Source organism: Theobroma cacao, chromosome 3 (assembly GCF_053813885.1).
Source record: "Theobroma cacao isolate CCN51 chromosome 3, ASM5381388v1, whole genome shotgun sequence".
Classification (NCBI taxonomy): Eukaryota; Viridiplantae; Streptophyta; class Magnoliopsida; order Malvales; family Malvaceae; genus Theobroma; species Theobroma cacao.
This window is the reverse complement of record NC_142641.1, coordinates 6182780-6316124: the sequence shown is the minus strand read 5'-3', so window position 1 is coordinate 6316124 and position 133345 is coordinate 6182780. Positions and strand designations below refer to the sequence as shown.

The following is a 133345-nucleotide window of genomic DNA, read 5'->3' as shown; positions in this document are numbered from 1 at the left end:
CTTTTATTACTATTATTTATAATATTTTTAACTTTTTTTATTGTATATTTCATTATTATTTATAACTAAAATGATGCCTATAACTATGCTACGGAAAATATTACAATAAATATAGATTATGTTGGAGTGGACTTTAATTTGGTACATTCAAAAATGTTTGTGGGGACTTTAATTTGGTATATTCAAAAATATAGATTATATTAGTAATGTATGGTTTTTAGTGGTAGACGAAAAGATAAACTGGTATTAATTAAAGATAATTATTTTTTTTGGTTTCAATCACTAAAAGTTGCTCTTAAATGTACGGTTTTAAAACAGTACTTAATCAAAGAAGATAATAATCATATTAAACATTCAGTAACTTTTTTCCATTAAAAATACATTGTTCAAACAAAATGAATAACATTTGTAATTTTGAGGTTTCTATTTTAGTTAGATGATGTATATCAACTTTCTAAATGTAGATTGGTACTTAGCTAAATGTCAAGAGAATATAAACCATTACACAACTGTCAGATATGTCTAACTATCATGACAGTTTGCTCTTCCTTTTACCATATACATTTATTTTTATTTCTTTAGTTTTTGTTGTTGTGCTATATTGTATTATTAAAGTACATAAATGTATAGTTCTTATTGATAAAGGAAAAGATAAATGGTATTAATTGAAATTAGTTATTTGCTCTGGTTTCAATTACCAAAAACCTGCACTTACATATATGGTTACAAAACAATACTTATCCAAACACAATAATTCTATCAAAGATTGTTAAATATATAATAAAATATTAAGAAATGAGGAAGTACATAACCTGTATTAGTGGCAAATTAAGATAAACAGTTATAAAATATAGGGCAACAGTATAATGTAAAAATCTTATCAATATTGTCATAACTTGTGAGTTTGGAAACTTAACCGTTTGACTTAAGAGGAGTCACCATCAATCTTTTTTATTTAGATGTGATTGACTACTCAAGTGAATCTATTTTTCTAATGAGGTCCTAAGCTTGACTTAAGTTCATAAAAATAATAGATCCTAATTTACGAAACAGATTTGGGGTTTGGAACTTCATTTACATGTGACGAAGGTATTAGCACCCTCACAACACTCATTTAATTGGTACTCTATTAATTATGTGTCCTTTAAACCTTACTAAATGAAATCTAGTTCAATATTATATTTCCTTACATATTTCTAATTTTTTAATTTTTTGAAATAAATAAAAATTCTTGATATTGAAAATTTTTTAGAATCTCCCAAACACTCATGGTAAAATTTTAAAAAATTCTCTCATCTGGAAACTCTCAAGAAGCCACATTTGGTTTTCTCGATATTTCATCATTGGAGAATTTATTTATTTAATTCTATAATTTTATCTTTTAATTTATTTTTGTCTATTTTTATTTTATTAGTTTTTTGAAATAAATAAAAATTCTTAATATTGAAAATTTTCTAAAATCTCCCATACACTTATCGTAAAATTTTGAAAAATTCTCTCATCTAGAAATTCCCAAGAAGTCACTTTTGGTTTTCTTAAGATTTTATCATTAGAGAGTTTATTTATTTAATTCTATTCTAGTTCAATATTCAATTTTTATTTTCCTTATATATTATAAATAGAAATCCTCGATATTGAAAATTTTCCAAAATTTCTCAAACACTTATGGTAAATTTTTGAAAAATTCTCTCACCTAGTAATTCTCCAAGAAATCACTTTTAATTTTCATGAGATTTCATCATTGGAAAACTCACGCAAATTATGTATTAGCTCCTAATTTTGAAAGACCCAAAAAAAATAAATAAATAGAAATAAAAAATCATAAAAGAAAATAATTCAAAATATTTAAAAACAAATCAATAAAAAAAATACAAGAACTCATCTAATTGAGTTGAGAAACCCAAAAACAAAACCAAGCTATCGGGTCAAAGTTACCCAAATAAATTAAAGTGGGCCAAAATAACAAGAATGGGCCAGATCCATGAGATTCAATCCACAAAATTTCCTGCTTTTAGTTGAAATAAAACTATGTCGTTTTGCTTATAGTATAAAACTCTATTTTCCTTTATTGCCTTCTTCTTCTTCTCTCTTTAACTTAGAGTTTTTCCCTCTAAAGAAAAGAAATCTTTGCCCTACCAAATTTCGATCACCGGCCACCGTGTCCACCATCGTCCATCATCGTTAGTTGCTATTCATTGACAACGAAAATTTACCAAATTTGTAAAACCCGACCCTATAAATACATGTCATGACATACATGTACTGAGTAGCATGTTATTATGCTAGGAAAGCACATAAGAAAAGACGAAACCCGATATCGTACCTAACGGTACACTTAAGTTGATTTAACTTCGAACTAGTTCAAATAGGAATTGTAGGATGAAATTTAATATTTTATAGTCCAGGAATGACAAAAATGATTGTTCGAAGTTCGAGGGTTCATTTGGGGTAAAATTGAAAATTTTGATGTTCAAGGGCAAAATCGTCATTTTGCCACCTAAGATAATAATTTGATCATGGAGTGAAATTTTTTGACCAAGATTAACTATTTGGAGTATAATTTAATGATAGGAAGTGAAAAAGTTTAATTCTGGTGATTTTTAGAGTGTAAGGGTAAAATCGTAATTTTGCCACCCGAGAACAAAATTTGGGATTTTGAGAGAATTTAGATCAAATTTGACAAATTGGAGAATGGTATGAGAATAAGGGATGAAAAATATGTCTATGGGTAATTTTTCAGTTTTTGGGGCAAAAATGTAATTTTTGACTTTTACGGGGACAAAAGTGTAAATTTTAAAAAATTACTCCACCGAGACTTTGGATAAGTCTGAGAATTTTATCTAAGCTATGGATATGTGGGACAAGTGTATGGTGAAAATTTGGAAACAAATGGATGAAATTTTAAAAATGAGCCAATGGGAAAGTGACACGTGGCATTTTAAAAATGAAATAATATTATTTTAATGAAAAGTCAGCCATTTAAACCCAAATTTTGAGTGCTGGCCGGCCATAAGGAAGAAAAAGAGAGGAAATAGAGAGGAAAGGAAGAAAAAAAGAAAAACCAAAGAGAAACAAGAAAATTCAAAGAGAAATTCACGGTTTTCGACCATTTACGCGTCTAACGGTAAGATTTTTCGATTTTAGCTTGATTTCTACCTTTCCTATGCCTTTATTTCCATTTAGCATGCTTGAGGAGAGAGATCAAAAAGTGATATCAAGGGCTGGACGAAATTCTAGGGGAGAGAAATTGAAATTTTTAGGTTTTGATTTTTAGTTAAATTGATAGTTTTAGTTAGTTAAATGTGTTTAGAAATTAAATTAGGCAAGAAATTATTAAATTTTCACAATACCCACTCTTGGCTGGATGCTCAATGCTGTACAATGATGATAAATTGATTTTATTCTAAGGGAAATGAAGAGAAAATGATGAAAAACGATTAAACGTGATAGAAAAACAAAGTAGAAAATTTACCGGGTTAATGTCCCATTTTTGGCCGAATTTTCCAAGGAAGGGAGTGAGCTGATTTTGTTGTTTTTAGAAGGTTATTGGCTGATATTTAATGGTTAGAAATGTTGGAGAGAGAATGGGATGATTTAGAGCTAAAATAGAGCGCGTTAGCAATTTATCGGGCAAAGTGTCAAAAATAGGTTAATACCGCATTTAAGCCGTTTTAGGCTATTGCATTTCATACCATGCATTAGTATAGGATTTAAGTTAATTATATAGTGATTTAGCATCAATGTGATGAATTGTGTAAATTTTTGTAATGTGTCTAAGATGAGAGCCTTCCGGAAAAGGCAAAGAAGTCGTACCCGACGAGTAGTGATCAGGGCGCTTAGAAAGCTTTTAGTTTGTACAAACGGTGAGTAAACTTATTATTATTGTAAATTATCTAGAGTTTATTTTTAAATGCCCTTTATGTATTTTATGAAATGAAAACGAGATTTTTGATGTTTTAGGAATAAATGTGATAAATAAAAATATATTGTATTGATTATGAAATTGAGTAATTGGAGGCTGCAAATTGACTTGAAAAATATATATTTTCCTAGGAATGGTTTATGAGAAATGAGTATATGTGGCTATATTTTGTGAGTGCATTGGGAAATTTATGTAAGTTGTTTTTACTATGCAGGCTGGATAAATAAATAAAAGCCACGTTATACTATCGAAATTTTATTAAAATTGGTGGGTTAGTCACTGCAGTGACGGATTTTCATGGACTGCCTATTAGAGGGGCACGGTAAACCCAGTTATATAGTTACTCCGGTTGTAGAGGCGAGGAGGGTAACTCCCGGGGTAGTATTAGAGCTCACTTCACGTCGAACCCCCACGTGAATGTGTAACTCGGCCAACGCCAAGGGACGGCTGGTTTTAAAAATAAAAATGTGCTTCACGTGTGAATATTTTAACACCCTTGGCGGACTCGGTTAGATGCCTTGGCCAAGGTATCCCCGATGATTAGTTTTGGCTTGAGCCTTGTTTTAATAAAAGACATAAGCCTTAACAACTATTTTGGTAAATTACAAATATTTTATGATTTAAGAAATAAATTGAAAACATTATGAAATGGGTTGAAATTTGTTGTTTAAACTTGCCTCCATTTTACTCGCCTTTAGATATTTATGATAATGTCTGTTTACTCATTGGGATTGCAAAATCTCACCCAACTCCTTTCCACCCATTTCAGGTTCAGTATAGACTGTAGATAGCTGATCTCATCGAGGACTACAATTGGATTTGCATTTTTCAAACCGTAGGTTCACAGTCCTCTTTACTTTTGTTTATTCGGGGGCCCTCTTGTTATTGTAAATTAAATTAAATATTTTGGCTTACTGTATTTCAGTATGTATAAATTTATTTAGCTTTTACGCTATAAAAATTATTCACGTATAACTCTATAAATATTGTTTTATAAGAAAATAGAATATTTCCCTTAATATTTCTTTTATTTTCTTATTATATTCAAATAACCGTAATTTCGTTTTAAATGAAGATTTTAGACTTTTAAACTCATTTTGAATATGAATTATGTATTTTGTACTTGTATATTACGTTTTAGCCAGTTTTGAAATTTTTGAGAAAAAATGACCAAAATACCCCTGTGTGGCGAAAATTTTATTTTGATTGTTTTTGATCTAAAATAGTATATATTCTCTAAAAACTCGATATTTAACAATGATTGCTCACAGGAAAGGAAAGAAACTGATATGTAAGCCTTGTGGGGTTCCGGTTGGCATTTCGGATAATGAGTGTCAATCGGGCCGTTACGGCGATTGTCATGGGCCTGAGGGAGGTTCCGGGTCGTGACAAAATTTTCTTAGAAAAATCCTCTCAATGCTCTTGTCCCTTTAATCGAAATAGTTTCTTTAGAAATTAAGCCAATTTTCCAAGATCTAAAAAAATCGAAAATTCCAAAACTCCAAAAACTTTTTTTCTTAACCTTTTTTTATATGAGGCTTGGCTATATTTATGGCCAATGTGTTGCACTCTTATTTGAATTTCAATCTGAATCTTTTTTAGACTTAATCTAGAAGTAGGATTAGTGTAAACATATCTTATCTTTCATATTTATCTCTTCTCTTTTTTTATATATATATTTTTTTATTTTCATATTTTTTATTTATTTTTCAATATTTGTTATACTTAGATAAATTAAGGTGTCTACAAATATAAAATAATTACTAATTTCTAGTAGTATCTATCTTTTATATATAAAATGAATGGTTAAAGATTGTCAAATTCAGTTGATTTATTTATTCAATAATGATTGTATGTGTAAACACCTTTTATTTATTTATTTATATAATTAATATTTATATATTAGTTTTTATTTTTTATGTGCTTTATTTTATTTTATTTTTAGTCAATTTCCATTAAGTGTCCAATAAGCTTAAAGAATAGACCCAAATACTGGGCTTGTTAGTAAAAACAGACACATTTGGTTAAAATGAGATTAAAATATATGAAACTAACCAAATGAAATTAAGTTTAACAAGCCAGGATTAAAACTTAATAAACTCTAGAATGTTTTAGAAACTAGGAAGAACAAGAAAACAAAATAAAAAAATTAAAAAAAGAAGAAGAAGAGAGATGCCAGCTGGGTATTGCTCAAAATGCACCCTACCAAGGACAATGCCACCATACCAAACATGAAAAATTCGCGTCTGGCAGGTGCCTCGCAAGGCTAGGGGAGCACAGGTGGCACCCCTAGCACCCAAAAAAGAAGCTATAAAGCTGCCCTTTTCCCTAATGGTGAGTTTGGTATGGGGAATAGCTATGTTATTTCTCCTTTATTCCCATGCAAACCCTATTCCCTTGTTTGGTTGTCAAATAGAATGAGGAATAGGAATTCTGTCAACTTGGGTTTAAGTCTGGAATGGGTAATACCCGTGCCTCCCTTAGTTTTTTCTATTCTGTGACCCATGGAATAGGTTTGAAATGTTTAATGACTAAAATACCCTCAATAGATTTACAAAATCACAACTCTGTCTCATATAAAAAGTTTTAATTTTTTCTCTCTCTTTTTCCTCTCTCAACCCGTCTTCCCCCGTCTACCCTTCCTCTCTCTCAGCTCGCTCTCTCACCTGTCTGTCTTCCCCCCTCTCTCAACAGTCTTCCCCTCTCTTTCAACCGCTCTCTCACCCGTCCGTCTTCCCCTCTCTCTCAGTCGCTCTCACCCGTCTTCCCCTCTCTCTCAGCAGTCCATATTCCAAGTACTTGCTTCAAATCCTTCTTGTAACAAAATTTTAATTTAAGGGTTTTTATTATTATTGTTGATCATGGGATTTAGTAGATTTGATTTACTTGTGAATTTGGGGTGTGAATTTTATAAATTTTGATTCTTAGTTGTTGGAATTTATGGGAAAAAATTGTGGTTTGAATTTTATTTTATTTTTTATTGATTGAGGATTTTAGCGGTAGAAAACAATTGGGAATTTTGGTCGATTTTGGTAAAATTGGTTTAGTATTGGGTTAATTACAGCCTTAAGTTGGTCTTGTGCTTGATTTGAATAAATATAGATTTATATCTAAAACAATAGAGACAAAATCTGGAAATAGTGCTAATACTGAATTTTCGAGTCAATGTTCTAGCTTATTCAAAGATTTTTGTTATGAGAATAATAATATGGAATTATCATCAAGCTACTGATTCTAGCCATGATGTTTGCCACTGTAGAATTAAGCACAACATTGTCAAGCCTTAACACTTTTTTAACTGTGCATCCTTAATTTAATTGTGTTGTGAATACGTTGTGCAATTTCATCCAAACCCAGTTTAAGCAGAAGCTGGTGCCCCTTAGGCGAGTAACAACCCAATTTAAGTTGTGACTTTGCTTTCTTTGTCTATTTTGTTAATGAATCTGTAATGCTGATTGTATCAGTGGTGTTGTGAAGTGTAAAAGCTCTAGAACTTCACTTATTTTTAAACATAGGTTATTTGCTTCAATGTTAAGCATTTTAGTATCCCAAAATGATTAAATTCATTATTTGATGATATCTTATCAAGTTAGTTTGACTTTTTTTTAATAATTGTGTTGGATTTTTCCAAAAGAATGTTGACAACTTAATAATAATATTATGATAACAGTAGGACATAATGATAGCATATAGCATTAGGTAATGGACCAAAAACGCTTCAGTTTTTATATTGGCTGAATTGCCAAAGGAGTCATGAACTGGAAATACTAATATTGGTTTCCACTATGGCAAAAAGATTTTATATTGGCTGATTTTGTAAAGGTAAGTTCCTTATATTGTAACTTTTTGACACTTGTGGTTGATGTTGATACTAATTGTGAGGTTCATTAACAAGTTTAAACCCTTTTGAGTTGACCGTTGTGTAGGTGGTTGTATAAGGGTGATGTTATTGTAGTGACTTTATTGGTTTAATGCATGTTGTAAGTTAGTGTAATAGGATGAATATTCATCCATTACTTTCAAAGTCAGTGTATTTTTGTAAACTAGACCTTATTTTTTAATTATATATAATAATATTTTTATCTAAAAGGCATTTATAGTATTACAAGGCTCTTTTATTATTTATTACTTTCCATGCTAATATGCACTAGTTATACTTGTAAATTGTCATTTTCTTCCCAGAGATGGAATGCTTATCTAAATTGAAAGACACGTTATTTCTCTCTTTGCCATTTATGTTTGCTCAGCACCACATGTTGGGTTCAAAGAAATAATTTTCTTCTTTTTTTAAAAGGTAATATGAATTTGTATTTAATATATCAAAAGACATAATTTACATTTTTTTTAGGAAAAAATTGAAAGCCATCTTTCTATTTTCAAAGATATGATTTTCTATTTAATATATCAAATGACATAACTTACCTTTTTTTTTAGAAAAAAATGGAAGACTATCTTTTTAATTTCAAAGACAAGCATCTATTTAATATATCAAAAAAAGTGATTTTCTATTTCTACTAGTTTTTTCATTTTTTTTCCCAAATATTTCTTCTCCAATATTTTTTCTAAACACAAGTGTAAATGATTCATAATGTGTGAAGAATTGGCTAAAAATAAACATCTATACACAAATTTAATTGATTATGATGGATAAAATATAATATAATTAAATTATATTTTAAAATAATTATCCATTTATAAAAATATGTGAGTAAATTATAATTATTTTTAGTAATTGGGATAAAATATAATTATGATGGATAATTGTCTTTTTAGGATAAATGTGTATTTAAATGATAATAAGGATAATTTTATTTTTTTATGAAAATAAATGTTAATATGGTCAAGGGTATTTCTATCTTTTTATCACCTATTCCTTTTTTATTTCAATTTTATTTCTACCAACCAAACACTGCAATAAGTTATAATAGCAATTCCTGCTCTATTCCATTCATGATATCAAATAAAGTAATAACTATTCTATTCTATTCCCACTTTATTCTATTTTCACAGAATAACAATTCTATTCCATTTCTGTCTATTTCACGAACCAAACGTGCAGTAAATTCGCAAGAAAAGCCGAATGAAAAAAGAAACCTTGGCAAGAAAAATCCCAGCTTTAGCCTTGCCAAAAAAAAAAACCCTAAAAACTTGATAAAAATCTTAGAAATTTGTACTGCAAATCCTAAGTAACCTAGAGCCGAAAATGTTAGCTTTCCTAATCTACCAACCAACATAATACCACAATAGAAAAAAATAAAAAAAGATACCAAATCTATAAAACGAATAAAAGGCAACCGAGGGGAAAAAAAGATTTTCCTTTTTGATTCTCACGGGGTTAGGGGGTCAGATTCAGAGTTCTTGGGGTTCTGAGCGGAAAAGAAAAAGACGGTTTAAAGGTTTTTGAGGTTGTTTTGAAGGGTGAAAAAAGAGGAGATAGGGTTTCAAGTTTTTTGGTTTTTTGTCTTAAAGAGAAGAGGGAGGAATCGACTGTAGAGAGAGAAAAGGAAGGAGGAAAGTGAAGAGAGAAAGGAAAAAAAATAGGTTATATACCTAGGGTTAGGGGTATCTAAAACGACGTCATATCTAGCTGCAAAAGGGAGGCCTTTTCTTTACCATACCAAACGGTGCGTTTTGGAGCTTGGATACTTGGAACTAGACCAAGCCAACGGTGACCCTTGAAGCCCAACTGAGCCTGGGATCCATTTGGAGTTTTGAGTTTGTTTTAGCTTGTTAGCTAATTGGTTTATTCATTGAATATTGGTTTGGGTTTGATCTTGCTGGATTTGTTTTTATTTATTTTCTTTATGCATTAGTTATACAATAGTTTTCACTATTTTTTTGAAATATATGCACAATATATATATATATATATATATATATATATAGTTGTAAAATGAAAAGATAGGCAAATATTTAATTATAAGTTAGTGGATTTAGTTAGATAGAATATATGTATAAGAATAAAGTGAATGGCTAAATATAATAATGATAAATTTAGATAAAATATATATGAGGAAAATTAAAGAAATATTCAGTAGTAAAAAATGAAAGATAAAAAAATATTTAGCTACAAAAGGATAAAAGTTATCAATTTAAATACAATGTTTCTAAAAAAGGTATATACAATAAAAATAAATAAGGTGGTAAATTACCCTAAACTATTAAATAGATTATTATATAAATTATAAATCAACTAAATTCATAAACACTCTCATTTAGTCATCATTCATAATTTTTATTTTGGCACAGCATATAACACATAAATTTGTTAATGGGACGAGAACTCCCATGATGGGATTTCCTCGAAAGACTTGTAGAGACGAGTTCTTCTGGGGTATCCCCAGGTGAGAAAAACTTCGAGACTTCACCAAAACGTTAGGTTAGTCTACGAATGATTTTTCGATACAAGGTTTTTGCTACTCATTATTTAAAATTGGTAAATCATGACATCATTTCATAATTGCATCATGAGCACCCGTAAAATCGAATAAAATGTTTTAATTTGCTAATATAATAAAGAACTAAATAAATAAATAAAGATTAGGGAAACATATGAATAAAATCAAAAGTTAAGGTTGATATAAGATAACATATGATTAAATAGTACCGTTCGTGGAACGGACACCACGGGGGTGCTAATCCTTCCCCGTGTACTTGTACTCCGAACCTAACTTTAAAAAATTCACAAACTAGTTCATTATTCTTTAGATGGACCAAAAATCAATTTAGGGTTCCGTCGAGTAGAACAAATTTAACAGGTGGCCAATCACACCTAGATAAAAAAATTAGTGGCGACTCCTAAGAGTTCTTTCACGTTTAGCAGCTGGATTCTCGGACCCACACGTTACGACAGTGTGCTATGTATATTGAGAAATAAAAAAACTTTCTTGACTTTTTTATTTTATTCAATGAATTCGATAGATATTTATTGGAATTTAAACATTCATGTATAAAAGATGTGTCTAAATACTATAGATTTAGGTTCATGTAGAACAAAAGGATATAGACAAAAGATAATATTAAATTGTAATCGATAAATATTGAATGAATCTATCTTCTAAGTATTAGAAGTTAAAAATTATTGTTTTGAAGTATTTTTTATTGAAATAATCAAAAGTAGAAAAAGACCATTTAAATGTCAAAAATAATGTAGTTTTGACGTAAGGTGTACAAAAAAAATTTAACAAATTAACCCAATCAGTTATCCTACTTAAAACAATACTTATTCAAAGAAGACAATAATCATATCAAAAAATGTTAGATGTGTAATAAAATATTAAGAAATGAGAGAGTACTATTGGCAGATTAAAATAAACAATTATAAAATATAGGAGAACAATATAATGTGAAGATCCTATCAATTTAAAATAGTTACTACTTTCTAGTAGTATTTGTCTGTTATATATAAAATGAATGGCTAAAGATTGATAAATTCAGTTGATTTGTTTATTAAATAATGAATGCTATGTATATTGAGAAATAAGTAGATATTCTTGACTTTTTTATTTTGTTCAATGAATTGAATGGATATTTATTAAAATTTAAATATTCATGTATAAAAGAGATGTTTAAATATTATGGATTTAAGTTCATGCAGAATAAGAGGATATAGATAAAAGTAATATTAAATTACAATTGATAAATATTAAATGAATCTAAGTATTAAAATTAAAAATTATTGTTTTCAAGTATTTTTTACTGAAATAAATAAATGTAAAAAAAACCATCCAAATGTCAAAAATAATGTAATTTTTACATAAAATATGAAAAAAATTTAATTCAATTGAGAATTACAAGTTTCAATCAAATAACCCAACTATATATGCTGCTTTATATATATTATAGATATTTTTTAATCTAAAATTATGTTTATGATAAACATTTCAAAAGAAGTCACTTTGGTATGGTATAATATTGGAGGATTGGACTGAAATCAGAGTTGGCTCTAACCACTTGGAAAAAATTTAAAGCTGGAAGCTTTCAACATGCAAATCTGAGAGTAGTAGTGGGTGAGTTGAAGTGCACGCCATAGAGATAAAGGCAATGCCAACAAGAATAGAGCTTAAGCTCTCCCGACCCAACAGCATCTATCACCCTTCCGTGTGCTCTCTCATTCTCCACCTTCTCCAATAATCAAATAGAAATGGGGATTTACTATAGAGTTTTCTTTTAATGTTTTTATTTCTTTTATAAAAGCCTTTTCAAGGCAAAATCGTGGTGAAGTCTACTTCTTCCATTTCTCATTATGGAATTTGCATGGCCCTCAACGAATCAGTTAACCTCCAGGTTCCATTTTTGTAATCACTTGTTTGTTCATGGAGAGAAACACAACAATGCAGCCACAATCTTAAGTAACTAATATTGGTTTTTTTTTCCTTATATTTTTACCTCTTCTTGGTTTGAAAGTTCGAGGAGGATCGACAGGCATATTCAAGTCTTTTTACAGTGTTGTCAAGCCGATAACCATCTTGTACATTTGGCTTGCTTTCTTCTAATTGAAAATTATGATAAATTCACCATCTTAATGTATGGACATAGTTGAGATGAATCTTGAAATTTTGTTAGATGTATAATAATTCTATCAAAGATTATTAGATGTATAATAAAATATTAAGAAATGAGAGAGTATATATGTCAAACCTTGTTCTATAAAATAATTACAACGTCATTTACATGCTCAATAGAATGTTTGCATATTTAGGAAGTTCGAGGAATCGTTAAAAGACGATATTGCCCAAAATGGTACCATTAAGTAGATTAAGCCTCAAATTAGTTCAAATAGGACTTTTAAGGTGAAATTAAGAGTTTCACAATTCAGGGATGACTCAAAATGGTAATTCGGAGTTCGAGGATTAATTTGGAGTCAAACCGAAATTTTCACTATCCAAAGGCAAAATGGTATTTGCCACCTGGGGACAAAATAGGAATTCTTAGAAAAATTTTTTTTTGACCCCATATTAACTTATTGGAGTATGATTTGAGTATTGGAGTATAATTTTAGGGTTTGGCAGTGAAAAAGTTTAATTTCGGTGATTTCTGGAGTGTAGGGGCAAAAATCATAATTTTGCCACTCGCGGACAAAATTTGAGATTTTGAGAGAATTTAGATCACATTTGACAAATTGGAGAATGGTATGAGTATAAGGGATGAAAAATATGTCTATGGGCAATTTTTCAGTTTTTGGGGCAAAAATGTAATTTTAGATTTTTATTAGAGCAAAAGTGTAAATTTTAAAAATTACTTCACCAAGACTTTGGATAAGTCTGAGAATTTTATCTAAGTTATGGATAATTGAAAGGAATTTAAGTGGTGGAGAGAGAAAGCTTAATAGTTAAGAAATAAAAATGGGACAATGAAATGGTGACACATGGCATGTTAATATCTATTTATTTTTTTTAGCTTTAAAATCAGCAAAAATCAGCTTATTTCTTCATTTTGGCCGGCCACCACATGAAGTGAAGAAGAACAAAGAAAGAACAAAAACCTAAGTGGGAAAATTGAAGAAAAAGTGTGGGATTTCAAGGAATCAAGCAATCAAAGGTAGTGAGCAAATTACACTGGTAAAAGTACAAGGATTGTGCTTGAAGACTAGGGTTGGGAGTATATCGACTCCTAGAACAGTGAGTGAACTTATTATCGTCTTAATTATCTAGAGTAGTTTTATACAATTGTGTGATTTTATGGAAAATGGGTTTAAATGATAAATTGCTATGTTTTAGGAGAAATTATGATTTTATAAATTTTCTGGAAAATTGAATACTGATTTTGAAAATAGAGTAATTGGAGACTGCCTGCTTGTGTTGTAAATTTATGGTTTTATATTAAATGGCTTGTGATAAATTGGCATGATTGGTTGAATTTATACTTGTGTTGAAAAATATGAACTGTCTGTTTTGCTTTGATAAATTGGTTAGTAATGTAATTACCATGCTATGCCCTTGAGATTTGATCAATTGGTGGATTAAAGATTAGCTACTGCAGTGGTGGGGGGTTCCGTGGACCAGCTTATTAGAGGGGCACGGTAAACTCCTTTATATTCTCACCTCGGTCGTAGAGGCGCGTAGGGTATCTCCTGAGGTGGGCTTTTTGAGTGCACTTCTCGTTAACCACCACGTGAGAGTGAGACTCAGCCAACGCCAAGGAACGGCTGTGATGCTCAATGAAAAATGTGTTTTATGTGATATATGAATTTTTAACAGTCTTGGCGGTCTCAGTGGGATATCTTGACAAAGGTACCCGCGAGAATTATTTTGTCAAGAGCCAAGTTTTGTGACATATATAAGCCATGTTGATTAATTGAGTAAACTGAATATTCATGTTATGAAACATATATTGGAAAAAAAATATTTTAATTCGTCTCCATTTACTCGCCTTTAGATAGTTTAGATGGTGTCTTTTTACTCACTGGGATTTTATAATCTCACCACCCTCAAATCCCCACATTTCAAGCTCAGGATAACCGGTAGATAGCCGATTGCATCAAGGACTTCAGTTAGCCTTGTATCGACAAAATTGTAGGTTCACAGACCTGCATCTTATTGGTTAGTTGGGGGCCCACGTGTCATTGTAAAAGTAATTTTATACTTTAGTTATTTAATTTAAAGTATGTATGAACATATTTAGCTTTTACATCATGTTTTTGGCGGGTTTTCGATATTTTTGAAGAAAAATGATGAAAATGCCCCTGTGAGCCAGAAAATAATATTTTATTATTTTGATTTGGAAACGACTTATGATTTCTTGAAATACGAGATTTAATAACAGTTGCTCACCGGGGAGATACAGAAGCTGATACGAGAGCCTTGCGAGGTTTCGATTGGCATTCGGGGTGAAAAATGTCTGTCGAGGCTTCGCGACAGTTGTCACGGGCCCGATGGAGAGTTTCAGAGCGTGACAATATAACATGTATTATTGGCAGATTAAGATAAGCAGTTATAGAATATAGGGCAATAGTATAATGTAAAGATCGTATCAATATTATCATAACGTGTGAGTCTGGAAGCTCAACTATTCGACTTAAAAGGAATCACCATTAATCTTTTTTATTTAGGTGTAATTGACCACCCAAGTGAATCTATTTTTCAATTGAGGTCCTAAGTTTGACTTGGGTTCATCAAAATAATAGGTTCTAGTCTACGGAACATATTTAGGGTTCGAAAGTTCATTTACGTGTGAGGAAAGTATTAGCACCCTCACAAAACCCATTTGATTGGTACTCTATTAATTATGTATCCTTTAAACCTTATTAAATGAAATCTAGTTCAATATTATATTTCCTTACATATTTCTAATTTATTAATTTTTTGAAATAAATAAAAATTCTTGACATTGAAAATTTCTCAAAATCTCCTAAACGTTTATGGTAAAATTTTGGAAAATTCTCACCTAGAAATTCTCAAGAAGTCACTTTTGGTTTTCTTGAGATTTTATCATTGGAGAATTTATTTATTTAATTTCATAATTTTATCTTTTAATTTATTTTTTTCTATTTTTATTTTATTAGTTGTTCAAAATAAATAAAAATTCTTAATATTGAAAATTTTTCAAAATCTCCCAAACGGTCATGGTAAATTTTGAAAAATTCTCTCATCTAGAAATTCCCAATAAGCCACTTTTGGTTTTCTAAAGATTTCATCAGTAGAGAATTTATTTATTTAATTCTATTCTAGTTCAATATTCGATTTTTATTTTCCTTATATATTATAAATAGAAATCCTCGATATTGAAAATTTTCAAAATCTCCCAAACGCTTATAGTAAAAGTTTAAAAAATTCTCTCACCCAGAAATTTCCCAAGAAGCCATTTTGATTTTCTTGAGATTTAGAGCCTGTTTGGCTTAATTTTTTTTTAGCTTAAAAACTATTATGAAGCTCTTATAAAAAATAATAGTTTTTAAAGTTAAGCTAAAGTTGTTTGTTAAATTTCATTTTATAAGTTTTTTTTATAAGTTATAATTTTGGTTAAAATTATTGTAGAGGGTATTGTTTTTAGAGGGTAATATTCTAATTATCTTTAACAGATGAGGATATTTTTTAAACAAAAATAAAAATTCTCTTGTATTTTTAAAAGAAAAGAAGAAAAAGCTCATCACAAGAGCTTTTCCTGAAGTTCTTTTTTTTTAAAATTTTATTATTTAAAAAAAAACTACTTTTTTTTAAAGAGCTTTTCAAAATTTATGTTTGGCTTTACTTTTGCTTTTAAGAGATAGATAAGCTGAAAAAAAGTCAAGCCAAACAAGCACTTAATCATTAGAAAACTTATATAAATTATGAATTAGCTTTTAATTTTAACAGACCCAAATAAATAAATAAAAATAAAAATCATAAAAGAAAATAATTCAATATATTTAAAAACAAATCAATAAAAAAAGTATAAGTACTCACCTAAGTGGGTTGAGAAACCCAAAAAGAAAACTAAGTTATTGGATCAAAGTTACCTAAATAAATTGAAGTGAGCCAAAATAACAAGAGTGAGCTAGATCCATGAGATTCAACCAACAAAACTTCCTCCTTTTAATTGAAATAAAACTATGTCATTTTCCTTATAATATAAAAGCTCCCTTTTCCTTTATTTCCTACTTCTTCTTTCCTTAACTGAGAGCTTCTTCCTCTAAAGAAAAGAAATCTTTCCCCTTTTCAAATTTCGGTCATCGGCCACCATGTCCACCACTATCCATCGTCGTTGATCGTCGACAACGGAATTTTACCAAATTTTATTAGAAAAATCCTCACAATACTTTCATCCCTTTAATCGAAATAGTTTTTTTAGAAACTAAGTTGATTTTTCTAGATCTAAAAATATGGAAAATTTCAAAACTCAAAAAACTCCACAAACTCTTTTTCTTTCCCTTTCTGATCTGAGGCTTGTTTTGCACTTCTATTTGAATTAATTTTTGAGTTTCGATTCGATCTTAGTCCTTTTTAGACTTAATCTAAAAGTAGGATTAGTGTAAACATATCTTAACTTTCATATTTATCTCTTTTCTTTTCTTTTTTTATATTTTCTTGATTTTCATATTTTTTATTTATTTTCCAAAATTTGTTACACTCGAACAAATTGGGGTGTCTACAAATATAAAATAGTTACTAATTTTTAATAGTATTTGTCTTTTATATGTAAAATGAATGGCTAAAAACTGTTAAATTCAGTTGATTTATTTATTCAATGATGATTGTGTCCTATGTATATTGAGAAATAAGAAGACCTTCTTGACTTTTTTATTTTGTTTAATGAATTTGATAGATATTTATTGAAATTTAAACATTTATGTGTAAAAGATATGTTTAAATACTATAGATTTAGGTTTATGTAAAATAAAAAGATATAGACATAAAATAATATTAAATTGTAATTAATAAATATTAGATGAATCAATCCTCTAAGTATTAAAAGTTAAAAATTATTATTTTCAAGTATTTTTTATTGAAATAAATAAAAGTAGAAAGAGATTCTTTAAATTTCAAAAACAAGGTAATTCTGACATAAGGTGTATAAAAAAATTCAACCAATTAACCCAATCAGTTATCCTACTTAAAACAGTAATTATCCAAAGAAGACAATAGTCATATCAAAGGTTGTTAGATGTATAAAAAAATATTAAAAAATGAGAGAGTATATAACCTGTACTATTGGTAGATTAAAATAAACTATTGTAGAATATAAAGTAACAGTATAATGTAAAGATCCTATCAATATAAAATAGTTATTAATTTCTAGTAGTATTTGTCTTTTATATATAAAATGAATGGCTAAAGATTGATAAATTTAATTGATTTGTTTATTAAATGATAAGTGCTATGTATAATGAGAAATGCGTAAATCTTCTTGATTTTTTTATTTTATTTAATGAATAAGATGCATATTTATTAAAATTTAAATATTTATGTATAAAAGATATGTCTAAATAGTATAGATTCAGATTTATGCAAAATAAGATGATATAGATAAAAATAATATTAAATTATAATTGATAAATATTAAATAAATCTAAATATTAAAAATTAGAAATTATTATTTTTATTTTTTTTATTAAATATAAATAAATATAAAAGTATCTATTTAAATGTAAAAAATAATATAATTTTTACATAAAATATAAAAAAAATTAATTCAATTGAGAATAACATGATTCAATCAATTAACCCAACTATATATACTACTTTATATATATTATAGATATTTTTTAATTTAAAATTATATTTATAATAAACATTTCAAAAGAAGTCACTCTAATATGGTATAATATGGAGGATTGGACCGGAATCGGAGCTGGCTCTAACCACCTGGAAAATATTTAATGCTGGAAGCTTTCAAGGTGCAAATCTGAGAGCAGTAGTGGGTGAGCTGAAGTGCAGGCCGTAGAGATAGAGGCGATGCCAACAAGAATAGAGCTCAAGCTCTCCCGACCCAACCGCATCTATCGCCCTTCCGTGCGCTCTCACTTTCTCTACCTTCTCCAATAATCAAATAAAAATGGGGATTTACAATGGATTTTTCTTTTAATGTTTTTATTTCTCTTATAGGAGCCTCTTCAAGGCAAAATCGTGGTGAAGTCTGCTTCTTCCATTTCTCACTATGGAATTCGCATGGCCCTCAACGGATCAGTCAACCTCCAGGTCCCATTTCTGTAATCACTTGTTTGTTCATGGAGAGAAACACAGACATGCAGCCACAATTTTAAGTAACTAATATTGTTTTTTTTTTCCTTTTTTTTTTACCTCTTCTTCGTTTGAAGGTTCGAGGAGGATCGGCAGGCGTAATCGAGTCCTTTTACGGTGTTGTCAAGCCGATTACCATCCTGTACGTTTGGCTTGCTTTCTTCTAATTGAAAATTAGGAAATAAATTCACCATTTAAATGTGTGGAGAGTAGTTGAGATGAATCTTGAAATTTTACGTCAATAATAAGCAGGGTTTCTTATAAATGACTACAAAAATCTGATCACGGATAGTGCTTTTAAACCTTTTTTAACAAATCTGAATTTGTCCACATACTTTACAATTTGCTATACATTCATATTTGCAAGCGTCTGTCTTGTGTCCTACCTAACTATTCATTGGTAACCGCCTTGAAAATTTGCTCAAGTGGTAAAACTTGCAATTTGATTCGTTAGGATAGGTGTGATTGTATGAATTGGATAATTGTGCAAATGACGTAAAAGATTAGTTTGAAGTCTATATTGACAATGGAGAGGAATTAATTTCTATGTCATTATAGTTAAATGGTCGCTATTTGCTTCTTATGATTTAGAAAGTTTTAAATGTCAACATCTGAGGCCTCATAGCTTGAGTAGTTGGACATGAATACATGATCCTTGGCCTAATGTCCTTGTAGAAGGCATTGAGGTGTTTTTTTGAGAGTTAGGTATGGTTCTTGATGCTTAAATATTTTCTAGTTGTTGTGTGGTTTGTTCTAGTAAGCAACAGTTGGCATTTCTCTAGTTGAAAAGGCTTATGATGAATTTATGAAGCAAGAATGCACCCAAATAAACTAAAACCAAAAACTTACCTTGAAAAGCTTTTTGAATAACTTCTCCAGGCTTTAAGTTGAACCATTAGCCTCTTTATGCTCCAGGATTTGGAATGCAATCACTTAATTGAAAAGCACTCTTACCAAAAAAAAACCATAACTTTTCTCTTTGTTTGTTGTTCTTCTTGGTCGATAAATGGCCTTTGTTCTATATTTTGTTTTTCTATGAAATCTGTGCTGAGAGTTGAGTGAGTAAGAGAAAGAAAGGGAGTAGTTCTTATAAGTAGTGGGTGGTACCACTATTGAAAAACTTTGGTAACTATCCAACTTTCCCTTTCTTTTTAATTTTTATTTGAGAGTTGGGTCAGGTTGGCCCATCATGGGTGCCCAGCCCACTCTCAAATCCAATAGCTTAGAATGCTATTCTTGTTATGTTAAGTTCTCTCTGCCAATCTGCAACTCTAGATCAGGTATGCCTAGGAAACTCTGGTACAGGAATAAGTTTTAGGCTTCGAAGAAGGGTGCTTGAAGTCTCTATGAGGAAGAACTGTTTGACAATGCTAGACATGACATTTTTGCTAGCTTTTGCATTATGTTTTTTTAGTGAAGCTTGGAAATTTACTTGCTGTATGCATCATGGCACCCCTTTTACTCGTCTATTACATGTTGGGATTTCCTAAATAACCAAAAGGCATATTTTTTATAAAATTACCATTGTCTTGGTTACACTTTCTGTCCTGTGTATTTGGCCTATATGACAATATGCAGGAATGAATTGATCCTTTAAATGTTCTCAATCTATCTCTTCTTCTGTTGGGCCTATGTGAAAATCTCTACAAGTGATTTTTTTTTTCTTGTTTGCACAGGAGTAAGAGCCTTGACATTAAACCATCTGGAAAGATTGTTTCAGGTACAACAGAGGTATTGCATCAATTGTGAACTATATAATTATAGTATGTGTATGTATTTGTGCACATTGTATTTCATTTTCCCTTTTAATTCCTACTATTTTTTTTCTTGGCATGTTATATTTGTTCCTTTTCACATGATAAATATGTTTTTTTATAAATTTATTTATTTTTAAATTTTGAACAATGAGGAAAGATAACTCACACATACGGGTGCATGCTTAAGTGAGAGATTCACGAGTCCTATGATGAGATGATAAAATTGAAATAGTGGTACTTTAGCATACACCACAAAGCTCATAAAGTCTAACCTTAAGGGAGTTGATCTCTTAGGAATACCAAAAGGGCAGAGTTTTGGTTTCTGTGTGTTGGTGAGCAGAGTCTAAGAACAATATCAAGTTTGATATAACTATCTTTTAATTTAACTTTCTGTCCTTTATTCTCATTTTTTTCAACTGCAAGTACGTCATATCTCCTTTAGTCATACTTGTTTATTGTGGCAGATACCATTCTCTATAATTCTGAGGAATTCTAAAGAAGATAATTTGGAAAGATTTTATGAAACATTCCATGGAACAAATATTAGCATCCAGGTGAATATTTACTTATAGTAGAGCTCTTTCTCTGTTTAATCTTGTTATTTAGATCACTATTGGATTCTTTCTTATTTTCAACTGCAATAGTATTTGGCAACTGTAGATATAATGAGAGGATACCTGCATAAACCATTATCTGCTATAGTGGAATTCATAGTTGAAAGTGATAGAGGTATGGCTCAGTTTAAAATCTTCCTCTCAATTATATCCACATGAATTAGATTAAATAGTCTTTGCCTTTTCTGATATGTTTTCAGCTGATCTTCTTGATCAACCGATTCCTCCTGAGATAGTTATCTTTTACATTACTCAAGACACTCAAAGACATCCTATACTTCCTGAACTGAAATCAGGTTTCTGCAATTTCCCATTTTCTTGGTCTAGTATCCTTTACTTTGAAATGCAGGGAATGTCTGATTTGTTATTCATATTTTTGTAAGGGATTGGATGATCTGGAGCTTCAGCATCATTGCATTTGAATCCTTATCATAGTGTTTTCATGATCCCCTTGCTGACTAGATGTTTGGCTGAATAGGTGGCTTTCGCATCATAGGAAGAATATCCACACAACGTTCGATGCTTGAACCTCTCAGTGGAGAACTAACAGTTGAAGCATCTGCAATTCCAATTTGTTCCATTGACATTCACTTACTTCGTGTGGAGTCGATTCTTCTCGGGGAAAAAATCGTCACTGAAACCTCTTTGATACAGACTACACAGGTGCAATTCTTCACACCCAGTGGAACTGTTTTAATTTATTTGATATATCTTGGCCAAAAACGAAAAAATCAGTTGATGTATCATTTGACATCTTTTATTTATTCTTTTCTAGGTAGCAGATGGAGATGTCTGTCGTAATATGACTCTGCCGATATATGTTGTACTCCCCCGTCTTTTGACTTGTCCAACTGTCTTAGCTGGGTGAGTTGCAGAATTTTTTTTTCTATATCCCAGTAAAGTTTGCAACTAACCAGTGATTAAATTTGTATTATTTATTATGTCTACCAAAATGAATATCTTAAATAAATTATAGGGAACTTTTTGGCAGCATAAATTGCCATAATGTAGAGTCTGCTTTTATGTTATCGGGATATTCTAACCTTGCTACATATAATGCATATACTTAAATTCAAGATGTTTGGGACCCTAGTTATAGTTAAAGAAGCTGAAAACCTAAGAGGTTGAAATTTGGGCATATGCTGATAGCTATTGTAATATCTTGCACCAAAAAGGGCTGCTAAAACTGACAAGTTTAGATGACGAAAAAGAAGTATCTTCTTGGTTTTTTTTCCTTCTTGAAGGTATAGGCCTTTTGCATCAGTTTAGTCTATTGAATATCTGGGTGCAGGCATGTTCCTCGTTGCATGGAATATTATTCCATAATGAGTGAACATCCAATCCATGGTATATTTTACCTAATTTTTGTGGGAGCAGGGCTTTGTTATCCATCAGAATGAAAGATAGTTTACAAAGTTCATGTGAACTTAAGATAGAGAAATCAGGCCCTTACCCTAGCATTATACTTCTTTCTATCTTGGGTCATATCTGGCTGTGGGGTAGAAATCTTGTAATAGAGAGGATTGATTATAAAAGATTTGAGATCGTTCTGATTGGAATTCATCTCCTATTATCCTTTCTTGCAAATTCATCATCCGAATTGCTTTCTAGCATAACTTTTCTTTTTCCTTTTTTCCTGCCCAGGCCCTAGGAATGTTAATAGTTGCTAAGTCATGTTAACCTTTATATGTTTATGTTGACTTTATGGTCTGTTACGGTGGCTACTAACAGCATTATCTTGGTTAATTCAAACATGTTTGTCATAATTTACAGTAGCTTACTAGATCCCGACGGGTTTATATTGAAATACACATTTTCAATTAAAAAAGGAGTATGTGAAAATTCAAGAAAATCACCAGGGAAAGTCTTGATTAATTATCGATATCAATCATGCAGCAAGAATTATCTGTTCACATTTCTTCATGATAATAGATGTGACAATTGACACCGTTATTGTAACTTTATTTATACATACATACATACATATATATATACATACATACATATATATATATATATATATATATATATATGTATTTCAAATGCATTGTGCAGTCCATTCTCCATTGAATTCAAAGTTGCTATAGTCATCAGCTTTCAGTCTGAGTTGTCCAAATTACATCCCAAATCTGATCCGAGAACTCCAAGACTATGGGTAAGCATTATTCCAGGTTTCTGTTGCATATCAAAGCCTTTTGCCGTATCTAAAACTGTCTTTTCAAATTTCAGACGGCGATGGAAACTCTTCCACTTGAACTTGTTCGAACAAGGTGAGGTCCACAAATTTATGAATATCACTCTGAGTAACAAGTATAGCTGGAAATGAAATAGAAAAGTGAAGAAAGAAACTTATGTTTATTTATGCATCTTATTGATAATTTGTGCTTGATTATATGCTAGTGGCTTTCAAATTGTAATTCGCAAATGTTGGAAACTTCAATTGCTTTGATTAAATGTAGGGTAGGAAGATTGTTTTGTCATTGGTTGAAATTGCCCCTCTCTGTAGAATTGTATCCTAAACTCAATTTTATAAATAAAAATGCAACTTTTTAGAAGGTAGCATGAGAAACTTGAAAATAAAGTATCAAACTCATAATACAATCCCATGAGATTGAATAATTACCTATATTTCAATAAGATTCAATAACCTATACTTGGACGATGAGTAATCCAATTTCCAACCCTATCCTCCTTTCCAAGTAGATACCAAACATGGTAGAAGATCATTTTTATCCTATTCTTCCACCATCAAGTGCACCAAACACCCTTTAAACATATAATGAAGTAAAATTGTCATGGGAAATGAATCAGAAGGTGAAGCTTCTAGAAGAGATGCAGATATTAATACATGCTTCTTCCTACCTCTTGTGACTGGGAAAGCTGAATGAAGTCAATAAACCATATTGAGGAAATACTAAAGATGGAAATGCCTTGCTTCTCCATCTTATTATTAACTTCTTGCAATTATTACATGTTCTTTTTTTTTAAAAAAAAAAGTAAACCTATAATGCACTGAAGCTACTATTGATTATTTCTTATTATCAGCCCCTCCCTTTTTGTGTGATCTCCAAGAAGCATACAATGTGAAGCACTGTCAGCATATCTATGGTGTTCATTGGTTCTCTTGGCAAATTTGCAGTGCATTTGACTCCAACGCTAAGGACTGATACAAAGCATTCCCAGATGTTCCCAATGCTCATGTCTCTGCCGCTTTGGCCAGTTTGATTAAAGACTCCTTCATTTTCGAATTTGATTAAAGGAACAACTATCTCCACCAGACAATCACGCAGAGCCATCTTAACATAACCATGTAGGTTCCAATCTCCTGTAAACATGCTGCTTGTGGGACATTTGCTTGTACACAACTCCATTAAAAGGATGCCATAGCTGTACAATTATGCAATTACAAACACTTCAAGTAACTGCCACTCTATCTGGGAAAGATCATATGCAGAATGTATCAACTTTAATAGATGGTAAATTAAACAAAAAATCGTTTAACAGGTCATATAAACTCAACTCTATCGGAACTAGGAACTAATAGAGAAGGGAATTGCCTGGTGGAATGTATCCCATAGTTCCTCTTTGAATTGCTTTGCGCCTAAGTGGTCACTGTTAGAATTTAAATTTTCTCTCTTGATTTGTTCTTTTGTTTGGCATAACGTAATGCAACCCTTGACTTAGAAGATTTATTTACCTAATGCTAAGATGTGTTAGATTTTTGCATTTCAAGCTTTCTATATATAAACTACAGAATGAATGAATCAAACTGCAGAATACTTCTTTGTTCTCTTTTTTTTTTTCATATTTCTGCTATATGATATTACTACCGAAGACACCTTGTTAGCAAGAAATCACTAACATGGGCAGTAAGGTCACTACCAAGAAGAAAGTTGCTTGGCTTTAGATCACGATGGACAACCGGCCTGTCAAATTGGGAATGCGGATTCAGCCCCTGGACTAGATTCAAGTTTCTGGATTCCTGCTGCTCAGATGAAATTGGATGTAGCGAACATTCTAAACTCGTATATGGCATAACCTCGAACACCAAAGTTTTGAAGCCGTTGCCTTAAAAATCAATAGTTGAGGAAGAGGAAATGATCTTGGCAAGATTCCAATGCCCAAGGTTCCTTAGCACTTCACATTCAGCCATGACAGTCTTTAGAATCCCTTTATACACAGAACACTATCTTCCCTTACCAATTAAGTTGGTTGAAGAGAAAACCTGAGTTGCATGAAGGAGCTCTGCGTGTATAGGAAAGTTTTAGATATTTCTTTTTTTTAAAAAAAAAAGCTGACCCAACGGTTGATTGCAAAGTGACATGTCAAGGACAAAACAATGAATGAATTGATATCAGTGGAGAGATTTACAATTGAATCTAGTAACACACCTCTCAGGTGATTTTAGGGAAACTACAAGAGGCTTAGATTGGTGCAATTAGTCAAGGAAGTAGAAAACTTACGTCAAGGGGGTTGCTGCCAAAATTTAAAGGCTTCCCAAATTCTTCATACCATTCATCCCCATATATTATCAAGTAGTACGAGTCCTGAGGAATTGAGTGTTGATGCTAGAATACGCCCTGAAAACTTGTTTTGCCCAAGATTTGGGAGGGTCAAGCCCAAGTGAGGTGAAATCTGGCCTTATCAGCTATGGAAAAATGAATCATGGACGAGAAATTATATAGCTGTTTAGGAACTATACCCGAGAATCTGTTTGAAACCAACTGAAAGAATGGAGAGCTGTCCAAGCTCGACAGGAATGTTTCCTATAAGGTAGTTCTCCATCAGAGAAAGAAAAGGAGAGAAGAGATGTTCCCAAATGAAGGGGGAATTGTTCCTCTGAAATAGTTCATGGCAACGTCGAAGAAGATGGAGCGTCTTTGACAAAGAACCTAGCTCGATAGGAGTTATACTCCCAAGCTCAATTGCATTGAGGTTGACAACTCTGAGGTTCTAATAATGAGTAAAGTTATGCACTCGACTAACTTCTTGAGTGCTGATAGATGCAGAACAGTCACTCTTTGATGCCGACGACTGCACGTTACCTCCTTCGCCAATTGCAGAAATGAAGAGAATTATTCCATGCGCTGATGACCCTGTAAGGATCAACTGGCATTCGAGCCTTGATGGCAGGCAATGCTTGTCTGTCTGTCTGTCTTTCTGTCTCATTTGTGTACCGAGAAGCCGTTGCAGCCTTGATTTTAGTCATGGATTCAACATATTTTACATCACAAAGAATGGAAAAGCGTCAAAGAGAATAATTTAGCTAGCAATAGCATTTACCTAGCAGATTGTATTGCTCCACCTGTTCATCTTCTTCTTCAAGATCGCTTTAAAACAAGTTAACCATAGAAGCTTCATGAAGTTTCACGGAAATGCCTTTTTATGCATTATTATTTATGGTACAAAATATGAGTTAGAAACAAATAAAACTTCCTAGGACCAAAACTTGTGATGATGTTCAAAACTTAGCAAGACATGACTGACAAGCACCCCGCTTGCAATGGCCAAGGCTGATAATTATTACTATTCCTTTTGCGAGACTTGGCATCATCACGTACATACAAGAAATAAGAGACCAGAATGAAGTTCATCAGGATTAGAGTTAATGCAATAGGAACCTCAATGGTTGAAATTTTCCTCGGGTAGGAACGAATCTTGATTCTTTCCGCCCTTTTGAAGGGGGCAAACAAAAAACTCCAGTATATGGTAGCCATTTTTCAACTTTATTAAAGGCCTCTTGGATGATCAGAAAATACTTCCAACTCATCATCATATTATTAAAAGGCATAACTAAAAGGCAGCCATGTTCTGGCGCTCAAATTTAAAGAAAGCAAACCAACAGCACACTTTATTCCAATATGGACAGTCAAAAGAATGAAATATTTATTCAACCGAAAACTCAAACAACATGGTGTGTTGATACTTGTTACCAGGTTGAACAACAACTGATGGGAAGTTTGGTTGGTTTATGGCATTTGGAAATCCCTGTGTCTCCAAGCATAACCCTGAATGTTTATTATAAACAGCACCTCCTTTCCCAACAACTCTATTCACATAGTTAGCAGTGTAAAACTGCACCCCAGGGGCACTGGTCCACAAGTTAAGGACCCTTGCACTCGATGGGTCCTTCACTTTGGCAGCATGTTTCAAACCCAATTTTTCTTCCCCACCACCAAGCACATAGTTATGGTCATAACCCAAGCCTACCTCATGGATTGAAGTACCAACCTTCTTCTCAGCAGTGAAGTCGAAAGGGGTGCCTTTAACTGGCATGATTTCACCAGTCGGAATTGTGTTCTGATCCACAGGAGTTATATGTGATGCCCATATCTGGATTGAATGGTCAAGTATGTTCCCTGAGTTGTGGCCTGCTAAGTTCCAGTAAGTGTGTTGAGCTAAGTTAATTGGAGTGGCCTTGTTCTCAGGCACTGCTTCCATCTCAAGTTTCATTGTTGTGCTTGAAGTTAGAGTGTAAGTTGCAGTCACAGAAACATCGCCTGGGTAACCTTTAAACAGGAAAACAGGAACATTAGAGAGAAAAAAGAAGCATACATGCAGAGAGAGAGAGAGAGAGAGAGATAAATTACCTTCCTCACCATCAGCGCTGTGATACTTAAAAGTAATGGATGGGTTTTCGCCTTTCTTATATTCTACCACCTCCCATATTTTCTTGTCAAAACCCTTGAATCCACCTAAAGGAAAGAGAAAAAAGAAAAGAAAAGATACAATAGGAATGAAATATGATTGCTATATACATTCATACAACAAATGCCTCTGTGTGGAAACAATGAGTACATCTGAAATGGGTGTCAAAGTCAATCAACAGCAAAACTATTCATTACCAGTAAAAGAAAAAATTATTATAGGTTAATATAACGGTCCTTCTGACTGACAACAAACAAATTTAAGAAAGTCAAGTTTGCTGTTGCAAATTTGTTCTCTCTATTTTATGTCTGTCACTTGCTGTATCTAAAAACGATGCATGTCTGCCTAGCAAATGATCGTATAAACAAGAGTTAGAATGGACTCCCAATTCAAGTAAGCCCTCAAAAGTCACAACAGAATAATCAAATCAAAAAAAAGAAGAGCATTTCTGTTCATCATGTTTTCTTTCTTTCTGTTTTTTTTTTTTTGGTCCTTTCTGGAAATTAATCAGTTCTTATATCGCTCTGTGCAATGATAATAGCTATTTGCTAAATTATTAACAGCAGCTTCATCGTCTGAATGAAAACAGAAGGGGTCAAATAAAAAGGAAACATCTCAAATTCAATATCTTGTTCAATTTTATCTTTACAAAATAAAAAATTCTGAGGTGAAGCTTTCGTTTAAGAAAACTTATAAGGGAAAAAAAGGGAATGCAAAATTGATTCACAGACCCAAGCCAAATTAATAGATAGAGCAAAGTTCCAAGAATGTTTTTGACCTTTTCTCTCATATAGTTAACAACATATAGAATCAAAAATATTAATACTTTCCATTGCATCATCCATCAACAACCAATTGAAGCATGCAGAACATCAGTTTCATCTAGTTACTGCAGTCTCATTCTGGTCAGCCAAGACTACGACAAATATCTTTAATTATTTAAGAATTGATGGAAAATATTAAAGACCAAACAAATAGAGTGAAGACGATACTGAAAGTTCTTCATCATTCCTAGACATGACAATTTGAATCAAGCTTCAGAGAACCGCCATTTAACAGACCATAGTTAGATTTTTCTTTTTCAAGCAAATTAAATAATGTATGAACCAATGAACAATAATATAAATTACAAGGAAAAACAGCAGCACAAAAGACAGATCAAGAACAGTTGAGAAAAATGAAAAAAAGAAAAAGACAACTCTATACCATGGAGACTGTTTGGGGGGTTGTTAATTGGCAAAGAGTATTCAACTCCATTAAGAGTAAACTTGCCCTCTTTGATCCTGTTTGCCACCCTTCCCACAATGCAGCCAAAAAAAGGTGAAGCACCTTGCTGATCACATGTAAATTAACCCAAAATATATTAAAAAGATTAAAAAAAAAAAAATCACTTCCCAGTTCCCACATGTCAAAGTTTTCTTTCAATTGTAAGGGATCAGTATTACAAAGCCAGAAACCAATCATTGTGTAAGGAAAATTCCAAACATGATATTCAAAAGAAAAGTCATATGATTTTGCCAGCAATGTAGAATTAAATCTTCGAAATTAAGAGACGAGAGAATTTACCACATATGGTTCGAGAGAGTCGAATCCCAGGACAACATCAGCTAATTGACCTTCAAAGCCAAGAAGACCCATTGATCATTAACAATTGAGCATTCAGAAAAGAACAATAAATAAATAAATAATGGATTAAACAATGATTAGATTTAACCAGGAAAAGAAAAGATTTGACGGAGATTACCGTTCTTGTCAGGAACAGAGAGAGAGGTGATAGTGCAGCCATAGTTGGTGATCTTAACTTGCATGGTACCATTGTTGAGCTCGAAGATCTCTGGTTGGCCTGCCATTGAGACTTGAGTTGGTGTTCTGTCTTGGGAAGTAAAAGAGTTTGAAAGAGAGAGACTTTGAGAGCATTTTGGTACAACTCGGTTTGGTCGTTTATAAAGGAGTCCAGTCTGTCAGTGTTGGAAGGTCTTACGTCACTTGTGCGAGCCTAATCCCTTACTCCGCGCCACGTAGACAACCGTTTCTCCTATGTATCCAATATTATCCAAACAAATCAGATTTTTAAACCTTGCTACTTTCTACTTCTATGATTCCTGATTTGTTCAAATACTATTAATTTAAACTTCAAAAATCAAAAACAACGGAGCGTTTATCCGACATAGTAAATTTTGATTTTGAACCGAATAAGTTTTATAATTAGAAATTAATTAATTACTCTCAATTAAAATTTGATTTGTCATTTTTTTTAGTACCAATATGGTATTTGGTGTAGAAGGTAAAGATTCAACATGATCATGTCATGTAAGCATATTATGTTATACTATTATTATGATATGTCGACATGTTATGTTATATCATAACGTAATATAAAAATGACAAAATACAATTTGACTAATGACATTATTAGATAGTTATAAGGATTTATTTGATATAAAATAAAAATATAAAAAATTAATTAAATGCAATAAAAGAATATAAACTTGTTTGAATTTTGAAAAATAATTCAAAGATTTTTTTTTAAAGTGTTAGGTATAAAAACAAAATAAAATTATTTTCAAAACAAAAAATACAATTTGAACTCCTTAATGACTATTAAATCCTAAGACTCGACAATTTTTTGTTGATTTTTTTTAAAAAAATTGTCTTAACTATTTCTACATTAATAAGTTTTGAATGTTTAATTTCAAATTTGTTAAGTAGTTGGATAACACATTCAAGATTGAATTAATCAAATAAATAAATAATATATCTTTTCTTTAAAATCAACCTATTTTGAGTTATAACTAATATATATTTTTTTATTAAAATCTAGTTATTTTGCTTGCTCCCTTTTTCATTTTTTTTGGCATAAGTTGAAAAAAGTCCTTAAATTACTAAAAAAACTCAAATAAGTCTTTATTCTTTTATTGGGTTCAATTAAACTCTTAAATTTTATTTTGAATCAAATAAATTCTTATGAATAATGGTTGACTAATTATTATTAGTTTAAATATAATTTTTTACTTTATATCCACATTGCATTGACTTGGTGTTGATGTGGAAAGTAAAATATCACGTGATAATGTTATCATATGACATTAGCATGTCATGTCATAATCAATTATGATGTGTTAGCATATTACATCATTATCTATTATGACATATCAACATGCCACGTTAATATCATTTTGACTGAATGTCATATGACATAGGATGATAAGTGATATTTTTACTAAGTCAATAATTAATCATATGAGTTTAAAATAAAAGTATAAGAGTTTATTTGGTTCAAAATAAAAATATAAAAACTTAATTGAAAGCAATAAAAGAACAAAGACTTATTTAAATATTTTTAAATAATTTAAATTTTTTTAGATACTATGCCTTTTTTTTTAAATTGATATGTAACATTTGTACCGCTATTTATTTTCAATCTAAATAGTTTTTCCTTTATTTTTTCTCAAGAGAATTGTTTTATTTATTTAACAAATTGACATTAAATAGTTTTAGGCATAATGTTCAAAAAAGCTCTTAAACTATTTAATAAAATTTAAATAATTATTTTTTACTATGTTCAATTAAACCTTGTATTTTTATTTTGGGTCATATAAGCCGTTATGACTAATGATTAACTAATTCTCATTAATCAAAACACCACTTATCATTCTATATTCTCATGGCATTGATATGATGTTAAAAAATGTTATATGATTATGTTATCATACTAGATTAATATAACACGTCATCATCAATTATGATATATTAGCATGTTATATTTTTTTCTATTATGATATATCAGCATGTCATATTTTCGTTAATTATGATATGTTAATATACCAAATTAAAGTCACGTTACATAGAATAACAAATGATATTTTGACTAAGTCAATCATTAATCATAAGAGTTTATTTAGTTCAAAATAAAATTATAACAGTTTATTTGGATCAAAATAAAAAAAAAACTTAATTAAACACAATAAAAATATAAAGATTTATTAAATATTTTTAAATAATTTAAGAGTTTTTTAGATATTATGTCATAATTCTATTCCAACACTTACTTATTTGACTCTATTGGAGTCAAATTCGATTTTTTTTTAAAAAAATAAAAAATAACTTAATCGATCTGAGTCAAATCTCCTTTATTCCTCTCTTTTGTTTCCTCATTCGTCATTCTTTTTTTACTTCTAGTAGAATTACATACACACAAAAAAAAAAAAAAAACAATTTTGCTTGAGAATAAAGGTGTCTAAGGATCAAGTCACACCACCTTGACGGAAAAATCAGGTCCAACTCGGGAATATTATTATATTAATAAATAATAATTTATTTAATTTTAAGTTTAAATATATTTAATCCCACTAAAAGATATTATTTTTTATTTTTGACAAATTCTATAAATTTGCAAAACCGAATTTCAATAATTGTAATATATCATAGATGAAAAAATAGTACTAAATATCATACTTATTTAAGACCCACCCTTTACAGGTGGAGTTATGAAGTGGGATGTGTTTGATATGGTAATTTTTTTTTTTTTTCAATTGAGTTGAGAACATTTTGTGAAATAGATATATAATAATAATTATGTTATTATATTTAATTGTTAGTATACTTTGATATGTACAAAATATATAAGTGTTATTACTATAACTATCATAGTGGTCTTTGTAGTAGCGCTTTTATACAAAAACATACTTACGATGATAAAAAAAAAACTTTAAATAAAATCTCTAAATTTATAATAAAAGAAAAAGAGAGAGGTGGAAAATGGGGAAGAATCTAGAAGCATACGACTCTCGATGAATTCAACAAGCCATGTGTCCCATGTACAAGAAGTCAAAAAGAAAAATTTTTGAATAGAGTAAAAAACTCTAATCCAAAATCCAACTTCAAAAAACCTCAAGATCAAGCTCCAAAAACCCAACTCCATCAGACCTCATGTCCTCATCCCAAAAACCCAATCACGTGTCAAGTTGAAAACCCTCCAAACTTAACCCCATCAAATCTGAAACCCACACCTCAAAAACTCAACCACAAACCCAACCATCAAACCTGAAACCTACGTCCCAAAAATCCAATCACGTGTCAAGCCAAGAACTTTGAAGCCACATGTTAAAAAGAGAAATATCTAAAATCCATTAGGAGAGGAGATGAAGATAGGAAAAAGAAAGTAACAAGCAATACAGTAATTGAGGAAAAAACCCTCAAGTAAGCCCAAATCAAATCTAAGCCCAAAAACCCAAGTAAGTAAAAGCCTATAGATGTGAGAGTGCCAAATGTCAAGACAAAAGGCTCACCAAGTGTCAAGCTAGAAGCTCTTTGGAGCTTCTATAGTTATAAATTTGTAATTAAAACTATTTTCAAAACGTGAATAAGTATTATTTTATGGTTTTAATATTAATGGATTTCTGCTTCTTACTTTGTCTCCAAGAAAAGTAATGAAAAGAAAACAAAAAAAAAAAAGTCTTCAACGCTCAACGGTTGTCAAACAAGCAAACATGGGTCACGTGGATTAATATGGACACTTCACTTGCAGCCCACGAAACCATATGAAAGAAAATTTTATATATATATATATATATATATATTTATATATCAAGCTTTGAATACCTGATAGATAGGGGAAGCCAGCAGGCCTCTAGAGGAAGTCCAAAATATATCTAACCCTGCACTGCACCTATACGATTGCCATTGATCTACTTTTAAGTTAGGTTTTAGTGAAACAAAGTTTGCAGCCGTAGCCAGAGAGAATCGTAGTAATAGCAATGGTGTCAGTGAAGCTGCAGAAGCGACTGGCTGCCAGCCTACTCAAGTGTGGTAAGGGAAAAGTATGGATCGACCCCTACGAGGTCCTTCAAATCTCCATGGCCAACTCCAGTATGTCTCCTCTTGTTTTATATCATATTCATCTCTAGTTTTCTTTTTTGTGTTGTTTTACAAGTTGCTATATATAATCATAATGATAATAAATACACCTTCTACTTAGCATCATACCTGTTACATAATATTTATCAAAGTCTGATTTGACGCAGATTCAAAATATATTGATTTTGATTATATTTTTTATAATAATATTTTTAATAGTTGGAACTTAATGAGATCCAACTTTAGAGGTGAGTATAAATTTTTTAATTGAAATAATTAGATTTATGACTTTCATTGTCTAATTTAAAAATATTATGTATTATAAAAAAGTTTTAAAAAAATATAAATTCATGAGAAAATATTATGAAATAGAGAAAAACCAATAAACTGTATGTTTAAAATGAAAGAGTAGTTAATTTTTGGAACAAAGGCCTTTAATCTTCAATCTTCAAGCAGAGTTATCATGTTGCATCTTGGTCTGGGGTTGGTTTTTACATTGCTAGTAGCCTTTACCCTAGCCAAGCCTAGCCCAAATATCTAATAATTGAAACCCAGTACGTCCATCAAACTAATAGATATTACATTTTTACAAATATTAATAAAAGGCATAATCTCTCAAAGAAAATCTTCAAGTTATTTAATAAAATTTAAATTAATTTTGATTTTTTATTATGTCAAATATTTATTTTGAGTCAAATAAATCTTTATAATTAATGGTTTACTTAATAAAAAATATAATTTAATATTCTATATTACATGACGTTGATGTGGCATATCGATATACTATAATGGATGATGATGTGCCAAAGTGATATGATATGATGATATGATTATGTGACATTTTACCCTCTACATTAGTGCTACATCAACATTATGTGAGTACAAAATGGCAAGTAGTATTTTGTCTAACGACAATTAATTAACCATTAATTATAAAGGATTATTTAACTCAAAATAAAAGTAAAAAAGTTTGATTGAACATCATAAAAGAATAAAAGTTTATTTGAATTTTTTAAAATAGTTTAAAGATTTTTTTAACATTATGATTTAATGAAATAATGAAAATATATAAAATAAAATATTACTAAAACTTATTAATGCATAATTTATTGTAATGTTATATATATATATATATATGTGTGTGTGTGTATGTATATATCAAAATTAAGGATGAGGCCAACCTAACAATTCATGGCGTCCGAAACTCACCGAAAATTTAAGAGTTGGACTAGAGTTTAATGCCTTTGCATGGTGCATGAATATTATTGCAGGGATGGACGTAAGAAAGCTTGTCAAGGACAGTCTCATCATCAAGAAGCCTAACGTAACTCACTCAAGATGGAGATGTAGGCGAGCCTACGAGGCCAAGAGAAAAGGAAGGCAGTCCGGATACGGGAAGAGGAAGGGAACAAGAGAAGCAAGGCTACCGACCAAGCTTCTGTGGATGAGAAAAGCCAGAGTACTAAGGCGACTCCTTCGAAAGTACAGGGAAATGAACAAGATTGATAAGCATATGTACCATGACATGTACATGAAGGCCAAGGGAAGCGTTTTCAAAAACAAACGTGCACTGCTTGAGAGCATTCATAAGGCTAAGACTGAGAAAGCGACAGACAATGCTGTTTTTGATCAGATTGTTGCTATCAAAGTCATGGGTAAGGCTACCAAGGAGAGGATTGCATGGAGGAAAGAAACTGATGTGTTGAATAAAGCAACTGCATATTTGGTTTAATCAATGTAAAGTTATACTTTTTTATTTTTTCTTTGAGTTGTTATTCTCGTGATATGCTGTAATTTTAAGATTTTAGTACTTTGTTGTCACGTGAATATTTGTATTTTATTGATTTTTAAATAATAATTACATAAATAATTGGGATTTTTGTAATATTATCTTATAACTTATTCAAACTTATTAGAATTGAGAAAAACATTATATATTTAATGAAAGTCATCCAATGTAATTGAATTATTTTTATTTATAAATTAGATAAATATTATTAACATATTTGATAATAAAATATTTAAAATAACTATTTTAAAATATAATGAATAAATATGTCTATTTTCGTTAACAAAAAATCTTACCAACATCAGCATTTTCCCCAAACAGAAATCCCCTGTCCCCTTCCGTGCCCCATTAATATATTCATGCCATCTATCCTATCATGCTTGTAGATTTTAACGGCGTTTGAAAGGGTTCGTGCTCAAAACTAACGGCATTTAAAAGCTACAATTGGTGTGACATATTTTTCAATCATTAGATTATAAAATAATAATATTCTCTGCATCTTCTTGAACTTCTTTCCATGGTCAAAGGTAAGTAAATTTGACTTTTTCCTTTTTAATTCAACAACTCAAAAAAGTTTTACTTTTTTTTTACATTTGTTGATGTTATAATATATTACAACATTAATGTATATTTCAACATCTTTTCCTTCTTGTCGAGAGAAAAGCATTAATATATAATTTAATTTAATAAGAATCCTTTGTTGATAAATATGTGATAAGGTGAGAAAATATTGTATAGTGAATATCTTCATCCCTCTTTTCATCATAAATGTTTCTTTGATTTTGACTTTTTTATTCTTTTTATTTGTATAATTTATTTAATTTTAATTCAAATTTGATATATTGTTATCATTGATTGTGTTTAATTAATTAATTTTTACCCACTAGGAATTAAATTTTATTAAAGTAGGGATGATCTTTTTATTAATTTAAAAAATAACTAAGTTTGTTTTTTTTTTTTTTTTAGGTTATTGATAATGAAATCACAAATGCAACGAATAAAGATCAATTATGCTGTAGATTGGAATTTATTGAAGATAATATTCCCTCATCAATTGAACCAATGGAGGAGCAAAATTCAAAGCAAAATAAGTGTTGAAACATCACTAATTCTGTAATACCCCGCACCCTCGTTGGACACAAATAAGACCTTATTGATCAAACGAATGATCGTTTGATGTGAATTGACGTGCTAAAGAACGACAAAGGATGAAAGGAATGTTTAAGAATAAAATGCTTCGCGCGTGTAAAAAAAATAATTAAATAATAATATTTTTGTTGCAGAAGAATTAGTAAGCTAAAGGATGATTCGGAAGTAAACCGAGATGTAATAATACGTTTCGGGACCAAAGAAGGCAAGTGAAAAATTTTGAAATAAAATAATATTTTATTTAATAAAATAATATTAAAATATTAATATTTTATATATTGTCGGAATTAGTCATGAAAAATGAAATATGACTAATTTAAGTGGGAGAGATGAAGTAAAGAAGAATTTTGAAAGAAAACGACGATAATTGCGTCAGCGTGATTTTATTAAATCGAGCTAACGCGGGTAAGTAAATATTTAAATATTATGATGACACCGCGTTGAAGTACAATTTTGATATTTTGATTGTACGCGTGTAAAGGAAAGAGATAGATAAAAATTAGAATTTTTAAACGAATCGAAAAGAGTGAATTTTAAAATGTGAAAGTTGGAGGGTTATGTGGTAAATAAAATAAAATCAAGAATTACGTGCAAATGTGTTAATTGAAGTTAATAAATATATATATAATAATATAAATATAGGTGAACAAAAGGGCAACCGCTCATGTGATCAATATGTAACTTAAAATATATATATATATATATAATAACAATAATAATAAGAGAAGAGAATGGTGGTGGTCGGCCAAGTAATATACAAGAGATGAAAAGGGGAAAGGCAAGGAAAAGTCAAAGAAAGGCATGGGTTCATGGGAGAGAAGGATAGGATACAATAATAAAGAATAAAAAAAGTAAAGAAAGGAAAATGAAGGTGGGGGCCGGCCATGTGAGGAAAGAAAAAAGAAGAAAGTAAGAAGAAATGTAAGGTGAATGGCCGGCCATACAAAAGAAAGGAAGAAAGACAAAAAAATAAAGAAAACAAAAGAAAAGAGTGTAGAAAGGATGGTGGGGCCGGCCATGTGAGATGAAAGAAGAAAAGAAATGAAGAGAAGTCGGTTATGAAGAGGAAAGAAAGAACCAAAAGCCAAGCGAAAGAAAGGAAAGGAAAAAGGAATGAAAAATCGTGGGAGAGGAAGAGAAAAGGAACGAAAAATTTTGCTCTTTTCTGAGCACGGTTTTGTTGCACTTTGAGGGAGGAAAAGAAAGCTTTTTGCTGCAATTTTTGGAGGAAGAAAAAAGTTGAAAATTTTGAGGTAAGAAAGCTGATTTTTTTTTAGGTTAATTGCTGGAATTTTTGAGATTTTTATGGCTGATTTTGGATGTAGAAAAATTGGAGCTGGTTGCTGCCAATTTGTGCAGAAAAATTGGAGCTGTTTGCTACGAATTTGTGCAGAAAAATTGGAGCTGTTTGCTGCCAATTTGTGCAAAAAAATTGGATAGCATTGTGCTGCCAATTTAAGGGAGAAAAGGCAGCTTGGTGCTGCCAAATTTTTGAGGAAAAGAGAGCTGGAAGTGTTGCCAAGCCGTGAAGAAGAAGGAAGAACGTGGAAGAGAGAAAAAGAAAGGAGAAAAAAGAAAAAAAAAGAAAAGAAAAAAAATGGGCATGGCCTAATAGAAAATAAATGGGCATTATCCAATAGAAAATAAGTAGGCATGATCCAATAGGAAATAAAAATAAATGGGCTTAGCCCAAATAAGAAAAAAAATTAGATAAGCCCATGAAGGGGGGGCCCAAAGGTCATAAAGAAATGAAAAAGGCCCAATGGTAAGTTAATGTTATATTTTAAGATTTATGGGTAGTTTAATATTGTGCATATTTTGGATGAAAAATATACAAGTTGCTTAAGAAATTTTTAATTAAGTTGCTACCCATACAAATGTGTGATTAAGTATATTGAGTTTAAATTATTGCTAGGAAAGTTTGTCGTGGAGGCGTGCTGAACGAAGTATGTGACCAACAAATAGGAATAATTATATATGCGTGCGAATCAATAGTGAAGCAATATCCCACTATTATGAGGTGAGTAGGGAGTGTCAATTTTAAAAAATTTCATATATATATACATGTACGTATATTTTACGTGAAGTGTAAAATTTATGGAAAGCATGCGTTGATAGAATTTTAAGGAATTGTGGGTGTAAATTATTTTTAGAAATCATTTGGAATATATATATATATATATTATACGTAAAGTGTTTAAACCGGGAAACAAGCTTTTCGAAAAGATTTACATTAAAGGAAATTGTGCTTTATTGCTTGTGTAGTGTGTTTTCATGAAATTTATTACATATTCACCATGCTATTTTGATACAAAATATCATGCGAATATTTACAATGAATATTTTACGAAAAGAGAGTTTTAACTTGATGTAGGGACCGATATTTTGAGAAAGATTTAAAATATCCCCTTGAAGATCAAATTTGAATTTTTTTAAAAGGTGATTTCATTTTAACCAAGAAATTCAAGAGTAATTGGAGATTACTACTTGTTGTGTTATAAAGTGTATTTAAAATCAAATGGCTTATCATAATGTGGGCATGAATGGCTGGATTGGTATTTGTATTGAAAGTGTATAAACTGTTATTTGCCTTGATAGGCTGGATTTTGATATAATTGCCATGTCATGCGATTGAGATTTTATTGTATGGTGGGTTAGCTTGCTGCAGTGGGCGGGTTCTGTGGACCAGCCTATTAGAGGGGCACGGAATCCTAATATATATATGTACCTCGGTCGGAGAGACGCGTAGGGTATCTCCTGAGGTATGGATAGAGTTCACATCACGTCGAACTACCTCGTGATGATGAACTCCGCTAACGCCAAAGAACGACTATGTTTTCAAAATAAAAACATGATTTATGCGTACATAACTTTTTAACAGCTTTGGCGGACTCGGTTGGGATAACCCTCGATCAAGGCATCCCTGATAACTAGGTATGAGAATGATTTTGGTACAAACCAAGTTTTTAAAAAAGTCATAAGCCATGTTGTTTATTTTTGACAAAAATGTAATGGTTTCATATGAGTTGAAATAAGTTTTAATATTATGAATTATATTTCTTTGCATAGTGAAAATGGAATTAAACGATTTTTCGCAGTTCCTCTATTTGTTTATTTGTGAAATGAATCTGTAATTCTTCGTGTCAAGCCCGACCTTATAAAATACTTGCCATATCATTTATATGATTGACAATATGCTTGCACACTTGGAAAGCCCCGAAAAATCATTAAAAGTCGGTAATGTACCAAATGGTACAATTAAGTTGAATTAAACTTCGAACTAGTCAAAGTAGAGATTTTAAGATCAAATTGAGAATTTTAAATTTTCAGAATGACTTAAAATGGTGATTCGGAATTCGAGGACTGATTTGGAGTCAATTTAGAAATTTCACTATCTAGGGGTAAAATGGTAATTTTGTCACTCGAGGACAAAATAGGGAATTTTTTTTCAAAGATTTTGATCATATTTTACTTATTGGAGTGTGATTTGAGGTTGAGAAGTGAAAAATTATAATTTTGGTATTTTTCGAAGTATAGGGGTAAAATGGTAATTTTACCACCCCAAGTGCAAAACAGTAATTTTCCACCATCAGATCACTTGTCCAGCATATGAATTTTATCCAATTTTATCATGGATAATTGAAGGAATTTATATGGTGGAGAGAGAGCTTAATAGTTAAGAAATAAAGATGGACCAATGAAATGGTGACACATGGCATATTTAAAACCATTAAATATTTAGCTTTAAAATTAATACAAAATCAGCCCATTTCTCATTGATATGGCCGGCCAAAGAAGAACAAAGGAGGAAAGGAAAAAAAAATAAGAACCCTAGTTGGAAAAATTGAAGAAAAAGTGTGGGATTTCAAGGGATTAAGCTAATAAAGGTAAAATTTCTTGATTTTGACTTATTATTTACACTACCCATACTTTCTTTTTCATTTTCCATGGTAGATTTCATGTTTTCGGGGTAAATTCATGGTTGGTTGGAATGGGCATGGAGAGCGAATGAAGTTAGATTGATTTGATTCTAAGTTATGTTAGTGTTTTTAGTTAGTTTATCATGTCTAAAAACCAACCAACAAGAAAAATTCATTTTCTCCCATTACCCATCATTGGCCGAATTTTCTAGGGAGGATATTGTGGCTGAAATTGATAATATTTCATGATATTTTGGTGATATTTGATGTTTGGTGAGGCTAGAAATTAAATGGAAAATTTTGGTGTGAAAATCTGAATTTTTGCTTAACGTATAGACATGTGTGATTATTGACCCGGGACTAATAAATTGAATCTCATTCATAGTCACTGAGGTAATTTAGGTATAATTGGTGTCACGACCCGAAACTCCCCTCGAGCTCGTGACAATCGCCGCGGTGCCTCGATGGGCATTCATTTCTCGGAATGTCAACCGGAACTCCGCAAGGCTTAATATTAGTTTCTCATTTCTCTCGGTGAGTAACCGTTGCCAAATATTATGTTCCAAAGAATTTTGAGCTATTTCCAATTTAAAACAGATAAAATAAAAGTTTTCATCTCACAGGGGCGTTTTGGTCATTTTTCACTGAAAAATTTTGAAACCAGTTTAAAATTTAGTAAGCAAGTACTAATCGCATAATTCACAATTAAAAATAAGTTTAAGCACCTAAAACCTTTATTTAAATTGAAATTATAATTATTTAAATATAATGAGAAGATAAAACAAAATATTCAATAAAATATTTTATTTTCTTATAAACAGTAATTTTAGAATTATACGTAAATACTTTTTGTAACATAAAAGCAAAATAATTTCATTCATACTGTGACACAGTAAACCAATGCATTTAAATTAATTTAATTTAATTTACAATATCAAGCGGGCCACGAATGACTAGAAGTGAGGAAAACGGTGAACCTACAGTTTGGAAGACACAAGTCCAATGGAAGCCCTCGATGAAATCAGCTATCTACAGCCTACTCTGAGCTTGAAATGGGTGGAAAGGAGGGTGGTGAGATTATAAAATCTCAGTGAGTAAACAAACATCATTTAAATCAGCTAAAGTCGAGTAAAAGGAGACAATTAAAATATCCCATCATTTTTAAGTATTTCACAATTTGAAAATTTATCCCAACCCATGCAAACGGTTATATTTCATTTAATTTCTCATTAAGACTTATAACTTCCATAAACATTTGGCTCATGCCATCAAATAGTACTCAATGACACCTTGATCAGAGGCGTACACTCGAGCCTGCCAAGGCTGTTAAAATTTTGTATACATGTAAAACATATTTTTAGTTTGAAAAACACAACCATTCCTTGGCGTTAACGGAGTTCATTATCACGAGGTGATTCGACGTGACGTGAACTCTGTCCATACCTCAGGAGATACCCTATGCGCCTCTCCGACCGAGGTACATATATATATCCAGATTTCGTGCCTCTCTGATAAGCTGGTCCACAGAATCCGCCTACTGCAGCAAGCTAAACCCACCATACAATAAAATTTTGACAGCATGACAGGGCTAATATTTTACTACCTAGTTTGCAAGGATAAAATAAAACAATTCATACAATTCATAAAACACAGCCTAGCCAGTCATGCCAACAAAATAACAATATAACATAAGCCATCAATTTTCAATCATAAATTTACAACATACCGGTAGTCTCTAATTACTCTATTTTCAAAATCGTTATTCAATTTCAAGACAATTTATAAAATCTTTTCATGTAAACACATTCTGTTTGTAAAACACAAAAATTTACCATTTAAACTCATTTTCATAAAATTTCACCAAAACCGATTAAAAACATACTTTAGATAATTAAAATGATGGTAAGGTTACTCACAGTACTAGGAGTTTGATATACTCCTATTCCTTATCTTCGGGCACAATCTCTTTACTCTTGTTAGAGGGCTCACCACCTATACATCATACGTGACATGAATTTCAATAAATTGTGTCAATTTATCATAAACTATTTCAGGCTATCTAAATCTAAATGAATGCATGCGATGGGATGCAAAATGTCTGATTAATCACTTAAATGTGATATTCGACCTAAGTCACACTATACTCGGCCTAATCCGCTAAAATCTCTAATTTAACTCCAAATCAATTCTTCTCACTTTCTACACTCCAATTATACCTAAATTACCTCAGTGATTGTGAATGAGATTTAATTTATCAGTCCCGGGTCAATAATCACACATGTCTATACATTAAGTAAAAATTTAAATTTTCACACCAAAATTTCCCATTTAATTTCTAGCCTCACCAAACATCAAATATCACCCAAATATCATGAAATATCATCAATTTCAGCCACAAAATCCTCCCTAGAAAATTCGGCCAATGATGGTGACGGGGGAAAATGAATTCTTTTCTTATTATTTTGTTTCTAAATATGCTAAACTAACTAAAAACACTAACATAACTTAAAATCAAATCAATCCAACATCTTTCTCTCTCCATACCCATTTTGACCAGCCATGAATTCACCATGAAAACATGAAATCTAATCATGGAAAATAAGGAGAAATGCATGGGAAAGGTAGATCACAAGTCAAAATCAAGAAATTTTACCTTTGATTACTTGATTCCTTGAAATCCACCAATTTTCCTTTGAATTTTTCCACCTAGGGTTCTTGTTTTTCTTTTCTCCCTTTGTTCTTTCTTTGCTCTTGGTTTGGCTGGCCATATGAAGAGAAAATGGGCCGATTTGTGTTAATTTATAAGTCAAATATTTAATGGTTATAAATATGCCATGTGTCACCATTTCATTAGTCCATTTTTATTTCTTAACTATTAAGCTTTCTCTCTCCACCATATAAATTCCTTCAATTATCCATGATAAAATTGGAAAAAATCCATGTGCTGGACAAGTGTTCTGGTGGTGGAAAATTACAATTTTGCCCATGCGGAGATAAGATTACCATTTTACCCCTATACTTCGAAAATGACTGAGATCACCATTTTTCACTTCTCAACCTCAAATCATACTCCAATAAGTCAAATATGATCAAAATATTTAAAAAAAATTTCCATTTTGTCCTCAAGTGGCAAAATTACCATTTTACCCCCAAATAGTGAAATTTTTGGTTTGACTCCAAATTGATCTTCGAACTCCAAATCACCATATTAAACCATTCTGGGACTTTAATATTCTTAATTTCATCTTAAATTCTCTATTTGATCTATTTCGAGGCTTAAATTAACTTTGTTGTACCTTTAGGTACAATATTGACTTTTGTAAATTTTTCGGGACTCTCCTAGCATGCAAACATGCTATCCATCACATGTATGTCATGACAAGTATTTTATAGAGTCAGGCTTGACATATTCTCCCCTACTTGGATCAACCATATGATCTTTCTTCATGACTGATTTCAACATCCGACTAAATATTAATATTTTAATATTATTTTATTCTAAAAATTTTATCTTGTCTCTTTGGTTCCCAAAGTTCCTTATTATGCCTTAATTCGCATCCGACCAACTTTATTTATCACCATATCAAAGTATGGGGCATTTCAATCTCCCCCACTTAAATAGAATTCGTCCTCGAATTCACGTCGATGTTGCGTTATCAATCTTTTTTTATGATCCTATTGCTTTTTCCTTCTATAGGGACATTCAATTTATTTACCTCGTTCACCTTCAGTTCAATTAAATGCTTTATTTATGGCAATTATCATCATTTGAAGCCAGATCAGTAGTACCTTTCACAATCATGATTTCTTATATCGAGTCACCAAGGCATCCCTGATAACTGAGTATGAGAATGATTTTTAGCACGAGCCAAGCTTTTCAGGAAATCATAAGCCTAGTTGTTTATTTGGTTGAAATAAGTTGAAAGGTAATGAAATTACAGTATGATGATTTATTTTAATTGTCTCTATTTACTCGGCTTTAGATATTTTAGATGGTATTTGTTTGCTCACTGGGATTATATAATCTCACCACCCTCATTTTCACCCATTTCAGGCTCAGGATAGTGTGTAGATAGCTGATATCGTCGAAGGCTATAGTTGGCTTGACTACTCTAAAAACTGTAGGTTTATTGCCTTTGTGCACTTTTGTTCCTTGTGGGCCCACAAGTCACTGTAAAGTAAATTTCATATCCCGGTTATCTATATTGTAGTACGTATGAATTTATTTAGCTTTTACATTACAAAAAAAAAAAATTACCGATGACTATATAAATATTATTTTACAAGAAATTAGAATATTTTATAGAATATTTTTTTTATTCAAATAGTTGCAATATCATTTTTAATAAATGTTTTAGACACTCAAATTTATTTTAAATCATGAAATATGTGTTTTCCACTCATCTACTACATTTTTAGTCAGGTTCGAAAAATTTCGAGAAAAAATGACGAAAACGCCTTTGTGAGGCGAAAATTATTTTTCCACGGTTTTGAAAGGGGAAAAAGTTTAAAATTCTTTAAAAATGAGATTTGGCGATGATTACTCACAGGGGAGATGAGAAAATGTTACTAAAGCCTTGTGGGGTTTCGGTTGGCACTCTGAGTAACGAATGTCTACCGGGACGTCGCGACGGTTGTCACGAGCTCGAGGGGAGTACCGGGTCGTGACACTTCGCATATGGGACGAGTTATGATTTGTGCATGATTTTAAATATTATTTGGTTTTGCGGGAGCTTGCTAAATTTTATTGATTTGATTCGAAAATGATTATTAATATATTTCGATGTGAAAGATTTTATTACCTCGATTATTTATACTTTATAAGAAATTCTCGATTTCTATATAAGGCACAAACCCTCGTTTGAAACGAGTTGATTTTATAATCTTGCATTTTATATTCAATTGATTTGCCGTTTGCTTGTTTCCCATCTACGCCCTACTCGCTGAGTCGATGATTATCACTGAGTCTATGAGACTCACACCCCTTTATTTCCTCTTTTGCAGATAGGGATTAGCCTAGTGTGTAGTTAGTGACGCGTTCGGTCCACCGGAAATAGGTAAAAGCATTTCTTAGCATTTTATTCCGAGTCGCTCCGCTGTTAGAGGTTGAATCGTAGCACTTTGTTTATTAAGTTATAAACGAATATTGATGTTGATATAAGTAAATAATTGGAGATCATGGATTTCAATGTATATACTTGTGAATAAATGGTTTAAAGATTGAATTGATTATTATGTTTATGGTTCAAATCATGATATGATAGAATAATGTTTTAAGTACCAACATGGAATGGTGATTGTATATAGTGAACTAACGGGCACTTCGAGAAAGGCTTGTTCCGGACTTAGCGCTTTTTTTTCGAAAGTCTTGGACACCGGCAGCGACCAGGGAGAGGTCGTTGCAAATTCTAATGCTAATATTATGATTTCAACTCATGCAAATATGCCAAAAGAAATTATTCCAAAAGTTGGAATGGAGTTTGAAATTGTAACACCTGACCGTAAATTATCTGTGATATATCATTCACATGCTTTGGATAGCATGTTTGTATATTGAATTGCCCCGGAAAACAAGTTAAATGACTGCATTGCCCCTAATGATACGGTTCAGTTAAATAAGTTTTGAACTAATTTAAACAGAGAATCGAGGATGAATTTGAGAAAACTAAAACCCATGGATTTATTTAAAATGAGGATTCAGAGTTTGAGGTCCGATTTGGAGTTAATCCGGACTTTAAGTATTCCAGGGGCAAAATGATAATTTACCACTTGAGGACGACTATGGAATTTTTTTTAAAAAAGATTTTTTAATTTTGTTTGATTAAGATTGATTATATTAGACTTATTAGAGTATAATTTGAGGGTTTGGCAGTGAAAAAGTTTAATTCCGGTGATTTTTGGAGTGTAGGGGTAAAATCGTAATTTTTACCATCCGTGGATAAAATTTGAGATTTTGAGAGAATTTAGATCAAATTTGACCAATTGGAGAATGGTATGAGTATAAGGGATGAAAAATATGTCTATGGGAAATTTTTCAATTTTTGGGGTAAAAATGTAATTTTTGACTTTTACGGGGGTAAAAGTGTAAAATTTAAAAATTACTCCACCAAGACTTTGGATAAGTCTGAGAATTTTATCTAATCTATGGATATGTGGGACAAGTGTATGGTGAAAATTTGGAAACAAATGGATGGCTAGAATTTAAGGAATTAATAAAACATTAAAAAAATAAATAAAATAATATTAGATTATTTTAGCCTTTAATAAGGTCAAAATTTCCAGAATTCTCATCTTTTTCATGCCGTCCAAACCAGGAGAGAAAAGGGGGAAAAGAAATAAGAACCTTAGCTGAAAAATTTGGAAAAAATTAAGAGAAATCAAGAAATCGAGCATTAAAAAGGTAAATTTCATTGATTTTCCTTGTGATTTTCACTACCCATGCATTTTTTCTCATTTCCATGCAAAATTAGAAAGTAGGTGTGGACACCCATGTTGGCCAAACCTCCATGGATGAGTTTTGATTGATTTTAATTGAATTAAGTGATTTTAGTTAGGTTATATTGAAATATAGTAAAAATAAGCTAGAGAAATAATTTTTTCCCATTGAAACCCATTATGCCGAATTTTCTAGGGGAATATTGGCTGTTGATCTTGATGTTTATTTGAGGAATTATGATGAATAATGATGAATTATGAGCCTAGAAAAATAATGACAATTTTCGGAGCAAAAATATGAATTTTTACCCACTAGGGGTATTTTTGTAATTTGCTATCGGGACTAATAATTTGCACCACACTGAGGGACATTAAGTCAATTTGGGTGCAATTGAGGTATAAAAACTGAAAAATTAATTTGGAGTTTAAACAGACGCGTATATCGATTTATTGAGTAAAAGACTGAAATAGGCGCATTAGTAGTATAAATTAGTTTATTTTGGTTTAGTACCAAAGTAGTAAACCTCTTAATTGTGCAATTTGTCAAGGTGGCGAATCCTCTGGCAAGGGCAAAGAAATCACACCCGAGGAGTAATAGTTGGAGTACCTGAATTTAGTTTTCGAAAACTGTGAGTAAACTTATTATCGTCTTAATTATCTAGAGTAGTTTTATACAATTATGTGATTTTATGGAAAATGGGTTTAAATAGTAAATTACTATGTTTTAGGAGAAATTGTGATTTTATAAAATGATTTTATAGATTTTATGGAAAATTGAATACTGGTTTTGAAAATAGAGTGATTGGAGACTGCCTGCTTGTGTTATATATTGTGTTTTAAATTATATGGCTTATAACAATATGTGAGCATGAATGGCAAAGTCGGTATTTGTATCAAAATTATATATACTATGTATTCAGCCTTGAGAGGCTAGATTATGATAAATTGCCATGTCATGCAGATAAGGATTTTATAAATCAAGTGGTAGATAAAAAAAAGATTAGCTACTGCAGTGGCGGGGTTCCGTGGACTAGCCTATTGAGGGGCACGATAAACTTCTTTATATTCTCACCTCGGTCATAGAGGCGCGTAGGGTATCTCCTGATGTGGGTTTTTTGAGTGCACTTCATGTGGACCACCGCGTGAGAGTGAGACTCAACCAACGCCAAGGCATGGCTAGAATTTCGGATGTAAAGATATTTAATAGCCTTGGTGGTCTCGGTCAGATGCCTAGGCCAAGGCATCCCCGGGAATGATTTTGGTAAGAGCCAAGTTTTGCGAGATATATAAGCCATGTTGATTAATTGAGTAAATTGAATATTCATGTTATGAAACATATATCAGAAAAGAATATTTTTGGCATGACTCGGAACCTCCCTCAGGCCCATGACAGCCGCCGCGACCTCCCGATTTACACTCATTACCCGAAATGCCAATCAGAACCCCGCAAGGCTTACGTATCCGTTTCTTGCCTTTCCTGTGAGCAATCGTTGTTAAACATTCCGTTTTAAATAATTACCAGTCGCTTTCGACTCAAGTAAATCAAAGACAAAATTATTTTAAAAGGATTTATAGACAAATATTACTATTCAAAATATTGATTAAAATATAGCATTTTTATATAAAACAATATTTATAGAAACACGTGTAAGTAAAATAAATTCATACATACAATAATTTACAAAGTTGTAATGTACAATAATAATTACAATGACAAGTGGCCCATAAATACACCAAGTGTTGGTGATAGTAACCTACTGTCTGTGAGATAGAGGGGTCAACTGGAATCCTCGACAAAATCGGGTATCTACAAGCTACCACAGGCCTGAAATATTTGGAAAGGAGGTGGGTGAGATTTTGCAATCCCAATGAGTAAATAGACATTATTATAAATATCCAAAGGCGAGTAAAATGGAGGCTAGTTTAAACAACAAATCACAAACCATTTCATAAGGTTTTCAATTTATTTCTTAAACCATAAACTATTTGTAATTTACCAAAACAGTTGTTAAGGTTATGACTTTTATTATAAACAGGGCTCAAGCCAAAAACTAGTCCTCGGGGATACTGTCACGACCCGGAACTCCCCATCGGGCCAGTGACAACCGTCGCGAGGCCTCGACAGACATTCTTCACCCCTAATGTCGATTGAAACCTCGCAAGGCTTAGCATCAACTTTCGCAACTCCCCGGTGAGCAACAGTTATTAAATCTCGCATTTCAAAAAAATCATAAGTCATTTTTAAATAAGAACAATAAAATATTATTTTCTGGCTCACAGGGGCATTTTCGTAATTTTTCGTCAAAAATCTCAAAACTTGCTAAAAATGTAGTAAGTAAGCCGAAAATATATATTTAATGATTTAAAAACAAATTAAATAGCTAAAACATTCATTTGAAGTGAAAATTTGACCATTTGAATATAATAAAAATATTCAATAAAATAAACTATTTTCTTATAAAATAATTTTCATAAAACTATCGGTACATAATTCTTATAGCGTAAAAGTTAATTATATTTATATATACTATAAAGCAAATAACCAAAGCATAAAATTTCTTTTACAGTGACACGTGGGCCCACATCTAACCAAAATGCATCGGAAGCTGGAAACCTACAGCTTTTACCGATTCGAGTCCAAATGAAAGTCCTTGTCAAAGTCAGCTAACTATGGAATTCCCTGAGCCTGAAATGTGAGGAAATGAGGGTGGTGAGATTATAAAATCCCAGTGAGTAAACAAATACCATCTAAACTATCTAAAGTCGAGTAAATGGAGACAATTAAAATAAATCATCATACTGTAATTTCATTACCTTTCAACTCATTTCAACCAAATAAAATCAATCCATAAAAATCGAGAAATCAACTTGGCTTATGAATTTCTTAAAACTTTGGCTCGTGCCAAAACTCATACTCGGTGATACCTTGCGCAGGGCATCCAACCGAGTCCGCCAAGGCTGTTAAAATTTTGTATACACTTAAAATATATTTTTAATTTGAGAAAAATACAGCCGTTCATTGGCGTTGGCTGAGTTCCCCTTCACGTGGTGGTTTGGCGTGAAGTGAACCCTAAGCTTTACCCCAGGAGATACCCTACGCGCCTCTCCGTTCGAGGTAATAATATAATGGAGTTTACCGTGCCCCTCTAATAGGCTGGTCCACGGAACCCCCTCTGCAGTAAATAATTAATATATAATCCACCAATCAATAAAATTCATTCTAGCATGACATGGCAATTTATCGCAACCTAGCCTCTCAAGGCTGAATACACAGTATAAATAATTCTAACACCAAAATCAGTTTAGCCATTCATGCTCATTTATTATCATAAGCCATTCAATTCAAAACCATAAATTTGCAACACAAACTAGCAGTCTCCAATTACTCTATTTTCAAAACCAATATTCGATTTTTCAAAAAATTTATAAAATTATTTCATAAAATTACAATCTCTCTTAAAACATAGCAATTTACCATTTAAACCCATTTTTCATAAAATCACACAATTGTATAAAACTACTCTAGATAATTAAGATGATAATAAGTTCACTCACAATATTAAGAGTAGAAATACTCCTATCTTCCGCCCTCGAGTGCAGTCTCTTACCCCGAAACAATTGACTCACCACCTATCCATAATCCATGATACAAAATTCAATAAATTGTGTCAATTTATCATAAATTATTTCAGGCTCGGTATATATGCATGATATGATATACAACTTATCCGACAACTGCTTAAATGCGGTGTCGACCTAATTCGGCCTATTATCTCCAATTTAACTCCAAATCAATTCTTCTCACTTTCTACACTCCAATTATAACTAAATTACCTCCATGACTGTGAATGAGATTCAATTTATCAGTCTTGGTAGCAAATTACGAAAATACCCCTAGTGGGTAAAAATCGTATTTTTGCTCCGAAAATTTCCATTATTTTTCTAGGCTCATAATTCATCATTATTCATCATAATTCCTCAAATAAACATCAAGATCATCAGCCAATATTCCCCTAAAAAATTTGGCCAATAATGGTAATGGAGGAAAATAAATTCTTTTCTTGTTGTTTTGTTCCTAAATATGCTAAACTAACTTAAAACACTAACATAACTTAAAATCAAATTAATCTAACAACTTTCTCTCTCCTAACACATTTTTTCAGAATTGAATTCATCATGAAAACATGTAATTTAATTATGAAAAATAAAGAGAAATGCTTGGGAATAAGAAAACTCAAGCTTAATAGAAAAAATCTCACCTTTTTCACTTAATTTCCTTGAAAATTCACACTTTTTCTTTGATTTTCTCTCTCTAGGGTTTTGTTTTTATTTTCTCTCTCTTCTTGCTGGTTTGGCCGGCCATGGGGTGGAAGATGGGCTGATTTTATGCCTTTTTATAAAGAAATAATAAAATAATAAAGGTATGACACATGGCATCATGTCATTGGCCCGTTTTTAAAATTTTAAAATTTTAATCCTTTTTATCTCCACCACACAATTAGTCAATGGTCAAAATGAGGATAAAGGAAGACCATGTGCTGAAAAAATATCCTGGTGGTGGAAAATTATAATTTTGCCCCTGGGGTGGCAAAATTACCATTTTACCCTTTTACTCCAAATTATATCGAAATTAAAATTTTTCACTTCTAAACCTCAAATCTTACTCCAATAAGTCAAATTATACTCCAATAAGTCAAATGGGGCCAAAAAATCTTTTCTAAAATTTCCATTTTGTCCCCAGGTGGCAAATGACCATTTTACCCCTAGATAGCGAAAATTCTGGTTTGACTCCAAATTGATCCTCGAACTCCGGATTACCATATTAAACCATTTTGGGACATTAAAATTCTTAATTTCATCATAAATTTTCTATTTGATCTAGTTCGAGGCTTAAATCAACTTTATTGTACCTCTAGGTACAATACCGACTTTTGTAAATTTTTCAAGACTCTCCTAGCATGCAAACATGCTATCCATCACATGTATGTCATGATAAATATTTTTATAGAGTCGGGCTTGTCATCTTCTCCCCCACTTGGATCAACCATATGATCCTTCTTCTTGATTGACTTCGACATCAAGCTAAATATTAATATTTTAATATTATTTCATTAATAAAATATTATTTTATTTTTAAAAAATTTTATCTTGTCTCCTTGGTACCCAAAATACCTTATTATGCCTCACTTGACTTCCAAATCGCCTTTTATCTCACAAATTCTCCTCCGATAAAATTATTATTATTTTATTATTATTTTCTCACTTATGAAATATTTTATCCTAAACTACTCCTTTCGTCTTTTATCACTGCTAAACATTTTAATTGACCTCAATTTGCATTCGATCAACTTTATTTACCACCATATCAAAGTATGGGGTATTTCAGATACCTTGGCCGAGACATCTAACTGAGTCCGCCAAGGTTGTTAAGATATTTACATGTTAAACACATATTAGTTTTGAAAACAAGCCGTTCCTTGGAGTTGGTCGAGTTACACATTCACGTGCGGGTTCGACGTGAAGTGAGCTCTAACACTACCCCGGGAGTTATCCTCCTCGCCTCTACAACCGGAGTAACTATATAACCGGGTTTATCGTGCCCCTCTAATAGGCAGTCCACGAAAATCCGTCATTGCAGTGACTAAACCCACCAACTTTAATAAAATTTCGACAGTATAACGTGACTTTTATTTATTTACCAAGCCTGCATAATAAAAGACAACTTACATAAATTCCCCATGCAATTATAAAATATAGCCACACATACTCATATATCATAAGCCATTCATAGGAAAATATATTTTTCAAGACAATTGGCGGCCTCCAATGACTCAATTTCATGATCAAAAGTTTCTTATTTCAGATAATCAACACAATATATTTATTTGTCACATTTATTTCTAAAACATCAAAAGTCCCATTTTAATCTCATTTTAATTTCATAAAATACCTAAAAAAAACATTTAAAAATAAACTCTAGATAATTTACAATAATAATAGGTTTACTCACAGTTTTCGAAAACTAAATTCGGGTACTCCAACTAGTACTCCTCGGGTGCGATTTCTTTGCCTTTACCAGAAGATTCGCCACCTTGACAAATTGCGCAATTAAGAGGTTTACTACTTTGGTACTAAACCAAAATAAACTAATTTATACTACTAATGCATGATATGAAGTGCAAAATGTCTAAATTTTACCTAAATGCGGTGTTAGCCTATTTTGGTCTTTTACCCGATAAATCGATATACGCGTCCGTTTAAACTCCAAATTAATTTTTTTTAGTTTCTATACCTCAATTGCACCCAAATTGACTTAATGTCCCACAGTGTAGTGCAAATTATCAATCTCGACAGTAAATTACGAAAATACCCCTAGTGGGTAAAAATTCGTATTTTTGCTCTGAAAATTCTCATTATTTTTCTAGACTCATAATTCCTCAAATAACCATCAAGATCAGCAGCCAATATTCCCCTAGAAAATTCGGCATAATGGGTTTCAATGGGAGAAAATTATTTCTCTAGCTTATTTTTGCTATGTTATAATATAACCTAACTAAAATTACTTAATTCAATTAAAATCAACCAAAACTCAAGCTCAAAACTCATCCATGGAGGTTTGGCCAGCATGGGTGTCCATACCCACTTTCTAATTTTGCATGGAAATGAGAAAAATGCATGGGTAGTGAAAATCACAAGGAAAATCAATGAAATTTTCCTTTCTAATGCTTGATTTCTTGATTTCTCTTGATTTTCTCCAAAATTTTCAGCTGGGGTTCTTATTTCTTTTCTCCCTTTTCTCTCCTGGTTTGGACGGCTTGAAGAAGATGAGAATTCTGGAAATTTTGACCTTTTTAAAGGCTAAAATAATTTAATATTATTTTTTTTAGTTTTTTAATGTTTTATTAATTCCTTAAATTCTAGCCATCCATTTGTTTCCAAATTTTCACCATACACTTGTCTCACATATCCATAGCTTAGATAAAATTCTCAGACTTATCCAAAGTCTTGGTGGAGTAATTTTTTTGAAATTTACACTTTTGTCCCAGTAAAAGTCAAAAATTAAATTTTTGCCCAAAAAACTGAAAAATTGCCCATAGACATATTTTTTATCCCTTATATTCATACCATTCTCCAATTTGTCAAATTTGATCTAAATTCTCTCAAAATCTCAAATTTTGTCTGTGGGTGGTAAAATTACGATTTTTTCCTTACACTCCAGAAATCACCGGAATTAAACTTTTTGACTTCCTATCATTAAATTATACTCCAAATAGTTAATCTTGGTCAAAAATTTCACTCCATGATCGAATTATTATCTTAGGTGGCAAAATGATAATTTTGCCCCTAAACATAAAAATTTTCAAAATTTTCCCAAAGGAACTCTCGAACTTCGAACAATCATTTTTAGTCATTCCTGGACTGTAAAATATTAAATTTCATCCTACGATTCCTATTTGAACTAGTTCGAGGTTAAATCAACTCAAGTGTATCGTTAGGTACAATACCGAATTTCGTCTATTCTTAGGGACTTTTCTAGCGTAACAACATGCTACTCAGTGCATGTATGTCATGACATGTGTTTATAGGGTCAGGTTTTACAATTTTAATTCGTCTCCATTTACTCGCCTTTAGATAGTTTAGATGGTGTCTATTTACTCACTGGGATTATGTAATCATAATCTCACCACTCTTCCTATCCATTTTTCAGGCTTAGGATAGTTTGTTGATAGTTGATTAAGACGAGCATTAATCTCGGAGTTGCATCCTAGAAAGTAAGGGTTCGTAGCCCTACACCTTCTTGATCAGTTGGGGGCCCACGTGTCACTATAAAAGTAATTTTATAATTCAGTTAACTGCTTTAAAGTACGTATGAATATATTTAGCTTTTACACTACAAAAATAAATTACGAATTTCTCTATAAATATTATTATATTTTTATTTAGAAAATAAAATATTTTATTTTCAGGCTTAGGATAGTTTGTTGATAGTTGATTAAGACGAGAATTAATCTCGGAGTTGCATCCTAGAAAGTAAGGGTTTGTAGCCTTACACCTTTTTGATCAGTTAGGGGCCCACGTGTCACTGTAAAAGTAATTTTATAATTCAGTTAACTGCTTTAAAGTATGTATGAATATATTTAGCTTTTACACTACAAAAATAAATTACGAATTTCTCTATAAATATTATTATATTTTTATTTAGAAAATAGAATATTTTATTGAATATTATTATTTTATTCAAACAATTATAATTTCATTTCAAATAATTATTTTAGACATCTAAATTTACTTTTAATTATGAAACATGTGTTTTTCGCCCACACACCATATTTTTGGTGGGTTTCGGTATTTTTAAAGAAAATGACGAAAATGCCCTTGTGAGCCAAAAAATAATATTATATTGTTTTGATTTGGAAACGACTATTGATTTCTTCAAATGCGAGATTTGATAACTATTGCTCACCGGGGAAGTGCGAAAGCTGATACGAGAGCCTTGCGAGGTTTCGATTGGCATTCGGGGTGAAGAATGTCTGTTGAGGCTTCGCGGCGGTTGTCACGGGCTCGATGGGAGTTCCGGGTCGTGACTGAAATAGAATAAGATATTTATGATTTTTAAAATAGGTATGTCAAAGAAGTAGGGTTCAATATTCAACTAACAAAAGGACATAAAGATAAGTACGGTAATTGGGTAGATAGGGTTTTTTGTTGTTTTTGCCAAGGAACTCGAAGAAAAGATAAAAGAAATGATGATGTCAAAAGTTGTTTTTCAAAAACAAGATTTGGGTGCTTACATGTATTAAAGTTTCACGATATATGCTGGTAAATTATGTGTTACGAAATTTATTGTAGAACATGTTAGAAAAAGTAGTATAAGAAAATAAGTCAGAAAGCTTGAGGTATGCTGTAATATGCTATCTTTAAAAAGTTATTGTGTATTATGGAGATTTACAAATAAGGACTCTCCAAGATACAACATGCCTACTGCAGAATTCGTTCAAGTGAAAGTTTGTTTTGGAAGTACGTTCTCTTTATAAACATTGAACTAGTGTATTTCAACAATTGAGTCTGTTGAAAATGTTGGACAATTAATTAATGTGATTCGATAGTTATGTCTATTGAAAAACACTGAAAATGTATCACGCCTCGAAACTCCCCATCGGGCCCGTGACAACAGCCGCGAAGCCTCGACAAACATTTTTCACCTCGAATGTCAATCGAAACCTCGCAAGGCTCTCGTATCATGTCACGACTCGGAACCTCCCTCGGGCCCATGACAACCGCTGCGACGTCCCGATTGACATTCATTACCTGGAATACCAACCAGAACCCTGCAAGGCTTACATATTAGTTTCTTTTCTTTCCTGTGAGCAATTGTTGTTAAACATTCCATTTAAAACAATTACCGGTCGTTTCCAGCTCAAATAAATCCCAAGAAAAAAATTTTTTTAAAAGGTTTTATAGACAAATATCACTATTCAAAATATTGATTAAAATATAACATTTTCATATAAAACAATATTTATAGAAACACGTGTAAAAAATATTTTGTAATGTGTAAGTAAAATAAATTCATACATACAAAAATTTACTAAGTTATAATGTACAATAATGGTTACAATGACAAGTGGCCCAAAATACACCCAGTGTTGGTGCTAGAAACCTACTGTCTGTGTGGTAGAGATGTCAACTGGAATCCTCGACAAAATAGGGTATCTACAAGCTACCACAGACCTAAAATGTTTGGAAAGGAGGTGGGTGAGATTTTGCAATCCCAATGAGTAAACAGACATTATCATAAATATCTAAAGGCGAGTAACAGAGAGGCAAGTTTAAACAACAAATCACAAACCATTTCATAATGTTTTCAATTTATTTCTTAAACCATAAAATATTTGTAATTTACCAAAACAGTTGTTAAGGCTTATGTCTTTTATAAAAGAAAACAAGGCTCAAGCCAAAACTAATCCTCGGGGATACCTTGGCCGAGGCATCTAACCAAGTCCGCCAAGGTTGTTGTAACATTTACATGTGAAACACATTTTGATTTTTAAAACAAGCCGCTCCTTGGCGTTGGCCGAGTTACACATTCACGTGGGGGTTCGACGTGAAGTGAGCTCTAATACTAACCCAAGAGTTACCCTCCTCGCCTCTACAACCAGAGTAACTATATAACAGGGTTTATCGTACCCTTCTAATAGGCAGTCCACGAAAATTTGTCACTGCAGTGACTAACCCACCAATTTTAATAAAATTTCGACAGTATAACGTGGCTTTTATTTATTTATCCAGCCTGCATAGTAAAAACAACTTACATAAATTTCCCAATACACTTACAAAATATAGCCACAGATACTCATATTTCATAAGCCATTCATAGGAAAATATATAATTTTCAAGACAGTTAACAGCCTCCAATTACTCAATTTCATAATCAACACAATATATCTTTATTGGTCACATTTATTTGTAAAACATCAAAAATCTCGTTTTAATCTCGTTTTCATTTCATAAAATACATAAAGAGCATTTAAAAATAAACTCTAGATAATTTACAATAATAATAAGTTTACTCACTGTTTGTACAAACTAAAAGCTTTCTAGGTGCCCCGATAACTACTCGTTGGGTACGATTTCCTTATCTTTACTGAAAGGCTCTCCTCCTAGACACATTGCAAAAATTTACTCAATTCATCACATTAATGCTAAATAACTATATATTTGACTTAAATCCTATACTAATGCATGGTATGAAATGTAATAGCCAAAAATAGCTTAAACGCGGTATTAACCTATTTTTGGTACTTTACTTGATAAATTGCTAAAGCGCTCCATTTTAGCTCTAAATCGTCCCATTCTCTCTCCAACGTTTCTAACCATTAAATATCAGCCAATAACCTTCTAAAATAACCAAAATCAGTTCACTTTCCTCCTTGGAAAATTCAGCCAAAAATGGGACATTAACTCGGTAAATTTTCTACTTTGTTTTTCTATCACATTTAACCATTTTTCATCATTTTCTCTTCATTTCTCTTAGAATAAAAATCAGATCATCATCATTGTACCTCATTGCAGATTTGGCCAAGGGTGGGTATTGTGAAAATTTAATGCTTTCTTGCCCAATTTAATTTCTAAACACATTTAACTAACTAAAACTATCAATTTAACTAAAAATCAAAACCTAAAAATTTCAAAATCTCTCCCCTAGAATTTCGTCCAGCCCTTGATGTCACTTTTAGATCTCTCTCCTCAAGCATGATAAATGGAAACAAAGGCATAAGAAAGGTAGAAATCAAGCTAAAGTCGAAAAATCTTACCGTTAGACGCATAAACGTGTGAAAAACGCGAATTCCCCTTTGAATTTTCTTGTTTCTCTTTGGTTTTTCTTTTTTTCTTCCTTTCCTCTCTTGTTCTCCCTTATGGCTGGCCAGCACTTAAAATGGGGTTTAAATGGGCTGCTTTTTCATTAAAATAATATTATATCATTAAAAAAATGCCACGTGTCACTTTCCCATTGGCCCATTTTTAAAATTTCATCCATTTGTTTCCAAATTTTCACCATACACTTGTCCCACATATCCATAGCTTAGATAAAATTATAAGACTTATCCAAAGTCTCGGTGGAGTAATTTTTTGAAATTTACACTTTTGCCCCCGTAAAAGTGAAAAATTACATTTTTGCCCAAAAAACTGAAAAATTGCCCATAGACATATTTTTCATCCCTTATACTCATACCATTCTCTAATTTGTCAAATTTGATCAAAATTCTCTCAAAATCTCAAATTTTGTCCGTAAGGGGTAAAATTACGATTTTGCCCCTACACTTCAGAAATCACCAGAATTAAACTTTTTCACTTCCTATCATTAAATTATACTCCAAATAGTTAATCTTGGTCAAAAATTTCACTCCATTATCAAATTATTATCTTAGGTGGCAAAATGACGATTTTACCCCTAAACATCAAAATTTTCAATTTTACCCCTAATGAACCCTCGAACTCCGAACAATCATTTTTAGTCATTCTTGAACTATAAAATATTAAATTTCATCATACAATTCCTATTTGAACTAGTTCAAGGTTAAATCAACTCAAGTGTACCGTTAGGTACGATACCGGGTTTCGTCTACTCTTAGGTGCTTTTCTGGCATAATAACATGCTACTCAGTGCATGTATGTCATGACATGTGTTTATAGGATCGGGTTTTACATATCAGCTTCCGCATCTCCCCGGTGAGCGACAATTATTAAATCTCGTGTTTCAAGAAATCATAAGTCATTTCCAAATCAAAATAATAAAATATTATTTTCTGGCTCACAGGGGCATTTTCGTTATTTTTCTTCAAAAATATCGAAAACCCGCTAAAAACATGGTGTAAAAGCTAAAGTATAAAATAACTAAAGTATAAAATTACTTTTACAATGACACGTGGACCCCCAACTAACCAATAAGATGCGAGTCTGTGAACCTACAATTTTGTCGATGTAAGGCTAATTGAAGTCCTTGATGCAATCGACTATCTACCGGCTATCCCGAGCTTGAAATGTGGAGAATTGAGGGTGGTGAGATTATAAAATCTCAGTGAGTAAACAGATACCATCTAAACTATCTAAAGGCGAGTAAATGGAGACGGATTAAAATATTCTTTTCCAATATATGTTTCATAACATGAATATTCAGTTTACTCAATTAATCAACATGGCTTATATATCTCACAAAACTTGGCTCCTGCCAAAATCATTCTCGCGGATACCTTCGTTAAGGTATCCCACTGAAATTGTCAAGACTGTTAAAAATTTATATTTCGTATAAAACACATTTTTCATTGAACATCACAGCCGTTCCTTGGCGTTGGCTAAGTCTCACTCTCACGTGGTGGTTAACGTGAAATGCACTCAAAAAGCCCACCTCAGGAGATACCCTACGTGCCTCTACGATCGAGGTGAGAATATAAAAGAGTTTACCGTGCCCCTCTAATAGGTTGGTCCATGGAACCCCCCACCACTGCAGTAGCTAATCTTTAATCCACCAATTGATCAAATCTCAAGGGCATAACATGGCAATTACATTACTAACCAATTTATCAAGGCAAAACAAACAGTTCATATTTTTCAACACAAGTATAAATTCAACCAATCATGCCAATTTATCACAAGCCATTTAATTCAAATCATAATTTTACAACACAAGTAGGCAGTTTCCAATTACTCTATTTTCAAAACCAGTATTCGATTTTCCAGAAAATTTATAAAATGATTTTATAAAATCAGAATTTCTCCTAAAACATAGCAATTTACCATTTAAACCCATTTTTCACAAAATCACACATTTGTATAAAACTACTCTAGATAATTAAGACGATAATAAGTTCACTCACAGTTTTAGAAAACTAAATTCGGGAACTCCAACTATTACTCATTAGGTGCGATTTCTTTGCCTTTACCAGAGGATTCGCCACCTTGACAAATTGCACAATTAAGAGGTTTACTAATTTGGTACTAAACCAAAATAAACTAATTTATACTACTAATGCATGATATGAAGTGCAAAATGTCTAAATTTTGCCTAAACGTGATGTTAGCCTATTTCGATCTTTTACCCGATAAATCGGTATATGCGTCTGTTTAAACTCCAAATTAATTTTTTTCAGTTTCTATACCTCAATTGCACCCAAATTGACTTAATGTCCCTCAGTGTGGTGCAAATTATCAGTCTTGACAATAAATTACGAAAATACCCCTAGTGGGTAAAAATTCATATTTTTGCTTCGAAAATTCCCATTATTTTTCTAGGCTCATAATTCATCATTATTCATCATAATTCCTCAAATAAACATCAAGATCAGCAGCCAATATTCCCCTAGAAAATTCGGCATAATGGGTTTCGATGGGAGAAAATTATTTCTCTAGCTTATTTTTGCTATGTTTCAATATAACCTAACTTAAATCACTTAATTCAATTAAAATCAACCAAAACTCAAGCTCAAAACTCATCCATGGAGGTTTGGCCAGCATGGGTGTCCATACCCACTTTCTAATTTTGCATGGAAATGAGAAAAAAAATGCATGGGTAGTGAAAATCACAAGGAAAATCAATGAAATTTACCTTTTTAATGCTTGATTTCTTGATTTCTCTTGATTTTCCCCAAAATTTTCAGCTAGGGTTCTTATTTCTTTTCCCCCTTTTCTCTCCTGGTTTGGACAGCTTGAAGAAGATGAGAATTATGGAAATTTTGGCCTTTTTAAAGGCTAAAATAATATAATATTATTTTATTCATTTTTTTTATTTTATTAATTCCTTAAATTCTAGCCATCCATTTGTTTCAAAATTTTCACCACACACTTGTCCCACATATCCATAGCTTAGATAAAATTCTCAGACTTATCCAAAGTCTTGGTGGAGTAATTTTTGAAATTTACACTTTTACCCCCGTAAAAGTGAAATATTACATTTTTGCCCCAAAAACTGAAAAATTACCCATAGACATATTTTTCATCCCTTATACTTATTCCATTCTCCAATTTGTCAAATGTGATCTAAATTCTCTCAAAATCTCAAATTTTGTTCTCGAGTGGAAAAATTACGATTTTGCCCCTACACTCCAAAAATCACCAAAATTAAACTTTTTCGCTGCCAAACCTTCAAATTATACTCCAATACTCAAATCATACTCCAATAAGTTAAATGGGGCCAAAAAAATCTTTTCTAAAAATTCTCATTTTGTCCTTAGGTGGCAAATGACCATTTTACCCCTAGATAGTGAAAATTTCAGTTTGACTCCAAATTGATCCTTAAACTTCGAATTACCATTTTGAGTCATCCCTGAACTGTGAAACTTTTAATTTCACCTTAAAATTCCTATTTGAATTAGTTCGAGACTTAATCGACTTAATGGTACCATTAGGGGTAATATCGTCTTTTAATGATTCCTCGAACTTCCTAAATATGCAAACATTCTATTGAGCATGTAAATGACGTTGTAATTATTTTATAGAATAGGGTTTGACAACACTACCCTCCTTAAAATAAAATTTTATCCTCAAAATTTCACTTATCAAACTCAAAGAAAAGGTGTGGTATTATCTTTTATTCGATGCTCAACTTCTCTTGTTATCTCCTTTATAAGGAATCTTGAGTTGCTCCTTGTATTTATTTCCAACTCAACTTGAATACTTCACTTATATTTATTATTACCCTTTAGAATTTGATCAGCAATAATCCTCTTAATCATAAGTCTTTATGTCAATTAGGATTATACTAAGTGGTTTCTCAAGATAAAGAGTCTACGCAGCCTCCTGTCTATAATCGGTGCTGCAGTCACTAACTATAAACAAGACTCTACGTCAACTCCACTATTTTGCTGTTTACCACAAGAGTTGCTTCATTTAATCACTTTTCATTCAACCGAGTTAATACAAGAATTATAAATCCTCATAGTAATTCTTTATAGTACTCATTTTCTATGCCATCGTCGTAATCCTTTATTCACAAATTCGTTACTTAACATTGATGTCCCTTCTCATTAATCTCTCATCCTCTTTATTTCTTAAGATTTGACTTTGATCAATACATTATTGATCTTATGTCACGACCCAGAACCTCCCTAGGGCCCATGACAACCCTCGCGACGTCTCGATTGACACTCATTATTCAAAATGCCAATCGGAACCCCGCAAGGCTAACGAATCAGTTTCTTGCCTTTCCTGTGAGCAATCGTTGTTAAATATCGAGTTTGAAGAGAATATAAACTATTTTAGATCGAAAACAATCAAAATAAAATTTTCGCCACATAGGGGTATTTTGGTTATTTTTACCAAAAAATTTCGAAACCTGATAAAAATATAACGTATGGTAGAAAATATCCACTGCCAATTTAAAATAAATTTTTGTAATCTAAATCATCCATTTAGAGTGAAAAGTTGGCTAACTAGACTAAATAAAAATATTTGATAATATATTTTATTTTCTTATAAAACAATTTTTATAGAACTATACATAAATAATTTTTGTAGCGTGAGAACAAAATAAATTCATACATACTATAATTTACAAAGTCATAATATACAATAATAATTACAATGACAAGTGGCCCATAAATACACCCAGTATTGGTGATAGTAACCTACTGTTTGTGGGATAGAGGGGTTAACAAATTGGATATCTACAAGCTACCACAGGCCTGAAATGTTTGGAAAGGAGGTGGGTGAGATTTGCAATCCCAATGAGTAAACAGACATTATCATAAATATCTAAAGGCGAGTAAAATGGAGGTAAGTTTAAACAACAAATCACAAACCATTTCATAAGGTTTTCAATTTCTTTCTTAAACCATAAAACATTTGTAATTTACTAAAACAGTTGTTAAGGCTTATAACCTTTATTAAAAACATGGCTCAAGCCAAAATCTAGTCCTCAGGGATACCTTGGCCGAGGCATCTAACCGAGTCCGCCAAGGTTGTTAAGATATCTACATGTTAAACACATTCTAGTTTTGCAAACAAGCCGTTCCTTGGCGTTGGCCGAGTTACACATTCACGTGGGGGTTCGACGTGAAGTGAACTCTAACACTACCCCGGGAGTTACCCTCCTCGCCTCTACAACCGAAGTAACTATGAAACCGAGTTTACCGTGCCCCTCTAATAGGCAATCCACGGAAACCCGTCACTGCAGTGACTAAACCCACCAATTTTAATAAAATTTCGACAGTATAACATGACTTTTATTTATTTATCCAGCCTTCATAGTAAAAGATAGCTTACATTCTATTCCCAATGCATTTATAAAATATAGCCACATATACTCATATATCATAAGCCATTCATAAGAAAATATATTTTTCAAGACAATTGGTAGCCTCAAATTACTCAATTTCATAATCAACACAATATATTTTTATTTGTCCCATTTATTTCTAAAACATCAAAAATCCCGTTTTAATCTCATTTTCGTTTCATAAAATACATAAAGAGCTTTTAAAAATAAACTCTAGATAATTTACAATAATAATAGGTTTACTCACCGTTTGTACAGATGAAATGCTTCTTAGGTGCCCCGATCATTATTGGTTGGGTACAACTTCCTTGCCTTTACCGGAAGGCTCTCTTCCTGGACACATTGCAAAATTTACCCAATTCACCACATTGATGCTAAATCACTATATAATTGACTTAAATCCTATACTAATGCATGATATGAAATGCAATAGCCTAAAACGGCTTAAACGCGGTATTAACCTATTTTTGGCACTTTACCAGATAAATTGCTAAAGCGCTACATTTTAGCTCTAAATTGTCCCATTCTGTAAAACCCGACCCTATAAACACATGTCATGACATACATGCACTGAGTAGCATGTTATTACGCTAGAAAAGTCCTAAGAATAGACGAAACCCGGTATTGTACCTAACAGTACACTTGAGTTGATTTAACCTCGAACTAGTTCAAATAGGAATCGCAGGATGAAATTTAATATTTTACAGTCCAGGAATGACTAAAAATGATTGTTCGGAGTTCGAGGGTTCATTTGGGGTAAAATTAGAAATTTTGATGTTCAGGGGCAAAACCATAATTTTGCCACCCGCGGACAAAATTTGAGATTTTGAGAGAATTTAGATCAAATTTGACAAATTGGGGAATGGTATGAGTATAAGGGATGAAAAATATGTCTATGGGCAATTTTTCAGTTTTTTGGGCAAAAATGTAATTTTTCATTTTTACGGGGGCAAAAGTGTAAATTTCAAAAATTACTCCACCAAGACTTTGGATAAGTTTGAGAATTTTATCTAAGCTATGGATATGTGGGACAAGTGTATGGTGAAAATTTGAAAACAAATGGATGAAATTTTAAAAACGGGCCAATGGAAAAGTGACACATGGCATTTTTAAAAATGGTTTAATATTATTTTAATGAAAAGTCAGCCCATTTAAACCCCATATTAGGTGCTGGCCGGCCATAAGGAAAGAACAAGAGAGAAAATAGAGAGGAAAGGAAGAAAAGAGAAAAACAAAGGAAAACTAGAAAATTCAAAGGAAAAATCACGTTTTTCGCCTGTTTACGCGTCTAACGGTAAGATTTTTCGATTTTAGCTTGATTTCTACCTTTCCTATGCCTTTATTTCCATTAAGAATGCTTGAGGAGAGAGATCAAAAAGTGAAACCAAGGGCTGGCCAAAATTCTAGGGGAGAGAATTTGAAATTTTTAGGTTTTGATTTTTAGTTAAATTGGTAGTTTTAGTTAGTTAAATGTGTATAGAAATTAAATTGGACAAGAAAGCATGAAATTTTCACAATACCCACCCTTGGCTGAATATGCATTGATGTACAATGATGATGAACTGATTTTCATTATAAGAGAAATGAAGAGAAAATGATGAAAAATGGTTAATGTGATAGAAAAACAAAGTGAAAAATTTACCGAGTTAATGTCCCATTTTGACCGAATTTTCCAAGAAGGAAAGCGAGCTGAGTTTGGTGATTTTAGAAGGTTATTGGCTGATATTTAATGGTTAGAAATGTTTGAGAGAAAATGGGACAATTTAGAGCTAAAATGGAACGCGTTAGCAATTTATCGGGTAAAGTGCCAAAAATAGGTTAATACCGCGTTTAAGCCGTTTTAGGCTATTGCATTTCATACCATTCATTAGTATAGGATTTAAGTAAATTATTTAGTGATTTAGCATCAATGTGGTGAATTGTGTAAATTTTGTAATGTGTTTAGGAGGAGAACCTTCCGGTAAAGGCAAGGAAGTAATACTTGACGAACAGTGATCAAGGCACCTAAAAATCAGTTAATTTGTACAAACGGTGAGTAAACTTATTATTATTGTAAATTATCTAGAGTTTATTTTTAAATACTCTTTATGTATTTTATGAAATGAAAACGAGATTAAAACGGGATTTTTGATGTTTTAGAAATAAATGTGACAAATAAAAATATATTGTGTTGATTATGAAATTAAGTAATTGGAGGCTGATAATTATTTTGAAATATATATTTTCCTATGAATGGCTTATGAAATATGAGTATTGGTGGCTATATTTGATAAATTGCATTGGGAATTTATGTAAGCTGTTTTTATTATGCAGGCTGGGTAAATAAATAAAAGCCACGTTATACTGTCGAAATTTTATTAAAATTGGTGGGTTTAGTCACTGCAGTGATGGGTTTTCGTGGACTGCCTATTAGAGGGGCACGGTAAACCCGGTTACATAGTTACTCCGATTGTAGAGGCGAGGAGGGTAACTCTCGAGGTAGTATTAGAGCTCACTTGACGTCGAACCCTCACGTGAATGTGTAACTCGGCCAACGCCAAGGAACGGCTTGTTTTAAAAATAAAAATGTGTTTCACATGTAAATATCATAACAACCTTGGCGGACTCGATTAGATGCCTCGGCCAAGGTATCCCCGAGGATTAGTTTTGGCTTGAGCCTTGTTTTTTAATAAAAGACATAAGCCTTAGCAACTGTTTTGGTAAATTATAAATATTTTATGGTTTAAGGAATAAATTGAAAACCTTATGAAATGGTTTATGATTTGTTGTTTAAACTTGCCTCCATGTTACTCGCCTTTAGATATTTATGATAATGTCTGTTTACTCATTGGGATTGCAAAATCTCACCCACCTCCTTTCCAAACATTTCAAGTCTGTGGTAGCTTGTAGATACCTTATTTTATCGAGGATTCTAGTTGACATCTTTTGGGTCTGTGGTAGCTTGTATTTTGGGCCACTTGTCATTGTAATTATTATTGTACATTATAACTTTATAAATTATTTTACCTTATTTCAGGTCTGTGGTAGCTTGTATTTTGGGCCACTTGTCATTGTAATTATTATTGTACATTATAACTTTGTAAATTATTGTATGTATGAATTTATTTTACTTCCAAGTTATAAAAGATTTCTCACATGTATTTCTATAAATATTGTTTTATATAAAAATCTTATATTTTAATCAATATTTTGAATAGTAATATTTGTCTATAAATCTTTTTAAAATATTTTTGTCTTTTGATTTACTTGAGCCGAAAACTACTGAAAATTGTTTAAAATGGAATGTTTAAAAACAATTTCTCACAGAAAAGGCAAGAAACTGATATGTAATCCTTGTGGGGTTCTAATTGGCATTTCGGGTAATGAGTGTCAATCGGGACTTCGCGACAGTTGTCATGGGTCCGAGGGAGGTTTCGGGTCGTGACACATTCTCTCTCCAACATTTCTAACCATTAAATATCAGCCAATAACCTTCTAAAATCACCAAAATCAGTTCACTTTCCTCCTTGGAAAATTCGACCAAAAATGGGACATTAACTTGGTAAATTTTCTACTTTGTTTTTCTATCACATTTAACCATTTTTCATCATTTTCTCTTCATTTCTCTTAGAATAAAAATCAGATCATCATCATTGTACCTCATTGCAGATTCAGACAAGGGTGGGTATTGTGAAAATTTAATGCTTTCTTGCCCAATTTAATTTCTAAACACATTTAACTAACTAAAACTATCAATTTAACTAAAAATCAAAACCTAAAAATTTCAATTTCTCCCCCCTTGAAATTCATCCAGCCCTTGATGTCACTTTTAGATCTCTCTCCTCAAGCATGCTAAATGGAAACAAAGGCATAGGAAAGGTAGAAATCAAGCTAAAATCGAAAAATCTTACCGTTAGACGCGTAAACGGGTGAAAAACGCGAATTCCCCTTTGAGTTTTCTTGTTTCTCTTTGGTTTTTCTCTTTTCTTCCTTTACTCTCTATTTTCTCTCTTGTTCTTTCCTTATGGCCGGCCAGCACTTAGTATGGGGTTTAAATGGGCTGATTTTCCATTAAAATAATATTAAATAATTAAAAAGTGCCATGTGTCACTTTTCCATTGGCCCATTTTTAAAATTTCATCCTTTAAACTTAAATTTTTCACCACTTAACATACCATAGTTGTTCATACCAAAAATAAATAAATCCTATGATTTTGACAAGTTTTGGGTGGTGAAAATTACTGTTTTTACCCTAGAACGATAAAATTACCGTTTTGCCCTTATGTTCCAAAAATTGCCGGAATTGAAAATTTTCACTTCCTATCATTAAATTATACTCCAAATAGTTAATCTTGGTCAAAAATTTTACTCCATGATCAAATTATTATCTTAGGTGACAAAGTGACGATTTTTGCCCTTGATAATCAAAATTTTCAATTTTACCCTTAATGAACCCTCGAACTTCGAACAATCTTTTTTAGTCATTCCTGGACTATAAAATATTAAATTTCATCCTACAATTTCTATTTGAACTAGTTTGAGGTTAAATCCACTCAAGTGTACCGTTAGGTACGATACCGAGTTTCGTCTATTCTTAGGTGCTTTTCTAGCATAATAACATGCTACTCAGTGCATGTATGTCATGACATGTGTTTATAGGGTTGGGTTTTACATCTTAATACTCCACAAGGTAATTTATTTCAATGTAGCCGTTGGAATCTACTTAATTAAAACAAATCTTCTACTTTTAGAGTTACTACCTTAGTCGTTCTCAAGGGCTTGACTCCTTTTTGAGTCTATACCACGATTAGCAAAGTAAATTTTCTATCACAGATACATGATCAGGATACTGACCCCAACATATCTATATTATCTATGTGATATGCCATAATTATGCCTTAGGGCATATTTCACTATCAATATTCACATATCCTTACCATGATAATTTCTCGAACAATTTAAAACTTGTGGGGGAAAACATACTTCACAATTTATATCTCCCTCTATAAGCATCTCCAAAAATCCTCATGTCCTATGTCCCACCTTAGGACAATCTTCCCATATGGTTCAATAGATCACAACTTCATCACACGCCTAATGATTCATTATTTATAGTATCCCACTATTCTCATAGTTGTAACCGATTATATTTCTCATCTTAAAATTTTACGGTATCACCTTTTAATTCCCTCCATACTCAAATTTATAATCCTTGACTTAATCTCGTTAACTGGTGATCAATTCATAGTACTGCAAGGTTTAATCGTTATTAAATCTAATAATTGCTAGAACCATTAATGGCTTCCTATTTCAACCTTCAGTACTTATTTAAAATAATCGATCTTGCCACTAAGATAATTATTCATCCTCAATACTTATATTACTAATCTACCTTTGTCATACTAAAAGATTTTTTTATACTCCTTCTGTCCTTTAAACAACTACTCCATCATCCGTTTATATTACACAAGACAAAAGTCAACTCTTAAGACTTTTATACAGGGGATTATTATCCTTCTCATACTGCATCTGCCTAGGATTATAGTATTACAAGCTTCAACAAGGCACTGAACATCTTTAGGATCATTATCATCTTGATCCTTTTTCGAGTCTGTTTCAAGTTTTTCCTTTTTCTTCTCTTGCCATATACTTACATTGCTCCCACAGTCTGGGGGAGAATGTAAAGCCCGACCTTATAAAATACTATTCATGACATACATGTGATGATAGTATGATTGCATGCTAGGAGAGTCTCGAAAAATTTACAAAAGTCGGTATTGTACTTAGAGGTACAACAAAGTTTATTTAATCCTCGAACTAGATCAAATAGGAATTTTAAGGTGAGATTAAGAGTTTCACAGTTCATGGATAACTTAAAATGGTAATTTGGAGTTTGAGGATCAATTTGGAGTCAAATCGAAATTTTCACTAACTAGGGGGAAAATGGTCATTTGCCACCTGGGGACAAAATGAGAATTTTAGAAAAGAATTTTTTGGCCCCATTTGACTTATTGGAGTATAATTTGACTTATTGGAGTATGATTTGAGGTTTAGAAGTGAAAAATTTTAATTTCGGTATAATTTGGAGTATAGGGGTAAAATGATAATTTTGCCACCTCAAGGGCAAAATTGTAATTTTCCACCGTCAGGATATTTTTTCCAGCACATGATCTTCCTTTATCTTCATCTTTGACCCTTGACTAAACATGTGGTGGAGATAAAATGTTTAAATTTTTAAAATTTTAAAAATAGACCAATTAGAAAATGCCATGTGTCAAGCTTAGGATATTTTATTATTTAACTTAAAAATCAGCACAAATCAGCCCATTATTCCCCAAATATTCGGCCAAGCAAGGAAGAGAGGGAAAGAAAGGAAAAACAAAACCTAGGTGAGGAATTTCAAGAGAAAAACTGTGGAAAATCAAGGAAAACAAGTGAAAAAGGTAGGATTTTTCAACTTAAGCTTGAAATCTATTTTCCTTAAGCATTTCTCTTCATTTTCCATGCTCAAATTGCATGTTTTTATGATGAATTGTTGGCTGATCAAAATGGGTTAGGAGAGAGAAAGTTGTTGGATTTATTTGATTTTAATTTATGTTAGTGTTTTTAGTTAGTTTAGCATATTTAGAAACAAAACAACAAGAAAAGAATTTATTTTCTCCCACAACCATTAATGGCTGAATTTACCATATATTGAGTGAGGATGAGTTTGATTTTTATTTTAGTAGAATTGGTTAAGAAATGATGAATTATGAGCCTAGAAAAATAATGAAAATTTTCGGAGCAAAAATACGAATTTTTACGCACTAGGGGTATTTTCATAATTTACTATTGAGACTGATAATTTGCACCACACTGAGGGACATTAAGTTAATTTGGGTACAATTGAGGTATAGAAATTGAAAAGAATTAAATTAGAGTTTAAACGGACGCGTTAGGAATTTAATCGGGTGATAAGACGAATTAGGCCAATATTGAGTTTAGATAGTTACTAGTGCATTTTTGCTTTCCATATCATGCATTAGTAGTGGAAATTAGTTTAATTTTGATTTAGTACCAACTTGGTGAAATTCTCGATTTTGTACTGTGTCAAGGTGGTGAGTCCTCCGATAAAGGCAACGAAATTGCATCCGAGGACCAGTAGACAGAGTGCTTCGAAAGTCTGCATTCTAGACATTGTGAGTAAACTTACTGTCATTTTAATTATCTAGGGTGATTTTTAGATGCTTTCATGAATTCTATGGAAAAAGGAATTTAAAAAGGTAAAATTTTCATGTTTTATGAATAAATGAGTTTCAATGAAATTAATTTATAAATTGTTTTGAAATTAATAATGATTTTGAAAAATAGAGTACATGGAGACTATTAATTGTGGCAATTTGATTGTTTAAATTGACTAGCTTATGATAAATTGAGCATGATTGGCTAGTTGGCAATTGTATTGAAATGCGAATTGTTTGGTTGCCTTGAAAAACTGTGAATTACAAAATTGCCTATCATGTTATTGAGTTTTATTATATGGTGGATTATATATTAATTAATCACTGCAGTATGAGGTTTTTGTGGATCAACCTTTTAGAGGGGCACGGTAAACCCCATTATATTCTTACCTCGAACGGAGAGGCACGTAGGGTGTCACGACCCGGAACTCCCCATCGAGCCCGTGACAACTGCCGCGAAGCCTCGACAAACATTCTTCACCCCGAATGTCGATCGAAACCTCGCAAGGCTCTCGTATCAGCTTTCGCACTTCCCCGGTGAGCAATAGTTATCAAATAATCAAAATACGAAGGATTACAAATCATTTCCAAATCATAACATAACATGTTTTTTTTTTTGGCTCACAGGGACATTTTCGTCATTTTTGTCGAAAACCTCGAAACTTGCTAAAAATGTAGTAGGTAAGCCGAAAATATATATTTAATGAAAAAAAAATTAAGTATCTAAAACGTTCATTTGAAGTGAAAATTTGACCATTTGAATATGATAAAAATATTCAATAAAATAAACTATTTTCTTGTAAAATAATTTTCATAAAACTATCGGTACATAATTCTTATAGCGTAAAAGATAATTATATTCATATATACTATAAAGCAAATAACCAAAGTATAAAATTTCTTTTACAGTGACACGTGGGCCCATATCTACCAAAATGCATCGGAAGCTGGAAACCTACAGCTTTTACCGATTCGAGTCCAAATGAAGGTCCTTGTTCAAGTCAGCTAACTACGGAATTTCCTGAGCCTGAAATGTGAGGAAATGAGGGTGGTGAGATTATAAAATCCCAGTGAGTAAACAGATACCATCTAAACTATCTAAAGTCGAGTAAATGGAGACAATTAAAATAAATCATCATACTGTAATTTCATTACCATTCAACTCATTTCAACTAAATAAAATCAATCCATAAAAATCGAGTAATCAACTTGGCTTATGAATTTCTTAAAACTTTGGCTCGTGCCAAAACTCATACTCGGTGATACCTTGCGCAGGGCATCTAACCGAGTCCGCCAAGGCTGTTAAAATTTTGTATGCTCTTAAAATATATTTTTGTTTGAGAAAAATACAGCCGTTCCTTGGCGTTGGCTGAGTTCCCCTTCACGTGGTGGTTTGGCGTGAAGTGAACCCTAAGCTATACCCCAGGAGATACCCTACGCGCCTCTCCGTTCGAGGTAATAATATAATAGAGTTTACCGTGCCCCTCTAATAGGCTGGTCCACGGAACCCCCTCTGCAGTAAATAATTAATATTTAATCCACCAATCAATAAAATTCATTCTAGCATGACATGGCAATTTATCGCAACCTAGCCTCTCAAGGCTGAATACACAGTATAAATAATTATAACACCAAAATCAGTTTAGCCATTCATGCTCATTTATTGTCATAAGCCATTCAATTCAAAACCATAAATTTGCAACACAAACTAGCAGTCTCCAATTACTCTATTTTCAAAACAAATATTCGATTTTCTAGAAAATTTATAAAATCATTTTATAAAATCACAATTTCCCTTAAAACATAACAATTTACCATTTAAATCCATTTTTCATAAAATCACACAGTTGTATAAAACTACTCTAGATAATTAAGACAATAATAAGTTTACTCACAATGTCTAGAATGCAGACTTTCGAAGCACTCTGTCTACTGGTCCTCGGATGCAATTTCCTTGCCTTTATTGGAGGACTCACCACCTTGACACAGTACAAAATCGAGAATTTTACTAAGTTGGTACTAAATCAAAATTAAACTAATTTAGACTACCAATGCATGATATGGAATGAAAAAATGCACTGGTAACTATCTAAACCCGGTATTGGCCTAATTCGTCTTATCACCCGATTAAATTCCTAACGGGTTCGTTTAAACTCCAATTTATTTCTTTTCAGTTTCTATACCTCAATTGCACCCAAATTAACTTAATGTCCCTCAGTGTGATGCAAATTATCAGTCTCAATAGTAAATTACGAAAATACCCCTCGTGGGTAAAAATTCGTATTTTTGCTCCGAAAATTCTCATTATTTTTCTAGGCTCATAATTCATTATTCCTTAACCAATTCTCCTAGAATAAAATCAAACTCATCCTCACTCACTACATGGTAAATTCAACCATTAATGGTTGGGGGAGAAAATAAATTCTTTTCTTGTTGTTTTGTTTCTAAATATGCTAAACTAACTAAAAACACTAACATAAATTAAAATCAAATAAATCCAACAACTTTCTCTCTCCTAACCCATTTTTTCAGAATTGAATTCATCATGAAAACATGTAATTTAATCATGAAAAATAAAGAGAAATGCTTGGGAATAAGAAAACTCAAGCTTAATAGAAAAAATCTCACCTTTTTCACTTAATTTCCTTGAAAATTCACACTTTTTCTTTGATTTTCTCTCTCTAGGGTTTTGTTTTCTCCTTTCTCTCTCTTGTTTCTTGCTTGGCCGAATGTTGAAGAAGAAGAATGGGTGGGCTGATTTTTTTTATGCCTTTTTATTGTTTAATGAAATAATATTATTTTATTCATATTTTAAATATTTTATTAATTCATTTCTTTTTTCTAGCCATCCACTTGTCCTATTTTCTTTCACCATGCATTCCCTTTGACTTATCCAAGTCTTAAGTGAAATTTTCAGATTTTTCCAAAGTTTTGGTGGAGCAAATTTTTCAAAATTACACTTTTGCCCCTAAACTTTTCAAAAATTACATTTTTACCCCAAAAATTGAAAATTTTCCATAATGCATAATTTTCACTCCTCATACTCATTTCACACTCCAAATAATTAAATTTGATCAAAATCCTTTCAAAAAATTAAATTTTCGATTCCGAATGGTAAAATTACCATTTTACCCTTTTACTCCAAATTATACCGAAATTAAAATTTTTCACTTCTAAACCTCAAATCTTACTCCAATAAGTCAAATGGGGCCAAAAATCTTTTCTAAAAATTTCCATTGTGTCCCCAGGTGGCAAATGACCATTTTGCCCCTGGATAGCGAAAATTTCAATTTGACTCCAAATTGATCCTCGAACTCCGAATCACCATATTAACCCATTCTGGGACTTTAAAATTCTTAATTTCATTGTAAATACTCTATTTGATCTAGTTCGAGGCTTAAATCAACTTTGTTGTACCTCTAGGTACAATACCGACTTTTGTAAATTTTTCAAGACTCTCTTAGCATGTAAACATGCTATCCACCACATGTATGTCATCACAAATATTTCTGTAGAGTCGGGCTTGTCATCTTCTCCCCCACTTGGATCAACCATATGATCCTCCTTCTTGATTGACTTCGACATCCGGCTAAATATTAATATTTTAATATTATTTTATTAATAAAATATTATTTTATTCTAAAAATTTTATCTTGTCTCCTTGGTACCAAAAATACCTTATTATGCCTCACTTGACTTCCAAATCGCCTTTTATCTCACAAATTCTCCTCCGATAATATTATTATTATTTTATTATTATTTTCTCACTTGCGAAACATTTTATCCTAAACTACTCTTTTCGTCTTTTATCACTTCTAAATATTTTAATTGACCTCAATTTGCATTCGATCAACTTTATTTATCACCATATCAAAGTATGGGGTATTTCATAGGGTATCTTCTGGGGTAAAGTTTAGGGTTCACTTCACGCTAAACCACCACGTGAGGGAGAACTCAGCCAACGCCAAGGAACGGTTATGTTTTCAAAACAAAAACATGATTTATGTGAAATGTGAATTTTAATAGCCTTGGAAGTCTCGGTAGGATGCCACGGCCAAGGTGTCCCCAAGAATGGATTTATGGCATAAGCCTAGATTTTTATGAGATTCATAAGCCTCTTTACGTGTTTTGAACAAAATGTGTTCTAATGCTATAACCCAGTTTATGATGATTTACTTTATTGTCTACATGTACTCAACTTTAGATGTTTATGATGATGTCTGTTTACTCATTGGGATTTTATAATCTCACCACCCTCCTTTCCACCCATTTCAGGTTCAGTATAGACTGTAGATAGCTGATCTCATCGAGAACTACCGTTGGATCTGTATTTTTCCAAACCATAGGTTCACAGTCCTCTTTACTTTTGTTTATTCGGGGGCCCTCTTGTTATTGTAAATTAAATTAAATATTTTGGCTTACTGTATTTAAGTATGTATAAATTTATTTAGCTTTTACGCTATAAAAATTATTCACGTATAACTCTATAAATATTGTTTTATAAGAAAATAGAATATTTTACTTAATATTTCTTTTATTTTCTTATTATATTCAAATAACTATAATTTCATTTTAAATGAAGATTTTAGACTTTTAAACTCATTTTGAATATGAATTATGTGTTTTGTACTTGTATATTACGTTTTAGCCAGTTTCAAAATTTTTGAGAAAAATGACCAAAATACCCCTGTGAGACGAAAAATTAATATTTTATTTGTTTAAAGTTGGAAACAGCTTAAAATCTTTGAGAACACGATATTTGACAATGGTTGCTCACAAGGGAATAGAGAAACTGATAGTAAAGCCTTGTGGGGTTTTGGGTTGACATTTTGGGCAATGAGTGTCTATCGGGACACCGTGGCGGTTGTCACGGGCTCAAAGGGAGTACCGGGTCTCGACAATTTGATTGGTATCAGAGCTTTTGGTTTTAAAGATAAGAGTTTTTGGTTTTAAAGTGGTTTTAAAAATTTACAGTATCAGTGCGGCCCCAGATTAAGTTAGGTTAGGTTGAATAGAATGCATGCATTTTCATATAGAGCCTAAGGTTCCCTAAGCTTGCTCGTTTTCTCTTATAGATTATTATGCCTCATCGACGCGGACACCCACCTCTCACTAGATCGGTTGGGAAGGGAAAAGGTCGTTCCCAACGTCGTTAGCTAGATGCAGTAGGGGAAGAATCGACTACGTCTACCATTCGGGCAGCACCTGCTGCTGATCAGGCCGATAGTCCTCCACATCCTCCACCTCCTCCGCCACCTACTGGTATTCCCGTCATGCCTACTGAGGCAGCATAGGCATTGGCAGCTTTCTTTACCGCAATGGCTGGTGGAGCTCAAACTGGTCAAGTTCCACCTATAGTACCACCAGTTACTCCTTTAGTACCACCATCGGTACAGGATGTATCCATTTCCAAGAAGCTAAAGGAGGCTAGACAACTCAGTTGTGTGTCTTTCGCGGGTGAGTTGGATGCCACTGTGGCAAAAGATTGGATTAATCAGGTTTCAGAGACTCTATCTGATATGAGATTAGACGACGACATGAAGCTGATGGTGGCTACGAGATTATTAGAGAAGAGGGCTCGTACTTGGTGGAATTCAATGAAGTCCCGTTCCACTACTCCTCAAATGTGGTCTGATTTTCTCAAGGAATTCGATGGTCAGTATTTCACTTATTTTCATCAGAAAGAAAAGAAGAGAGAATTTTTGAGTTTGAAACAGGGGAATCTAACTGTAGAGGAGTACGAGACTCGTTTTAACGAGTTGATGTTATATGTGTCGGATCTGGAGAAATCTGAGTAGGATCAGGCCAGTTATTTCAAGGAAGGGCTCCGTAATGAGATTAGAGAACGGATAACAGTTACTGGTAGGGAGCCGCATAAGGAGGTGGTACAGATGGCTTTACGGGCTGAGAAGCTCGCGACTGAGAATAGGAGGATTCAGACTGAGTTTGCAAAAAAGAGGAATCCTAGTATGTCTTCTAGTCAGCCAGTAAAAAGAGGCAAGGACTCAGCGATTTCAGGGAGTACTACTTCTGTTTCTGTGACATCTCCTCGACCTCCATTTCCACCATCACAACAGGGACCTTCGAGGTTTAGCAGATCTGCTATGAATGGTTTTGGGAAGAGTTTCGGAGGTTTTGACCGATGCAAAAATTGTGAGAATTATCATAGTGGGCTATGTAAAGGGGCAACAAGATGTTTCCAATGTGGACAGACGGGTCATATTAGGAGTAATTGCCCACGGTTAGGACGAGCCACGGTAGTTGCATCATCTTCACCAGCTCACACTGATATGCAGAGGAGAGATTCTTCTGGGTTGCCACCGAGACAGGGAGTGGCCATACGGTTCGATGTGGAGAGTAATACCCCAGCACATCCACCTTTGAGACCATAGACTCGTACCTTGACAAGAGTTTTCGCTGTGACGGAAGATGAGGCACGGGTCCGGCCTGGAGCAGTGACAGGTACTATGTCTTTATTTGATAAAGATGCTTATGTTTTGATAGATTCTAGCTCAGATAGGTCTTATGTGAGCACCACATTTGCATCGATTGCTGATAGAAACCTGTCACCATTAGAGGAAGAAATTGTAATTCACACCCCTTTAGGAGAAAAGCTAGTTAGAAACAGTTGTTATAGAGATTGTGGGGTAAGGGTAGGCGAGGAATAATTTAGGTGTCACGACCCGAAACTCCCATCGAGCCCGTGACAACCGCCGCGACGTCCCGATAAGCACTCATTACCCCGAATGTCGATCGAAACCCCGCAAGGCTTAGCATCAACTTTCGCATCTCTTCGGTGAGCGACAGTTATTAAATCTCGCATTTCAAGAAAACATAAGTTGTTTCCAACTCAAAACAATAAAATATTATTTTCTAGCTCACAAGGGCATTTTTCATCATTTTTTTTTTTGAAATTTTGAAATCCGAAAAAATGTAATATGTAAGTGGAAACACATATTTCATGATTTAAATTAAATTTTGAAGTCTAAAACATTCGTTTAAAGTAAAATTATAGCTATTTGAATATAATAAAAATATTAAATAAAATATTCTATTTTCTTAAAACACAATATTTTCAAAGTCTTTCTAAAATAACTTTTGTAGCGTAAGAGTAAAATAAATTTATTCATATAGTAATAAAGATAATTAAAGTATGAAATCTTGTTTACAGTGACACGTGGGCCCTCAACTAACCAAGAAGGTGTAGAGCTACGAACCCTTACTTCCTATGATGCAACTCCGAGATTAATTCTCGTCTTAATCAACTATCAACAAACTGTCCTGAGCCTGAAAAATGGATAGGAAGAGGGGTGAGATTAAATAATCCCAGTGAGTAAACAATTACCATAAAAAACATCTAAAGCCAAGTAGATGGAGACAACATAAAAACGTTATATCTCAATAATGTTCATAACACAAAATTCGTTTCAATCTATACAAAATAATTTCTTTTCATCAAAATTTCCCGGCTTATGAATTTCTTAAACTTGGCCCCTGCCAAAATCATTCTCGCGGGTACCTTCGTCAAGGTATCCCACTGAGACCGCCAAGGCTGTTAAATGACCCATACCCATAAACATGTTTTCACATCTGACACACAGCCATTCCTTGGCGTTGGCTGAGTCTCACTCTCACGTGGTGGCCCGAACGTGAGGTGCACTCAAATCATACCTCAGGAGATACTTCACCCAACATCTCCCCCCCGGAGCTAAATATATAATTGAGTTACCGTGCTCCTCTCATAGGCAGTCCACGGAAACCCCCACCACTGCAGTGACCGTTTAATATAGCACCAGACCCTTAAAATTTCCAGTAGCATAATATGGCGAATAAAATTTAATCCAGTCTACCGAGACCAATCCAAAACTGTTCATATATTTCATGCCAACCCCAAAAATTTAGCCATCATGCTACCATAGTGTCATAAGCCACAATTTCAATAACATATAAAATCATAAATTTCAACATAGTCTCCATATACTCAATTTTTCCAAAACAATATTTGATTTCAAAACCAATATAAATCTCATTTTTATTAAAAAAACATTTTAATTAGAAAACATAAAATTTTATAATTTAAGCTCACCATTCAATAAAAGCATCAAACAAGTATAATAACTCTAGATATTTAAGATGATAAGTTGTCCACTCACAATTCTAGGAGTCGATGTACTCCTAATCCCATTCTTCAAGCACAATTTCTGTACTTTTACCAGTGCAATTTGCTCACCACCTATCCACAATGTACAATACATAATTCACCACATCAATGCTTGACCATTATAAAATCAATTTAGGCTCAGTATATATGCATGATCTGATATACAACTTATCCAATTACCGCTTAAATGCGGTGCTGACCTAATTCAGCCTATTACCCGATTAAATTACTAACGCGTCCAATTTAATCTCAAATTAATTTTTTTCAGTTTCTATACCTCAATTGCACCCAAATTGACTTAATGGGTAAAAATTCGTATTTTTGCTCCGTAAATTCCCATTATTTTTCTAGACTCATAATTCATCATTATTCATCATAATTCCTCAAATAAACATCAAGATCATCAGCCAATGTTCCCCTAGAAAATTTGGCCAATAATGGTAATGGAGGAAAATAAATTCTTTTCTTTTTGTTTTGCTCCTAAATATGCTAAACTAACTTAAAACGCTAACATAACTTAAAATCAAATTAATCTAACAAGTTTCTCTCTCCTAACCCATTTTTTTCAGAATTGAATTCATCCTCAAATCACATGATTCAACCATTGAAAATGATGGGAAATGCATGGAAATGATAAATCTTAAGCTAAGCTTGAAAAATCATACTTTTAAACACTTGATTCCTTGAAAAATCATACTTTTTCTTTGAATTTTCTCACTCTAGGGTTTGTTCTTATTTCTCTCTCTCTCCTGCTGGTTTTGGCTGACCATCCCAATGAAGAATTCTGGAATTTTCAAGCCTTTTAATAGGCTTAATAAAATATTATTATTTTATTTACCTTTTGAATATTTTATTATTTTATTTTTTTCTAGCCATCTTTTTGACTTTCTTTTCCTACCAGTCAATCCTCTTCACTTATCCATGTCTTCCATGAAATTTCTAGACTTTTTCAAAGTTTTGGTGGAGTAAATTTTAAAAAATTACACTTTTGCCCCTGTAAAGTGAAAAATTACATTTTTACCCCAAAAACTGAAAAATTGCCCATAGACATATTTTTCATCCCTTATACTCATACCATTCTCCAATTTGTCAAATGTGATCTAAATTCTCTCAAAATCTTAAATTTTGTCCGCGATTGGAAAAATTACGATTTTGCCCCTACACTCCAAAAATCACCAGAATTAATTTTTTCACTTCTAAACCTCAAATCATACTCCAATAAGTCAAATGGACCAAAAAAATCTTTTCTAAAAATTCTCATTTTATCCTCAAGTGGCAAATGATCATTTTACCCTTGGATAGTGAAAATTTCGGTTTGACTCGAAATTGATCTTCGAACTCCGAATTACCATTTTGAGTCATTCCTGAACTGTGAAACTCTTAATTTCAGCTTAAAATTCTTATTTGAATTAGTTCGAGAATTAATCGACTTAATGATACCATTAGGGGCAATATCGTCTTTTAACGATTCTTCGAACTTCCTAAATATGCAAACATTATATTGAGCATGTAAATGACGTTGTAATTATTTTATAGAACAGGGTTTGACAACACTACCCCCCTTAAAATAAAATTTTGTCCTCAAAATTTCACTTATCAAACTCAAAGAAAAGATGGGGTATTTTCTTCCATTATTTCCACATACTTCCTGTTTATCTCACAAGTATAAAATATCAATCTTTTTAATCATATTAATCCATCTCGTACAACTTAACCATACTATAGAACATATTTCCTTGATATTATCTCCTTGACTATTTCCTAGAATCTCTTATGTTCACATAGTTCAATTTCTGATAAAATTTCTTATCATTGTACTACCTACATCACTCATCATATATTAAGTTTGAATCTTAATTCACTAAAAATCATTCTTCATTTTAGTTGATCACAATATCAACCCCACATATGTGTATACGCCTTATAATCCCATTTAAGCTTCCAAGATCTACCTTGATTTGATCATTGAATACGATGTAGTATCACAATTCCTCAAAGTCATCCCTTTGCCCTCAATCTTCTTTCATGCCTCTATATTGCTTTGTATCTCATCCTCATACTTATGTGACATGTCAGTCATGAGTCTAACTTGACTGTATAGCCATTTGCTCCTTAAGCTTTAATGTTTCTCATTCGAAAAAGTCTTTCGAATTTATCACATCAGAGTATTCATAAGGTGGATACATATCCATATTTTATAGTTCAAGGTCTAACGCAGTGAACACTGTCTCATCATTAAAGTTCTACCCTTATCTATCGATCATAACTCCCTTGCACACTTACCTATACATTCCTGGGTTACCTACAAGCCACTCTTGGGCATTCAACTTTTGCCCTCTTATAGTAAGTCAAACTAATATATTCTCTTATGCTTTTCCATACGCTTCCTTAATAAAGTTCCACTCTTTCATACGAATATAACATCATTCTTCCTTATCCAATTTACAAATTGTACTTGAAATTGCAAGACTTAAAACTAGATTCTCCTCAAGTACTTTTCAATATTAATACTAATATCACTCTCAGCTTATAGCTTCCTTTTTATAATTACATAACTTAGTGCTTGCTTTTACAAGATCCACGACAGAACTTCTCTTGAGTATTTCCTTAGGGATATCTATCTTAAACTTATGTCTCACAACATGTGATCACTTAACCTGTAACTTAGCCATTTATGTGGCATTCTCTTCGAGGCCCACCCATGTGGCCTCCCCATTTGGGGCCCACTCCAAGGTGTTGTTATATTTGTATCGATCCCTTTGGCTTCTTGACCCTACAAGACTGCATATGTCACGACCCGGAACTCCCCATTGAGCCCGTGACAACCGCCGCGAAGCCTCGACAAACATTCTTCACCCCGAATGTCGATCGAAACCTCGCAAGGCTCTCGTATCAGCTTTCGCACTTCCCCGGTGAGCAATAGTTATCAAATAATCAAAATACGAAGGATTACAAATCATTTCCAAATCATAACATAACATTTTTTTTTGCTCACAGGGGCATTTTTGTCATTTTTGTCAAAAACCTCGAAACTTGCTAAAAATGTAGTAGGTAAGCCGAAAATATATATTTAATGATTTTAAAAAAATTAAGTATCTAAAACGTTCATTTGACGTGAAAATTTGACCATTTGAATATAATAAAAAAATATTCAATAAAATAAACTATTTTCTTGTAAAATAATTTTCATAAAACTATCGGTACATAATTCTTATAGCGTAAAAGATAATTATATTCATATATACTACAAAGCAAATAACCAAAGAATAAAATTTCTTTTACAGTGACACGTGGGCCCACATCTATCCAAAATGCATCTGAAGCTGGAAACCTACAGCTTTTACCGATTCGAGTCCAAATGAAGGTCCTTGTCAAAGTCAACTAACTATAGAATTCCCCGAACCTGAAATGTGAGGAAATGAGGGTGGTGAGATTATAAAATCCCAGTGAGTAAACAGATACCATCTAAACGATCTAAAGTCGAGTAAATAGAGACAATAAAAATAAATTATCATACTGTAATTTCATTACCTTTCAACTCATTTTAACCAAATAAAATCAATCCATAAAAATCGAGTAATCAACTTGGCTTATGAATTTCTTAAAACTTTGGCTCGTGTCAAAACTCATACTCGGTGATACCTTGCGCAGGACATCTAACCGAGTCCGCCAAGGCTGTTAAAATTCACATTTCACATAAATCATGTTTTTGTTTTGAAAACATAGCCATTCCTTGGCGTTGGCTGAGTTCCCCTTCACGTGGTGGTTTGGCGTGAAGTGAACCCTAAGCTTTACCCCAGGAGATACCCTACGCGTCTCTCCGTTCGAGGTAATATTATAATGGAGTTTACCGTGCCCTTCTAATAGGCTGGTCCACGGAACCCCCTCTGCAGTAAATAATTAATATATAGTCCACCAATCAATAAAATTCATTCTAGCATGACATGGCAATTTATCGCAACCTAGCCTCTGAAGGCTGAATACACAGTATAAATAATTCTAACACCAAATCAATTTAGCCATTCATGCTCATTTATTGTCATAAGCCATTCAATTCAAAACCATAAATTTGCAACACAAACTAGCAGTCTCCAATTACTCTATTTTCAAAACCAATATTCGATTTTTCAGAAAATTTTTAAAATCATTTTATAAAATCACAATTTCTCTTAAAACATAGCAATTTACCATTTAAACCCATTTTTCATAAAATCACACAGTTGTATAAAACTACTCTAGATAATTAAGATGATAATAAGTTCACTCACAGTATTAGGAGTAGAAATACTGTTATCTTTTGCCCTCGGGTGCAGTCTCTTACTTGAAACAATTGACTCACCACCTATCCATAATCCATGACACAAAATTCAATAAATTGTGTCAATTTATCATTAATTATTTCAGGCTCTTATCCATGCGTATGCACTAGATAGGATTTGAAATGTCTAGACAATTACTTAATTACGGTGTCCTACCTAACTCACCTATACACAGTGTAAATTCCTAAAATCTCCAATTCGACTCCAATTCCATCCATTTCAATTTCAATTATCCAATTATATCCACAATACCTCAATGACTATGAATTTGGTCCAATTTATCAGTCTGGACTATAAATTATGCTTTTACCCTTAGTGGGTAAAAATTTCAATTTATTGCACTGAAAATTCCCATTTAATTTCCAACCTCATAATTCATCATTTTTTTCCACCCAATTCTCTTAAAATAAAGTCAACCTCATCCTCACATACTATTGGCTAGATTCGGCCTAGAGAAATTCATGGAGAAGATAAATATTTTTCTTGTTGTTTTGCTAATAAACATGCTAAACTAACACTAAACACTAACATAGCTCAAAATCAAATTAATCTAACAACTTTCTCTCTCCTAACCCATTTTTCAGAATTGAATTCATCCTCAAATCACATGATTCAACCATGAAAAATGATGGGAAATGCATGGGAAAGGTAAAGCACAAGACAAATTTAAGAAATGTTACCTTTTTTTCACTTGATTTTTGAATTTTCACCTATTTTCCCTTTAAATTTCTTGGCTAGGGTTTTATTTTCTCCTTTCTCTCTCTTGTTTCTTGCTTGGCCGAATGTTGAAGAAGAAGAATGGGTTATGGGCTGATTTTTTTAGACCTTTTTTATTAGTTTAATGAAATAATATTATTTTATTCATATTTTGAATATTTTATTAATTCATTTTTTTTCTAGCCATCCACTTGTCCTACTTTTTCCACCATGCATTCCCTTTGACTTATCCAAGTCGTAAGTGAAATTTTCAGATTTTTTCAAAGTTTTGGTGGAGCAAATTTTTCAAAATTACACTTTTGCCGCCAAACTTTTCAAAATTACATTTTTACACCAAAAATTGAAAATTTTTCATAATGCATAATTTTCACTCCTCATACTCATTTCACACTCCAAATAATTAAATTTGATCAAAATCCTTTCAAAAATTAAATTTTCGATTTCGGATGGTAAAATTACCATTTTACGCTTTTACTCCAAATTATACTGAAATTAAAATTTTTCACTTCTAAACCTCAAATCTTACTCCAATAAGTCAAATGGGGCCAAAAATCTTTTCTAAAAATTCCCATTTTGTCCCCAGGTGGCAAATGACCATTTTACCCCTAGATAGCGAAAATTTCGATTTGACTCCAACTTGATCCTCGAACTCTGAATCACCATATTAAACCATTATGGGACTTTAAAATTCTTAATTTCATCGTAAATTCTCTATTTGATCTAGTTCGAGGTTTAACTCAACTTTGTTGTACCTCTAGGTACAATACCGACTTTTGTAAATTTTTTTCGGGACTCTCTTAGCATGCAAACATGCTATCCATCACATGTATGTCATGACAAATATTTTTATAAAGTCGGGCTTGTCATCTTCTCCCCCACTTGGATCGACCATATGATCCTTTTTCTTGACTGATTTCGACATCCGGCTAAATATTAATATTTTAAAAATTTTATCTTGTCTCCTTGGTACCTGAAATACCTTATTATGCCTCACTTGATTTTCGAATCACCTTTTATCTCACAAATTCTCCTTCGATAAAATTATTATTATTTTATTGTTATTTTCTCACTTGCGAAATATTTTATCTTAAACTACTCCTTTCGTCTCTTATCACTTTTAAACATTTTAATTGACTTCAATTTGCATTCGCTCAACTTTATTTATCACCATATCAAAGTATGGGGTATTTCAATCTCCCCCACTTAAATAGAATTCGTCCTTGAATTCCTGTCGATGTTGCGTTATTAATCTCCTTCTATGATCCTACTCCTTGTTTCTTCTATTGGGACATTCAATTTATTCACCTCGTTCACCTTCAGTTCAATTAAATGCTTTATTTATGGCACTTATCATCCTTTGGAACTAGATCAGTAATACTTTTCATAACCATGATCTTTTATATCGAGACACTAAGCATGCCTTTATCACCATTATTAAATTTGAACCATAACTTCACCTCAATTATACTGATTTCGATAACATATCATACTTACTTATGTATACCTAATCATCATTTTATTAATTCGCTCCGTACCAAATTTCTCAACCTTGATTCATCCATCTTATACTGGTCCGTACCCTTCCTTTAATAGAGTTCCATTAAGAACTTAAACAATTCAAGGTTTACCTTCAAAGTCATTCATAACTTTAATTGTTCATTACATGTTCGTTAACACTTTAGCTCACTGACCTCTCTAGACACTATTTCAAAATCTCATACTTACTGATAACCAGTCTTCACTTTAGTTAGTAAAATTATCAATTTCATATATACATAGATACATGCATTTTCAAATGTCAGCATCTCTCCTTATATATAGGAATCCATGTGTTCACATGCCTTGGACTACATTCCCCCTTTATTCATCCGTATCCCAATCCTAGTTTCAATATAATAATTCTTATAGTGCATGTCAACCTTCTTATTATACTTGTGTATAACTTCATATCATTCATATCATTTCCAACCATATGTTTGAGTTTCCTTATACTATATATCATTCATCACAATGTCATCTCCATTGAAATATAATCTATTATGCGTGTATGCGTTATTGTCACGACCCGGTACTCCCCTCGAGCCCGTGACAACCGCCGCGGTGTCCCGGTAGACACTTATTGCCCGGAATGTCAACCCGAAACCCCGCAAGGCTTTACTATCAGTTTCTCTGTTCCCTTGTGAGCAACCATTGTCAAATATCGTGTTCTAAAATATTTTAAGCTGTTTCCAACTTTAAACAAATAAAATATTAATTTTTCGTCTCACAAGGGTATTTTGGTCATTTTTTTCAAAAATTTAAAAACTGGCTAAAACGTAATATACAAGTACAAAACACACAATTCATATTCAAAATGAGTTTAAAAGTCTAAAATCTTCATTTAAAACGAAATTATGGTTATTTGAATATAATAAGAAAATAAAAGAAATATTAAGTAAAATATTCTATTTTCTTATAAAACAATATTTATAGAGTTATACGTGAATAATTTTTATAACGTAAAAGTTAAATAAATTTGTACATACTTAAATACAGTAAGCCAAAATATTTAATTTAATTTACAATAACAAGAGTGCCCCCGAATAAACAAAAGTAAAGAGGACTGTGAACCTACGGTTTGGAAAATGCAGATCCCACTGTAGTCCTCGATGAGATCAGCTATCTACAGTCTATACTGACCCTGAAATGGGTGGAAAGGAGGGTGGTGAGATTATAAAATCCCAATGAGTAAACAAACATCATCATAAACATCTAGAGTTGAGTACATGGAGACAATAAAGTAAATCATCATAAACTGGGTTATAGCATTAGAACACATTTTGTTCAAGACACGTAAAGAGGCTTATGAATCTCATAAAAATCTAGGCTTGTGCCATAAATCCATTCTCGGGGACACCTTGGCCGAGGCATCCTACTGAGACTGCTAAGGCTATTAAAATTCACATTTCACATAAATCATGTTTTTGTTTTGAAAACATAGCCGTTCCTTGGAGTTGGCTGAGTTCCCCCTCACGTGGTGGTTTAGCGTGAAGTGAACCCTAAACTTTACCCCAGGAGATACCCTACGCGCCTCTCCGTTCGAGGTAAGAATATAATGGGGTTTACCGTGCCCCTCTAAAAGGCTGGTCCACAGAAACTCCCTACTGCAGTGATTAATTAATATATAATCCACCATATAATAAAACTCAATAACATGATATGGCAATTTTGTAATTCGTAGTTTTTCAAGGTAACCAAACAATTCGCATTTCAATACAATTGCCAACTAGCCAATCATGATCGATTTATCATAAGCCAGTTAATTTAAACAATCAAATTGCCACAATTAACAGTCTCCGTGTACTCTATTTTTCAAAATCACTATTAATTTCAAAACAATTTATAATTTAATTTCATTGAAACTCATTTATTCATAAAACATGAAAATTTATCTTTTTAAATTCCTTTTTCCATAGACTTCATGAAAGCATTTAAAAACCACCCTAGATAATTAAAATGACAGTAAGTTTACTCACTATGTCTAGAATGCAGACTTTCGAAGCACTCTGTCTACTGGTCCTCGGATGCAATTTCGTTGCCTTTATCGGAGGACTCACCACCTTGACACAATACAAAATCGAGAGTTTCACCAAGTTGGTACTAAATCAAAATTAAACTAATTTAGATTACCAATGCATGATATGGAATGCAAAAATGCACTACTAACTATTTAAACCCGGTATTGGCCTAATTCGTCTTATCACCCGATTAAATTCCTAACGGGTCCGTTTAAACTCCAATTTAATTCTTTTCAGTTTCTATACCTCAATTGCACCCAAATTAACTTAATGTCCCTCAGTGTGGTGCAAATTATCAGTCCCAACAGCAAATTACGAAAATACCCCTAGTGGGTAAAAATTCGTATTTTTGCTCCGAAAATTCCCATTATTTTTCTAGGCTCATAATTCATCATTCCTTAACCAATTCTCCTAGAATAAAATCAAACTCATCCTCACTCACTACATGGTAAATTCAGCCATTAATGGTTGGGGGAGAAAATAAATTCTTTTCTTGTTGTTTTGTTTCTAAATATGCTAAACTAACTAAAAACACTAACATAAATTAAAATTAAATAAATCCAACAACTTTCTCTCTCCTAACCCATTTTTTCAGAATTTAATTCATCATGAAAACATGTAATTTAATCATGGAAAATAAAGAGAAATGCTTGGGAATAAGAAAACTCAAGCTTAATAGAAAAAACTCACCTTTTTCACTTAATTTTCTTGAAAATTCACACTTTTTCTTTGATTTTCTCTCTCTAGTGTTTTGTTTTTGTTTTCTCTCTCTTCTTGCTGGTTTGGCCGGCCATGGGGTGGAAGATGGGCTGATTTTGTGCCTTTTAAAAAGGAAAATAATAAATTAATAAAGGCATGACACATGGCATCATGTCATTGGCCCGTTTTTAAAATTTTAAAAATTTAAACATTTTATCTCCACCACATGTTTAGTCAAGGGTCAAAGATGAAGACAAAGGAAGACCATGTGCTGGAAAAAATATCCTGGTGGTGGAAAATTACAATTTTGCCCCTGAGGTGGCAAAATTACCATTTTACCCTTATACTCCAAATTATACCGAAATTAAAATTTTTCACTTCTAAACCTCAAATCATACTTCAATAAGTCAAATTATACTCTAATAAGTCAAATGGGGTCAAAAAAAATCTTTTCTAAAATTCCCATTTTGTCTCCAGGTGGCAAATGACCATTTTGCCCCTAGTTAGTGAAAATTCCGATTTGACTCCAAATTGATCCTCAAACTCCAAATCACCATTTTAAGTCATCCATGAACTGTGAAACTCTTAATCTCACCTTAAAATTCCTATTTGATCTAGTTCGAGGATTAAATAAACTTTGTTGTACCTCTAGGTACAATACCGACTTTTGTAAATTTTTCGGGACTCTCCTAGCATGCAATCATGCTATCATCACATGTATGTCATGAATAGTATTTTATAAGGTCGGGCTTTACATTTATAATCCTATTGATGCCTCAAAGATTTATCTCAACTTGATCATTGCATCTCATGCAATACCATAATTCCTAAGAGTCATCCTTTTGTCCTTAATCATCTTTCATGCGTCTATATTACCTTGTATCTTTCTTGCATTACGATATTGATTTGTCACTTAAGACTCGAACCCATTTGAATCATGTATGCCTTAAGCATTTTCGAATTCCAATTTCCATAATATATTAGGAAAGTTTCATTATCTGACTTCATTTTCAAGGTCAACTTCTATTATCCTTTGTTCCACTCCTTCATATGAACATAACATCATTCTTCCTTAACTAATTTATAAATTGTACTTGAAATTGTAAAACTTAAAACTAGATTCTCCTTAAGTATTTTTCAATATTAAGACTAATATCACTCTCAACTTACAGCTTCCTTTTCATAATCACATAACTTAGTGCTTGCTTTAACGAGATCCAGAGCAAAACTTCTCTTGAGTATTTCCTTGGGAATATCTATCTTAAACTTATGTCTCACAACATGTGATCCCTTAACTTGTGATTTAGTCGTTAGGCTTCTCAGCAAGTTTTAAAAATTTTACGTTTCATACTTGCTGTGTATGATTATAATCTCTTCTCAAAGATGTTTATGTATTCCTAAAACACTTAATCTTAAAGGTATATAAATACGTACTCATCCATTCAATCCCTAACTCATCTTTATAGGTTTCTAGGGTGCCACAGAATTTGCCTCATTTGTTACTAACCCTTGTCATTTTATTGAATCAAAACAGATATTACAAATTCTCGTAATGATATTCTATATAAACTGATTTTCTATACCAGTCTCGTAATTCGTCCTTCACACTTTCATTACTTGGTATCTCATCTCAAAATAGTCATCTCAAGAATCTTTCAATTTTTTTCTTTTAATTATATGCCCATATACAAGGCAATAAAGAAGTTTTTCAATTCATTTGCGTAAACATTCTCCAGAATATTTAAGACTCCCTGATAACAAAACACAATGACCAACAACCAAAATTCAATTTGTAAGCTCATTATCGTGTCACTCTCATCTTACTCATGCATCATAAGCGTGAGGTATTCGGAGCATTACAGCGTTGAACAGTCAATGTTGAAGTACTATAGCTATTAGAAATTTTCTCATCAAAGCTATTTATCTGCATTCAAAGTCACCACATCAATCATTCTCAACCAATGGTTTCCCTTCTAGATATATATCATGAGTTCCATAAGTATAGGTACCTTCTATTTTCTTGTCATACATACTAAGCTAGATTAATACTTTCATCTCATGTCATCTTTTGACTTTTATCAACATTCATAAAATTCCACCTCAAAACATCCTTTCCATACAGTGTAATAAATACATGATACATATACCACTCCACACATAAGTTGCTTACTATCTACAACTTTTCTCAAATTTATTGTCATCCCTATCCAATTATCTTCTTTGTCTTATACTCCAATAATCTTATTGACTTTCGGTATAATTAACTACGGAAACAACCCAGATTCCTCCTCACTTTATTCTTGCAATCTTTACAGAATCAAAATTTTATATTCCCCATATTCCATAATTTAACTTCATTTGGTTATATTTGTGCCCAACTATTACCTCATAATGTCATAACATCACTGAATAATCCCCTTCATGCTTAAATTACAATCATTAACGTAATCACATTATCCATTCCGAATGTCATTTATAACCTTATTGCTTCCTTCTATAACCTTCCTCAATAATTATATTACCAATTTATCTCTATCATACTAAAGATTCTCATATACCTTCAGTTACTTAAACAACCATTTTATAATACATTATAGTCCTATACTTTAAAAGCCAAACTATTTTTACTTCTTTGTACAGATCATTATTATCTCTTTTACACAACATCTACTTAGAGTTAAGGTAGTGTAAAATCCTACAAAAATATTACATGTCCTTGGGATCATCATCTTAATCTGATCTTATCGGAAGATTCTACTCTGAGTCCTCCTAAAGATCCTCTTCCGGGTTTTCCTCATATTGAGATTTTTTTCCTTTGCTCCTCAATCCAAGCTTGTTGTATTCTCCTATATTCTTCATCATTTATCGGTGCAACATTTCTTCCACAACCAGGAGGAAAATGTCATACAACGTTCACCCCCTACGGGGTTTACTTACCACTGTTACTTTCTCCTTACTCTTTTCTGGTTGTTCCCTTACATTTCTCCCACAGCCTGGTGGAAAGTGTCGGACTATTGTCACACTCTTCCTAGAACGAATATATCCCCTTGCAATTTCTTCCCTCGTCCATTCTCTAGGGTGCTCTCTAGGTTGTTTCGAAAGGAAATCTTGTTCAATTTTCGATGTATTGGAGCTACTCTCACTTTCAAAATTCTCGCTACTCTCGAGCCCCTCTTATTATGAACCCATTCTGATAAGTTTTTAAGAATTCTATTATCAGGAATCCGAGATGGACCACCTTCCGAATCACCTGTATCAAGGTGCCATTTGCTTCTGACCGTAGAATCTAGAGATCCCTCGCTATCACTATGAGAGGTATCGAGACTACCACCTCTTCTAGACATGGTGTGTATGTCACTAGTGCACCTTAAAAGCTATATGCAATCAAATATTAATTGTTTAATTATTTTTGCATCTCAAAAGTAGGTAGATTTCTATATGAAGATGCATACATTCTATTCAATCTAACTTAACTTAACTTATCTTAACTTAATTAGACTTGGGGCCACGCAGTGTTAGTGTGAATTTCTTAAAACAACCTTAAAATCAAAAATTTTAAAATCCAAAGCTTTAAAATCAAAATATTTGATCTTTAAACCATGCTCTGATACCAATCTAAATTGCCACGACCTGGAACTCCCCATCGAGCCCGTGACAACCGCCGCGAAGCCTCGACAAACATTCTTCACCCCGAATGTCGATCGAAACCTCACAAGGCTCTCGTATCAGCTTTCGCACTTCCCTGGTGAGCAATAGTTATCAAATAATCAAAATACGAAGGATTACAAATCATTTCCAAATCATAACATAACATTTGTTTTTTGCTCACAGGGGCATTTTTGTCATTTTTGTCGAAAATCTCGAAACTTGCTAAAAATGTAGTAGGTAAGCCGAAAATATATATTTAATGATTTAAAAAAAAATTAAGTATCTAAAACAGTTCATTTGAAGTGAAAATTTGACCATTTGAATATAATAAAAAATATTCAATAAAATAAACTATTTTCTTGTAAAATAATTTTCATAAAACTATCGGTACATAATTCTTATAACGTAAAAGATAATTATATTCATATATACTATAAAGCAAATAACCAAAGCATAAAATTTCTTTTACAGTGACACATGGGCCCACATCTATCCAAAATGCATCGGAAGCTGGAAACCTACAACTTTTACTGATTCGAGTCCAAATGAAGGTCCTTGTCAAAGTCAGCTAACTATGGAATTCCTCGAGCCTGAAATGTGAGGAAATGAGGGTGGTGAGATTATAAAATCCCAGTGAGTAAACAGATACCATCTAAACTATCTAAAGTCGAGTAAATGGAGACAATTAAAATAAATCATCATACTGTAATTTCATTACCTTTCAACTCATTTCAACCAAATAAAATCAATCCATAAAAATCGAGTAATCAACTTGGCTTATGAATTTCTTAAAACTTTGGCTCGTGCCAAAACTCATACTCGGTGATACCTTGCGCAGGACATCTAACCGAGTCCGTCAAGGCTGTTAAAATTCACATTTCACATAAATCATATTTTTGTTTTGAAAACATAGCCATTCCTTGGCGTTGGCTGAGTTCCCCTTCACGTGGTGGTTTGGCGTGAAGTGAACCCTAAGCTTTACCCCAGAAGATAACCTACGCGTCTCTCCGTTCGAGGTAATAATATAATGGAGTTTACCGTGCCCCTCTAATAGGCTGGTCCACGGAACCCCCTCTGCAATAAATAATTAATATATAGTCCACCAATCAATAAAATTCATTCTAGCATGACATGGCGATTTATCGCAACCTAGCCTCTAAAGGCTGAATACACAGTATAAATAATTCTAACACCAAAATTAGTTTAGCCATTCATGCTCATTTATTGTCATAAGCCATTCAATTCAAAACCATATATTTGCAACACAAACTAGCAGTCTCCAATTACTCTATTTTCAAAACCAATATTCGATTTTCCAGAAAATTTATAAAATCATTTTATAAAATCACAATTTCTCTTAAAACATAGCAATTTACCATTTAAACCCATTTTTCATAAAATCACACAGTTGTATAAAACTACTCTAGATAATTAAGACGATAATAAGTTCACTCACAGTATTAGGAGTAGAAATACTCCTATTTTCCGCCCTCGGGTGCAGTCTCTTACCCGAAACAATTGACTCACCACCTATCCATAATCCATGACACAAAATTCAATAAATTGTGTCAATTTATCATTAATTATTTCAGGCTCTTATCCATGCGTATGCACTAGATAAGATTTGAAATGTCTAGATAATCGCTTAATTACGGTGTCCTACCTAACTCGCCTATACACGGTGTAAATTCCTAAAATCTCCAATTCGACTCCAATTCCATCCATTTCAATTTCAATTATCCAATTATATCCACAATACCTCAATGACTGTGAATTTGGTCCAATTTATCAGTCTGGACTATAAATTACGCTTTTACCCCTAGTGGGTAAAAATTTCAATTTATTGCACTGAAAATTCCCATTTAATTTCTAACCTCATAATTCATCATTTTTTTCCACCCAATTCTCTTAAAATAAAGTCAACTTCATCCTCACATATCATTGGCTAGATTCGGCCTAGAGAAATTCATGGAGAAGATAAATATTTTTCTTGTTGTTTTGCTCATAAACATGCTAAACTAACACTAAACACTAACATAGCTCAAAATCAAATTAATCTAACAACTTTCTCTCTCCTAACCCATTTTTCAGAATTGAATTCATCCTCAAATCACATGATTCAACCATGAAAAATGATGGGAAATGCATGGGAAAGGTAAAGCACAAGACAAATTTAAGAAATGTTACCTTTTTTTCACTTGATTTTTGAATTTTCACCTATTTTCCCTTTAAATTTCTTGGCTAGGGTTTTATTTTCTCCTTTCTCTCTCTTGTTTCTTGCTTGGCCGAATGTTGAAGAAAAAGAATGGGTTATGGGCTGATTTTTTTATGCCTTTTTTTTTAGTTTAATGAAATAATATTATTTTATTCATATTTAGAATATTTTATTAATTCATTTTTTTTTCTAGCCATCCACTTGTCCTACTTTATCCACCATGCATTCCCTTTGACTTATTCAAGTCTTAAGTGAAATTTTCAGATTTTTCCAAAGTTTTGGTGGAGCAAATCTTTCAAAATTAAACTTTTGCCCCCGAACTTTTCAAAAATTACATTTTTACCCCAAAAATTGAAAATTTTTCATAATGCATAATTTTCACTCCTCATACTCATTTCACACTCCAAATAATTAAATTTGATCAAAATCCTTTCAAAAATTAAATTTTTGATTTCGGATGGCAAAATTACCATTTTACCTTTTTACTCCAAATTATACTGAAATTAAAATTTTTCACTTCTAAACCTCAAATCTTACTCCAATAAGTCAAATGGGGCCAAAAATCTTTTCTAAAAGTTTTCATTTTGTCCCCAGGTGGCAAATGACCATTTTGCCCCTAGATAGCGAAAATTTCGGTTTGACTCCAAATTGATCCTCGAATTCCGAATCACCATATTAAACCATTATGGGACTTTAAAATTCTTAATTTCATCGTAAATTCTCTATTTGATCTAGTTTGAGGTTTAACTCAACTTTGTTGTACCTCTAGGTACAATACCGACTTTTTCTTGACTGATTTCGACATTCGGCTAAATATTAATATTTTAAAAATTTTATCTTGTCTCCTTGGTACCTGAAATACCTTATTATGCCTCACTTGACTTCCGAATCACCTTTTATCTCACAAATTCTTCTTCGATAAAATTATTATTATTTTATTGTTATTTTCTCACTTGCGAAATATTTTATCCTAAACTACTCCTTTCGTCTCTTATCACTTTTAAACATTTTAGTTGACTTCAATTTGCATTCGCTCAACTTTATTTATCACCATATCAAAGTATGGGGTATTTCAGCAAACACCAAGTATCGAATCCCAGACCTTTTTCTTCCCTCGAAGGGAACCCCTTTAACCATTTCAGCTTTAACTCATTCATATCGATACCTTTCAAAACCTTAAAACTCCAATTACCAAAACTTAGAATCAAGTTCAATGACCTTAGGTCAACTTGTGAATTCAACTTCACATCTGTCTCATTTTATTCATTCGTCCTAGATATGAAGTGTTCTTAGCACCGCGGCACGGTGGCTATTGGAGTTTACTTGATCAATGTTATTCATCTATATTTAAGGTTACTACACTAATCATACTCAACCGTTTGGTTTCCCTTCAAGCTTACGTCACAATTTTCATAACCATTTATATCCTCTTGTGCTTATCACATATAATACGTAAAATAGATATTTTCAAATTCATCTCATCCTATTCAATCTAACCTGACTTAACCTAACTCGGGGCCACGCAGTGTCAGTGTGGATTTCTTAAAACAACTTTAAAACCGAAAACTTTAAAATCCAAAGCTTTAAAACCAAAATCTCTGATCTTTAAACCATGCTCTGATACCAACTGAATTGTCACGACCCGGAACTCCCATCGGGCCTGTGACAACCATTGCGACGTCCCGATAAGCACTCATTACCCCGAATGCCGATCGAAATCCCGCAAGGCTTAGCATCAACTTCCGCATCTCCCCGATGAGCGATAGTTATTAAATCTCGTATTTCAAGAAATCATAAGTTGTTTCCAACTCAAAATAATAAAATATTATTTTTTAGCTCACAAGGGCATTTTCGTTATTTTTTTTTTGAAATTTCAAAATCTGTAAAAGTGTAATATGTAAGTGGGAACACATATTTCATGATTTAAATTAAATTTTGAAGTCTAAAACATTCGTTTAAAGTAAAATTATAGCTATTTGAATATAATAAAAATATTAAATAAAATATTCTATTTTCTTAAAACACAATATTTTCAAAGTCTTCCTAAAATAACTTTTATAGCGTAAGAGTAAAATAAATTTATTCATATAGTAATAAAGATAATTAAAGTATGAAATTTCGTTTACAGTGACACGTGAGCCCTCAACTAACTAAGAAAGTGTAAAGCTACGAACCCTTACTTCCTATGATGCAACTCTGAGATTAATTCTCATCTTAATCAACTATCAACAAACTGTCCTGAGCTTGAAAAATGGATAGGAAGAGGGGTGAGATTAAATAATCCTAGTGAGTAAACAATTACCATCAAAAGCATCTAAAGCCGAGTAGATGGAGACAATATAAAAACGTTATATCTCAATAATGTTCATAACACAAAATTCGTTTCAATATATACCAAATAATTTCTTTTCATCAAAATTTCTCGACTTATGAATTTCTTAAACTTGGCCCCTGCCAGAATCATTCTCGCGGGTACCTTCGTCAAGGTATCCCATTGAGAGCGCCAAGGCTGTTAAATGACCCATACCCATAAACATGTTTTCACATCTGACACACAGCCGTTCCTTGACATTGGCTGAGTCTCACTCTCACGTGGTGGCTCGAACGTGAGGTGCACTCAAATCATACCTCAGGAGATACTTCACCCAACATCTCCCCTCCGGAGGTAAATATATAATTGAGTTACCGTGCTCCTCTCATAGGCAGTCCACGGAAACCCCCACCACTGCAGTGACCGTTTAATATACCACTAGACCCATAAAATTTTCAGTAGCATAATATGGCGAATAAAATTTAATCCAGTCTACCGAGACCAATCCAAAACTGTTCATATATTTTATGCCAACCCCAAAAATTTAGCCATCATGCTACCATAGTGTCATAAGCCACAATTTCAATAACATATAAAATCATAAATTTCAACACAGTCTCCATATACTCAATTTTTTCAAAACAATATTTGATTTCAAAACCAATATAAATCTCATTTTTATTAAAAAAATATTTTAATTAGAAAACATAATATTTTATAATTTAAGCTCACTATTCAATAAAAGCATCAAACAAGTATAATAACTCTATATATTTAAGACGATAAGTTGTCCACTCACAGTTCTAGGAGTCGATGTACTCCTAATCTCAGTCTTCAGGCACAATTTCTGTACTTTTACTAGTGTAATTTGCTCACCACCTATCCACAATGTACAATACATAATTCACCACATCAATGCTTGACCATTATAAAATCAATTCAGGCTCGGTATATATGCATGATATGATATACAACTAATCCGACTACCGCTTAAATGCGGTGCTGACCTAATTTGGCCTATTACTCGATTAAATTACTAACGCGTCCAATTTAATCCCAAATTAATTTTTTTCAGTTTCTATACCTCAATTGCACCCAAATTGACTTAATGTTCCTCAGTGTGGTGCAAATTATCAGTCCCGATAGCAAATTACAAAAATACCCCTAATGGGTAAAAATTCATATTTTTGCTCCGAAAATTCCCATTATTTTTCTAGACTCATAATTCATCATTATTCATCATAATTCCTCAAATAAACATAAAGATCATCAGCCAATATTCCCCTAGAAAATTCGGCCAATAATGGTAATGGAGGAAAATAAATTCTTTTCTTGTTGTTTTGTTCCTAAATATGCTAAACTAACTTAAAACACTAACATAACTTAAAATCAAATTAATCTAACAAGTTTCTCTCTCCTAACCCACTTTTTTCAGAATTGAATTCATCCTCAAATCACATGATTCAACCATTGAAAATGATGGGAAATGCATGGAAATGATAAATCTTAAGCTAAACTTGAAAAATCATACCTTTAAACACTTGATTCCTTGAAAAATCACACTTTTTCGTTGAATTTTCTCACTCTAGGGTTTGTTCTTATTTTTCTCTCTCTCCTGTTTGTTTTGGCTGACCATCCCAATGAAGAATTCTGGAATTTTCAAGCCTTTTAATAGGCTTAATAAAATATTATTATTTTATTTACCTTTTGAATATTTTATTATTTTATTTTTTTCTAGCCATCTTTTTGACTTTCTTTTTCTACCACTCAATCCTCTTCACTTATCCATGTCTTCCATGAAATTTTTAGACTTTTCCAAAGTTTTGGTGGAGTAAAGTTTTAAAAATTACACTTTTGCCCCCGTAAAGTGAAAAATTACATTTTTACCCCAAAAACTGAAAAATTGCCCATAGACATATTTTTCATCCCTTATACTCATACCATTCTCCAATTTGTCAAATGTAATCTAAATTCTCTCAAAATCTCAAATTTTGTCCGCGATTGGAAAAATTACGATTTTACCCCTACACTCCAAAAATCACCGAAATTAAACTTTTTCACTTCTAAACCTCAAATCATACTCCAATAAGTCAAATGGATCAAAAATATTTTTTTTTACTAAAAATTCCCATTTTATCCTCAAGTGGCAAATGACCATTTTACCCTTGGATAGTGAAAATTTCGGTTTGACTCCAAATTGATCATCGAACTCCGAATTACCGTTTTGAGTCATCCCTGAACTGTGAAACTCTTAATTTCACCTTAAAATTCTTATTTGAATTAGTTCGAGAATTAATCGACTTAATGATACCATTAGGGGCAATATCGTCTTTTAACGATTCCTCGAACTTCCTAAATATGCAAACATTCTATTGAGCATGTAAATGACGTCGTAATTATTTTATAGAACAGGGTTTGACATTTCCCCTCATGAAAACTTGAATTTAATTCATGGAAAAATGGAAAAGAATGCATGGGCAAGATGAATTTCAAGCTTAAGATTAAAAATCTTACCTTTATTCACCAATTTCTTGAAAATTCACCAAAATTTCCTTAGTTTTTCCGCCCTAGGGTTTTTCTTTTCTTTTCTTCTCTTTTCTGCAGGTGCTGGTCGACCTTGAAATGCTGAGTGGAAGAGTGTGGGCTAGTTTTTAAATGGCAATATAAAAATATTTAATTTTTGACACATGTCACCTTTTTATTGGTCCACTTGTTTTAACTTAATTTTTAAGCCTTTTCTCACCACCACAAATGCTCTAATATTTATCCATAGCATAAAATAATAATAGGTAAAATTCTGGAGCTTGACAAATGTCATGGTGGTGTAAAATTACAATTTTGCCACTAGGTGGCAAAATTACCATTTTACTCATATGTTTCCAAAAATACCGGGATTATAATTTTTTTCACTTCTTAACCTCAAATCATACTCCAATACTCAAATCATACTCTAATAAGTCAAATGAGGCCAAAAAATCTTTTCTAAAAATTTTCATTTTGTCCTTAGGTGGCAAATGACTATTTTGCCTCTAGATAGTGAAAATTTTGGTTTGATTCCAAATTGATCCTCAAACTCCGAATTACCATTTTGAGTCATCCTTGGATTGTGACGCTCTTAATTTCACCTTAAAATTCCTATTTGATCTAGTTTGAGGCTTAAATCAACTTTGTTGTACCTCTAGGTACAATACCTACTTTTGTAAATTTTTCGAGACTCTCCTAGCATGCAATCATGCTATCACCACAGGTATGTCATGACAAGTATTTTATAAAGTCAGGCTTTACATTCATCAACATTCATAGAATCTTACCTCAAAACATCCTTTCCATACGGTATAATAAATTCATAACACATATACCACCTCACACATAAGTTGCTTACTGTCTACAACTTTCCTCAAATTTATTGTCATCCCTATCTAATTATCTTCCTTGTCTTGTACTCCAATAATTTTATTGACTTTCAATATATTTAACTACGAAAACAACTCAGCTTCCTCCTCACTTTATTCTTGCAATCCTTACTAAATCAAAATTTTATATTCCCCCTATTCCATAATTTAATTTCATTGGGCTATATTTGTGCCCAATTATTACCTCATAGTGTCATGGCATCACTGAGTAATCCCCTTCATGCTTAAATTACAATCATCAACTTAATCACGTTATCCATTCTGAATGTCATTTATAACCTTATTGCTTCCTCCTATACCTTTCCTTAATAATTATATTACCAATTTATCCCTATCATACTAAAAGATTCCCATATACATCTAGTCATTTAAACAACTATTTTATAATCCATTCTAGTCAAACACTTTAAAAGCCAAACTATTAACTTCTTTGTACAGATAACTATTATCTCATTTACATTACATCTACCTAGAGTTAAAGTAGTACAAAATCCTACGAAAATATTACATATCATTGGGATCATCATCTTAATCTGATCTTATCAAAAGATTCTACTCCAAGTACTTCTTAAGATCCTCTTCCGGGCTCTCCTCCTTTTAAGATTTTCTCCTTTGTTCCTCAATCCAGGCTTGTTGTATTCTCCTACGTTCCTCATCACTCACCGGTGCAGCATTTCTTCCACAACCGAGAGAAAAATGTCGTACAACTGACATGTCCTTCCTAGAACGAATATATCCCTTTGCAATTTCCTCCACCGTCCATTCTTTATGGCACTTTTCAGGTTGTTTTAAAAGGAAATTTTTTTCAGTTTTCGGAGTATCGGAGCTACTCTCACTTTCAAAATTCTCGCTACTCTCAAAGCTTTCCTTATTACGAAACCATTCTGCTAAGTTTGGAGGAATTCTATTAATAGGAATTCGGGATGGACCACTTTCCAAATTACCTGAATCAGGGCGCCATTGGCTTATAGCAGTGGAATCTAATGATCCTTCACTAGCACTATGAGGGGTATCGGAACTACCGCCTTTTCTAGACATGGTGTGTATGTTACCAGTGCACCTCAAAACCTATACGCAACCAAGTAGTAATTACTTAATCATTCATGCATCACAAGAGTAGGTAGGTTTCTATATGTAGATGCATGCATTCTATTCAATCTAACCTAACTTAACTTAAGTTGGGCCACACTGACACTGTAAATTTTAAAACAACTTTAAAACCAAAACTCTGATCTTTAAAACCAAAAGCTCTGATACCAACTTAATTGTTACGACCCGATACTCTTCTCGAGCCTGTGACAACCGTCGTGATGTTCCGATAGACATTCATTGCCCGAAATACCGATCGGAACCTCGCAAGGCTTTAATATCAGTTTTGTCACCTCCCCTGTGATCAACAGTTGTAAAATAACATGTTTTGAGAGGTTATAAACTATTTCCAAATCAAAACAACAGAAAAATAATTTTTATCTCACAGGGGCATTTTGGTCATTTTTCTACACTAATCTAGAAACCAGTTAAAAATGTAGTATATGAGTGAAAAACACATATTTCATAATCAAAAATAAATTTAGATATCTAAAACATTCATTTTAAACAAAACTATATCTATTTGAATATAACAAAAATATTCAATAAAATATTCTATTTTTTTATAAAACAATATTTATAAAGTTACCGGTAAATAATTTTTTGTAGCGTAAAAGCTAAATAAAGTCATACATATTGTAATACAGATAATCAAAGTATAAAATTTAATTTACAGTGACACGTGGGCCCACGAATGACCAAAAGTATCATAAGAAATGAACCTACAGTTTTTGGATGATGCAAGTCCAACTGTAGTCCTCGATGATATCAGCTATCTACAGTCTATTCCGAGCCTAAAATGGGTGGAAAGGAGGGCGATGAGATTATAAAATCCCAGTGAGTAAACAAACACCATTTAAATTAGCTAAAGCCGAGTAATAGGAGACAATCAAAATATCCCATCACATTACGTATTTCACAACTTAAAAATTCATCCCAACCCATGCAAATGGTTGTATTTCATTTAATTTCTCATTAAGGCTTATGACTTTCATAAACATTTGGCTCATGCCATCAAATAGTACTCGATAACACCTTGATCAGAGGCGTACACTCGAGCCCGCCAAGGCTGTTAAAAATTTCATATACACGTAAAACATATTTTTATTTCGTTTTGAAAACACAACCGTTCCTTGGCATTAGCGGAGTTCATCATCACGAGGTGGTTCGGCATGAAGTGAACTCTAACCATACATCATGAGATACCCTACACGCCTCTCCGATCGAGGTATGAATATAATCGGATTTCGTGCCCCTCTAATAGGCTGGTCCACAAAACCCACCCACTACAGCAAGCTAAACCCACCATACAATAGAATTTGCAACAGCATGACATGGCAATTATTTATTTTATAGCCTCTCAAGGCAAATCAATAATTCATGCATTTTTAGCACATTTAGCAATTCAACCATTCATGCCAATATTGCCATAAGCCAATCAATTAAAACCATAAATTTACAATATATCAAGTGGTCTCCAATTACTCTATTTTCAAAGTTATCATTCAATTTCAAGGCAATTTATAAATTCATTTCATTTAAACACATTTTTCGTAAAATTCACAAAATCAAATAAAAAGACCATTTTAGATGATTAAAATGATTATAAGGTTACTCACTTCACAATAGCGAGATTTTTACGTCGCTATTGATTCGTACTCGTATAATTATTCCTATTTGCCAGTCACTTACGTCGTTCGGCACGCTCCCACAACAAACTTTCCTAGCAACAATTTAAATCCAATATACTTAGTGCATAAATTCCACTTCTCTCTCTCATTCTATCATAAATCTACATTATTTCTCCTTATTTCTTCCAATATTTTACTATTCAACTTAACATTCTCAACCAAATTATGCATCTAAATTCCTCCGATATCAATAATTCTTCACAACGAATCATCTAAAATTTCTTAACTTCATTCGAGCACTATTCGTAAATTTCACAATTTCTTCTTTACTTTAGTCCTATGACACCTCCTAATAAAACATTTAAATGTTTTATTAAAGTAATTTAAATTTAATTCATATCACTTGAAATACCCCATACTTTGATATGGTGATAAATAAAGTTGATCGAATGCAAATTGAGGTCAATTAAAATGTTTAAAAGTGATAAAAGACAAAAGGAGTAGTTTATGATAAAATATTCTGAAAGTGAAAAAATAACAATAAAATAATAATAATTTTATCGGAGGAGAATTTGTGAGATAAAAGGTGATTCGAAAGTCAAGTGAGGCATAATAAGGTATTTTGGGTACCAAGGAGACAAGATAAAATTTTTAAAATAAAATAATATTTTATTAATAAAATAATATTAAAATATTAATTATTAGTCGAATATCGAAATCAGTTGTAAAGCCCGACCTTATAAAATACTATTCATGACTTACATGTGATGATAGCATGATTGCATGCTAGGAGAGTCTCGAAAAATTTACAAAAGTCGGTATTGTACCTAGAGGTACAACAAAGTTTATTTAATCCTCGAACTAGATCAAATAGGAATTTTAAGGTGAGATTAAGAGTTTCACAGTTCATGGATGACTTAAAATGGTAATTTGGAGTTTGAGGATCAATTTGGAGTCAAATCGAAATTTTCACTAACTAGGGGTAAAATGGTCATTTGCCACTTGGAGACAAAATGGGAATTTTGGAAAAGGCTTTTTTGACCACATTTGACTTATTGGAGTATAATTTGACTTATTGAAGTATGATTTGAGGTTTAGAAGTGAAAAATTTTAATTTCGGTATAATTTGGAGTATAGGGGTAAAATGGTAATTTTGCCACCTCAGGGGCAAAATTGTAATTTTCCACCACCAGGATATTTTTTCCAGCACATGGTCTTCCTTGTCTTCATCTTTGACCCTTGACTAAACATGTGGTGGAGATAAAATGTTTAAATTTTTAAAATTTTAAAAAAGGGCCAATGACATGATGCCATGTGTCATGCCTTTATTAATTTATTATTTTCCTTTTTAAAAGGCACAAAATCAGCCCATCTTCCACCCCATGGCCGGCCAAACCAGCAAGAAGAGAGAGAAAACAAAAACAAAACCCTAGAGAGAGAAAATCAAAGAAAAAGTGTGAATTTTTAAGGAAATTAAGTGAAAAAGGTGAGTTTTTTCTATTAAGCTTGAGTTTTCTTATTCCCAAGCATTTCTCTTTATTTTCCATGATTAAATTACATGTTTTCATGATGAATTAAATTCTGGAAAAATGGGTTAGGAGAGAGAAAGTTGTTGGATTTATTTGATTTTAATTTATGTTAGTGTTTTTAGTTAGTTTAGCATATTTAGAAACAAAACAACAAGAAAAAAATTTATTTTCTCCCCCAACCATTAATGGCTGAATTTACCATGTAGTGAGTGAGGATGAGTTTGATTTTATTCTAGGAGAATTGGTTAAGGAATGATGAATTATGAGCCTAGAAAAATAATGGGAATTTTCTGAGCAAAAATACGAATTTTTACCCACTAGGGGTATTTTTGTAATTTTCTGTTGGGACTGATAATTTGCACCACACAGAGGGACATTAAGTTAATTTGGGTGCAATTGAGGTATAGAAACTGAAAAGAATTAAATTGGAGTTTAAACGGACCCGTTAGGAATTTAATCGGGTGATAAGACGAATTAGGCCAATATCGGGTTTAGATAGTTACCAGTGCATTGTGCATTCCATATCATGCATTGGTAATCTAAATTAGTTTAATTTTGATTTAGTACCAACTTGGTGAAACTCTCGATTTTGTATTGTGTCAAGGTGGTGAGTCCTCCGATAAAGGCAAAGAAATTGCATCCGAGGACCAGTAGACAGAGTGCTTCGAAAGTCTGCATTCTAGACATAGTGAGTAAACTTACTGTCATTTTAATTATCTAGGGTGGTTTTTAGATGCTGTCATGAATTCTATGGAAAAAGGAATTTTAAAAGATAAATTTTCATGTTTTATGAATAAATGAGTTTCAATGAAATTAAATTATAAATTGTTTTGAAATTAATAGTGATTTTGAAAAATAGAGTACACGGAGACTGTTAATTGTGGCAATTTGATTGTTTAAATTAACTGGCTTATGATAAATTGAGCATGATTGGCTAGTTGGGAATTGTATTGAAATGCGAATTGTTTGGTTACCTTGAAAAACTACGAATTACAAAATTGCCATATCATGTTATTGAGTTTTATTATATGGTGGATTATATATTAATTAATCACTGCAGTAGGGGGTTTCTGTGGACCAGCCTTTTAGAGGGGCACGGTAAACCCCATTATATTCTTACCTCGAACGGAGAGGCGCGTAGGGTATCTCCTGGGGTAAAGTTTAGGGTTCACTTCACGCTAAACCACCACGTGAGGGGGAACTCAGCCAACGCCAAGGAACGGCTATGTTTTCAAAATAAAAACATGATTTATGTGAAATGTGAATTTTAATAGCCTTGGCGGTCTCGGTAGGATGCCTCGGCCAAGGTGTCCCCGAGAATGGATTTATGGCACAAGCCTAGATTTTTATGAGATTCATAAGCCTCTTTACGTGTTTCGAACAAAATGTGTTCTAATGCTATAACCCAGTTTATGATGATTTACTTTATTGTCTCCATGTACTCAACTCTAGATGTTTATGATGATGTTTGTTTACTCATTGAGATTTTATAATCTCACCACCCTCCTTTCCACCCATTTCAGGTTCAGTATAGACTGTAGATAGCTGATCTCATCGAGGACTACAGTGGGATCTGCATTTTCCAAACCGTAGGTTCACAGTCCTCTTTACTTTTGTTTATTCGGGGGCACTCTTGTTATTGTAAATTAAATTAAATATTTTGGCTTACTGTATTTAAGTATGTATAAATTTATTTAACTTTTACGTTATAAAAATTATTCACGTATAACTCTATAAATATTGTTTTATAAGAAAATAGAATATTTTACTTAATATTTCTTTTATTTTCTTATTATATTCAAATAACCATAATTTCGTTTTAAATGAAGATTTTAGACTTTTAAACTCATTTTGAATATGAATTGTGTGTTTTGTACTTGTATATTACGTTTTAGCCAGTTTTAAGATTTTTGAGAAAAATGACCAAAATACCTTTGTGAGATGAAAAATTAATATTTTATTTGTTTAAAGTTGGAAACAGCTTAAAATATTTTAGAACACGATATTTGACAATGGTTGCTCACAAGGGAACAAAGAAACTGATAGTAAAGCCTTGCGGGGTTTCGGGTTGACATTCCGGGCAATAAGTGTCTACCGGGATACCGCGGCGGTTGTCACGGGCTCGAGGGGAGTACCGGGTCGTGACAATTCGATTGGTATCAGAGCTTTTGGTTTTCAAGATCAAAGTTTTTAGTTTTAAAGTTGTTTTAAAAATTTACAATATCAGTGTGGCCCCGGATTAAGTTAAGTTAGGTTAGGTTGAATAGAATGCATGCATTTGCATATAGAGCCTAAGGTTACCTAAACTTGCTCGTATATTTTTTTATATAGATTATAATGCCTCCTCGACACGGACGCCCACCTCTCACTAGATCGGTTGGGAGGGGAAGAGGTCGTTCCCAACGTCATCAGCCAGATACAGTAGAGGAGGAATCAGCTGCATCTACCATTCGGGCAGCACCTGCTGCTGAGCAGGCCGATAGTCCTCCACATCCTCCATCTCCTCAGCCACCTACTAGTATTCCCGCCATGCCTACTGAGGCAGCACAAGCATTGGCAGCTTTCTTTGCAGCAATAGCTGGTCAAGCTCAGACTGGTCAAGTTCCACCTGTAGTGCCTCCAGCTACTCCTTTAGTTCCACCACCAATACAGGATGTATCCATTTCCAAGAAGCTGAAGGAGGCTAGGCAATTGGGTTGTGTATCTTTCACTGGTGAGTTGGATGCCACTGTGGCAAAAGATTGGATTAATCAGGTGTCCGCGACTCTTTCTGATATGGGATTAGATGATGACATGAAGCTGATGGTGGCTACGAGATTATTAGAGAAGAGGGCTCGTACTTGGTGGAATTCGGTGAAGTCCCGTTCCGCTACTCCTCAGACATGGTCCGATTTTCTCAAGAAATTCGATGGTCAGTATTTCACTTATTTCCATAAAAAAGAAAAGAAGAGAGAATTTCTGAGTTTGAAACAGGGAAATCTAACTGTAGAGGAGTACGAGACTCGTTTTAACGAGTTGATGTTATATGTGCCGGATCTGGTGAAATCTGAGCAGGATCAGGCCAGCTATTTCGAGGAAGGGCTCCGTAATGAGATCAGAGAGCGAATGACAGTGATTGGTAGGGAGCCACATAAGGAGGTGGTACAGATGGCTTTACGGGCTGAGAAGCTCGCGACTGAGAATAGAAGGATTCGGACTGAGTTTGCAAAAAGGAGGAATCCTGGTATGTCTTCTAGTCAGCCACTAAAAAGAGGCAAGGACTCAGCGACTTCAGGGAGCACTACTTCTGTTTCCGTGACATCTCCGCGACCTCCATTTCCACCATCACAGCAGAGACCTTCGAGGTTTAGCAGATCTGCTATGACTGGTTCTGGGAAAAGTCTCGGAGGTTCTGACAGATGCAGAAATTGTGGGAATTATCATAGTGGGCTATGTAGAGGGCCAACAAGATGTTTCCAATGTGGACAGACGGGTCACATTAGGAGTAATTGCCCACAGTTAGGACGAGCCACTGTAGCTGCATCATCTCCACCAGCTCGCACAGATATACAGAGGAGAGATTCTTCTGGGTTACCACCGAGACAGGGAGTAGCTATACGGTCTGGTGTGGAGAGTAATACCCCGTCACATCCACCTTCGAGACCACAGACTCGTACCGCGACAAGAGTTTTTGCTGTGACAGAAGATGAGGCACGAGTCCGACCTGGAGCAGTGACAAGTACTATGTCTTTATTTGATAAAGATGCTTATGTTTTGATAGATTCTGGCTCAGATAGATCTTATGTGAGTACGACATTTGCATCAATTACTGATAGAAACCTGTCACCATTAGAGGAAGAAATTGTAGTGCATACCCCTCTAGGAGAACAGTTGATTAGAAATACTTGTTATAGAGACTGTGGGGTAAGGGTAGGTGAGGAAGAATTTAGAGGTGACTTAATTCCTCTAGAGATCTTGGATTTTGATTTAATATTAGGTATGGACTGGTTAACTGCACATCGGGCGAACGTGGATTGTTTCCGAAAAGAAGTTGTTCTTCGAAATTCGGAGGGAGCAGAGATTGTGTTTGTAGGGGAACGTCGAGTATTACCATCTTGTGTAATCTCGGCCATCAAAGCTTCAAAATTAGTGCAAAAAGGGTATCCGACTTATTTGGCATACGTGATCGATACTTCAAAGGGGGAACCTAAGTTAGAGGATGTCCCAATAGTAAGTGAGTTTCCTGATGTATTTCCTGATGATTTACCGGGAATACCTCCTAATCGAGAGCTTGAGTTCCCTATTGATTTACTTCCGGGTACCGCACCTATTTCTATTCCTCCATATAGAATGGCTCCAGCAGAGTTGAAGGAACTGAAAGCCCAGTTACAAGATTTGGTGGATAAAGGTTTCATTCGCCCTAGCATTTCTCCTTGGGGAGCACCAGTCCTATTTGTAAAGAAGAAAGATGGCACTCTTCGATTGTGTATTGATTACCGTTAGCTGAACCGAGTGACCATCAAGAATAAATACCCTTTACCCCGGATAGATGATCTTTTTGATCAATTACGAAGTGCTATGGTATTCTCTAAGATTGATTTGAGATCTGGGTACTATCAGTTGAGGATTAAGGAGCAGGATGTACCTAAGACTGCCTTCAGGACGCGTTATGGGCATTATGAGTTTCTGATGATGCCGTTTGGTTTGACTAATGCCCCGGCAGTTTTTATGGATCTTATGAAAAGGGTGTTCCATCCATACTTGGATAAGTTTGTGATAGTATTCATTGATGACATCCTGGTTTATTCGAAGAATGATGATGAACATGCTGCCCATTTGCGCATTGTGTTGCAAACTTTGCGCGAGAGACAACTCTATGCCAAGTTCTCTAAATGTGAATTCTGGTTGAAGGAAGTGGTTTTCTTGGGACATGTGGTGTCCGGAGCTGGAATTTATGTCGATCCCAAGAAGATTGAGGCAATCTTGCAATGGGAGCAACCGAGAACGGTAACTGAGATTCGTAGTTTCCTTGGCTTAGCCGGTTATTACCGGAGATTTGTTCAGGGATTTTCTTTGATAGCAGCTCCTCTGACTCGTTTAACTCGTAAAGGAGTTAAGTATGAGTGGGATGATGTTTGTGAGAATCGATTTCAGGAGCTAAAGAACCGATTAACCTCCGCTCCCGTTTTAACACTTCCTGTTAGTGGAAAAGAATTTGTGGTATACAGCGATGCATCTAAGTTGGGATTAGGGTGTGTGTTGATGCAGGATGAGAAAGTAATAGCTTATGCTTCCCGACAGTTGAAGAAGCACGAGACGAATTACCCTACTCATGACTTGGAGTTAGCAGCAGTAGTATTCGCATTGAAGATTTGGAGACATTATTTATATGGTGAGCGTTGTCGGATTTTTTCTGATCATAAAAGTTTGAAGTATTTGCTCACCCAGAAAGAGCTTAACTTGAGACAGAGACGATGGTTGGAGTTGATTAAGGATTATGACTTAGTGATTGATTTTCATCCGGGAAAAGCAAATGTTGTAGCGGATGCTTTAAGTCGTAAATCCTCATCGTCGTTAGCAACACTTCAAAGTTCTTATATTCCGATGTTACTTGAGATGAAATCTCTAGGGATCCAGTTGAATAATGGTGAGGATGGAACCCTACTTGCTAGTTTCGTCGTGAGACCTTCATTGTTGAATCAGATAAGAGAATTGCAGAAATCTGATGATTGGTTGAAACAGGAAGTTCAAAAGCTGCAAGATGGAGAAGCTAGTGAGTTTAGACTCAGCGATGATGGTACTTTCATGCTTAGAGACCGAATTTGTGTTCCTAAGGATGATCAATTGAGACGAGCTATTTTGGAGGAAGCTCATTCTTCCGCCTACGCTTTACATCCCGGAAGCACCAAGATGTATCGGACTATTAAAGAAAGTTATTGGTGGCCGGGTATGAAACGAGACATAGCAGAGTTTGTAGCGAAATGTCTCACATGCCAACAGATCAAGGCGGAGCATCAAAAACCGTCAGGTACTCTTCAACCTTTACCGATTCCTGAATGGAAGTGGGAACATGTGACTATGGACTTTGTATTGGGTTTGCCGCGGACACAAAGTGGGAAGGATGCTATTTGGGTGATTGTGGATAGATTGACTAAGTCCGCCTATTTCTTGGCTATCCATAGCACGTATTCTATTGAGAGGCTGGCAAGACTTTATATAGATGAGATTGTGAGATTACACGGAGTCCCAGTTTCTATTGTGTCAGATCGAGACGCTCGATTTACTTCTCGATTTTGGCCAAAATTTCAGGAAGCTCTTGGAACTAAATTGAGATTTAGTACTGCCTTTCATCCACAGACAGATGGTCAATCTGAGAGAACTATTCAGACCTTGGAGGATATGTTACGGGCTTGTGTCATTGACTTTATCGGGAGTTGGGACAGACACTTGCCATTGGTGGAGTTTGCTTATAATAACAGTTTTCAGTCTAGTATTGGGATGGCACCATACGAGGCTTTGTATGGAAGGAAATGCCGAACTCCGCTCTGTTGGGATGAAGTAGGTGAGAGGAAATTGGTGAATGTGGAATTGATTGATTTAACAAATGATAAGGTCAAAGTTATCCGAGAGCGATTAAAGACAGCTCAAGATAGGCAGAAGAATTATTCGGATAAACGAAGGAAAGATTTGGAGTTTGAAGTCGACGATAAAGTTTTTCTTAAGGTTTCTCCTTGGAAAGGTAATAATTTGAAATTTCCAAGTATTAAATCTTATTTGATTATACCATTGTGATAATTTGTGGTATTTATTGGATGATGAAAGGTGTGATTCGATTCGCGAATAGGGGAAAGCTCAATCCAAGATACATTGGACCTTTTCGTATCATTGAAAGGATTGGGCCAGTGGCTTACAGACTTGAATTACCCCCAGAGTTAGATCGAATTCATAATGTCTTCCATGTCTCGATGTTGAAAAAGTATGTTCCCGATCCCTCTCACATTTTAAAGACACCTCCCATTGAGTTGCATGAGGATTTGAAGTTCGAGGTGCAGCCTGTACGTATTCTAGATCGAAAGGATCGAGTGCTAAGGAACAAGAGCATTCTAATGGTGAAAGTATTGTGGAAGAATGCTCGAATGGAAGAGATGACGTGGGAAGTCGAGAGCCAGATGAGAAACCAATATCCACATCTTTTATTCGAATCAGATAAGTGAAATTTTGAGGTCAAAATTTTATTTTAAGGGGGGTAGTGCTGTAAAGCCCGACCTTATAAAATACTATTCATGACTTACATGTGATGATAGCATGATTGCATGCTAGGAGAGTCTCGAAAAATTTACAAAAGTCGGTATTGTACCTAGAGGTACAACAAAGTTTATTTAATCCTCGAACTAGATCAAATAGGAATTTTAAGGTGAGATTAAGAGTTTCATAGTTCATGGATGACTTAAAATGGTAATTTGGAGTTTGAGGATCAATTTGGAGTCAAATCGAAATTTTCACTAACTAGGGGTAAAATGGTCATTTGCCACCTGGAGACAAAATGGGAATTTTGGAAAAGGCTTTTTTGACCACATTTGACTTATTGGAGTATAATTTGACTTATTGAAGTATGATTTGAGGTTTAGAAGTGAAAAATTTTAATTTCGGTATAATTTGGAGTATAGGGGTATAATGGTAATTTTGCCACCTCAGGGGCAAAATTGTAATTTTCCACCACCAGGATATTTTTTCCAGCACATGGCCTTCCTTGTCTTCATCTTTGACCCTTGACTAAACATGTGGTGGAGATAAAATGTTTAAATTTTTAAAATTTTAAAAAAGGGCCAATGACATGATGCCATGTGTCATGCCTTTATTAATTTATTATTTTCCTTTTTAAAAGGCACAAAATCAGCCCATCTTCCACCCCATGGCCGGCCAAACCAGCAAGAAGAGAGAGAAAACAAAAACAAAACCCTAGAGAGAGAAAATCAAAGAAAAAGTGTGAATTTTTAAGGAAATTAAGTTAAAAAGGTGAGTTTTTTCTATTAAGCTTGAGTTTTCTTATTCCCAAGCATTTCTCTTTATTTTTCATGATTAAATTACATGTTTTCATGATGAATTAAATTCTGGAAAAATGGGTTAGGAGAGAGAAAGTTGTTGGATTTATTTGATTTTAATTTATGTTAGTGTTTTTAGTTAGTTTAGCATATTTAGAAACAAAACAACAAGAAAAAAATTTATTTTCTCCCCCAACCATTAATGGCTGAATTTACCATGTAGTGAGTGAGGATGAGTTTGATTTTATTCTAGGAGAATTGGTTAAGGAATGATGAATTATGAGCCTAGAAAAATAATGGGAATTTTCTGAGCAAAAATACGAATTTTTACCCACTAGGGGTATTTTTGTAATTTGCTGTTGGGACTGATAATTTGCACCACACAGAGGGACATTAAGTTAATTTGGGTGCAATTGAGGTATAGAAACTGAAAAGAATTAAATTGGAGTTTAAACGGACCCGTTAGGAATTTAATCGGGTGATAAGACGAATTAGGCCAATACCGGGTTTAGATAGTTACCAGTGCATTTTGCATTCCATATCATGCATTGGTAATCTAAATTAGTTTAATTTTGATTTAGTACCAACTTGGTGAAACTCTCGATTTTGTATTGTGTCAAGGTGGTGAGTCCTCCGATAAAGGCAAAGAAATTGCATCCGAGGACCAGTAGACAGAGTGCTTCGAAAGTCTGCATTCTAGACATAGTGAGTAAACTTACTGTCATTTTAATTATCTAGGGTGGTTTTTAGATGCTGTCATGAATTCTATGGAAAAAGGAATTTTAAAAGATAAATTTTCATGTTTTATGAATAAATGAGTTTCAATGAAATTAAATTATAAATTGTTTTGAAATTAATAGTGATTTTGAAAAATAGAGTACACGGAGACTGTTAATTGTGGCAATTTGATTGTTTAAATTAACTGGCTTATGATAAATTGAGCATGATTGGCTAGTTGGCAATTGTATTGAAATGCAAATTGTTTGGTTACCTTGAAAAACTACGAATTACAAAATTGCCATATCATGTTATTGAGTTTTATTATATGGTGGATTATATATTAATTAATCACTGCAGTAGGGGGTTTCTGTGGACCAGCCTTTTAGAGGGGCACGGTAAACCCCATTATATTCTTACCTCGAACGGAGAGGCGCGTAGGGTATCTCCTGGGGTAAAGTTTAGGGTTCACTTCACGCTAAACCACCACGTGAGGGGGAACTCAGCCAACGCCAAGGAACGGCTATGTTTTCAAAATAAAAACATGATTTATGTGAAATGTGAATTTTAATAGCCTTGGCGGTCTCGGTAGGATGCCTCGGCCAAGGTGTCCCCGAGAATGGATTTATGGCACAAGCCTAGATTTTTATGAGATTCATAAGCCTCTTTACGTGTTTCGAACAAAATGTGTTCTAATGCTATAACCCAGTTTATGATGATTTACTTTATTGTCTCCATGTACTCAACTCTAGATGTTTATGATGATGTTTGTTTACTCATTGAGATTTTATAATCTCACCACCCTCCTTTCCACCCATTTCAGGTTCAGTATAGACTGTAGATAGCTGATCTCATCGAGGACTACAGTGGGATCTGCATTTTCCAAACCGTAGGTTCACAGTCCTCTTTACTTTTGTTTATTCGGGGGCACTCTTGTTATTGTAAATTAAATTAAATATTTTGGCTTACTGTATTTAAGTATGTATAAATTTATTTAACTTTTACGTTATAAAAATTATTCACGTATAACTCTATAAATATTGTTTTATAAGAAAATAGAATATTTTACTTAATATTTCTTTTATTTTCTTATTATATTCAAATAACCATAATTTCGTTTTAAATGAAGATTTTAGACTTTTAAACTCATTTTGAATATGAATTGTGTGTTTTGTACTTGTATATTACGTTTTAGCCAGTTTTAAGATTTTTGAGAAAAATGACCAAAATACCTTTGTGAGATGAAAAATTAATATTTTATTTGTTTAAAGTTGGAAACAGCTTAAAATATTTTAGAACACGATATTTGACAATGGTTGCTCACAAGGGAACAAAGAAACTGATAGTAAAGCCTTGCGGGGTTTCGGGTTGACATTCCGGGCAATAAGTGTCTACCGGGATACCGCGACGGTTGTCACGGGCTCGAAGGGAGTACCGGGTCGTGACATCAGTCATGAAGAAGGATCATATGGTTGGTCCAAGTGGGGGAGAAGATGACAAGCCCGACTCTATAAAAATATTTGTCATGAGATACATGTGATGGATAGCATGTTTGCATGCTATGAGAGTTCCGAAAAATTTACAAAAGTCGGTATTGTACCTAGAGGTACAACAAAGTTGATTTAAGCCTCGAACTAGATCAAATAGAGAATTTATGATGAAATTAAGAATTTTAAAGTCTCCGAATGGTTTAATATGGTGATTCGGAGTTCGAGGATCAATTTGGAGTCAAACCGAAATTTTTGCTATCTAGGGGCAAAATGGTCATTTGCCACCTGAGGACAAAATGAGAATTTTTAGAAAAGATTTTTGGCCCCATTTGCCTTATTGGAGTATGATTTGAGGTTTAGAAGTGAAAAAAATTTTAATTTCGGTATAATTTGGAGTATAGGGGTAAAATGGTAATTTTACCACCTCAGGGGCAAAACAGTAATTTTCCACCACCAGGACATTTTTCCAGCACATGGTCATCTCTTATCCTCATTTTGACCATTGACTAATTCTGTGGTGGAGATAAAAAGGATTAAAATTTTTAAAGTTTTAAAAACGGGCCAATGACATGATGCCACGTGTCATGCCTTTATTAATTTATTATTTTCCATTTTAAAAGGCACAAAAATCAGCCCATCTTCCACCCCATGGCCGGCCAAACCAGCAAGAAGAGAGAGAAAACAAAAACAACCTAGAGAGAGAAAATCAAAGAAAAAGTGTGAATTTTCAAGGAAATTAAGTGAAAAAGGTGAGATTTTTTCTATTAAGCTTGAGTTTTCTTATTCCCAAGTATTTCTCATTATTTTTCATGATTAAATTACATGTTTTCATGATGAATTGATGGCTGATCAAATGGGTTAGGAGAGAGAAAGTTGTTAGATTAATTTGATTTTAAGTTATGTTAGTGTTTTTAGTTAGTTTAGCATATTTAGGAACAAAACAACAAGAAAAGAATTTATTTTCATACATTACCATTATTGGCTGAATTTTCTAGGGGAATATTGGCTGATGATCTTGATGTTTATTTGAGGAATTATGATGAATAATGATGAATTATGAGCCTAGAGAAATAATGAAAATTTTCGAAGCAAAAATACGAATTTTTACTCACTAGGGGTATTTTCGTAATTTGCTATCGGGACTAATAAATTGAATCTCATTCACAGTCACTAAGGTAATTTAAGTATAATTGGAGTGTAGAAAGTGAGAAGAATTGATTTGGAGTTAAATTGGAGATAATAGGTCGAATTAGGTCAGCACCGCATTTAAGCGGTAGTCGGATAAGTTGTATATCATATCATGCATATATACCGAGCCTGAATTGATTTTATAATGGTCAAGCATTGATATGGTGAATTATGTATTGTACATTGTGGATAGGTGGTAAGCAAAGTACACTGGTAAAAGTACAGAGATTGTGCTTGGAGATTGGGATTAGGAGTATATCGACTCCTAGAACTGTGAGTAAACTTATTATCGTCTTAATTATCTAGAGTAGTTTATCCAATTGTGTGATTTTATGAAAAATGAGTTTAAAATGGTAAATTGCTATGTTTTAAGAGAAATTGTGATTTTATAAAATAATTTTATAAATTTTCTGGAAAATCGAATACTGGTTTTGAAAGTAGAGTAATTGGAGACTTCCTGCTACTGCTGTAAATTTATGGTTTTAAATTGAATGGCTTATGACAATAAATGGGCATGAATGGCTAAACTGATTTTGGTGTTAGAATTATTTGTACTGTGTATTTAGCCTTGAGAGGCTAGGTTGCGATAAATTGCCATGTCATGCTAGAATGAATTTTATTGATTGGTGGAATATATATTAATTATTCATTGCAGAGGGGGTTCCGTCGACCAGCCTATTAGAGGGGCACGGTAAACTCCATTATATTCTTACCTCGAACGGAGAGGAGCGTAGGGTATCTCCTGGGGTAAAGCTTAGGGTTCACTTCACGCCAAACCACCACGTAAAGGGGAACTCAGCCAACGCCAAGGAATGACTGTATTTTTCTCAAACTAAAAATATATTTTAAGTGTATACAAAAATTTTAACAGCCTTGGCGGACTCGGTTGGATGCCCTGCGCAAGGTATCATTGAGTATGAGTTTTGGTACGAGCCAAAGTTTTAAAGAATTCATAAGCCAAGTTGATTACTCGATTTATATGGATTGATTTTATTTGGTTGAAATGAGTTGAAAGGTAATGAAATTATAATATGATGACTTATTTTAATTGTCTCTATTTACTCGACTTTAGATAGTTTAGATGGTATCTGTTTACTCACTGGGATTTTATAATCTCACCACCCTCATTTCTTCATATTTCAGGCTCGAGAAATTCCATAGTTAGCTGACTTTGACAAGGACCTTCATTTGGACTTGAATCGGTAAAAGCTGTAGGTTTTCAGCTTCCGATGCATTTTGGTTAGATGTGGGCCCACGTGTCACTGTAAAAGAAATTTTATGCTTTGGTTATCTGCTTTATAGTATACATGAATATAATTAACTTTTACGCTATAAGAATTATGTATCGATAGTTTTATGAAAATTATTTTACAAGAAAATAGTTTATTTTATTGAATATTTTTATTATATTCAAATGGTCAAATTTTCACTTCAAATGAACGTTTTAAATACTTAATTTGTTTTTAAATCATTAAATATATATTTTCGGCTTACCTACTACATTTTTAGCAAGTTTTGAGATTTTCAGAAAAAAAAAGACGAAAATGCCCCCGTGAGCCAGAAAACAATATGTTATGTTCTGATTTGAAAATGATTTGTAATCCTTCGAATTTTGATATTTGATAACTATTGCTCACCGGAGAAGTGTGGAAGCTGATACGAGAGCCTTGCAAGGTTTCGATCAACATTCGAGGTGAAGAATGTTTGTCGAGGCCTCGCGGCGGTTGTCACCGGCCTGATGGGGAGTTCCGGGTCATGACAATTTAGATTGGTATCAGAGCATGGTTTAAAGATCAAGATTTTGGTTTTAAAGCTTTGGATTTTAAAGTTTTTGATTTTAAGGTTGTTTTAAGAAATCCACACTGACACTGCATGACCCCAAGTTCAGTTTAATTAAGATAAGTTAAGTTAGGTTAGATTTAATAGAATGTATGCATCTACATATAGAAATCTACCTACTTTTGAGATGCATAAATAATTAAACAATTACTATTTGATTGTATATAGGTTTTGAGGTGCACTAGTGACATACACACCATGTCTAGAAGAGGTGGTAGTCTCGATACCTCTCATAGTGATAGCGAGGGATCTCTAGATTCTACAGCTAGGAGCAAATGGCACTCTGATACAGGTGATTCGGAAGGTGGTCCATCCTGAATTCCTAATAACAGAATTCCTTTGAACTTAACATAATGGGTTCATAATAAGGAAAGCTTTGAGAGTAGCGAGAATTTTGAAAGTGAGAGTAGCTCCAATACACTGAAAACTGAAATAGATTTCCTTTTGAAACAATCCGAAGAGTACCATAGAGAACATACAAGGAAGGCAATTGCAAGGGGAGATATTCGTCTTAGGAAGGGGGTAAACGTTGTACGCCATTTTCCTCCTGGATGTGGAAGAAATGCTGCACCGGTGAGTGCTGAGGAAATTAGGAGAAGACAACAAGCCTAGATTGAGGAGCAAAAGAGAAAATCACAGAAGGAGGAAAACCCGGAAGAGGATCTTAAGAAGGACTTTGAGTAGAATTTTTCGATAAGATCAAATTAGGATGAGGATCCTAATGACATGTAATATTTTTGTAGAATTTTTGTGCTATTTTAACTCTAAGTAGATGTTGTGTAAAAGAGATAATAATTATCTGTACAAAGAAGTAAAAATAGTTTGGCTTTTAAAAGTATATGACTAGAATGTATTATAAAATGGTTGTTTAAGTAACTGAAGGTATATGGGAATCTTTAGTATGATAGGGATAAATTGGTAATATAATTATTGAGCAAGGTTATAGAAGGAAGCAATAAGATTATAAATGACATTCGGAATGGATAATGTGATTACGTTAATGATTGTAATTTAAGCATGAAGGGGATTATTCAGTGATGTTATGACACTATGAGGTAATTGTTGGGCACAAATATAACCCAATGAAGTTAAATTATGGAACATGGGGAATATAAAATTTTAATTCAGTAAAGATTGTGAGAATAAAGTGAGGAGGAAGCTGGGCTGTTTTCGTAGTTAATTATATCGAAAGTCAATAAAATTATTGGAGAATAAGACAAAGAAGATAATTGGATAGAGATGGCAATAAATTTGAGGAAAATTGTAGATAGTAAGCAACTTATGTGTGGAGTGGTATATGTATCATGAATTTATTACACTGTATGGAAAGGATGTTTTTAGGTGAATTTTTATGAATGTTGATAAAAGTCAAAAGATGACATGAGATGAAAGTATTAATCTGGCTTAGTGTGTATGACAAGAAAATAGAAGGTACCTATACTTATGGAACTCATGATATATATCTAGAAAGGAAACCCACTGGTTGAGAATGATTGATGTGGTAACTTTGAATGCAGACAAATAGTTTTGATGAAGAAAATTTCTAATAGCTACAGTACTTCAGCATTGACTATTCAACGCTATAATGCTCCGAATACCTCACGCCTATGATGCATGAGTAAGATGGGAGTGACACGATAATGAGCGTACAAATTGAATTCTGGTTATTGGTCATTGTATTTTGTTATCTGGGAGTTTTAAATATTCTGGAGAATGTTTACCCAAATGAATTGAAAAACTTCTTTATTGCCTTGTATATGGGCATATAATTAAAAGAAAAATTCAAAGATTCTTGAGATGACTATATTGATATGAGATACCAAATAATAAAAGTGTGAAGGAAGAATTACGAGACTGGTATAGAAAGTCAGTTTGTATAGAATATCATTACGAGAATTTGTAATATCTGTTTTGTATAGTAAAATGACAAGAGTTAGTAACAACATGAGACTAATTGTGTGGCACCCTAGAAACCTATGAAGATGAGTTAGGGATTGAATGGATGAGTACGTATTTATATATCTTTAAAAGTAAGTGTTTTAGGAATACATAAACATCTTTGAGAAGAGATTCTAATCATACACAGCAAGTATGAAATGTAAAATTTTTAAAACTTGCTGAGAAGCCTAACGGCTAAATCACAAGTTAAGGGATCACATGCTGTGAGACATAAGTTTAAGATAGATATTCCTAAGGAAATACTCAAGAGAAGTTTTACTCTGGATCTCGTTAAAGCAAGCACTAACTTATGTGATTATAAAAAGGAAGCTGTAAGCTGAGAGTGATATTAGAATTAATATTGAAAAATACTTGAAGAGAATCTAGTTTTAAGTTTTACAATTTCAAGTACAATTTATAAATTGGTTAAGGAAGAATGATGTTATGTTCATATGAAGGAGTGAAACAAAGGATGATAGAAGTTGACCTTGAAAATGAAGTTAGATAATGAAATTTTCCTAATATATATTACTGAAATTGGAATTCGAAAATGCTTGAGGTATACATAATTCAAATGAGTTTGAGTCTTAAGTGACAAATCAATATCGTAATGCAAGAAAGATACAAGGTAATGTAGAGGTATGAAGGATAATCAAGGAAAAAGGATGACTCTTAGGAATTGTGGTATTGCATGAGATGCAATGATCAAGTTAAGATAAATCTTTGAGGCATCAATAGGATTATAAAGCATACACGCATAATAGATTATAATTCAATGGAGATGACATTGTGATGCAATGATATATAGTATAAGGAAACTCAAACATATGGTTGGAAAAGATATGAATGATATGAAGTTGTACGCAAGCATAATAAGAAGGTTGACATGCACTATAAGAATCGTTATATTGAAACTATGATTGGGATACAGAGGAATAAAGGGGGAATGTATACCAAGGCATGTGAACACATGGATTCCTATACATAAAGAGAGAGGTTGAAATTCGAAAATGCATGTATATATGTATATATGAAATTGATAATTTGACTAACTAAGGTGAAGAATTGTTCTCAGTAATTGGGAGATTTTGAAATAATGCTAGAGGAGGTCAGTGAGCTAAAGTGTTAACGGATATGCAATGAACGATTAAAGTTATGAGTGACTTTGAAGGTAAACCTTGGATTGTTTAAGTTCTTAATGGAACTCTATTAAAGGAAGGGTATGCACTAGTATAAGATGAATGAATTAAGGTTGAGAAATTTGGAATGGAGAAAATTAATAAAATGATGAATAGGTATACATAAGTAAGTATGATATGTGATTGAAATTTGTATAATTGAGATGAAGTTATGGTTCAAATTTAATAATGGTGATAAAGGCATGCTTAGTGTCTCGATATAAGAGATCATGATTGTGAAAAGTATTACTGATCCGGTTCCAAAGGATGATAATTGCCATAAATAAAGCATTTAATTGAACTGAAGGTGAACGAGGTAAATAAATTGAATGTCCCCATAGAAGGAACAAGGAGTAGGATCATACAAGGAGATTGATAACGCAACATCGACGGGAATTCGAGGACGAATTCTATTTAAGTGGGGAGATTGAAATACCCCATACTTTGATATGGTGATAAATAAAGTTGATTGAATGCAAATTGAGGTTAATTAAAATGTTTAAAAGTGATAAAAGACGAAAGGAGTAGTTTAGGATAAAATATTCCGAAAGTGAAAAAATAACAATAAAATAATAATAATTTTATCGGAGGAGAATTTGTGAGATAAAAGGCGATTCAGAAGTCAAGTGAGGAATAATAAGGTATTTTGGGTACCAAGGAGACAAGATAAAATTTTTAGAATAAAATAATATTTTATTAATAAAATAATATTAAAATATTAATATTTAGCCGGATATCGAAATCAGTCATGAAGAAGGATCATATGGTTGGTCCAAGTGGGGGAGAAGATGACAAGCCCGACTCTATAAAAATATTTGTCATGACATACATGTGATGGATAGCATGTTTGCATGCTAGGAGAGTCCCGAAAAATTTACAAAAGTTGGTATTGTACCTAGAGGTACAACAAAGTTGATTTAAGCTTTGAACTAGATCAAATAGAGAATTTACAATGAAATTAAGAATTTTAAAGTCTCAGAATGGTTTTATATGGTGATTCGGAGTTCGAGGATCAATTTGGAGTCAAATCCAAATTTTCACTATCAAGGGGTAAAATGGTCATTTGCCACTTGGGGACAAAATGGGAATTTTTAGAAAATATTTTTGGCCCCATTTGACTTATTGGAGTATGATTTGAGGTTTAGAAGTGAAAAAAATTTTAATTCCGATATAATTTGGAGTATAGGGGTAAAATGGTAATTTTATCACATTAGGGGCAAAACAGTAATTTTCCACCACCAGGACATTTTTTCAGCACATGGTCATCTCCTATCCTCATTTTGACCATTGACTAATTGTGTGGTGGAGATAAAAAGGATTAAAATTTTTAAACTTTTAAAAACGGGCCAATGACATGATGCCACTTGTGATGCCTTTATTAATTTATTATTTTCCTTTTTAAAAGGCACAAAAATCAGCCCATCTTCCACCCCATGGCCGGCCAAACTAGCAAGAAGCGAGAGAAAACAAAAACAAAACCCTAGAGAGAGAAAATCAAAGAAAAAGTGTGAATTTTCAAGGAAATTAAGTGAAAAAAGGTGAGATTTTTTCTATTAAGCTTGAGTTTTCTTATTCCCAAGCATTTCTCCTTATTTTCCATGATTAAATTACATGTTTTCATGATGAATTGATGGCTGATCAAATGGGTTAGGAGAGAGAAAGTTGTTAGATTAATTTGATTTTAAGTTATGTTAGTGTTTTTAGTTAGTTTAGCATATTTAGGAACAAAACAACAAGAAAGGAATTTATTTTCCTCCATTACCATTATTGGCTGAATTTTCTAGGGGAATATTGGCTGATGATCTTGATGTTTATTGGAGGAATTATGATGAATAATGAAGAATTATGAGCCTAGAAAAATAATGGAAATTTTCGAAGTAAAAATACGAATTTTTACCCACTAGGGGTATTTTCGTAATTTGCTATCGAGACTGATAAATTGAATCTCATTCATAGTCACTAAGGTAATTTAAGTATAATTGGAGTGTAGAAAGTGAGAAGAATTGATTTGGAGTTAAATTGGAGATAATAGGTCGAATTAGGTCAACACCGCATTTAAGCGGTAGTCGGATAAGTTGTATATCATATCATGCATATATACCGAGCCTGAATTGATTTTATAATGGTCAAGCATTGATGTGGTGAATTATGTATTGTACATTGTGGATAGGTGGTGAGCAAAGTACACTGGTAAAAGTACAGAGATTGTGCTTGGAGATTGGGATTAGGGGTATATCGACTTCTAGAACTGTGAGTAAACTTATTATCGTCTTAATTATCTACAGTAGTTTATTCAATTGTGTGATTTTATGAAAAATGAGTTTAAAATGGTAAATTGCTACGTTTTAAGAGAAATTGTAATTTTATAAAATGATTTTATAAATTTTCTGGAAAATCGAATACTGGTTTTGAAAATAGAGTAATTGGAGACTTCCTGCTTGTGTTGTAAATTTATGGTTTTAAATTGAATGGCTTATGACAATAAATGAGCATGAATGGCTAAACTGATTTTGGTGTTAGAATTATTTGTACTGTGTATTTAGCCTTGAGAGGCTATGTTGCGATAAATTGTCATGTCATGCTAGAATGAATTTTATTGATTGGTGGAATATATATTAATTATTCATTGCAGAGGGGGTTTCGTGGACTAGCCTATTAGAGGGGCACAGTAAACTCCATTATATTCTTACCTCGAACGGAGAGGCGCGTAGGGTATCTCTTGGGGTAAAGCTTAGGGTTCACTTCACGCCAAACCACCACGTGAAGGGAAACTCAGCCAACGCCAAGGAACGACTGTATTTTTCTCAAACTAAAAATATATTTTAAGTGTATACAAAAATTTTAACAGCCTTGGCGGACTCGGTTGGATGCCCTGCGCAAGGTATCACCGAGTATGAGTTTTGGCACGAGCCAAAGTTTTAAGGACTTCATAAGCCAAGTTGATTACTCGATTTATATGGATTGATTTTATTTGGTTGAAATGAGTTGAAAGGTAATGAAATTACAATATGATGACTTATTTTAATTGTCTCCATTTACTCGACTTTAGATAGTTTAGATGGTATCTGTTTACTCACTGGGATTTTATACTCTCACCACCCTCATTTCCCCACATTTCAGGCTCGGGAAATTCCAAGTTAGCTGACTTTGACAAGGACCTTCATTTGGACTCGAATTGGTAAAAGCTGTAGGTTTCCAACTTCCGATGCATTTTGGTTAGATGTGGGCTCACGTGTCACTGTAAAAGAAATTTTATGCTTTGGTTATCTGCTTTATAGTATACATGAATATAATTAACTTTTACGCTATAAGAATTATGTACCGATAGTTTTATGAAAATTATTTTACCAGAAAATAGTTTATTTTATTGAATATTTTTATTATATTCAAATGATCAAATTTTCACTTCACATGAACGGTTTAAATACTTAATTTGTTTTTAAATCATTAAATATATATTTTCGGCTTACCTACTACATTTTTAGCAAGTTTTGAGATTTTTGAAAAAAAAATGACGAAAATGCCCCTGTGAGCCAGAAAACAATATGTTATGTTCTAATTTGAAAATGATTTGTAATCCTTCGAATTTTGATATTTGATAACTATTGCTCACCGGGGAAGTGTGGAAGCTGATACGAGAACCTTGCGAGGTTTCGATCGACATTCGGGGTGAAGAATGTTTGTCGAGGCCTCGCGACGATTGTCATGGGCCCGATGGGGAGTTCCGGGTCGTGACATCACTAATAATAAAAATTTTAATTAAACAAATGGCTAACTTAAAATAATACAATTTCATAAAAGGCTAAATAAAAGCAAAGAAAATTTCTTTACCTTTTTGGACTAGATTAGTTCAAATCTAATTTTTTTCCACCTTCATTCTCTCTTGGGTTTTTCTTCCTTTATGGCGATTGAGCTCTTTTATGATCTCTCATCAACTTCTTTCTATAGGGCCATGCCCATTTTTTTTTCTTGTTGGGTCATGCCCATTTTTTTTCTTGTTGGGTCATGCCCATTTTTCTTTTCTTTTCTTTTTTTTTCTTTCTTTCTTTCTTCCACCATCCAGCAGCCCTCGTTTGTCTTTCTTTTTCTTTTCTCACATGCACAAGCTGTCCCAAATTTCTTCCTCTCTCTCCCTCTCACCGTCGGCCACACTCTCTTACTTTTTCAACCTTCAATTTTCAGCAGCTAAGGCTGCTCATATTGACTTCAAAATTAGCAGCTAAGCTACTCTATTTCTTCTCAAAATCAGTAGCTAAGCTGCTTTATTTTCCCTCAAAAATCAGCAGCCAAAACAACAAAGATTAACAACCAAAATCGCACCTTACAACCTTCAAAATCAGCTACAAAAATCTACACTTCTTAGCCTCCAAAACCAGCATCAAAACTGCACTTTTCAGCCTTCAAATTTAGCAGCTAAAGCTGCTCCTCTCACCCCTTAAATGGATAGAAAAATTACTCTCTTTCCTTCTTAAATGGTAGTAAAACCGTCCCCCTCAACTTAGCTCTTTCTCCTCTCACTTTTTTTCTCACGCTTAGCTTTCTCTTCTTTTCTTTTTTCTCTTTTCTCTCGGCTGCTTTTTTCTTCTTTCTTTCCTTTGTTCTTTTGTTTCTCTTTTATTCTCCCTCACAACCGACTTCTCTTTTTCCTCACATGGCCGGCCACTCCCTTCCTTTTTCCTTTTTTTGACTTTTCCTTGCCTTTCTTTTCATTTTCATCTCTCATTTATCACTTGGCCGGCCCCTACCATTCTTTTCTCTTATTATTATTATTATTATTATTTTATGTTGCATATTGATCCATGGGCTGAAATGCCCCATACTTTGATATGGTGATAAATAAAGTTGATCAGATGCGAATTGAGGCATAATAAGGGACTTTGGGAATAAAAAAGACAAGATAAAATTTTTAGAATAAAATAATATTTTATTAATAAAATAATATTAAAATATTAATATTTAGCCAGATGTCGAAATCAGTCATGAAGAAGGATCATAAGGTTGATCCAAGTAGGGGAGAAGATGTCAAGCCTGACTCTATAAAATATTTGTCATGACATACATGTGATGGATAGCATGTTTGCATGCTAGGGGAGTCCCGAAAAATTTACAAAAGTCGGTATTGTACCTAGAGGTACAACAAAATTGATTTAAACCTCGAACTAGATCAAATAGAGATTTTAGGGTGAAATTGAATTTTTACAGTCAATGAATGACCTAAAATGGTGATTCGGAGTTCAAGGATTAATTTGGAGTTAAATCAAAATTTTTACTATCTATGGGCAAAATGATAATTTTGGCCACTTGAGGATAAAATTGGAATATTGGAAGGAGTTTTTTATCAAGATTGATCACATTTGACTCATTGGAGTATAATTGGAGGTTGATAAGTGAAAAAGTTGTAATTTCGATATTTTTGGGGTATAGGGGCAAAATGATAATTTTGCCATCCCAAGGGCAAAATAGTAATTTTCCACCACCAGGACACTTGTCCAGCACATGGTCTTCCCTTATCCTCATTTTGACCTTTGACTAATCATGTGGTGGAGATAAAAGGTTTAAAATTTTTAAAGTTTTAAAAATGGACCAATGGAAACATGCCACGTGTCAAGTAAGAATATTTTATTCTTTTCCATTAAAATCAGCCCATATTTATCCCATTCTTCTTCTCCATATTTGGCCAAGACAAAAGGAAGGAAAGGAAAAACAAGAACAAAACCTAGGTGGAGGATTTCAAGAGAAAAAGTGTGGAAAATCAAGGAAAACAAGTGAAAAAGGTATGATTTTTAAATTTAAACTTGAAATCTATTTTCCTTAAGCATTTCTCCTTATTTTCCATGGTTAAATTACATGTTTTCATGATGAATTCATGGCTGGTCAAAATGGGTATGGAGAGAGAAAGATGTTGGATTGATTTGATTTTAAGTTATGTTAGTGTTTTTAGTTAGTTTAGCATATTTAGAAACAAAACAACAAGAAAGGAATTTATTTTTCCCCATCACCATCATTGGCCGAATTTTTTAGGGAGGATATTGTGGCTGAAATTGATGATATTTCATGATACTTGGGTGATATTTGATGTTTGGTGAGGCTAGAAATTAAATGAGAAATTTTGGTGTGAAAATCTGAATTTTTATCTAATGTATAGACATGTGTGATTATTGACCTGAGACTGATAAATTTAATCTCATTCACAGTCACTGAGGTAATTTAGGTACAATTGGAGTGTACAAAGTGAGAAGAATTGATTTAGAGTTAAATTGGAGATTTTAGCCGATTAGGCCGAGTATAGTGCGACTTAGGTCGAATATCACATTTAAGTGATTAATTAGACATTTTGCATCCCATCGCATGCAGTCATTTAGATTTAGAGAGCTTGAAATAGTTTATGATAAATTGACACAATTTATTGAAATTCGTGTCATGTATGATGTATAAGTGGTGAGCCCTTTAACAAGGGTAGAGAGATTGTGCTTGAAGACCGAGAATAGGAGTATATCGAACTCCTAGTACTATGAGTAACCTTACCATCATTTTTATTATCTAAAGTATGTTTTTAATCGATTTTGGTGAAATTTAATGAAAATGAGTTTAAATGGTAAATCTTGAGTTTTACAAACAAAATTTGTCGACATGAAAAGATTTCATAAATTGTCTCGAAATTGAATGATGATTTTGAAGAATAGAGTAATTGGAGACCACTTGTTATGAATTAAATTTATGATTTGAATCGAATGGCTTATGACAGTATTTGCATGAATGGCTAAATTGATATTTGTATTGAAATGTATGTGTAAAACCTGACCCTATAAACACATGTCATGACATACATGCACTGAGTAGCATGTTATTACACTAGAAAAACACCTAAGAATAGACGAAACCCGATATTGTACCTAACGGTATACTTAAATTAATTTAACCTCGAACTAGTTCAAATAGGAATTGTATGATGAAATTTAATATTTTATAGTCAAGGAATGACTAAAAATGATTGTTCGGAGTTCGAGGGTTCATTAGGGGTAAAATTGAAAATTTTGATGTTTAGGGGCAAAAGTCGTCATTTTGCCACCTAAGATAATAATTTGATCAGGGAGTGAAATTTTTGACCAAGATTAACTATTTGGACTATAATTTAATGATAGGAAGTGAAAAGTTTAATTCTGATGATTTCTGAAGTGTACGGGCAAAATCCTAATTTTGCCACTCGCGGACAAACTTTGAGATTTTGAGAGAATTTAGATCAAAGTTGACAAATTGGAGAATGGTATGAGTATAAGGGATGAAAAATATGTCTATGGGCAATTTTTCAATTTTTTGGGTAAAAATGTAATTTTTCACTTTTACGGGGGCAAAAGTGTAAATTTCAAAAATTACTCCACCAAGACTTTGGATAAGTCTGAGAATTTTATCTAAGCTATGGATATGTGGGACAAGTGAATGGTGAAAATTTGGAAACAAATGGATGAAATTTTAAAAATGGGCCAATGGGAAAGTGACACATGGCATTTTTTTAATGAAATAATATTATTTTAATGAAAAGTCAGCCCATTTAAACCCCATTTTAAGTGTTGGCCAGCCATAAGGAAGAACAAGAGAGGAAATAGAGAGGAAAGGAAGAAAAAAAGAAAAACCAAAGAGAAACAAGAAAATTCAAAGGGGAATTCGTGTTTTTCGCCCGTTTAGGCGTCTAACGGTAAGATTTTTTGATTTTAACTTGATTTCTACCTTTCCTATGCCTTTATTTCCATTTAGCATGCTTGAGGAGAGAGATCAAAAAGTGATATCAAGGGCTGGATGAAATTCTAGGGGAAAGAAATTGAAATTTTTAGGTTTTGATTTTTAGTTAAATTGATAGTTTTAGTTAGTTAAATGTGTTTAGAAATTAAATTGGGTAAGAAATCATTAAATTTTCACAATACCCACCCTTGGCTGAATCTGCAATGAGGTACAATGATGATGATCTGAAATTTATTCTAAGAGAAATGAATAGAAAATGATGAAAAATGATTAAATGTGATAAAAAACAAAGTAGAAAATTTACCGAGTTAATGTCCCATTTTTGGCCGAATTTTCCAAGGAAGGGAGTGAGCTGATTTTGTTGTTTTTAGAATGTTATTGGCTGATATTTAATGGTTAGAAATGTTGGAGAGAGAATGGGATGATTTAGAGCTAAAATGGAGCGCATTAGCAATTTATCGAGCAAAGTGCCAAAAATAGGTTAATACCGCGTTTAAGTCGTTTTAGGCTATTGCATTTCATACCATGCAATAGTATAGGATTTAAGTTAATTATATAGTGATTTAGCATCAATGTGATGAATTGTGTAAATTTTTGTAATGTGTCTAGGAGGAGAGCCTTCCGGAAAAGGCAAAGAAGTCGTACCCGACGAGTAGTGATCGGGGCGCTTAGAAAGCTTTTAGTTTGTACAAACGGTGAGTAAACTTATTATTATTGTAAATTATCTAGTGTTTATTTTTAAATGCCCTTTATGTATTTTATGAAATGAGAACGAGATTAAAACGAGATTTTTAATGTTTTAGGAATAAATGTGACAAATAAAAATATATTGTATTGATTATGAAATTGAGTAATTGGAGGCTGCAAATTGACTTGAAAAATATATATTTTCCTAGGAATGGCTTATGAGAAATGAGTATATGTGGCTATATTTTGTGAGTGCATTGGGAAATTTATGTAAGTTGTTTTTATTATGCAGGCTGGATAAATAAATAAAAGCCACGTTATACTGTTGAAATTTTATTAAAATTGGTGGGTTAGTCACTGCAGTGACGGGTTTTCGTGGACTGCCTATTAGAGGGGCATGATAAATCCAGTTATATAGTTACTTCGGTTGTAGAGACGAGGAAGGTAACTCCCGGGGTAGTATTAGAGCTCACTTCACGTCGAACCCCCACGTGAATGTGTAACTCGACCAACACCAAGGAACGACTTGTTTTAAAAATAAAAATGTGTTTCACGTGTGAATATTTTGATACCCTTGGCGGACTCGGTTAGATGCCTCGGCCAAGGTATCCCTGAGGATTAGTTTTGGCTTGAGCCTTGTTTTAATAAAAGACATAAGCCTTAACAATTGTTTTGGTAAATTACAAATATTTACTGCAATGGCTGGTGGAGCTCAGACTGGTCAAGTTCTACCTATAGTACCACCAGTTACTCCTTTAGTTCCACCACCGGTACAAGATGTATCCATTTCCAAGAAGCTAAATGAGGCTAGACAGCTCGGTTGTGTGTCTTTCGCGATTGAGTTGGATGCCATTGTGGCAAAGGACTGGATTCATCACGTTTCAGAGACTCTCTAATATGAGATTAGATGACGACATGAAGCTGATGGTGGCTACGAGATTATTAGAGAAGAGGGCTCGTACTTGGTGGAATTCAGTGAAGTCCGGTTCCACTACTCCTCAAATGTGGTACGATTTTCTCAAGGAATTCGATGGTCAGTATTTCACTTATTTTCATCAGAAAGAAAAGAAGAGAGAATTTTTGAGTTTGAAACAGTGGAATCTAACTGTAAAGGAGTACGAGACTCGTTTTAACGAGTTGATGTTATATGTGCAGGATCTGGTGAAATTTGAGTAGAATCAGGCCAGTTATTTCGAGGAAGGGCTCCATAATGAGATTAGAGAGCGGATGACAGTGACCGATAGGGAGCCACATAAGGAGGTGGTACAGATGGCTTTACGGGCTGAGAAGCTCACGACTGAGAATAGGAGGATTCGGACTGAGTTTGCAAAAAGGAAGAATCTTGGTATGTCTTCTAGTCAGCCAGTAAAAAGAGGCAAGGACTCAGCAATTTCAAGGAGTACTACTTCTATTTCCGTGACATCTCCTCGACCTTCATTTCCACCATCACAACAGAGACCTTCGAGGTTTAGCAGATTTGCTATGACTGGTTCTGAGAAGAGTTTCGGAGGTTTTGACCGATGTAAAAATTGTGGGAATTATCATAGTGGGCTATGCAGAGGGCCAACAAGATGTTTCCAATGTGGACAGACGGGTCATATTAAGAGTAATTGCCCACGGTTAGGACGAGCCACGGTAGTTGCATCATCTTCACCAGCTCACACTGATATGCAGAGGAGAGATTCTTCTGGGGTGCCACCGAGACAGGGAGTGGCCATACTGTCCGGTGTGGAGAGTAATACCCCGGCACATCCACGTTCGAGACCACAGACTCGTACCTCGACAAGAGTTTTCGCTGTGACGGAAGATGAGGCACGGGTCCGACCTGAAGCAGTGACAGGTACTATGTCTTTATTTGATAAAGATGCTTATGTTTTGATAGATTCTGGCTTAGATAAGTCTTATGTGAGCACCACATTTGCATCGATTGCTGATAGAAACCTGTCACCATTAGAGGAAGAAATTGTAATTCACACCCCTTTAGGAGAAAATCTAGTTAGAAACAGTTGTTATAGAGATTGTGGCGTAAGGGTAGGCGAGGAAGAATTTAGGGGTGACTTAATTCCTCTAGAGATCTTGGATTTTGATCTAATATTGGGTATGGACTAGTTAACTGCACATCAGACGAACGTGGATTGTTTCTGAAAGGAAGTTGTTCTTCGAAATTTAGAGGGAGCAGAGATTGTGTTTGTAGGGGAACGTCGAGTATTACTGTCCTATGTAATCTCGGCCATAAAAGCTTCAAAATTAGTGCAGAAAAGGTGTTTGGCTTATTTGGCATACGTGATTGATACTTCAAAGGGGGAACCTAAGTTAGAGGATGTCCCAATAGTAAGTGAGTTTCCTGATGTATTTCCTGATGATTTATCAGGACTACCTCCTGATTGAGAGCTTGAGTTCCCTATTGATTTAATTTCGGGTACCGCACCTATTTCTATCCCTCCATATAGAATGGCTCCGGCATAGTTGAAGGAACTGAAAGTCCAGTTACAAGATTTAGTGGATAAAGGTTTCATTCGCCCTAGCATTTCTCCTTGGGGAGCACCAGTCCTATTTATCAAGAAGAAGGATGGCATTCTTCGATTGTGTATTGATTACCGTCAGCTGAATCGAGTGACCATCAAGAATAAATATCCTTTACCCCGGATAGATGATCTTTTTGATCAATTACGAGGCGTTATGGTATTCTCTAAGATTGATTTGAGATCTGGGTACTATCAGTTGAGGATTAAGGAGCAGAATGTACCCAAGACTGCCTTCAAGACGCGTTATGGGCATTATGAGTTTCTGGTGATGCCGTTTGGTTTGACTAATACCACGACAGTTTTTATGGATCTTATGAACAGGGTGTTCCATCCATACTTGGATAAGTTTGTGATAGTATTCATAGATGACATCCTGGTTTATTCGAAGAATGATGATGAACATGCTGTCCATTTGTGCATTGTGTTGCAAACTTTGCGTGAGAGACAACTCTACGCCAAGTTCTCTAAATGTGAATTCTGGTTGAAGGAAGTGGTTTTCTTGGGACATGTGGTGTCTGGAGCTGAGATTTATGTCGATCCCAAAAAGATTGAGGCGATCTTACAATGGGAGCAATCAAGAACGGTAACTGAGATTCGTAGTTTCCTTAGCTTAGTTGGTTATTACCGGAGATTTTTTCAGGGATTTTCTTTGATAGCAGCTCCTCTGACTCGTTTGACTCGTAAAGGAGTTAAGTATGAGTGGGATGATGTTTGTGAAAATCGATTTCAAGAGCTAAAAAATTGGTTAACCTCCGCTCCCGTCTTAACACTTCCTGTTAATGGAAAAAAATTTATGGTATACAATGATGCATCTAAGTTGGGATTAGGGTGCGTATTGATGCAAGATGAAAAAGTAATAGCTTATGCTTCCCAACAGTTGAAAAAGCACGAGACAAATTACCCTACTCATGACTTGGAGTTAGCAGCAGTAGTTTCGCATTGAAAATTTGGAGACATTATTTATATGGTGAGCGTTGTCGGATTTTTACTGATCATAAAAGCTTGAAATTTTTGCTCACCCAGAAAGAGCTTAATTTGAGACAGAGACGATGGTTGGAGTTGATTAAGGATTATGACTTGGTGATTGATTATCATCCGGGAAAGGCAAATGTGGTAGCGGATGCCTTAAGTCGTAAATCCTCATCGTCGTTAGCAACACTTCGGAGTTCTTATTTTTCGATGTTACTTGAGATGAAATCTCTAGGGATCCAGTTGAATAATGCTGAGGATGGAACCCTACTTGCTAGTTTCGTTGTGAGACCTTCATCGTTGAATCAGATCAGAGAATTGCAGAAATCTGATGATTGGTTGAAACAGGAAGTTCAAAAGCTGCAAGATGGAGAAACTAGTGAGTTTAGACTTAGCGATGATGGTACTTTGATGCTTAGAGACCGAATTTGTGTCCCTAAGGATGATCAGTTGAGACGAGCTATTTTGGAGGAAGCTCATTCTTTCGCCTTTGCTTTACATCCCGGAAGCACCAAGATGTATCGGACTATTAAAGAAAGTTATTGGTGGCCGGGTATGAAACGAGACATATCAGAGTTTGTAGCGAAATGTCTCACATGCCAATAGATCAAGGCGGAGCATAAAAAACTGTCAGGTACTCTTCAACCTTTACCGATTTCGGAATGGAAGTGGGAACACGTGACTATGGATTTTGATTTGGGACTACCGTGGACACAGAGGGGAAATGATGCAATCTGGGTGATCGTAGATCGATTGACTAAGTCCGCTCACTTTCTAGATGTCCATAGTACATACTCTATTGAGAAGCTGGCTCAGCTCTACATAGATGAAATTGTGAGGCTACATGGAGTTCCTGTTTCTATAGTGTCAGACCGAGATCCTCGATTCACTTCTCGATTCTGGCCTAAATTTCAAGAAGCTCTCGAAACTAAATTGAAATTTAGCACTGCTTTTCACCCACAGACGGATGGTCAGTCAGAGAGGACTATCCAAACCTTGGAGGATATGTTACGGGCTTGTGTCATTGACTTTATTGGGAGTTGGGACAGA

General features: G+C 33.1%; 3 protein-coding genes and 2 long non-coding RNA genes across 13 annotated transcripts; 3 read left to right on the top strand and 2 right to left on the bottom strand.

The window, feature by feature from the left end:
* Positions 1-18118: 18118 nt before the first annotated feature.
* Positions 18119-24577, top strand: LOC18604336 (Vacuolar protein sorting-associated protein 26). 3 transcript variants are annotated; one of them, XM_018117883.2, is made up of 12 exons: positions 18120-18351; positions 18445-18537; positions 18657-18721; positions 20256-20310; positions 20801-20890; positions 20981-21065; positions 21151-21246; positions 21429-21613; positions 21726-21814; positions 23006-23105; positions 23180-23220; positions 24090-24577. In XM_018117883.2, exons 1-12 carry the CDS (start codon positions 18295-18297, stop codon positions 24115-24117), a joined length of 984 nt encoding a protein of 327 aa, XP_017973372.2. In that variant the 5' UTR covers positions 18120-18294; the 3' UTR covers positions 24118-24577. The 3 variants fall into 3 exon arrangements, with proteins under 3 accessions (XP_088660619.1, XP_017973372.2, XP_007036810.3); XM_007036748.3 differs by having other exon boundaries at positions 23996-24577; XM_088804493.1 differs by lacking the exon at positions 24090-24577 and having other exon boundaries at positions 18119-18351; positions 23180-23285.
* Positions 24578-26773: 2196 nt separating this feature from the next.
* LOC18604334 (Galactose mutarotase-like superfamily protein) lies at positions 26774-29524 on the bottom strand. Its single transcript, XM_007036744.3, has 5 exons — positions 29343-29524; positions 29165-29214; positions 28805-28931; positions 27541-27645; positions 26774-27459 (listed from the first exon to the last, which is right to left on the bottom strand). Exons 1-5 carry the CDS (start codon positions 29446-29448, stop codon positions 26837-26839), a joined length of 1011 nt encoding a protein of 336 aa, XP_007036806.3. The 5' UTR covers positions 29449-29524; the 3' UTR covers positions 26774-26836.
* Positions 29525-33211: 3687 nt separating this feature from the next.
* Positions 33212-35339, top strand: LOC18604333 (large ribosomal subunit protein eL19z-like). Its single transcript, XM_007036743.3, has 2 exons — positions 33212-33466; positions 34726-35339. The coding sequence occupies exons 1-2, from the start codon at positions 33355-33357 to the stop codon at positions 35184-35186; spliced, it is 573 nt and encodes a 190-aa protein (XP_007036805.3). The 5' UTR covers positions 33212-33354; the 3' UTR covers positions 35187-35339.
* Positions 35340-37276: 1937 nt separating this feature from the next.
* LOC148763525 (uncharacterized) lies at positions 37277-105618 on the top strand. Of its 7 annotated transcripts, none has more exons than XR_016025130.1 (4): positions 37277-37645; positions 37718-38157; positions 38308-38412; positions 47709-47727. It is a non-coding gene; the product is annotated as an uncharacterized LOC148763525 (long non-coding RNA). The 7 variants fall into 7 exon arrangements; XR_016025129.1 differs by lacking the exon at positions 47709-47727 and adding an exon at positions 105530-105618 and having other exon boundaries at positions 37278-37645; XR_016025127.1 differs by lacking the exon at positions 47709-47727 and adding an exon at positions 65464-65535 and having other exon boundaries at positions 37278-37645.
* On the bottom strand, positions 71696-73467 carry LOC148763526 (uncharacterized). Its single transcript, XR_016025566.1, has 3 exons — positions 73346-73467; positions 72613-72696; positions 71696-71744 (listed from the first exon to the last, which is right to left on the bottom strand). It is a non-coding gene; the product is annotated as an uncharacterized LOC148763526 (long non-coding RNA).
* Positions 105619-133345: the final 27727 nt, after the last annotated feature.

What these genes read in the sequence shown, in the direction of transcription:
- LOC18604333 (XM_007036743.3), top strand. Translation starts at nt 33,355, where the DNA reads ATGGTGTCAGTGAAGCTGCAGAAGCGACTGGCTGCCAGCCTACTCAAG. An exon ending in AATCTCCATGGCCAACTCCA is followed by an intron (nt 33,467 to 34,725) that starts GTATGTCTCCTC and finishes ATATTATTGCAG; the next exon opens with GGATGGACGTAAGAAAGCTT.
- LOC18604336 (XM_018117883.2), top strand. Translation starts at nt 18,295, where the DNA reads ATGCCAACAAGAATAGAGCTCAAGCTCTCCCGACCCAACCGCATCTAT. An exon ending in CGAGAACTCCAAGACTATGG is followed by an intron (nt 23,106 to 23,179) that starts GTAAGCATTATT and finishes TTCAAATTTCAG; the next exon opens with ACGGCGATGGAAACTCTTCC. An exon ending in CTTGAACTTGTTCGAACAAG is followed by an intron (nt 23,221 to 24,089) that starts GTGAGGTCCACA and finishes GCAAATTTGCAG; the next exon opens with TGCATTTGACTCCAACGCTA.
- LOC18604334 (XM_007036744.3), bottom strand. Translation starts at nt 29,448, where the DNA reads ATGGCAGGCCAACCAGAGATCTTCGAGCTCAACAATGGTACCATGCAA. An exon ending in CTCTGTTCCTGACAAGAACG is followed by an intron (nt 29,215 to 29,342) that starts GTAATCTCCGTC and finishes TTGGCTTTGAAG; the next exon opens with GTCAATTAGCTGATGTTGTC. An exon ending in CAGCGCTGATGGTGAGGAAG is followed by an intron (nt 27,460 to 27,540) that starts GTAATTTATCTC and finishes TCCTGTTTAAAG; the next exon opens with GTTACCCAGGCGATGTTTCT.